The sequence below is a fragment of the Ostrinia nubilalis genome, chromosome 6 (genome assembly GCF_963855985.1).
Source record: "Ostrinia nubilalis chromosome 6, ilOstNubi1.1, whole genome shotgun sequence".
NCBI classification, from domain to species: domain Eukaryota; kingdom Metazoa; phylum Arthropoda; class Insecta; order Lepidoptera; family Crambidae; genus Ostrinia; species Ostrinia nubilalis.
The window spans coordinates 4,982,111-5,126,289 of record NC_087093.1 but is presented as its reverse complement, the minus strand read 5'-3'; the positions used below and the strand labels follow the sequence as shown (position 1 = coordinate 5,126,289).

At 36.7% G+C, this 144,179-nt stretch overlaps 1 protein-coding gene across 1 annotated transcript; it reads right to left on the bottom strand.

Moving 5' to 3' along the window:
• Window positions 1-74,063: 74,063 nt before the first annotated feature.
• On the bottom strand, window positions 74,064-129,912 carry LOC135072458 (uncharacterized). The gene is made up of 8 exons (XM_063966366.1): window positions 129,866-129,912; window positions 98,397-98,575; window positions 80,669-80,880; window positions 77,809-77,944; window positions 76,851-76,984; window positions 76,084-76,317; window positions 75,421-75,592; window positions 74,064-74,923 (listed from the first exon to the last, which is right to left on the bottom strand). Exons 2-8 carry the CDS (start codon window positions 98,458-98,460, stop codon window positions 74,787-74,789), a joined length of 1,089 nt encoding a protein of 362 aa, XP_063822436.1. The 5' UTR covers window positions 98,461-98,575; window positions 129,866-129,912; the 3' UTR covers window positions 74,064-74,786.
• Between the last annotated feature and the right edge of the window lie 14,267 nt (window positions 129,913-144,179).

Genomic DNA, 144,179 nt, shown 5'->3' with positions numbered 1-144,179 from the left:
TCTTCCTGTGAGTGTTGGGGACCAAAGTGAGCCCAGAGCAATCGATATGTTCATGGAACATTTTAAGGTTCAGTCACCTCTAGGGTCTTCGAGTACGGTGTTTGATGGTGGGGCTGAAGTAGACCAACTTCTAGTTAGGTTCACGGCCAAGCAGGTGGCGATGGTCATTAATAAAATGTCAAGAGGCAAATCGCCTGGTCACGACGGACTTAGTATCGAGCATTTCAAATGCGCGGGAGTCCACTTGCCTAGAGTTTTGAGTATGTTCTTCTCACTGTGCCTAAGCCACTCGTATTTGCCAGGGGACCTAATGAGAACAGTAGTCGTCCCGATAGTTAAAAATAAAACTGGTGATATTTCTGACATAAATAACTACAGACCGATCTCTCTAGCTACAATCACGGCAAAGGTCCTTGACAGTGTGCTTGACTCTCTACTAGATAAATATTTAAAATCACATGATGCTCAATTCGGGTTTAAGCCTGGACTGTCGACCGAGAGCGCCATCCTTAGTCTTAAGCACACTGTCAGGTACTACACGGATCGGGGGACTCCCATTTACGCATGCTTCCTCGATCTCTCCAAGGCGTTCGATCTTGTGTCTTATGACATCCTTTGGGATAAGATGAGGAGGCAGGGCGTCCCGTCAGAGGTATCACAGATATTCCATTATTGGTATGCTAACCAGATTAATAGCGTAAGATGGGCTAACGCTTTTTCTGAGGAGTATGGGTTGCAGTGCGGGGTGAGACAGGGTGGGCTGACGTCTCCCAGGCTTTTCAACCTATACGTAAATGACCTCATTGTTGTCCTTAGCAGTATGCGTATCGGATGCTGGGTAGACGGTGTTTGTATCAACAACATAAGCTACGCTGATGATATGGTACTGCTGGCGCCAACAATGGGGGCTCTCAGAAAGATGGTGGGTGTGTGTGAAGCGTATGCTAGATGCCATGGCTTATTGTATAATGTGAAGAAGAGCGAATACATGGTATTTAAGGCCGCCAGTAAATGTCCTAGCGTGGTACCCGACCTCTTGCTGAATGGGGTAAAGTTAAACAGAGTCACTAAATTTAAATATCTCGGACACTACGTTACTGATGACCTTAAAGATCATGTTGATATCGAGAGGGAACGAAGGGCGCTGGCAGTAAGCTGTAATACGTGGCTCGCAGGTTTGCCCGATGTAATGACCATGTCAAGATCACTCTGTTTAAGGCATACTGTCAGAGTCTATACACGGGAAACCTGTGGACCACGTACTCGCAGAAATCGCTTAGCGTCCTTCGGGTCCAATATAACAACGGTTTCAGGGTGCTGTTGGGCTTGCCTCGCTTCTGCAGTGCTTCAGAAATGTTTGCTCAGTCGCATACTGACGGCTTTTTTGCTGTCCTACGCAAGAAGACTGCCTCGTTGCTCAGTAGGATACGGGCGAGCCCCAACAGTATCCTGAAGACCGTGGCAGAGAGGTACGACTCTCCTATTATCCGACATTTCCTTCGGCTACTTCTTACCGAACGGGTTGGATAATTAGTGGTATGTTATAATAAATAAATTACTAACATAGTTGTATAAGGCACTCATTTACTAACCATGTGGATCATTGTTATCTTTAAATGAATAAATTGAATTGAATTGAATTAAAGAAATACCAAATTGAAATGGTACAATTTCGAAAGCATTTTCTTCCAGACAACGGAGCAATCAAGTTTTAAACACTTAATAATTCCACATCACCCAGTGTCTAAACAAGGTTAAAATAGTAGATATCACTGTAGCCCAGCTGAAACATCCCCGACACGGCTGTAATTTAATTAAGTTCCCGGCGAAATGTAGCCGAAGTATAAATTCCGCCGGCAGTTTGATAAACGGCACGCTCCCATTGTTGCTGTACTTTAAAAATTTGCCTGGAACAATTACGAATACTTGGGATACCTTAAAAATGAATTATGCGCATTTCCGGCCTGTATTTAAGTATACAACATTATTTTTTGTAGGTATATACGAAAGCCGAAACACGTGTCACGCATTTCAATCTTTAGAATCAGTATAAAAAAATTAAAATGATACCTTGAAAACTCACGAAGTTCCAAGCTTTTTTTATTGTCCCATTATCCGCACGCGAGTGTAGGTATATCATACATCGTACAGTGCGCGGCACTTTCGTTGTTGACAACGCAATGTTTGTTAAGTTTGTCTATGGGCGACGGTAATCACTTACCATCAGGTGATCCGTCTGCTCTTTTGCCTCCTGCCACATAAAAAAAAATAAAAAAAAAATGATATAAAAAATATTGCGATGGATTCTATTACTGATTCTGAACAAATAGTTTTAAGGTTTCGTATATACTAAAAATAACCTTGTATAAATAAAAGCGAAAGGTCACTGACTGACTCACTGATCACGAAATCTCAGAAACTACAAGGAGTTTCAAAAAGAGTGAGTGAGTCTCAAATTTTGCATGGAGGTTCCTTTTAGAACGTAGGTGCTCATTAAGACGGGATTTTGCGAAATTCAACCCCTAAGAGGGTAAAACGGGATCCAGGCGTACGAAGTCGCGGGCGACCGGTAGTTTACAAATAACTGCATTTTACTCTTTGCTTCTGCAGAGGAAAACGCAGTGTGGGAGGTCCATCCACAAGATGGACCGTCGATCTCATAAAGATAGCAGGAAGGCGCTGGATGCAGACCGCTACCAACTGGGCTATGTGGAAATCATTGGTGGAGGCCTATGTTCAGCAGTGGACGTCTTATGGCTAAAATGATGATGATGATGATGATGATGATGATGATGACTAAGCTTTTTTAGTACAGCTGAGTTTTCGTATCTGTAACAATTTGATAGTATCTACTGCAACTGCAAAGGCTCTAGCGTAAGAACGAGGAAATAAAGATTTTTAACAAATTAACTTTTTTCCCTCGTGTAAGCCTCAGGCTTTCCCTTAAAAAATGAAACAAAATAAATCAAATCGAGTAATTTCGAACAGTTCAACTCTAATGTAACTTACCTTTAATTACCGGGGACTCTACATCGACTGCCCTTTAACCTGTTTGTACCTACAACCCACACGAGATATCTGAAAGAAAGAAGAAATTTTTATTCAGTATCATCGACAATACACTGCTGTTACTCGTTGCGAGAAAACAAAAAATAACAACTAAAAATGATTAAAAACACTTGAAACTCATCCAGCTGCATCTCTAAAAACTAACAACACAGACTAAATAAAGTTTGTTTGTCGAGCGTTGCAGCAATTCGGACTGCACATTGGGTTTGGTTAAACAACATTTGGAAAAGGGCATTGAATATGAGCTACAGTCGATATTAGCTGGCGTGTGAAATATGTAACAGTCAAAACTCTTAATCGGTCAATATCACTTTTGACTGATTTTTCCAGTCAAAAGTGGTTTTAACCAAGCGCGTTAGTCAAAACCACTTCACTTTTGACCGATTATGAGTTTTGACTGTAACAGATACTGAACGTGATCAAACGATTGCAGTTAGGGCTGGTTCTCACGGATACATCCTGTTTTTTGCAGGTTTAGTAGTAAGTAAACATCTTTTGACATTAACTTTCACACGAACACCCCGTTTCCCGTGTTAGATTCCTTCGAATTTGTGGTTCAAATTTCAAACACACAGTATGTGTGTTCACACGACAGTTTTCTTTATTTTATTTTATTGTTAGGAAAACAAACAGCATTCTATAACACACTTAGACAGTTATGCATGATCCAACAAAAATGGATCGCCGTAGAAACGATATTGTATAGGAAATCTTCCGAAGCATTATGTTTTCCAGGAACAGGAATTGCGGCCAAAACTTTTTAAGGGTTTCGTACCGCGAAAAAGAAATGGTATCATTAGGATCACTTCGTTATCAATATCAGGATTCAGGACCCTTCTTCTCAGAAACGCGTGGATGTACCTACATATTTTTTGTGCAGTACAAATTGCTAATAATCTTTAAAAAAATTATATTAAAATTAATATCAATACGGTTTATTTTTTAAAGAAATCCAAGCAAACCCATAGGTATCTTTACTTTGCTATTACTATCTTTCTTTTGCATCCGTAACGATTATGTTCAAAAAACTATTTTACTGTTTACTTATAAATTAGTCTGACTAAGGCATTCCAACCTTTATTTAGTTCAATCTATTTAAAACGAGTATAACCCACAGATCGCTTTTAATACATGTAAAAATAAATTAAAGCTGTTAAAATAATAAAGCATCTATCTCCAAACTACGATTTCAAGCATTTCAAAAATGCCAGTTGAGCATTTCCACTCCGCTGTGGTACGAAGCCATTCATTTAGGAATTTTGCAATTGATGGAGAATTTTTTAATGAAACTCCAGGAGAGTCTTTTCTTACACGCCGTAGTTTTTCAACAAAACTAATAAAACTAAAGAAGAATTTGAGATAGTTTTGCTTTCAGTTTATTTAATTTTTTTGCAATTTTTTGGACAGTCTGGTCGTGAGTTTTTTATTGCAGTTATAAAGTAATCAAAATAAATAAGTGGGTTGATAAGTCGATATTTCAAAAATATTGAGACTTCTTGGCAGAAATATGTAGATTTACTATAAGAAACTGGCAAACGGCTGCGACTTCGCTCTAGTGAGGTTTATAAGAAAATTGATCTGAAAGATAACTATCATAAAAATCATCATCATAATCAATGTTCCTCTACGTAAATTACCTAGCCATAGCTTTATAAATACGTACCTAACTCATTTTTCAGATCATTTGTGACCTGTGAGATTGCCAAATTCCACTCAGATCACGTTCATTCTGGTTCGGTTCGCCCAAACTTAAATCAATGTCGACCGCCTTAACTTAACCCTCCAAAACAAGAGGCCAATTAAATCCAATCACAGCCATAACAATAAACATTACGCCAGAATAAAAACCCGTCCGTTGACTCCGAATTGCTTTGTTTACGTCTGAAGCTGTGTTTTTATTCAAAATAAACAACCCCAAGGTCTGTTTTGTTCGCGATGAAAAGCAACGGTCTATACTAAAGTTGGAACTCCGGTAACTTTCCCCGTTTGGGTGAATGGGATATTCTGAATAATTCAGTGGAGCTGAGGTGCTCCTGCGTTTGTCGCTGAAACATGGCGCCGACAAGACGAATATTTTTATTACGCAACAAGGTACACGATCGCGAAAGAAGCAAAATATGATGCTGAGTGTACAAAATGAACCAGGTTTAAAGTGCAATTGAACAAATTCTTCATCCAACTTTTATACCAATTACCTTGACGCTAACTAAGGGATATCGGAATACGAAGGCGAGATGACATAAACATAAACATACTTAAGCTAGCACTTCCGTTAAGCTTAGCACCCATAACACAAGCATTAAGTTGCTTACTTTGGGGCTAGCTGGCGTTGTGTGAAATTGTCCAAAGATTTATTATTATTATTATTATTATTACTTAAGTATATCGATGTCGTTAGTTCCTACTTCATGTACCTTTATAGAAATAAAAGTAATGCCCTGCAAATTTTAATTTAATTACTTATCATTTCTATCTTTTGCAGCGGACAAAACGCATTGTTTCATGAATGTTTATACAATTTACAACCTCATAAAATAATAATTGCTTTCTGTTTCGTAGAACATGGTGCCATTTAATTAAAACACTTTCTTTTACGGTTTTACAAATATATTGAAACCATGACAGTTCAGTACGGACAAGAGCAAGACAGAAAACAAAAGAAATCCTAAATAATTAAAAATAAAACGCCGCGCCGCGCACAGATTGGAGCAAGGAGGCTGAACGCCTCAACATCTTCCTTCCTCGTTAAAACGGAAGTTTTAACCCGTGATATCATCGTTGGTAAGTAGAGGGCACAGACGAATTAGGGGTCTCCGTACACTTCCTCTTGTTGTGTTGACGTCGGCCACTCTTGATACACCGTCTGCGCCAGGGAATAGTCTGGTAACACGCCCAAGTCTCCAGTTCAAGGGAGGGGTGTTGTCTTCTTGCAGCAAGACCAGATCTCCTACATTTAGTCTAGAGGTGTCATTCCGCCATTTGATTCGTTGCTGTAACTCTGCTATGTATTCTTTGGACCAGCGCCTCCAGAAGTGCTGATGAATCTGTTCTAGCCGTGCAAACCTCTTCAGTGAGTGTTCTTTTGCGTTTTCTAGATTTGCTGATGGTATCGACGTTAGAGGTCTTCCAATAAGAAAGTGCCCCGGAGTTAGGGAAAGGAGGTCATTGGGAGAAGATGATAGAGGATACAAAGGACGACTGTTTAATATCGACTCTATTTGGGCAAACAAGGTTGTGATTTCCTCAAATGTGAGGTGACTATTGCCGATTACACGTTTTGCATGATATTTTGCAGCTTTTACCCCGGTCTCCCAGATGCCGCCAAAGTGAGGAGCGTAAGTTGGAGTAAAAATGAATTTAATTCCTTCTTAACTTGCAAAGCCAGATAAGGGTTCTGTGTTATTATATAAAATAAAGCTCGATTATTTTTTATAAAATTACCTACGTCTTTAGCAGCAGCTACAAAATTGCGGCCGTTGTCGCAGAATATTTCAATTGGCTTTCCTCTCCGTGCTATAAACCGTTTTAAAGTCATAACAAAAGATTCCTTAGACAAATCGCTAACACACTCTAAATGTATGCATTTAAATCGTAGGCAAACAAATAAGCACAAATAACATTTTATCAATCGGCTGCCACGGCCTTTACGATTCAAAATATAGAATGGACCAGCAAAGTCCAACCCAACGGACAAAAATGGAAAGTCAGGATTAAGGCGTTGGGGTGGTAAATTACCCATTTTAGGGCACAAAGTTTTACCCTGGATGCGTTTACATCGAACACATTTGTTGTGAGTGCGCCTGGCTAAGTATCTACCATTGACTGGCCAGATGGTTTCGCGCACTGTGGCCAATAGTAATTGCGGACCTGCATGAAAGTTACGTAAATGTTCTCGTTGGAAAATTAACTTGTTTAGGTGATTAGAAGTGTGTAACAGTATTGGATGCTTCTTTTCAAATGAATAATGAGAGGCGTCAATTCGTCCACCTACTCTTTGTTACTTACTTTTTTACATTAACTAAACTCTCAACTTGTTTTCGCTTCAAAACTGCATGATGACATAAAGAATAGCTAGAGTATGGTTTGGTGACTTCTGATTTTGAGAGATGTCCCAATTCTGCATACTCTTGAATGAACTTTGAATATTCAGATTGCACAGCTGAATTTCTCTTGAACCTTTTCTCTAAATTTATCAAAGTACGTTTCTTCGCGAGAGCGTAAGTGTCTCCCAGGCAGTCGGGAGAATCAACTAGGGGCAGTCTTACACAAAACCTACCCGTGTCTGTCCTGTAAGTGTTAGCTACAAAATGATCCTCACACGCTTGTTCGCTATTGTTTAAACGTGATTTTGTGGGCAGTTCCTCTAACTCCCAAAATTTAGCTAGTGAATTGTCTAAATCATGCAATGTAGAGTTTGTAATGGCGTGATTACTTTGTATTTGATTTGTGTAAATTGCATTATTGATAGCGCATTTTGACTTTACTGGGCCCGATATCAACCAACCTAATTTTGAGTTTCGTAGTTTAGGTCCTGAAGGACTTAGAGATGATTCTTCGTTCCCTAATAAGCCCCAAAATAAGTCGGCTCCAATCAGCATGTCGATGGGAGCAGGTCGGTCAAAGGTAGGATCTGCCAGCTGTATATGTTTCGGAATTTTTAGCATAATATGTTTGTTTATAGGAGCCTTAGGCAGCTCGCTTGTTAGCTCGTTTAGTACGAGACAAGACAAATTTGTATTGAATGGGCTGCATAAAGACTGTATTTTAACAGTGCAGCTTTCTACGACATTGTTAAAATGACTGTTGCCAATACCAATGATTTTAAGTGCATTTATAGGCGTGGAATGAAGACCTAATTTGCTCTTTAGTGACGTTGTGATGAACGACGACTGGCTACCACAGTCTAGAAGCGCTCTAACCTGCTGGAACGAGCCTGTATTTGTATTGTATACTTTGATTAGGGCTGTGGACAAAATGACTTGAGTGCTTAAATGCTCAGATAAGTTAACAACAGCCTCGGATTGGCATAAATTGCTTGTATTATCGCTTGGGTCATGAAGTAAAGTATTGTGACGTTTCTTGCAAATTCTACAGGGTTCTAGACGACAATCCTTCTCGGCATGCCCATGGCGAAGGCAGTTCATGCATAAACTGTATTTATTTACATCATCTAAACGCTCCTGTATGTTTTTCGATTTGAATACTGAACAGTCATAGATGTTGTGACCATCATTACAAATAATGCAATTATATTTACGCTCACTAGTAGTAGTAAATGATTTTGTGAATGAATGACGTTCTTGCTTGTGCTGTGAATTATTTGTTGGCATGTTATTTGAACGAGAATACGATTGACCGTTTCTTTGGTTACTATCAAACTTATTACGGTGCAATGAATCTAAAACGTTGGCTCGATCGATCAAAAAGGTGTGGAATTGATCTAATGTTGGCATTTCATCTAGCGTGGTTCGAAACTCCTCCCATTTCAAGAGCGTTTGACCATCCAACTTGGAAGTCATCATGTATATGATCAGTGTATCCCATTTGTCCGTTGGCTGGCCTAGGCTGCTCAACGCGCGCAAATTTTTTGTTACGTGATCAACCAAAAAACGCAAAGATTTTTCTGATTCTGTATTTTGTTTATGTATGTTAAACAGTGAACCAAGATGCTGATTTATTAGAAATCTTTTGTTATTGTAGCGGTCGCAAAGCAATTTCCAAGCGACTTCGTAATTGTCTGACGACATTTCTAAATTAGACATTATCCTAGCTGCATCGCCTTCCAAATAGGATAAAAGATAATGAAATTTTTGAATATTTTGTAATCGATCGTTTTTATGAATCAAGTTTTCGAACGTGTCTCGAAATTCAAGCCATTTAAAATATGCACCATCAAACTTGGCAATCTGTATTTGAGGTAGCTTAATACCAAAATCATGATGATCGGAGGAGCATTGAGTGTCGTGAGCAGCCACAGAATTACGCCTACAATCTTTAGCTATTTGAGCTTGGCGCTCAATGAGCCCCTTTGCAGTGGCCATGTTTGTAATAACGCCGCTCTCAATGCTTTCCCGCTCATTTAATTCCAAAGATAAGTTTTCAGAATTTAAAACCTCGATCTCACTTTGCAAATCATCAAATTTTGTCGATAATGACTCACATTTTGCGATTCTAAGACTTAATTCGGATATTTCCAAACTAGTTAGACTCTTTAGTGCTAACTTGTAGCAAGAAATTTTTAAATTTTGTTATTTGGCCTTTGATTGAGCTACGTTTAATATATAATTCCTTTAAGCTGGCCATATTTACTTATTATTGTGAGATTCGCGAAGTGAAATTACTCCAATTAAATAGAAAGTATAATGAAAAATGATAAGCTCACGTTCCTCGCTTTGACTGCAAACCAGGAAACCGGTCGCGACAGCACAGCAGCCGGTGGTACTCGGATACTTCGAAAATGCAGATGGAATACAGCTGTGCCGCGCAGCGAAGTAACCCTGGAATGTTCGGCGAAATGCGTGAAAATAGACACTACTTACTGATATTGCAAGACTTAGCTGTCTCTTAAAAACAGTTATTAAACACTGGAAATTAACCCTAGATAGCTAACGTTCATAGACTACCATGAAAAGCTAACCATTCGACTTTTTGACGAGTATATTTTATTTGCTTATTTTATTAAAATGGGTTTATATTTTAATTAGTTTTATTGTTTTATTTTAACTTTAGGGTGTAAATTAAAAATAATTATTTGAAAAATAACATTTACTAAAGTTTTAATCTTATAAATCACTAATTTTAAATGACACCTATAATAATGAGGCATTTAAACTTACAAAGACTAAATTAGGAACTTTTAAGTAGAAAAAATTATTTTTTTTGGGTTAGTTTCAAAAACACATATCAAGATTGGTAATAAATGACAAATGACTTAAATTTTTTTGCCGCAAGTTGGGCAAAAGTCAACTGTATGCTCCCCAAAAATAGGAAATTTGCAACTGTTACATTGGTTCTTTGTCATACGCCTTTTTTATAGGAACACAAACTGCAGCTTTTTCTTTCCTTACAGTGATATTTTCAGCTGTCAGAGAACTTCCAGAACCTGATGGGGTTGCAACTTGACCTTAACCTTGACCTTCACCGCGCTCTTTTCAAAATTTCCGCACAAATTTCATCAGTCATAAAGGAACGGAATATCTAAAGGGCTTGTAATATTTTTGAGTGAACGACCTGGCCCTCTAGTCGTGCGTAGGATATTTATTGCAGAGGTTCGAGAAGAAGCATGGCCATAAAGGCCATGCTGACCACACATGACGATTTTTGCCTCGAATGTTAGCTTGAGTCAAGTTTATAATCTGATAGACTCTGATAAAGTAGAATCTTCATGAGACTCGCCAACTGGAAGAACTTCTGAAGGTGACCTTTCATGTACTTCATCATTGTCAGAAGGTTCATCGTGAATATCACTCTGATCGTCGTCGACCAATTAGTCGTCTTCATTTTCACTTCCAGAAGAACAATCCTCACCACAATAATCATTTTCTAATGCACGATTATTTCTTCGTCAGTGATAATCGACCTCGTAGCCATTTTTCACAATTTATGTAATAACTAAAAGAAATAAAAGCAAAATCAACACACAGCATAAAACATAACAAAGAAACAAAAGTTACATAAAAGCTAACTATTCGTCAAAATGACGAGTATGCACCCAATATCTCGTAAACAAAATTACTTACCGGCTAAACACGACCATCACACGGCGCAGTCTAGCGGTCACTAAGTTGGCGCGAAAGCACAAAACCGTACGCACAATAATTAGAAAGATACAGACTCTATTAGTACGCACAATAATTAGAAAGGTACTTGTATAGATTTTAATTTTTAATTTAAATATTATTATGTATACATATTAGATTATATATTTTGCTGGAAATAGTTCTATTAATAAAGTAATGTAAGCCTCTTTTTTGCCTGAGATACAGGAATTATAATTCTTAGTTCAGGCACGTATGTACTTTTACCTATTATAGTTTAATATTAGCCTATTGTTAAAAACTGTCAATAAGTTATTCAATAAAGAATTTATTTATTTATTTATTTATTTATTATACATGATGATATTTGATGCGTGGTCGTCATTTTGACGAACGTTAGCTATCTAGGGTTAATGCACCTTGAATGATTGAATCTTGTATTGCAAATATTGGAATGAAATATTAAAATGTGAAATATTCACTCGAAAAGGATTACTATTGTCAAAAAAATTATACTAATCTTTAGGAAATGTATGTTAGAATGTGGATTGAAACTGGATTGACGATATTTGTCGATATTGAACGAGAAATTGGATAAGAATATTGTAGAATGGAAGTTGCGGACGGGGCACTTAGCTATCTGATCTGCGCTGCGGTGTGATGCTCCTGTGACGTCACTGGCCCGGCCAGACGATGCTCGTTACCTCCTTAGATCCTTGGACAACCTCAGACTTCTTGTGTAAATTCCCTTTGCATACTAGTTAGCATGATGATGAAATTCGACCGTTGAACACATTCCTTTCGTCGGATTTTTCTTGGTATTTTGATGAAATTACTTGATGTCTCGATTGTTCCCCTCATGGGCCACCAAATTATGTTTCGTAGAACATGGTGCCATTTAATTAAAACACTTTCTTTTACGGTTTTACAAATATATTGAAACCATGACAGTTCAGTACGGACAAGAGCAAGACAGAAAACAAAAGAAATCCTAAATAATTAAAAATAAAACGCCGCGCCGCGCACAGATTGGAGCAAGGAGGCTGAACGCCTCAACACTTTCTTTATTGAGTAAATGGTCAGGTGTCAGCTGCAAAAAGGACATTCCATTAGCGCTATCAATGTAGAATGAAATAAGCAAATCATAAATGCTGACAATTCTCAAAAGAACTCAGTGTGGGGTCCGGACATTGTCCTTTTTATAAGCACTCACATCCACCTAAGTAATGACATTAAGTTAAGTACACATGACTGAATGCAATTTGTAAAACAGTGCGAATATTTTTATGAAGTTTCATAGCTTTATCTTCTTAGTCGGGCACTCTTGCCAGAGTGGTCGTGGTTGCGCTGACGAGGTACATGGTGGGGTGATGTCATCTCCGAGGGTAGCTCTCCTGGCGATGTGCTTCCATTTCTGACGGTTAGAGGCGTCGCGAGTACACTGGACCATGGTGGTCTCAGTGGCCTTCGTGATGGGGTGCGATGGTGAGCGACCTCCTCGTGGTGCACCCTGGGCAACGTCCGCGTGGTCTGTTCACGCGGGCGGCTAACTTCTCACCTGCGCGGCAGGTCTCGTCAACTCGGCGGGCCTGTCGGGCAACCCGTAACCCACAATTGAGTGGGCCGGGGGCCGTCGAGGCATTTGCCCGGGCCACGATGCAGGGGACATCTTTAAAAACCCCCACAGGTGGGGGCTGGCGGGGCGTTTGCCCGGGCCCATTCTTTGGAGGGCCGCTCTCGGTACTTCTCTGATCAGCAGAGCTGACCGAGCAGCGGCATAGAGCAGACCGTAACCCGCTACGGCAGGCCGGGGGTCCTGTTATACCAGGGCCGCGAGGAGAAAACCTCTATAAAAAACCGGCCAAGTGCGAGTCGGACTCGCGCACCGAGGGTTCCGTACAAACCTGCAAGGTTTACAAAGTTCGTTCATTACGACAATCGAGTCTTAACTATGGTATTTTTATTGCAAAATGAAATTCATAACATTACAATGGGGAAAGTAACTACTTAAAAGGAGAATGCCCAAAAGTGGTATCGCTCGAAATCTAATTGTACATTGAGGGTACCACACCGTAAATTCCTTTCTTCATTTGTAATGATTTGCGAAAGTAGTAAGAAATTGTAAAACCTCCGGAATAAAATCCGATTTTAATAAAAAGTATTGTAACAATGAGCTGCAATCAGCAACACCTATCACCGAGCAACGACACTACGTAGTTCGCACGGTTGTCAATAGATGGCGCTGTTCGTAGTTAGCTCGCGGTATCATTTGATTTTTTCCTGTCCTTAAGTAGTCAGGGCTAACCACAAATCCCTTTCCCCTTGCAAAATGGTATAAATAACATTGGTATGCACGCAAGATTATTTTGTGTTTATATCTGATCCTTATCAAATAACGCTAGCTTTGGCGTAGCTAGGGTTTTTTTTTAGGCAGGGTAACTACCTACAAATATAAAACAAGTATTCTAAGGTAAAACCTGTAGCTATGCTAATGGACACCATTCATTTCACTTAAACCAAAATTACGTCAAAGTCCGGAGTTTTATAAAAAAAATATATGCGGTATGATTATTTTTCCTATATTTGCATTATAGGTAGGTACCTACCTCAGCGTTTTGAATTTTTGCGTTGATTTAGAATTTCTCACAGTTTAGAGGCAATTAGATTTAAGAAGTGTTTGATATGAATTTCAACTTTAATATCTCTACGCGTTCATGTGAAAAAGGGTAGGTACCTAGTAAGTTTATAATTATTAAAAAAATATTTTATGTCATGTAAGCAAAAATAATATTTTAAATTTTATATAACTTCAAATTTATCATTTTCGCAATTTTTCCTTTATCTGTACTATATAACGTTGCTTCGTGCCGAATTTCAAGATTCTGAGTTCACAGGAAGTACCTTGTAGGTTTTGATTCCCTAGCGTGTGACGGAAATTCGTCTAAGGTGTCGGTATAAACTGCTGTATCTTTTGATTGCGTTAACTTAGAAGTTTGATTTTTTTACTTCTTAAAGGGACAATAGATCTAGGTATTTGGTATAAATTTCAATTTGATACCTTTATTCGTTCGTGAGAAATAAGGTAGTAAGTTTCATTTTATTAAAATATTTTTATTATATTATATAACTAAAAAAATGTAATTTTCGCAATTTTTCCTATATTTGCATTATATGACAATGCTTTATGCCAAATTTCAAGATTCTGAGTTTACGGGAAGTATCCTGTAGGTTTTGATTCCTTTGCGAGTGTCGAAAATTTGTTGAAAATATCGACATAATCGGCTGTATCTTTTGATTGGCTTGGCTTAGAAGTTTGATATTTTCACAGCTTAAAGGGACAATAGACCTGAGTATTTCATGTGAATTTCAGCTTGATACGTTCACGCGTTCTTGAGATAAAGGGTCTTGACAGAAGGACGGACGGACAACAAAGTGATCCTATAAGGGTTCCGTTTTTTCCTTTTGAGGTACGGAACCCTAAAAACAACTGGAGGAGGGGACTGGGGGTTCCCTCGAAGCCAGAGAGGCTTGCTCGTGAGCGAGCCTCTAGCCTGAGGCGGAGCTGCGGACGAATGTCCAACCAGGACAATAACTCGCGGCTCCGTTTCTTTGGGCTCTGGTGGAAACCGTCGGGTTTTAGTGGGTAGGCCCCGCCTTTAGTGGGTAGGTGGGGAGAGTCCCACATAACCCACTGGCCGTCCCCATAGACCAGTGGGTATGCGCAAAGCATTTCCCGACGAAAAAAAAAAAAAAAAAAAAAAGTGGCCTTCGTGATGGCGTCTATCCAGCGGGTTGGCGATCGACCGCGTGCTCTCCTGCCTTCCACCTGGCCCTAAACTACCAGTCTCTCCATCGAGTTTTCATTTCTAGTTCTCATAGCTTTATAAAGATAAGTTAATGAGTTAGATGTAGTTATCTACAGCAATGGCATTATTTTATTGTTAGGGAGCTTCCTCTTAATACACCTTCATAAAAGCTAGAGGACGTCCACGGACGGACGGACACACGAGGTGAAATGACGACCTCATAAAGCATGAAGGCGCTCTAAGAAGGCCGCTACCAACCGGTCGTTATGGAAATCATTGGGGGAGGTCTATGTTCAGCAATGGACGGCTACGGCTGAAATGATGATGATGATGAAAAGCTAAAGTGTTTAGCTGGGTGTGCTAGTTGTCGGCATATTAGGGACTTACCAATTATGTGAACGGGCCTAGAGTTCTACTAGGATATCTTGGAGATTACCTTAAAGTCTCTAATCTTTTATAGATTAGGTATTCCCAAGAGTTCCAATGTGGAAGTCCAGTTGCTTTAAATTATGCTTCAGCACTATCGTACTAGCCAAAATTCATTTTTTTAGAAGCAAAATAAAGTTAGCTAACATGAAACAAAATACCAACTAACCAGATAACAAATAATGATACCTAGTTTATCAAAAAAATGTTGTGCAAAATAAATACACGCGAGCAAGTGTAACCGTCATGGCAAGTTTTGTAAATATAAACTCTTCTTCTTTTCGTGTCGACAACAAACCTACTGTAATATAAACTGTGTTTGACAGACAGCACTTTTTCGGCAATTAGATTTTATTGGAATGTTTTAATTGGAATTCGTTAGTGAGTTCGTTTTGTGTTTGTGATTGGAATTTTAGTTGATAGGTTAGACAAAATATAGCAAAGCTATTTCATCGTCAAACAAAGTTATTGACATGTCTTCTTCCCAGTCGGTACACTCGTGCCAGTGGTCGTGGTCATAATATTGTGAATCACGACGAGTGATGATCTGGTCTGTCTATCTTATTGGTGAACGGTGCCTTCAACTTTTCCCTGCACTACGAGACGCTCTATGGAGTCATTTCCGCGTGGCAATTACATGGTATAGTTATGGATATTGACATGTAGGAATCTTTTTTTATTTTCAAAAATTGAAGACTAGTACACAGTCGTTAAATGAGGATATTATACACACACAATTGTACATTTAAATCGTATGGAAACGTACCTGTCAGCTTTATATCACAAACTTTAGAGGCAGTATAAGTAAGTGTACCTATACGAATAGACGTGACGATTACCTACTATTTTCAACAGTCTTAAAGGAAATCTTGCAATTCTTTGAAGTTGCTATCCATCTAAGATAAACCTGCTTTCACTCAAATATACTTTTGTTTTTTATAGAAAAAATATTTTTGAAAAAAACCCTTTTCAAATCTCAGCGTAAACAAGCCTCTACCATAATATAAACACGTTCAGTGAGTTTGGATTCCAAAGAGCCAAAGAGCCAATTTCACACATTATTTTGAGCAAACAGTTATGAGAATTGACTTCAAACGGCAGGAAAATATTTAGTAATCACATTTTTTGTTTTTAGATTTAATTTCTTATTGAGGAACACAAACAAAAACACATTTCAAAAGTTTCAGTTCAGTTTCATCAAACCAGTCACTAGTAAAATGTTTTGCTTCTTTGGGGTTTTTCATTTATATTTGTGGTCTCTGTATTATTCAATCCTTCTCTCTTTCATTGTGTACGTAACCTACCCTTTCTAATTAAATTACGTTCGTTGATGACCTCATCATCGCCCTTTGCGCGACTGACCTTTCCTTTATTTAACCCCCCTAAGGTTATCTAGCGATTCGTGACATTGAAAAATTGATATGGACTCGACCTGAAACCGACACAGGTTTGGTTTTATGGGTTCATTTTGAACACTCACAGATTCTAATGTTGTTCTGGTTTATTTTCAGAACCGTTGAGCATGGGGGAGTTATATCTGGGGGCACGGCAGTGCCCCCACCAAGTCGAGCAAAAAAGCGGCACGGCCGTACCATCCTTTTCTCGAAGCAATTCAGGCCATTTTCGACCGCCTGTAACTTCGTTGTGGATAAAACTAGAAGGCTGAATTTTCATTAATCTTAATTTAGTTCACAAAGAAAGTGTTGTATAATTAAACAGTCTCGCCTCAGGGTTAAGTTAATTAGAATTATGTTACTGATAAAAGCGGGCCCAAACTGCCTTATCCAATATCACGTGGCCGAGTCAGTAAATAAGAGACAGTCTATCTACTTAGTCCAAAATCTTTTTAGTATCTTAATGGTAAATAGATAGTAAAATTTTACTTTATATAAGACTTAAGTCTTTAGTTAATCTATCTATATCTATATATCTATATCTATATCTATATATATAAAAGAAAGTCGTGTTAGTTACTCCACTTATAACTCAAGAACGGCTGAACCGATTTAGCTGAAAATTGTCAGGGAGGTAGTTTAGAGCCAGGAGAAGGACATAGGATACTTTTTATCCCGTTCGACAGCATTCCCGTGTGATTTGAAATGAAACGTCAGTCACTATAAAACGTGGTATAACAAAAAACAATCAGACTTGGAATAACAAACCACGCGGGCGAAGCCGCGGGCGGAAAGCTAGTATCTTCTATATATAAAAAGACAGTCGTGTTAGTTACACCACTTATAACTCAAGAACGGGTGAACCGATTTAGCTGAAAATTGTCAGAGAGGTAGTTTAGAGCCAGGAGAAGGACATAGGATACTTTTTATCCCGTTCGAAATAAAAAAAGTCTGCTTATTTATTGCCATTAAGGCGGAACAAAGTTCGCCGGATCAGCTAGTTTAATGTAAAAGTTAAGGTACCAACCGGTCTGGTTAATGAAAATCATTGGGGGAGGCCAGGACATAAAGATAATGATGACGAAACATACCTCCTAAGCTATGTGAACACAAAATAAGGTGAAAAAGTCGTGTTATTTAATTAAATAAAAAAAAATAGTTTATTCAGTACATAGGCCCTTTCCAGGGCACCTATACACGTCTCAAATATAGCTAGTCCTACCACCACTTTGGGACAACATAAATGGGCTAGTGCAGGGAAGAAGTGGCGGAAGAAACTCATGCCCGTTTTCACCATCAATCGCTAATTTTTAAGTGACCCCTATGAAAACAAAATTCTTGTTATTTGTTACCATAGGGGTCACTTAAAAATTAGGGATTGATGGTGAAAACGAGCATAAGTCACCTTTATCAGTCTCTTGTTCAATCAAATTCGGTAATTTATTTATGTTTTTAGGTATAGGTACTGTGCTCCTGATCATTGTTATCTTTTATTTTATTTTACCTGTAATCTTGCTAACCATTATTCCTGCATATTGATCTAATTAAATTAGATTACTACTACTTAGAATACTACGCTTCCACGCAATCTATGCACATGTCGTGGCAGCTTTTAATTAAGGCTACACTATAAACACGTATTGTTTTCAATGTTTTTTTTTTCCTGTTAATTGTGTATGTCTTGTTAGCTGTCCTTAAATAAAAAAATAAAATAAATATAATTACTTCCATTGATATAAAACCAATTCCAATGATATACTTTATTAACATCGTGACTTCTGAAGTTTCTTATTTCGAACCCTAACCCGGGCAAAGCTGGTTCATCCCTTCTCCGATTCAATCTCGCGGAAGGGTGCAGGGCTTTAGAATTAAACCTCGTAATAAAATGAGGCTAAGTAACTAGTAAGCCATCTATTTCTGTTTGACCTTGCTTGACAAAATGGTTATTAGGTGTAACTTTTAACTATGGAATTAAACTTTCTTGATATGAACAAGTTTAGACACACAAAAATTAATGTCATTAATATCGTTACTATGAATCGATGTTTTTAATGTTAAACCTCATTGCAAATCACGCTTGTTGTTATTGGTTCGGACTTCGGACTAAAGAAAATATAAATTGAACTTCAAAAATCATTATTGTTCTTTTTTAGCATACAAAATGGGCGGATGCATTCTAATCTACATAATTATTGTCATGGTATGCTATTCTGTCACAAAACACTTCACAATGACTTATCGACCAATAGAACTTTTGTACTAATTCTTTGACATTAATTTACGACTAGGTACCTACTTTCCTAATATACTTGTACTTAGTACAAACATTATATTACGTAACGTAATTATACAAACTGCAACGTTGGCGGTACTTCCCTATAGCCAATTATAAGCACCCACACAGACATGTGAGAAGGAAGATCCTTTCAAAGATCGCTTCCTCCCCAGAAGTTTGGTTTAACCTTTAACTATGGACGTCGGGTCTCAGAGGCCCACCCCCCTTTCCGATTTCTCGGTTTAAACACCTTCCCGCCACGTGTTGCTCTCGACCATCTCAGTAGCTTCAGTTTTAACTGTGTTTGGACCGAGGAGGCAAAAAATCGCGTCTTCCGGCACTTATTACGTGAGTAATAACCATTCAAAATTTTATCCGGGTCTGGGAGACCCGATGACTATAATTTCCATACAAACATACTTGTATGGATGTGACTTGTCAACTATAATTTTTTTATATTATATTATTATAATCTTAAGTAAATTGTTCTAGTTTAAGAATACATAATGGCAGAAAGTATTTGAGTACATCAGCTATATTATTAGCCCAACTATCTAAAGAACATTTCAGGAGTAAGGTATTACTTGTAGACGATTCTTCTTTTGAGTTTAGATGTCTTAGAATTCACCATTGCTGCAGATTCCGATTCTGAGTGATGTACATTTTGCCTATTAAAGCTCTCAAAGAAAGATAACACATGCCTGTAGAAATAATTTGTCTTTAGTGTTCTAGGCCACTGTGTATAATTTTAGTAACTTTAACCCTTGTCAAAATTTTTATTTTATGTCCTTCAGAAATTCTGTTCATGTTTTTATGTTACATGGTTATTAATAAGCAAAGAAAAAAATATTACTTTCATTTATTAATGATCGACTGTAATCAAGGAGCCTATATGTGATGGCAAGTCAATTTACACTGAAAAATGTCTAAGTTTTTTAAATTTATAAAAAAAAATTAAATGATGGTTAAAATTTGATTACATTTACTACTAAATCCTTTATTAATAGTTATTAGATATATATCAACTCTTTAATAAATTCAAATTGATTCAGATATGAAAATAAGAAGAATGTTAGATAGGGGTCTGTGAGACCCGACGTCCATGGGAGTGTGATTATTTTTTCACGTCCATAGTTAAAGGTTAACAGTTCGGTCAAAGCGGTTATAAATAGATCATTCAGTGCAGGTCTGGTGAAAGATAATCGCAGTTTCGATTGTGTAGGACAGATACAGGGGGAGGGCGGACCCTCTGTGAAGTAGATTCGTAGATAAATAGACCGTTTTGGCAACAAATCCTACAATTTTAATATTTACTCTGTTACTACGGGAGATAGGTTTATCATGAATTACTTGAGTAGAACTTTCATTTTCAAATATCTTTAGAATTATCTGTTCTTGAGGACCAATCTGTCGAGGATTGTCCTGAGAGCAAACCAATAAATGTATGTCAAAAATTTACCTAACTACGAGTACTTTTATATTTTGCGCTGCTGTAGTAGGTAAGTAATAGATAAGAAAGGCGCTGAAATCATTTGGGGAGGCCTATGATCAGCAATGGACGTCCTATGGCTGAAATAATGACGGTGACAACTTATTAGTTGTCTAGTAAACGTGAACCAAAAATGATCTTCATGAAGCTTTAATTAATCTACTACCGCTCATAACAATTATTATGCAACAATTGAAACAAAAGCATTCGATATTCTTGATGCGTGCCATCAAATCTGAGCTAATCCATTGTCTATTGCATTATATCGGAATAAGCCCGGATTGTCATTGAAGATGGGAAACAGTGGGTATTCGTGCCTTCTCGGCCGATACCAAGATTAGTAGATAAATCAGCCGCTTTGAAACTTCGGGTCCACAGTTTGATTCGATCGTTGTAATGAATTCATTAACTCGCCCATGTTGATTTAGGGACCGGATAACTCCGACTTAGGCGTCCGCAGTTAACAGAAATTTGGAAATATGTAGGGTCGGGGTATCTGTGGTTGGTGGTGAGCCATTATTCAAGACTGGGTAACTAAGATAGAGATACAAACACGAGTATAAAAGTGAATCCCTGTTTCCGTTGGTAGCGCCACAATATTTTGACTAAGGCCGAGTTGCACCACCTAACTTTGACCGTAACTATAACGATAGCCGGTGTTTTTGTATGGAGTTTGACAGATTTTTGACGTTTGTTAAAGTTAAAGTAAGATGGTGCAACCAAGCCTAAGAGTTTACCATTTTTGCGCAATTTTTGATGCCCATTAATGTTCGAAAACTTAACGACTACTTACGTTAACTTTGCGCGTTTGATGAATGTGAATACAGCAAGCATAAGAGAAGTTTTGGTTAAAAAAAAATCACCATCACGAAGTAACGAGCACAACCAAAAATAACTTGCTGGAAACCTAAATGTTTGTCTATGTTTCGTAGTGCTGCCTACTTATTGTGGCATTAAGTTCTTCAGTAACATCCTTTGGACGTTGCCTTTCTCTGGTAAAATGTTGACAGAAACACAAGTAGGTAAGTCTTTACAAATACTTATACCAACTGTAACTGCTGTTTCATTCCATTTAACTGCTGACTCTTCCAATAACTTTTGCCCCAAATAGGTCCATAAACCTGTGCATAACTTCGACGATATATTTTTCTCATTTATGGATACTGTCCATTTGCTACCTCAAGACAATGTTTTCTTTATTGCTTGTTTTGACACTACAAAATAAATAAGAGTTGTGTTCGTAATACAAAGAATAATCTTTTATATGGATAACTCTTTGAAATTCAAATCTAATTATATTGTACAAATCTTGTATTTCCAGGGTAACAAAACACCAAATTAAATAAGTGAAATTATAAAAAAAATATTGTATAAGCATAGCGTAGAATTTACAAATTCTACCCCGTTTATAAAAGGTATCATTTTACTTCAACACTTGCCTTCCTCGGAACTATGAAAGCAATTGAAAAGACGACAACAAAGAGTGAAGGTTCAACTTTTACACCTAAAGCATTTGGTCGATTTATGTTGAAAGCTGCGCTTTATATGAAAGGACAGCGGCGACAAAAGACGTAAAATGTCGCAGAAAAAATATATACTATTTTGAAGAGACAAGCCGTGATGGAGCTAAGTGGTATTGAGATTCAACGTTGGAATGTTTCACCTTTAGCCACACTGGCCAATGTAGGCACTTGGATTTAGTAATTTGTTTCGTGAAAGATTTGGTAGAAATCCACCTTCATTCAGGGGCTTTCTTTGCACTTTTCCGACGAATATGTATGATGAGTATTTGACCCAAACTACGATTCAAAAGTCTTTTTGTATTTGATAAGATAGGATCGTCCTTTTAGCCAAAGTAGTTCGAAATCCTCTTCAAGAAACACTGTGATGTTTTCATCCAGCTGCTGCCTGCTCTACTTGAGATCTTCAATCCATCATTAGGTGTCTATATCAGTATGCATAGATGCATACGCAAGAGGAATTATTAAGTGATGGGCTGCTCAACCTCCCATTTCAGGAAAGAACTTCATATATTTGTGATAAGATTTGTTATTATTTCGAGCCCTTCATCATTTTATGTCGTTCTCCTTGCTACGGAAGGATACGCGCCTGCCGATAATGTTTTTTTATGTCATGGAATTTCGCGCCCGTGACAGAAAGAATGCGACCGAAAAAGCACCTACTTTTGGAGTTATTGAATGGTAGATTTTTATTGGATTTGCCACCACAATACAAAGTTATAAGAATTTTGCATTCCTAATAAGTCATAAAATTATATTAAAGTGATGCGACTTTTCAGTCGAGTTGTGTTACGCCGTATTCACAAACAATGATTGCGTGAAGCAGCAAAACGAACACACAGCGTTGAATAGAGTTCTGTGATTGGTTCGTGTGTCACCCTGTGAGTCCACGCGCACTGTGAGACCTCATAGTAATACGGGCGTTAGTCGATTTCTTGCAGTGAAAAGACACGTTTTTCAAACGGTCAATACTTGTTCAAACAATTGAATACCCTGCAAGTAGATATAGTAAATCTGCGGCAATTTTTCCATTTACTTTCTCCACAAGTGGCTGAAGTAATAAAATACTTCACGTGAGTCATAAAACTCTGTGTAATGTCATTTCTTCCTTTCCCGTTATGGACGAACTATTGAAACGGTGGGTGTGTTAGCCGTGGAGTTACAGAACGTTATTTCTATGGAATAAGTTTTTTTAGAATCGAAAATAGTAAAATCGATTAGACTTTTTCATAATAGATTAGAAAAAGCCGAAAAGTTGCATAATTGATCAAATGAATGAGTCCTACAGCAGTAAACTTTAATTACATTAACAATTACTTAATATAAAAAATGTATAATTAAGTTTTATAATAAATTGCCAAAGAGTAATTTCATTTTCCTACTCGTTGCATATTGACAAAAATCTCTACATTTAAATAAAATTGCTGTAAATAAACGCACTATAATCATAATATTCAAAATATTACTCTTACGCTGTACGTAATTGTTCTTTTTCACCTATCTCATAGTTGAGGATGCCCAATAATTGAAATTTATGGACAAAGTTACTTTTAGGTAACCCATTTTGTTACAATCAGAAAAGCGGTCCGAGCATCGGTCAGTTCTCTTCTCGGCCCTAGCTTAATAATTAACCCTAAAAGGGCAACGGCAACGTCAGTCACCATCGTCCGCATTAGGCCTACCTTTAGCCCTTTCCTCAATTAGCTTTGACAGTTCGCTTTTCGGCCCTAATTTTATTACAGGACTATTTTTAGGACGCTATTATAAAAATGGAGTCCGCTGAGAATCCTATTTCAAGTTGAAGCTACAACGATATTAATATTGTACATATTTTTAGATGTAACTCTTTTTACATCAGCAAAAATCCTTGGTTATGCCAGAAAAAGTTGTTCAGTGATGACTATGTGCAGTGAACTTCATTTTAGCAGTAGGTAATTAGTATTAATCGATTTCACTCTTGTTTTTTCTTATAACTATTTTTGATACATAGGCTTACCTACATGATATTTTTTACAAAACCATTATTAACATTATTATTATCTACCTATTCAAGAGGCTTCTTAAAAGTATTGTTAAGATAATCATAACATCTAACCGCAAGTTTAGAAAATAATTCTTCTATAACAGTGCAAGTTTTATTGAAAAGTCAAACTTTGGAACGTAGATAGCAGTTCTCCGTCTGACATTAAACTGGCTAAGAACTTACTTTTGATAACTTTTTATTACTTCTAAAGCTTTGAATATATTTTGCAAAGAAGTTTGGGGGTTATATCAGGTGAAAGGGTTGGCACCTTTGGCTGGTATTTTTTTTTATGCATAACAAGGCAGGTATTTGACCACAATCGCACCTGATGTTAAGTGGGATGCAGTCTAGGATGGTACAGTACAGTGATGTAGTAGGTACTCTACGGTTATTTATGGTTTTTCATTTCAGTTCGTTCAAAAGATTTTAACTTATTATTGAACACTCTAATACACTATTCCAAAGTTAAATTCTCATAGTATCAACACTAACTTCGAACTATTGCCTAATCCTTTAAAAACCAACAGTAGACATTTTTTTAATTTAAAAATTATATGAGTCACCAAAAATAGTTGTAGGCAGAAGCATCAAACAGCTTAAAAACCCTTCTTCATCATCATCAGGTCATTGAGCACGGCCCTCTGTAATTTAGCAAAGAAAACGGATGATTTAGCTTATTCAAGTTGTTCGAAATATTATAACGTATGATTTTCATAAGCAAGGAGTTCGTTCGTTCGTTCTGTTACGCGGGGAATTGAAATTAACTTTTTAAAAAAAAGTTCTTTTAATTAGAACTTGAATTCGGATTAATTATCCGGGAGCAACCGCCGACTATGGGATCTGAGCACGGACTGACTACTCGAAAGGCTGAGAGACATGGCTTTGGATCCCAAACTGCTGACATGGCGGGATGGGCGGCCAGGGCAGCAATAAGGGATACAAATACCGGATATAACACCTCCCCCTTCTAGAGGAGACTTGGGGTTGAAGACTCCAAGTCTCTGTTAAATTTTGGTTCTGAGCGGGGCAACAGGGCTGGTCATTTCTATATCAAAATTGTTAGGGTCCTGTCTGTCTGTACTGTCTAGTGTTTCGGGGGGTGTTTGGGATGAAGGTCTATTTAGGTTGATTTTAAATTTAAAGGGACGATTGCTTCCGGATTTACAAAATAGTCGCTTAGTGGTACAATAACATATTGTAGCAATTATAGCAATAAACATTAGGATTATGATAATGGAATAGTGTGTCCCATATTTAACAATGGGTAGTATTAAAACGAGTGACTGTAAATTAAAGTTTTAAGTCTCAAAAATAATTAATTTAGGTTATAGTATTACTAAGTGAGCGACTGACTGCGAAAGATGAGAAATCAACAGAACAGCAACTAACAAACATTAATTTGAGGTACTTAAAATACACAATGAGATGCTTCTTAATATTTGAGCGACCTAATATTTGTTTGAGCGCCAACGTTACGTCCTGCATTATTTTCAATATTTGGCAAATGTTTTTTTTTATACTGAGCGGCATTTTATCTTAAGTGAAGTGTTTCAAATACAAAAACCACTGAAAAATACTACAATGAACAAAGTATTATGAGCTCACATTAAAAATGATATTTGAAGAAACACTATTATATTAGCCAAGTAATTATTAAAATTTAAGGGTAGATAATGAAATGAAACAAGTAATAATAATATGCATTTACATAAATCGAAATAACAAAACAAAATAAGTCACTTCAGTCAACTACAAAAAGTAATATCATTAATTGTATGGAACATTGATAGGCATGAGGAGCCCTACTATTATACTCATCGTCATTGGCAAGTAAGTGCTGGCTTGGACTAAGCAGGCAGACCTTGTTTTCTTTTTTGTCCAATGGGAATCATTTTTGCTTCTAGTGGTAGTGTTGTTAATTTCAGCCGAATTGCTAGATCCAAAACGTATCCATATCCATTTTCCAAGCTCAATATTAGGTGCCTCAGGTAACGTAGAGGATTCTAATGACTATTGGGCTACCATATAGGTAGCAACAGACAGAAATCGCGACAGAGGAATTCTCTTGTGAAGTTACTTCATTAGAAAACATATCAAAATAAAGAACATAAGACCTCACATAAAATATCAGTAACCAATAATCATTAATAATGCAACTTACAAAACTTTGCTGGAAGTGAACTTTTTAGTTGTTCGTTGGAAATAACTTCAATTGGAAAAAATCGAATCTATCTTAATATTGAAGTTGCCCTCTTTGTATTTCTAGTCGCTCACTTAGTAATGTAATCGCACGGACAGAATTTTAATATCTAAAATGGATTAAACATAACCCACTTTTTGTAAGCTCGTTCTGCATTTGATTATTAATCAATATTCGTCATTAGTTAAGTTAATTTTTCGCTTACTCAAATTCATACCGCTCAATTTATTAAAACAGTATGCCATCATCAGTCGCTAAGTTATTTTTTAGTCGATCGTTTTATAATTCCCCTTTAACAATATGTGGATTTGGCGGGTGTTCGATGCTTTTTAAGTCGTCTAGAAGAGATTTTATTTTATTTTTGTTTTCGGAATTAAAATCGTCTAAATCTATGTCATGTAGGTGGATAGGGGACACATTATCCCTTACATCATTTAATTTATTTATGTTACAACAAGTATCGTTGATCAAATTAAAATCTGGCACGTGATTGATTGGTGATGTGATATTTAAAACATTGTATTTTGGAATTAGCGTCGTGCTTTTACAATAGCCAATGCCATCCTTGGGGATACTGACTAAGCCTGTACCAATAATACTTGTTTCATATAATTCTGCATTATGACAGTCTATTGAAATCTTGTTAGGTTCTGATTGTATAAAGATCCACTTGTTATTTGACAATGGTTTCCAAATGTCCAATTTTCCAAATATAATTTTAGATTCACACTGTACTGGTTTTTTACTAATTACTTTCGCTAATAATTCACTTTGGCAGGTCGCCCTTGCCTCTGTGGAATACAGGTTTTCGATATTACATACAAAGTCTTCGGAGCCTACGGATTTGCAGATTTTCAGGTTGTCAAAAGTACAATAATGAGATTTGTCTTTGGTCATTGCAATGTATTTATGATCAGGTATGATCAGGCTAAAAGAGTTCGGTTCCTTGGGTTCATATGGTGTAGGAAGTGCAATAGTATGAAATAATACATATTCTTTAGTGTTAACTAACGGTACTTGCAACACAAATATGATCTTATCCTTAAAGTAATAACATACTAACTTAGAAATGTTAAAAATAAGATATACAGAATTAATGTCTAATGTTACAGGCAGTTCAAGGTCGTTAGGCAGATGCCTGTAGTTATCGGCAAGCTCTTGATGTAATTGACTTGGTGTTATTATCGCGGGGTGTAAGATGTTTTGACTGCTGAATAGAATGGCATTGGTTATGTCTTCAAGCTGGAATAACAAGGTAAGTATTGACGTTTCTAGGATACTAAGTATTTCATTTACACTAGCGCGTATTTGTAGTCCATTAGTGATTTCAGTTATGTTTTTTACATTTGTAGAGAGCTTGTCGATAGCTTCAGCAAGGCTAGCTTCATTGCTTTTTATCTTATGTAGGGTGTTATTATAATATTTTAAAGTAGAACTGGTGATCAGGATATTCTCTTTCATAAGCGAGGCTAACTTCTTTTCGTTGTTTTGCAATGATGCTATTGCTTCATCGTACCTCAAACCATCATCTTCGTCTAAGGAGCCGAAGATCTGTTTCAAAAGTGTCCCTATACCTCCTATCCATGCACTACGTTTGGTTCTATTGTCTACTAGGTGAGAGATGGACGCATACTCTCTTTTCATTTCTTGCAATTGGGCTGCTAATGGTTGCAATGAGTTACGGCACTCTGCATCAATTTCTATAATTCGGGTTTGATTACATAATCGTTTCGTTGTTTCGAAAACAGTTTCGATATTTTGCATGTGTGGCCTAAAATGCGCGATATCTACCGGTATTACAATTTTCAGCTGTCCATTATTTATCTTAAGTCTGCCTAGGTAATCATAGTAGACGCCTGAACTTGAGGTAATCGGCTGGATGAAATCTTGGTGAGATTGACCTTGAGCTGAACTGCAAATAATAATTTTACAATTATTAATAACCTAAGGGTAAGTAACTATTTTATCTATATTATATATATTTTTTTTTTATTTAAGTATATAATTTTTTATTTTTTTATTTAAGTATATAATTTTTTTTATTTTTTATTTAAGTATATAATATTTTTTTTGTTTTCAGGTTATACGGATACATTGTCGCACGAATGTGACGTGAATTCGAGGTAAGTATTTACGTTAATTCTAAGACATAATATAATATATTATATTTATTTACAGGTTTACTTCGACGTCGGCCAACTTCACCTGATCGAAGTGATGAGTGACGTGGCGTCGGTTGATGAGTAAGGTAAGTGTGTTGTTACCATTTATTTTTACTACTTTATAGGGTCCCTTCCAGAGGGGCGAAAGAGCTTTACGCATTCTCAAGTGGTTTTTAACATAAACGTAGTCGCCAATTTTGTATGACCTTGGACGAGTACGAGTGTCATAATGGGATTTGGAGGACTCTTTGGATTGCCTTATGTAATCTAAAGCTTTCTCTCGTGAGTACTTCAGTCTATTTTGGAGCATCCGAACATATTCAGGGTATGTGGCTCCTGACGATTCTTCGTAGATAGAATTCGGAATTACTGGTTTCCTTCCGAACATCAGTTCGTAAGGTGTGAAGTGAGTTGTTGAATGAACAGTTGTATTATAAGTAAGCATGGCTGTATAGGTATAACGGGGCCAGTTTGTCTGCTCCTCGTTAGTAAACGATCTAAGGTATTCTTTGAGGGTTGAATGACTCCGTTCCAGGGCACCCTGGGTTTGCGGATGGTATGGCGAGGCCCAAAGGTTTTTTATTTTGAGAAATTCGCAAGTCTTTTTAAACAGGTCCGATGTAAAGTTGGTCCCTTGATCTGTTAGAATTGTTTTGGGGATTCCGAATATTGATATGTAGTGAAGAAGGCACTCGCTCGTTTCTTCGGCCGTAGTGCTGCGAATGGGATATGCGGAGGAGAATTTAGTGAGATCGTCTTGAATAGTCAGAATGTATTTTAATTTTGCAGGTCCAGCTTCGGGTAACGGCCCAACAATATCTAGGGATATTCGTTGACCTGGTTCGGTGGATGTGCTAGTGATTTGCATTGGGGCACGGTTTGTTTGTCTGAGAGCCTTATTGGCCTGGCACAGAGGGCACTTTTTTACATATGATTCGATGTCGCTACGCATGTTTTTCCAATAAAAGTTTTCTTTGATTCGGTTAAGCATACGGTTCATGCCAAGATGTCCGGCAATTGGAACATCATGGTTTTCTTTGAGGATTTTAGGAATTTCCGAAAGTGATGGGTAAGCTATTTTGTCTTTGTATATGTGGATGTTAATATCAATATTATGAAACAGGTAAAGGAGCATGTTATAGATTTTGGTAAATTGGTGAGTATCAAATGGATTCTTGAATTCTGTTATTGCAATTTCTGGGGTGTTCTGCGCGTCGAGGTTAACGATGAGCTCGTTTCTAAGAGATCTGAGACTCTCGTATAAGTCTTTGTAGGTTGATTTATCGAAATGATAAACTTTGAAAAAGAGCAGGTAATACGATTTGTTTTCGAATGTGAATGTGATAAAAGAGTTGACTGTTCTCTCTTTTCCTATAATTTCAGACCTGTTGGGTATTTTATCGAGAATATCCTGTATAAAGGGATTAGATTCATCAAGATCTATGGAGGTAGGTAGGATAATGATTTTACAATCAGATTTAGCTATGCTCTCGTTATGTTCTTGGATAAGGGTATTGAGATGTTTATCTCTTTTTTCTATAGCCTTTAAGAAGGTAGGATAGTCGTCGTCGGGTAAATCTAAGCAACCGTTTGTGGGTGGTGTCGGTACAACGATAGTTTGAGCGTCAGGAGTCGCTGGTTGTTTGGTATCGTTTTCGGGCACATCGGGGTTATTATTAGATGGGCTTATTCCAGGTTGGGGTAATGGTGTGGAATCCTCGTTTGGATCGTGAGTATTTGGAGATGGTGGAACTATTTCAGGTAGGGGTAGGATCTCTTCATTCAGGTCGAGGAGGTCTGATAGGTCTATTTCATCAGGGTCGAATGATGGAGGAGATACCAACAAGTCCATTAGGTCTTGATCCAGTTCTTGGGCAGGTTCTTCGCCATTGGAAGTAGAAGCAGGGGCATTTTCAGGTTGGACTGGGTTAACAGGGAATCGCGAAAGGGCGTCTGCATTGGTGTTAATCTTTCCTTTTTTGTATTTAATGTCGTATTCGAATTCCTCTAATTTTAGACGCCAACGGATAAGTCGCGATCCTGGATCTTTGCATTTAAATAACCATTCTAGTGGTTTGTGATCTGTGAGAACGGTAAAGTGGTAACCGTACAGGTAAGGTCTAAAGACCTTGGTACCGAAAATTACGGCAAGGCACTCTTTTTCGGTTACACTATAATTGCACTCCGCTTTATTGAGGGTGCGTGACGCGTAAGCAATCGGACGATCTTGTCCTACAGGACCTTGTGATAGTATTGCGGATATTGCGTAATTTGAAGCATCACACGTCAGAAGGAAGGGTCGTGTAAAATCTGGGTAGGCTAGAATAGGGGCAGAGACAAGTTTATTCTTCAAGGACTCAAAAGCTAGTTGTTGTTCATTCTGCCATTTAAATGTCGTGTCCTTTTTTAGGAGAGAAGTCAGGGGTTTGGCTAGTCTTGCAAAGTCAGGTATGAATCTTCTATAGTACGAGACAAGACCAAGGAAAGATTTTACATCTTTCGGAGATTGGGGTGTTGGGAATTCTGTCACTGCTTTGGTCTTGTCGGGATTAGGTTTAACGCCATTTTCGCTAATGATGTGGCCAAGATAAGCCACTTCCTTTCGGAGAAACTCGCACTTATCTGGTTGAAGTTTCAGATTGAAATTGCGGATTCTGTCAAAGACAATTTTGAGGTTATTAATTTGCGTAGGTAGATCTGGAGAGTAAACGACGATATCGTCTAAATAAACAAAGCATCGCGTGCCTTGGAGACCGGAAAGACAGTTATTCATCAATTTCTGGAAGGTGGATGGTGCGTTTTTCAATCCAAAAGGCATTCTGTTGAATTGGTAATGTCCTTGAGGGACAGAAAAGGCGGTTTTAGGGGCGTCCTCTGGGGAGATAAGGATTTGATGAAATCCGGAAGTGAGATCTAATGTGGTGAAATATTTACTGTTTCCCAGCTGGTCGAGGATTTCGGATATTTGAGGGATTGGGTAAGTTTCGCCGACTGTTATGTCGTTAAGCTTCCGGTAATCAATAACGATTCGCCATTTGCGTTGCCCTAGGGAGTCCATCTTTTTGGGAACTACCCAAATCGGTGAACTCCAAGGGGAAGATGAAGGTTCAATGATTCCCTGGTCAAGCATTTTACCAATCTGAGTCTCCACTTCCTTTTTGTGGTATTCTGGGAATCTGTACGACTTGTTATGAATGGGGATGTCGCTGTTTGTTTTGATTTGGTGACTGAGGGCAGACGTAAATGTAAGCTGGTCATCGGGCAGATGAAAGATATCAGAGTATTGTGAGCAGATGTCTATGAGAGCATCTCTCTCTTCTTGGTTCAGATGAGATGTTCTGAGTGAGTTAAGGACTTGTTCTGTTCGCTTGGATGTGGTTTGTATGCTTGTGTTAACTGGGTATGCAGAGGTGTGTAATGGTTCCACATGAAGATTAAGGTTAGTTTTGACATTCGCGAAGGTCTCTGAAGTATTGGCAATAGTTAGATTGACACGGTTATTGTCTTTTATTTTAACAATACAATTGGATATCAGAATATCATCGGACAGATGTTGGTCTATGATAATACCCTCCTTGAGGTTGGTTTTCTGAATTGAACACTCTATGACTGCTTCTGTGCGAGGTGGAATAACATAAAAGGGCTCTGAAAAGTGTAATTTTATGTCGAATTTGCCTACTTTTAATACATCATGAGTATAATCGATTTTGCAACCAAAGGTGGTGAGAAAATCTGAACCTATGATGCCATCATAGGGCAAATTTATGTTTTTAACAACATGGAATTTGAATGACAAGGATTTATTATCTGTTACATTTAGTTTGAGTTGAAAATGACCTTCAGTCTGGGTTGGTTCATCGTGGGAATCTATACCCTTGAGTTTAATTGATTCTTTGACGAGTTTAAGATTCTTTCGTATACTGGAATCTTTTACTAAACATATAGCAGAACCGGAGTCGACCAACAAGGATAATGGGATGTCTGAGGCTTGTGAATCTAGTAGCACATGCGGTAACAATCTTTTAGTTGTGTCTATGTTTACTTCGTATACTTTACTGATTTCTGTGGATAGGATAGGGATTTTAGGATTTTTGGAATTAACAGGATTTGTTGATGAAATGATTTGATCGTTAGTTTGGGGCTGGTTACCCGAGTGGTACCTGGATTTAGAGGATAGGGCGCTTGTTGGGGGCTGGTTACCCGAGTGGTCCCTGGATTTAGAGGATAGGGCGCTTGTTGGGGGCTGGTTACCCGAGTGGTCCCTGGATTTAGAGGATAGGGCGCTTGTTGGGGGCTGGTTACCCGAGTGGTCCCTGGATTTAGAGGATAGGGCGCTTGTTGGGGGCTGGTTACCCGAGTGGTCCCTGGATTTAGAGGATAGGGCACTTGTTGGGGGCTGGTTACCCGAGTGGTCCCTGGATTTAGAGGATAGGGCGCTTGTTGGGGGCTGGTTACCCGAGTGGTCCCTGGATTTAGAGGATAGGGCGCTTGTTGGGGGCTGGTTACCCGAGTGGTCCCTGGATTTGGAAGATAGGGCGCTTGTTGGGGGCTGGTTACCCGTGTGGTCCCTGGATTTGGAAACGGTGTCATTCGATGCATATGGCTGGATTGGATTTGTGAGACTGGGTCTCGCGAGACACCGCCGCGAGCCCACTATTCGTTTAAAGGCTCAACCAAGGAGGTGGCTTCGTCATGGCCATCCTCCTCTTCAGGTTGTTCGAGAAAATTCACACGTGGGGATTGATGAGTGTTATGAGTGGGGTTCTGATGGACCTTGAAACGGTTGTGGGTACTTCGTGCGTGTGTGTAGTTAAGTGTTGTGTAGGGCAGGGAAACCAAGTGATCAACACAAGATTCTAGTTCCAACTCATTTATTCATAATACCTAACTAAAACATTACAGTTCGGTGTCACGTGTCCGTGCGTGTGTCAATTTGGACATTGAACTTTACAATGCAATTTATTACAAATGTTATTGACACGGTAACCACATTACTCTCCCCCTTTGAAAATTAATTGGCACAATTAAAAATAGAAAAACAATTTAGACAATGAAAATACAAATTAAATAATAATGACGTTTTGATAACAAAAATAAACGAACACAATAAAAATATCGACAAAAAGTATACAATTTAACATTTCATAAAATATAGGTTAAGTAAATTGTTAAAAAATCTTACAAACATTTACATAAACAAAATGGTTACAACATACAAGATTGATATTTAATTTGGTAATTAAATAAAATGGTTATGAGTTTTCACGCACATTTACAATTTTCATTACACTGTTTCACTGTAACGTTTTTAAATCACTCACTTCACAGTCAGGGTATAAACGCGGGGTTCACTTGGGCTTGCCCCTGCGAGGGCAACGATATCACCGCCGGTGTCGCCGTAGCCGCCGGTGTCATCGAGATGCCGTTTGCCACAGCCAACCTTCCAAGTTCTTTGGCCATGGCCCTCCGTCCTCGGGCTATACATTTCTTGAATATGTAATACGCCGCCAAGATGAAGAATATGAGGCAGATGGATCCCATAAGTATTTCGGTCCTTGTTACCTCAGAAACTGTTGAGGCCGACCCTCCACTGGCCGTTGATTGGGCCTGTGAAACGACTATTTCGTCCTTCGATGAATATCCTCCCATGTTGATAGATTGCGAGCTTGGTTAACAGGTGACTGATTGGTGTCAATGATTTGCGTATAGTGATGAACAATTAACTACAAAATCGGACTACTGGTTTGCTGACTCTGCCGAACTTGGTCACGTGCGGTGGCGTCGTGTGTCCGTTGGCTGTTTTCGTAATTGAGCCTTGCGGTTTTTCTGCAGTCTGTGCAATTTGAGGTTCATCGACATCTTGTACTATGAACGCTGGCTTTAAGCGGTCGATAGAGACAACTGCGATGCGATTAGGCAATTGTATCTTGAAATATTTTTCGTGACGTTCTAATACTCTGTACGGACCTTCATATGGTGAAACCAATGGCTTTTTCACAGCATCTGTCCTGACAAACACATAATTACATGTGTTCATGTCCTTGTACACAAAAATGTTTTGCTTGTGATTGTGGTTATTTGGAATCGGTTTGGTGCTTTGGATGGAGCGCTGTAGATCCTCAACATACGATTCGGGTGAAATGTTGTCGTTCTTCTTACTTCCATCGAAGAAAATCCCGGGTAATCTGACATTGGTACCATACACCATCTGAGCTGGGCTTACGTCGCACCCTTGGCGGAGAGTGGTACGCAGTCCCAGTAATACGGAGGGTAACTCCTGCGACCAATCTCTGGCATTTCCTCGTGCAATAATAGCAGTCTTCATAGTTCTGTGCCATCGTTCCACTATTCCGTTGGATTGGGGATGATAGCTGGTGGTCCTAATTTTCTTGATTCCCATTAATTTAGCTAGTGATGTGAACAGATTGGATTCAAATTGACGTCCCTGATCTGTTGTCATCCTGATAGGGCATCCAAATCTTGAAATCCAGGTGTTGTAGAACGTTTTTGCTACGATCTCAGCTGTGACCTCTGGTACGGGTACGGCTTCAGGCCATCGGTTGAATCGGTCAATAAACGTGATCACATACCTATTGTTATTAGATATAGGTAGCGGTCCAACTATATCAATATGCACGTGATCAAATCGTGCGGACTCGGGGAATTGCGAAATCGGCGAGTTGTTATGGCGAAAAATCTTCGATTTTTGACAGGATAAACATTCCTTGGCCCAACGATTTGTATCCTGATTCATGCTAGGCCAAAAGTAATGTTTTTGAATTAGCTTCCTGGTAGATCTGATTCCTGGGTGTGTGACGTCATGTAATGTACTGAATATTTGTTTGCGAAATATGCTCGGTACATACGGTCGCACTTCGCCGGTTGATACTTCACAATATAGTAATTGACTGTCTGTTAAACTAATTTTCTTCCATTTCAATCTGTCATTTTGTAAAAGTTTCATCATTTCGGGATCAGACATTTGTTGCGCTGCGAATTCATTCCAGTCGATCTTATCGGGGAAGTCTATCTGTGATATTCGAGACAGCGCGTCGGCCACTGGGTTCTGCGCTCCCGAGAGGTGTCGTATATCGGACGTAAATTGTGCAATGTAATCCAATTGGCGTAATCGTCTTGGTGATATTTTTTCTTTACATACTGTTTGTTTATTTTTGAACATAAACGACAAAGGTTTATGATCCGTGTATACGATGACTTCGTGTCCCTCACAGTAGCTTTGAAAATGAGATATCGCCATGTACATCGCTAGTAGCTCCCTGTCGTATGTGCTGTATCCTTGTTGTGTTTGTGATAGAGATTTTGAGAAAAATGCTATCGGTTTCCACTGTTTGTTGACATATTGTTGGAGAACGGCACCCACGCATGTTTGTGACGCGTCTGTCATTAGTGAGAGCGGTGCGTCAGGTGCGGGAGGACTCAGCGCGATAGCTTTTTTCAAACTATTCTTGCATTGGATGAAAGCTTCCCTGGTTTCGTCATTCCACTCGATGTTATGGTTGTTATGTTTCGTGCTCGTTCCACACATGTATTTATTTAGCGGGGCCTGGTACGCGGCTGCTCTCGGTATGCTAGTTCTGTAGAAATTTAGCATACCCAGGAAACGTTTCAAATCTCGTATCGTCTTTGGCAATGGATACTCATCAATGGCTTCGACTCTTTCAGGTAGTGGGCTTATACCATCTGTTGTAATTTTGTATCCTAGGAATTCTATTTCTGGCTGGCCGAATACGCATTTTTCCATGTTGATGGTTATCCCGTGGTTGTTCAAACGCTTAAACACTTCATCTATGTGTTCCCGATGACGATCTTGAGATTCTGATGCAATCAGGATATCGTCTACGAAGCAGAAAACATAATCCAGTCCACTCATTATCTCATTCATGAACCTCATGAAGGTTTGCCCTGCATTGCGAAGTCCGAATGGCATACGGGGAAATTCAAATAGTCCAAACGGTGTAATTATTGCCGTTTTTTCTATTTCTTCGACTGGTACTTGGTTGTAAGCTCTTTTGAGATCAATCCTAGTGAATATGTTCTTCTTAGGTAACAGGTAGGTGAAGTCTAACAGCCTTGGAATGGGATACCGATCTGGCTTGGTGATGGCGTTTAATTTTCTATAGTCGCCGCATAGCCGGATACTACCGTCTTTCTTCTTGGTGACGTGTATTGGACTTGCCCATGCGCTTTTGGATGGTCTACAAATTCCAGCTGCGAGCATGTGTTCGATCTCGTTTTTTACCAACTTATACTTGTCGGCTGACAGTTGGCGGCACTTGGATACAACAGGATGTCCTTCCGTGATGATCTGATGGACGACGTTGTGTTTCGGGGTTTCTTTCGCGCAAAATGGCTTCGTGACGTCTGGATATTGTTCTAGGATGTCAGCGTATGGGGTTTGAGCGTTGATGGTTTTTATAGTAGGTATACTAGATCACGTCGGGGTCACCAATGTGGGTACTTCGTGCGTGTGTGTAGTTAAGTGTTGTGTAGGGCAGGGAAACCAAGTGATCAACACAAGATTCTAGTTCCAACTCATTTATTCATAATACCTAACTAAAACATTACAGTTCGGTGTCACGTGTCCGTGCGTGTGTCAATTTGGACATTGAACTTTACAATGCAATTTATTACAAATGTTATTGACACGGTAACCACACGGTTATTATTATATTCGCGTTTCCTGCACACCGAGATGTCGTGACCAGGTATTTTGCAATAACGACAGACAACGTTGGAGGCCCCTTGTGATGAGGGGTTGGAAGGTCTTTGTGAGGAAAAAGATGAATTTTGATTTGGTTTGGAAGGCCCAGCCCTAAACCTGTTATTAGTATTATTATTGTTTGGCTTTTGTTCCGATTGTGGACGCCTGTACAGCGTTTGTTGTATACGCTCTTCTGAAATAGCGTAATTGATGGCCTCATTTAGTGATTTAGGGGATTTGCATCTAATGATATTGGAGATTCGGGGATGAAGTCCCATTACAAAGTGGTGCAGGGCAAGGTCTTCCATAGCCGCGGTGCGGCCGGCTAATTCCTTGGCCTTGATGTTGGACAACGATATTTCGGTCAAAAGTTGTGAGAGGCAGGTCTCGGTGCGGAGGGCATACTGGCTAACAGTGTCCTGAGGACCTTGTTTGTTCTCTTGTAATTCCGTTAATAGATGGGAATAGTGTTTTCGTTCACTAAACTGAGTCTTTAAAAACTCTTTTAGTTGGTCCCAAGATGTGAATTCTTTTATTGAGCAGGCAATCTCTGCTTTACCATGCAGCTGACTTAGGATAAATTTAAACAGAATGGATTTTTGTGCGTCCGACGCGAGCCCGAAAGCATTGTCACAATTAACAAGGAATGAATTAAGAGTTTCTCTACTTCCGTCATAGGGTTTGATAAATTTGAAGAGTATGTTTAACTCTAGTTCGGACATTGTGATTGCGAGAGCTGCAGCTGTTTTTCTTGTCACGCGAGGGGAAACCAGTGGCGATTTCACGTCTGAACTACTTAAAGTAGGTTCCGTATCAGGAATCTCGATAGTAAGTTTTTCGTCTTCGGGTTTTGAGCCTTTACGCATAATTAATTTAAAACACGAACTCAAGAAATGCAGATGCAGCTGTTAAATATCGGGTGACATTTACAGTAAACAATTTATAATACGTCTAACAAAATAAATTTATCAATAAAAAGAACTGAACTCTGATTTAAACTTAGTCTAGACAATGACCAAAGACTTACAGTATGAAGACTGCGTGGGCGACCGATAAGAACACGACGGCGGCGACCGGGAACATTCCTGAGCGATAAGCGCACTGCGGCTCGAGGTCACGGGTCTTCGAATAACTTGAGTGATGGCTTGGATTTTTATTTGCAGGTTCAAGGACACGGCGAGCAGTCACGGCGGAGCACGACGGAAAAAGGTAAGTTTCACTAGGATTTTCTTTTGCAGCTTGGAGCTTGGAGAACTTCGTAGAACAGGTAAAGGATTGCGGTTCACGGGTCACGATGCAGTTGGATTCTTCTTTGAGCACAAAACGATCTTCTGAAGGTTCTAGGTAGGACTTGTAGCACGGCACTTCGACGATATCACGGTAAGTTTTTTGTTACACTTGTCACATTCACTGGCACAAGGTAAGTTTTCAAGGATAACGTTTTTATTTATTTCAGGATAGGAATCCGGAGCGAGTCCGTGGGGCGGTGCTTGGGCACTGGAGATTTCCGGATCCCACCGCTGCCACCAAAATGTTACGCGGGGAATTGAAATTAACTTTTTAAAAAAAAGTTCTTTTAATTAGAACTTGAATTCGGATTAATTATCCGGGAGCAACCGCCGACTATGGGATCTGAGCACGGACTGACTACTCGAAAGGCTGAGAGACATGGCTTTGGATCCCAAACTGCTGACATGGCGGGATGGGCGGCCAGGGCAGCAATAAGGGATACAAATACCGGATATTACAGTTCGTTTCAGCCAAATGACGTCCACTGCTGGACAAAGGCCTCCCCCAAGGTTTTCCACAATGAACGGTCCTGCGCTGCCCGCATCCAGGCTCTTCCCGCGACCTTTACCAGATCGTCGGTCCACCTAGTAGGAGGCCAGGAGGAAGCAAGGAGTTAAACAGTGTCAATTTCACCTAGAAAATAGTGATATCAAAAACGCAATAACTAGAAGCACAAAATAATAAAAGACTGCTCAGTATAAATAACTTTGAATGTAATTACGTAATAAAAATACTTTCCCTTTGTCTTTCCTCGAGCAGCCTGAAGAATACCGACTCTAAGGCTAATGAAATTTCTAAAACTACGTGCACTATTGTCGGCTGAGGGAAACTTCCTCGGCTCTGTCCTACTGTGATGAATAAGCTGATGTTCTATTTTAGTTTTACTTTTGCTGCTTATTTATTCATTCCTATTAATGCAGTTTCAATGTGAAATTACTGAGCACAGACTTTTTTTAACCTATAAATATGTGGCAAAAAAAAGTTTAAAAATACTGTACCAAAAAATTTTACGCGCCAAAATAGACTTTTAATTTAGAAAATGGATGAGCTGACACGTTTTGTGTAAGTGATTTCAACATCATTTTAATTAATTAAATTATACTTTTACACAAATTACCTACTAACGCCATAGACAGTAGGTACGGAAGTCAATGTTACCTAACCTTAATGCTTTCTAAGACTTCGTAAGTCTATTAAAAGAAAACAATTTGTACTTATTAATACCTAAATTTTGTATACAAAATCCTCACTGGAGTCAACCTGCTACTGCAGCTAGTCGTAGTTTGTACACAAACTATTAAGCTAAACAGCGGTCAAAACACGAAATTCATGTCTGAATTTCTTGTTGACTAAAAGGCTGGCCTGCAGGCGTGACGTCACAAGACCTAAGCACATCTAGGGCAGCTTGCGCTCGGCGCGTGCTCCCGCATAACATTCGTGAGCAAAGTATACATATTGGACGCTTCTTGCCGAACGTGATTTATATGTTTGTTGTAAAGCAGAAGCATGTAGGATTCTGTGTGGTTTGGGCATTGGATAATCGCATTTGTATGGCGAAATTTATATTTTTTTCTTTTTGTTTTGAATTTTATTGTCGAAAATCAGTAGCATTATGTGAGTGCTAACTAATTTAGGTTCCAGCTATGCTTTTAGGTCATCAATCATAGTAGGTGAGTCAAAACTGCAGATATTTTTTGAACGCACATAACATTTCAAACCCCACTTCAAACTGTAATTTAAATTTAAAATAGCATCAATATTTTCGGTGTTATTTTTGTAGCTCGAATTGTCAAATATTTTTAATGTGATGCAGTCTACACACCAAATCCGCCAATCCGTTGCGGGCTCGGTATTAGAGTCATTTAAAATCAACCTCTGCTGTTCTTATTAAAAAGATAAAACATAACACATTTTCCCGCAGATAGACTGAAAAACGATGGCCTACCATAAGTAACGGCCACTCTCATTTAAGTACACCATTCTTCCTGGCACATAAAGCTGCGGCACAATCCGGCAGGTTACGTGCTTATGAGTAAAAGTAAATGCGCCGAACACAAAGGGAGAAATAAAAAGAAACTCTTATTACTTAGTCGATAAAAGTCCCGGCACCCAATTGCTTGCTAAGACGTGATACGATACTGAATATCACGTAACGATGCGGGAGTAATATCACGCTTTTTTAAATCTCTTTATTTCGTATATTTTTTGAAACCAACAAGTGGGAACTGTAGCTCCAAGGCTGAAAGAGCTGAAGCAAATGTTTATGTCGCGCCGTTTATCATAAAGCTTAATATTTTACTACCCAGAATATAGCTATGATAATGATAATAGCCCTTTAAATTCATTTTACACACAATGTGAATATATTTGATTAAAAACGCGATAGTACTATAGCTATTTGATAGCTCAATTTAAAGTTAAGTACGAGTACGAGTATTTAGGTCTAGCATACAATAACATTTTCATACTGTACATCATAATGCTATGAAAATGTCTGTTGAGTCAGATACTTCCATAAATTGCATTTCGTTCCGCAGACCGCATCGAACTTAAGAAATATGCCTGAATTTCTGGCTGGCAATACTAAATCGAAATGCTTCTTTTATTCATACGCCGCTGAAATGCATTCGGTGTTGCCAATAAATGTTTGATGGCGGCATGGAAATCATTTAGCTAAATAACTTCAATTGGAACTAAGTTAACTATTTGGTCTGCTTACACAGGTTTATTTTCTATCTCTGAGTAGTTGTTGCTAATTGTTAAGTTAATGTGATGCTAAGTATATTGGGGTTCGATATCAATGCAAAATTATGTTATCATAGAGCCTAGCTTCGGCTTAATGTTGTAAACCTCAAATATTTTTGTTCAAGTAATAAATAAAGTATCCTAAATGTAGTCTTAAGCTTAAGATACTTTTCCTTCCAATTATTTTCAATACTGGAACAATTTATCTCAAATTACCTTACTTAGCCTCCTTGGGTTTCTAATAATACTAAAGTAATCACTAGATTTCATATAAATACTTTATTTCAATCACGCCTACATGCTTTATAACCTACATACAAAAGTATAAAATCAAACAAAACTTCGGTATACCTGAACGATTACGAAGTTCGGAGTTGTTGAAAGAAAATCTCGCTCCAAAGTCGTTACCATAACTGTAAAAGGTTGCACATGAATTCTGTGCGGTAGCTCGACACATGGTAGTAGGCTAGGGGACAGTTCAAACATATTTGGGATTAATTTTCCATGTTAACATTTTTTAAGAAAAGGGAGATACGAGTATTTCCGTAACCCCTGCATCCGGGTAAAGATGCCCGCCGTGATAAGATCTTATCTTATCGATAATTGTAGACGAGATATTGTATGTGCTTATCGCGTGAAATCGATAAAATGGCACAATAAAAGTGTCGATGGAGATTGAACTAACAACCTAACAACCTCACGAAAGCTTTTGATACAAAATAATACTAATGTATGAATATTACATGAATAATATGTATGAATGTATGATCTTAGTACATAGAGCGAGATAAAGTAATTAAAGAAGTTTATGTAAGTAGGGGTGACAAATAACATATTAGAGTAAATAAAACCATCCTTATTATTATGTAAATAAGTAGCAAAAAGATCTTTGTCGAAAAAATGTTCAGGAAAAAATACCTACGAACTATCTCTAGGCCTATTAAGTGCCATGTCTGCCTTTTTGCTCGCCCCCGGGGACCGAGTCTTGTGCGAACGGTGAATTTTCAATAAAAAATATGTTCTGTACCTACTCTTTTCCATTTGTGTCTGTATCTCTAATAATCGAACTTGTACGACACTAAGTAATGGACGAAAATGTTTGTAGGTTTGATAGAAGTTACTCTCCTTTTACCGTAGCTTCGCGTAATAGTTGCTTGTTTGTCATTAAAAATCTTTTAAAGCATTTCTTCTGAACTAATTTTAACGTCCGTTAAACGTAAAGTAAACGTAACGTAAAATCTTATCCTTACACAAAACTTCAGAAAAGAACACATACCTCAACATTTATGAACGTATTGATTTTTTTTATTGGTTTTATGTTCTAATAATAGTTTTAATAGTTTTAAGTACCCAAAATATTGTAAAGTTATCTCCTGGCCTCCACGAGACAGGCTTGCCTAGTGTGGAGTCCAAGATTAATATGAAAAATGTAATTGTTTTTCTTGCAATAAACGATTTTATTATTATTATATATTATTATTATTATCTTAACCTTCGGATAGACCATAAACGACAGATATAGAAAAGTTTACCTGTTATCAAGAACTAGCGGCCCGCGCCCCTGCTTTGCGCGGGTAGATTATAGTTAATTAACAACAATTTTTAAAATTACAAATTAAAAAAATATGTCTATGTTCATCTGAAAAAGAAAACATTCTATTGATGAAAGTTTTTTAAATCAGTCCAGTAGTTTCAGAGTTTGGCCAATACAAACATACAAATCTTTCCTCTTTATTAGTATAGAAGATAGATGGATACCTAGTTGATTTTAATAAAAGGTTTGCCCTTCATGAGTCGCCCACCCGGCCACGTAGTTCCAAAGTTATTCTTTAACTAAGTAGAAGTTATTTCAGGCTGACTGACAAGTTTTAACAGGACTGTATAAAACGTCTGGGTAAATCTACCCAAAATAAATTTCCTTGACTTGGTTTGTAATATTGCTATCTAAATGTTTCTAGCCTACCTATTTTTATATGTTAGTACTTATTTTTATACGCTAAGACTCTTACCAGAAGAATTGCGTTCTATAAGTATTATTTGGCATACCTACATACAGTCGGCCGTTTGGTGTAGGTGGTTCGAATCTGACTACTATTCCGGAGGTGGCGGGTTTGATTCCCGCACAGTACAAACATTTGTGTGCATGAACATATTTGTTTGTATTGGACTGGGTGTTTTCTATGTATAATATGTATTTACAAAAAAAGTATTTAAGTATGTTTATATCCGTTGTACTCATAAGTACAAGCTTAGTTTGGGACTAGAAGCGCAGTGTAAAATGTCCAAGGATATTCATTATTTATTTATTATACATTTGCATGCAAAAATCTCAATTAAAGTAACATCTTTGACTCTTGATCAAAGACTATGCTAGGCTTATTTAACTAAACGCTTAAACTTAATAACTGCTATATAAACATTCCAGAAATAGGCTCGGAAAAATGCTTTTCTCTCCGAATGGCACAATAAAAGCGCGATACGTCGGAGGTGTTCGATCGAATGGGCGAGGTGAGCAAGCACAATGACTGTGTGAAACACACCCATTCATTGCCTAGTGGAATATGTATAAACTCTACTCAGTATGTCAGTGAATACTTACTTATGATTCGGGTAAAAAATCTTTTGATATAAAACGTTAATGTCTGTATGTGCCTTTGTAAAATACTTGCATAGAAAAAAGATTGCAGTGCATCTGTAGCTAGCTATATTAGTTGAAAGCCAGCATTATTTTCTAAATAAAAACAATTGAACTGAGAAACGTTCCATTTTTGAAATACCTTAAAATCTTTTTTAAATAGTAAATGGCATTTAAGTTTGCCAATTCCAAAATTAGATTTTTATTTTTAAAAATTCATTCGAAGTTTGAACTTCCCTCCAAATGGCACAATAAAGTCGTGATACGACGGAGGTGTTCGGTCGTCGGACGGGCAATGTGAGCGGACGAACGCTGATAGCTCCAACGACGCTGTAAAACGCACCGTATCTATTGGGTAATAAAATATGAAATAGTACATTGAGCTGCTGTTAATTCTTTTGTCACTTCGCTTAGTGGCTTAGCCTAAAACCTAGGCACCAAGACCAAGAGTATAATTATCTGGTAAGTATATCCTACTTAGTCAATGAAACAGAAGTAGATACTTTTAATTTTAATGAGTGCTAATAAAGGTTGTGGCGACTACGTCCCATATAGTGCGCCGACAAGACAAGAACTACTTATACATATGATTGCTAGAAGGTAGCAAGAAGTTTTATAAAAAAAACTGAAGGTATGTAAGCCCCTAAACAGTGGTTAAATAGACCCGTTAACCCTTATCCAACCCTAAATACTTTTTTGGGCAGAAAATCAATGAAAAAGTTTAAAATGTTTTTTTTAACTAAAATATTCCTATTTTGATATTAAAACACAAAAATCAGAATGCAAATGACCCAGCTCACTTACTAAAACTTAACAACTCCAAAATCCGGGTAACATTCTTGGAATAGTCCAGGAAATTCGGGCATTCCCCCGAATGGCGTAATAAAGTCGCGATACGGAGGTGCTCGGTCCAACGGCGACGTGGCTGTACCGTATCTAAGAATAATAAAACATGGAGACGACTCTACGAGCTTACTTACTTAATATCATGATAGTTTGACTATTAAATAAATTAAAGAAATAAACAAAAGATACAAGAAACATTTTTCTTTCAATTTTGAAAGTTTGTTGACATTATTAAAAAGTAACATCAAAAAGATGGATCGAATAAAGAAAAAAAATGGAAAACTTGAAAACCTGAAAACTCCTCATACATAATTACGAGGTAAATATGCTTGTGTTACGGGCTCACCACAATGTAATCTGGAGGATAGTGCCAAACAGCATTAAGTTCGCCCTATGTACCTACTGGGTACAGATTTACGCTGAAAGATAGGTTTTTATATCTGCCTGATTATGTAAGATCTTGGTTTAAAACTCCCACAGAGAATATCGAATAGATCGTTTCATTCACGAAGACGCGCCCCACCATTCTTCCGCTAATGTTTGGGTGTTATCGGTGTGTAATGTTTGTTTATATTATGCATTAGCGCACATACACACTACAATAATGACGCTCGGATTGCTCGGATCAAACTCCCCGCACCCCGCCCTTCTCTCGACCAAAATTAAGTGGGGCGCGTCTTCGTGGATGAAACGATCTATTCGAAGTGCAGCTTAACCTCTACACTACTACTACTACGATGGGTGGGTATTATAATATTTGGTGATTGAACTAGTCGTGACGCGAATGCTAGTGACGGCTGAATGTCTAGCGAAACTGAATCTACGAATATATTTCTATTCAAAACATGAACATTTGAACATGATTTTTCACTTGAAATAAGCCTTTAGTAAAATAGGTATATACTCGTACCTATGGCAATTGATCGGCTGTTGTTATTCCCAAATAAATAAATAAATAAAATAAATAAATGTTGTTAGCACTTACTTAAGCTTATGTTGATTAATGTTATAATACTTTATTTTATTTCAGTATTACATACACTTTTTGATCAATTAAGGCCAGGAATGATTGGTGAAAGTAAAAGCAACTCTAATTAAAGAACAAGAAAATCCAGGCAAGTGCTACTTGAGAGTTTAAAAATATCTTCGAAACCAATAAGTAAAAAACAGCTGAGTTTGCAACAAAGTTTCTTTCGGAAGTGGTTTCTTTAATTTAGTTTTGCCCGACTTTCGTGTGGTTTCGTTGGTTAATTTCTCTTAGCACTTTTCCTTGGAACTTTTCAACAGATGCGATTCATCGTTTGATTTCACAATGTGTTCGCACTTGTGAAAAATCTTTAGGTACTTACTCTGAAGGTGAAATCATAATAATGACTGCATTGCATGAATAGGTGAGTATGAAAGTCCATTATTTTAAAAAGTTTTATCACCTGACCGAAATTGATTGGAATGAATTTTTTTTGGGTTTGACGCAGACCGAGTCCGCTTCGCACTTCTTTTTCGCATTCGCATTCGAATCCTAATGCGGACGGTCTGCTTCAAACCCATTGTTTTATACTCGTAGGTGCACACTTTGCAAGTGTGAAGGTTGAACCGTGATAGTTTGTATCTAGCCGCAGTAATTTTACAAACTATTATAGTTTAAACTTTTGATTGAAATACTTACAACCAATAATAAGCTTGAAAACAAACTTGAAGTAGAGTTGAGTTTTGAGCTTCATTCCGTAATATCACGCTTAATCCTATTACAGTCACGTCCCTTATTACAGCCTTCTCTGTACATATTTCTGATGCTGTACACATACTTAGGCGTAATCACCCTTCAGCGGCATCGATGCCAGTCGAAAATCTATTTTCATGACACTAACCTAATGGAGAATCTCGTGAAGCCGTTAATCACCAGCCCCCAAATGAAATAAGATACGAGCGTGTTTACTGGGCCCTTATGTGTTCAAGAATACAGTTAAGAATGGTTTAGCAAACAGAAGCTCTGGCATATTTAACCCGAAAATGTTAGCCTCCTTTATTTATAAGTGAACAGCTCAAAATGAATTTACGAAACCTAATATGTGATCGGCTTAATGTTAACATGGTAATTATTCTTTTAAGTCAAATAGGTCATTTTTGCACAGTTTTTGCTCTCGATTTGCTATTGGGAATTTAACACTAAGTAAATGGGCTTCTGATTAAGTCGATTACAATCTACGTAAAGGAGTATTTGTACTTTATTTTTAACCGAAAGTATCTTCATGGATTGCCATTTTCGTATTACACCTCATTTAAAAGAACTATTGGAATTGCTCAGTGCAAGCGCACTTAATGGTGAAGTAGGTGGAAAAGTATCTTCAAAAGATGACATCACGATGTTTTCCGTGATTTAAACATTGCTGCACTAGATTGTTTGTTATTGTTAAATGATAAATCATCATTAGGGCATCGTTAAGCACGCGGCCTCTTCAGATTTACCCTTCGATTTTTCTGTACGATAACGAGTGTTAGATGTTAAAATAATTACCAACACCATCATTTATTTTGTCATTGACCAGATTGGATGAATCTAAAAGGTGTCCTAAAACCATTAGATTACTGTAGGTCCCATTAACAAAACCCAAGCCTATTTTTACTGTCTTATAAACGGATATAGAAAATAATACTTTTATAAAAAAAAATCAAAGAATGTGTTGATTTGTGTGTATTATCACACTTTGACTGTAGAGTCTTAGAGAGTTTAGTTGTAGATAAAGAACATAAGTACTTCCTAACCTAAGTTTGACTTGTATTGCTTAGAGAGTGTAGAATTAGGCCATATGGATATTTATAGGATAGGTAATCTATCAGAATAGTGTCTAGTCCAGGTTTGATAAATGTATAATGACTTAGCTAAATAATAAGTTCCACCATTATCTTTGGTACATCCTATAGTTGTATCTAATCTATGCCCAGTAGTGTAGTGATTTCATCAACGAAGTAGCAAAAAAAATGCTTGTTGATTCCTTAGTGACGACGGACACACATCGCAGTATCGATCGCGTCATGAATTATTCAAACGGCTCTCACTGACTTGTTATCACTCATACCTAATTCCGGCCCACCAGTAATAATATTTTGCCCCGCTCTTGTTATAGCCATATAAGAAAGGCATTTCGTTTCTATATCCAAAGCACCGTTTTTGGCAGAGAAATGGTGGGTGAAAAGAAGGCAGCGCATTGTGATGCAGATGCAAAACCCTCTCTTTCATAAAGATAAAAGTTAAGATTTTCTTAACGAGTTAACTAAAAGTTATTTGTTTATGATAATTTTAAATCTTACATAGGTGTGCAGTCAATGGCCCTGCCGGAACAGGCCGATTGCAGCACTCTGGGTCAGAACCCCTGAAAGGAGCCCTGCCAACAAATTTACGAATCGCGGTTCGCTCGCCCACCACCAATAAACAACCACTTACCGGTGGGAGCAGGCTTTTCTTCCACGTACGAGTGGACAGGGTGGTTTCTTCTGATCCTCTTTTGAAATCTAGCGAGTGCGGTCTGCAACCACGCGGTTTTCACGCGCAGGTCGGATCCCAGCTGGTAGTCTTCGGATTCAGGTGCAAACGGTGGGGCACAGAGATAATTCACCCAGAACACACCACAACACTTCTCAGACGGAAATACAGTCAAAATATAGCGAAATTGAAAATATTTGCAACAGCAATTTAAACGCTGCAGCTCGCGACGAGGACGGCCATCACACTCGTATTTTCAGCCAATCAGGATCGACTCCCATCGATATGCTCGTAGGAATCGAGCGTTGCTATTGGTTGATTAGAACGAGCGAAACGAATGAAGTTTTAAACGAATGTTGGCGCGGCATGATTTGAAATAGTTACGTTTACTGTACATACCGCCCACCAAAATACAGCTGGTATTTTCCAGATAAATAACGAAAAGACTATGATAAAATACCGAAGACGACTAACATTGAAATTTATGACGTATAAAAAGAAACGCATGAGTATTAATTACTTCCTACCAATAACTAATGTTAAACTAAGCATATGGGGTTTTTTTTTTTTTTTTTAAATAACGAATTAAGCGTCTATGGGAAGAGGACACAGTTTAACAAGCGGTCGCTTGATAATACTGTCTTTAGTTTTAATAGTTGCTACTCGAATGGTTCCATCAGGACCAGGATGTAACTCGCATACCCTTCCCAAAGACCATTGTAAAGGTGTACGATTGTCATCTTTGATGACTACGATAGAATTAACGGATAACGGATCGGAGACTTTTGTCCATTTCATACGTTGAGTTAAAGAAGTTAGGTATTCGTTCTTCCAACGAGTCCAAAAGCTTTGAACGAAAGATTGAATTAGCTGCCAACGATTAAGTCGGTACAGCGCAACAGAGGAGTAATCCTCGTCAGGAACGCTTGTAAGTGGTTCCAGCGTTAAGAAATGACCCGGGGTCAGTACGTTTAAATCGTTTGGATCAGTGCTTAATGCGCACAACGGTCGCGAATTCAAAACAGATTCTATTTGAACAAATAAAGTGCTAAGTTCTTCAAACGTTAAAACTTGATTTCCTACTATACGATACAGATGCGATTTTGCAGCCTTAATCTGGATTTCCCACACTCCACCAAAATGTGGGGCTGAGGGAGGATTAAAGTCGAATTTAATTTGCTCGAGATGCGAGGCTTGCTCTAGCAATGACAAATAATTGCTGGCACCGACAAAGTTCGTTCCACAGTCCGCATGAATTATACTACATCGTCCGCGACGACCAACGAAGCGACGCAACGCAGCTATAAAACCATCCGTGGAAAGAGTAGACACCACCTCGAGATGGACTGCTTTCGTCGCTAAGCAAACGAACAGACAGAGATAAGCTTTGTCCATCTTTGCACCGCGATGGGTCCCGAGTTTGATTCGGAAAGGTCCGCCAAAGTCTACGCCCACTACTGAAAACGGCTTTACTTGATTTAAACGATAAGAAGGTAGGTCGCTCATAAACGGTTCTAATGGTTTTGGTTTAGTTCGATAACATCGTATGCATTTAGAGAGACAGCGGCGAATGGCGCGTTTTGCGGAGAGAATCCAAAACTGTTGTAAAAGTAAATACTGAGTGGTATTTTGACCTGTGTGACAGTGTTTTCGATGAACAGACTCGATAATCTTATCAGTAAATGGATGCTCACAAGGTAAGAGCGCTGGATGCTTTTGATCAAACTCGAGACCGGCGCGTGAGAGGCGACCGCCCACCCTGAGGATACCTATCTCATCCATAAACGGATTCAATTTTTGGAACGGTTTAGGTAACGATTTATTGGATTTGATATATTTTATCTCATTACTAAATGATGAATTTTGAACCGATTTTACAATGAGTAATAACGATTGATGATTTTCGTTTTCAGTTAGAATTGAGCTGCTGAGACGTTGACTCGGATCTTTTGAACGAATGTTATGTAGAAATCTACGGATGTAGGAAACGATACGAGTTATTTTCTCTAACGATGAGAAACGTTTTAATAACATGTCAAAAATTGAGTACTGTTGTTCATCAGTTTTTTGGTCGGTCATCAGTACAATTGAATGGCGCTCCTCAGTACGCACAACTTGCTCCTCATTACATGTCGGAAACCTGCCTTTGGGCCAACAATTAGCTGGTTTTGACAGCCAGGATGGACCTGACCACCACAGTGAATTATGAAGCAGATCGTGGGGAAATTGTCCACGAGAACACACATCCGCAGGATTGTCACCAGATGCGACATGATGCCAGGACTCCGCAGGAATCGTATCCTGAATGCGGCTGACGCGATTTGCGACGAACGTGGTCCAGCGCGAAGAGTGCGACCGAAGCCAAGATAGAATAACAGTCGAATCGGACCAAAGGTGAACTGAATCGATAGGTATTTTGGTCTGATACGTGTCAAGAATGAGTTGTGTGAGGTCTGCGAGCGTTACAGCTCCACAGAGTTCAAGTCGAGGCAAAGAAAGTCTTTTAAGCGGAGCTACACGAGCCTTGGCGCATAACAGCCGAGTATGAATAGATCCGTCAGCGCATAGGATGCGTAGATAAATAACTGCTCCGTAAGCGAGTTCCGAGCTATCACAAAAGCCGTGCAGTTCGTATGATATGACATCATCAAAAGTGAGACGACGTGGAATGTTGAGCTCCTTGATTGATGATAGCTGATGACAGAAAGTTTCCCACAGGTTGATAATTCCTTCGGGAGGTTGCTCATCCCAGGAAATTCCGAGAAGCCAGAGTCTTTGTAACAAACATTTGACTTGAATCGTGAGAGGTGATAGGAAGCCCAACGGGTCGAATATTTTAGCGATCTCACTAAGAATAATCCGCTTAGTGCACGGTCGATTGGATGAGCTCACATCGAATAAAAATGAGTCGGATACTGGATTCCATTTGAGTCCAAGTACCTTGAGTGTAGGATATTGCTCATCAGAGAACGATTTAGAATCCAGAAGACACTCTTCCTGGGAAAGATCTGAAAGCAATCCTGGCGAATTACTAGCCCATTTCCTAAGTTCAAAATGACCTAGTTCGAATAATTTAACGATTTGTGATTTAGCTTCTAACGCAGTGGTCAAGCTTTCACAACCAGTGACGATATCGTCAACGTATATATCGGATGAGATAATTTGTTTGGCTAGAGGGAAACGATTACCTTCGTCCTCTGCCAATTGTTGAATTGTTCTACACGCCAGAAACGGTGCGGATGAAACGCCATACGTTACAGTGTTGAGTTGATACTCTTTAAGCGATTGATCAGGGCCAGACCTCCAAAGGATTCTCTGGTAATCTCTATGATCATCAGAGACCAGAATTTGTCTATACATCTGACGTATGTCAGCCATAAAAACAACCGCGTGAAGTCGATAATGAAGGAGGATCCCAATGATATTGGACTGTAATTTAGGTCCCGTTAGCAAGGTATCATTTAATGAAATTCCTTTAATGTCCTTTGCAGAAGCATCAAAGACGACGCGCAATTTTGTTGTGACGCTATCTGGCCGCAACACGCAATGGTGCGGAATGTAAAATTTACCCTGGTTGAGCTCTGCAGCGTTAACTAACGACATGTGGCCGGATTTCTCATAGTCATCCATGAATTCGCAATATTGTTGGTGTACTATAGGATCACGTGACAAGCGACGTTCGATTGCATGGAATCGCCTTAATGCAACATCACGAGAACCATGAAAGACCGGTTCCACCGTGTCCTTGAAGGGAAGACGAACTCCATACCTGCCACGCACATCGCGATAGTGGTCAGCCGCGTAAAGTTGCTCACACAAAATCTCCTCATTTGTGAGAGGTGATGCTTGAGGAACACTGTCCACCTCCCAGAAACGCTGTACGATCGAGGCTAACTCGCTGTCAGCCTTCGAAGAGACTTGTACCAAAGATGAGGTTACAAGTGGCGTTCTACCTAACAGAAGCCAACCAAAGACCGAATTAATTGCGAGTGGCTGATTTGAATTATCGCCCTTTATACGCTGAGAAAGAAGCGACTCAGCAAAAACGTCTGCGCCGAGCAAAACATCGATAGGGCCAGGGATGTCAAAACCTGGATCGGCTAACGGTAACGCATTAATGTGAGTCCAACCCGACGTGTTGAGTTTAGCTAAAGGTTGCTCACCACAGATGTGGGTTATAACGTGCATATCTAAATCGAATAACGGGCGATTATTTGACGCAACCGAACAGCGAACAATGCTGGTGACGTCAGCTGCTACACCTCCCAAACCGTTTATATTAGTTGTACATGAAACTGGATTAAGTTTCAAGAAACCAACTGCCTTTTGGGTAATAAAATTGTTTTGGCTACCGGTATCGAATAGTGCGCGAATAGAATGATAATTACCGTCCGAGTCTTGTATTTGTATTATCGCCGTAGCCAACAATACAGTCGTATTTAAGTTATTTATTGAAGGTTTTGAATTTTCTCCTTTAACAAACAGAGAAACCGATTGAGAGTCAGTGGAGCCTTTATCAACACCAGGTTTGTCCGTGCGCTCCCTATGCAATAACGTGTGATGTTTATGTTTACATTTTAAACAGCGAAAAATAGATCTACAATCCCTTAATTGATGGGACGACTTGAGACAGTTGTAACACAATTTCGCCTCTGTTGTGTATGACATACGGTCGTCTACGGATTTAGCGAGAAACGATTTACAACGTGTTATTGAATGACAATCAGAACACAATGTGCACTTCAAAACCGGTTTGTTATTATTTTCAGACGTTTCACTTTGACTCCGGTTAGAGTTATTCGTTAATAAAGTATGAGTCACATTGGCGCGCTTTGAATAATTATTAAAAGTCGGTTTTGATGTTAAACGTGTATCTTTGGCCGAGGTAATAGGTTTTGAACTATCAGAAAAATGACTATCACGCAATAATGATTCACACTTTGAATGTAAAAAGTCCTTTAGTTGTAAATACTCAGGAATCTCCGTGTTGACGTATTTTTCTTCGAATTCACGACGCAGTTTTGAGTCTAATTTAGATAAAATGTGATAAACGAGGATAAAGTCCCAATTATGAACAGGAAGATCTTGTTTACGTAAGATGCTTAAGTTTTCGTCAATGCAATCTAACGATCGACGAAACTCAGTTGCATTATTAAATTTGAAAGAAACGTTTAAAATATCTTTCCAGCAGGTGAAAGATAATTCACGTTTATGTTGATAACGGGCGACTAAGGCCGCGTACGCATCCGAGTAATAATCACCTGTTATAGGAAATTTGCGAATAAGCAGTAGTGGATCGTCGGTTAATGTTGACACTAAATATTGAAATTTCTCCACATCGGTAAGGGAATGACAGTCATGGATCAACGCATTAAACGTATTGAAATATTCAGGCCATAATTTTATATTACCTGAAAAGGTAGGTAATTGAATTTTAGGTAACTTTATATGAGATCTAGATGATGAAGACTCTGCCTTAGAGTGACTTCTCATGACGTTTGCTTCTGCCTTTTGCAATTGTTTTGCTATTGACATAACTTTGAAGTAAGCATCATCAAAACGCGTTCGAATGTCGTCATCGTCACACTGTTCATCATCATCACTAGACGAGTTCAACAATTCAAGTATTGAATAGTGTGCGAGTTCAAAGTCTGACCTTATATTTTCAACGTCATCGCAATAAGAAAGAAAAAGATCGCATAAACTATCATCTGATTCGGTTTGTGTTGAAATACCGACCTCTAATGCCTTCAACATACGGTTCAAAGCGATAGTACGCTTACGACGTAATGACGGTAAATCGTGTATCGTATACTCTGAACTAGGTTTCGATTTAGATTTGCTAACTTGGCTAAGTCTGCGAGTAGGACGCTTCGGTTTGTAAGACATGATTACAAGTTTAGCTACTTGTATCAACAACAAAATTAAATACGTGTGATTTACTACCAAACCACGTCAAATAGAAAGCTCGAATTAAAATAAAACGATTACGCTTCGAGCGAGTGAAGCGTACCGATAAGAACGTAAACAACTGCAGTGTAGGTATCTGCAAGTCGCAACAGCTGGCGTATTTTACGTCACAACTTGTAGGTATTTCGCTTCACGCAGGTGAAGGAACCTACTAAAGAAACGTTTGAAAGACGAATAAATATCGATTAATTGGAGTGTGAAACGAATAATTGTCGATATTACAGCCGAATAAATTATACTAAAACACTTTGCTTAAGTATGATCTGTAATATAAACAAACGAGTAACACTTGTGTTGTTGTCACAGCCGAATAAATTATAAATACAAGACAAAGTTTATGTTTGTACCTATGATCCGCGACAAAACAACAAGTGGGTATCAGAATACGAAATAAACTGAAACACGAATAAGCGAGTGCATAAATTAATGTTGCAAATAAACGAATAAAACTGACAACAGATTGTTTGTTGACAGCTGTTGAGTGAGTTACAAAGGAACGAATGAAATGAACCATACAATTTGACGTCTGAGTGAGTGAAACGTTAACGTAACGAGTGAATATTTTAAATGGAACGAATGAACTCAAAGTACAAAATGGACGAATAATTTTATGGAATGCGCTAGAAGTTTTCACTACCCGAAAATATTAATAAAATTGCAAGTTCACGATTTCGATGATATAATGTTAGAAATGTATTGCAAATTGAACCTAATGTCTTGAGAAACGTTACGAATTGTTATTTGTATGATTTTACGGTAAATATTAGGTAGAAATATTACGGAAAATTCCCAAAAAATACCAGCTATGTTTACGGGTCGGATTTTAGATATCAAAATTAGATCAGGAGCCACCTGTCCCGGGTTTCGGCACCATAAAGATGTGCAGTCAATGGCCCTGCCGGAACAGGCCGATTGCAGCACTCTGGGTCAGAACCCCTGAAAGGAGCCCTGCCAACAAATTTACGAATCGCGGTTCGCTCGCCCACCACCAATAAACAACCACTTACCGGTGGGAGCAGGCTTTTCTTCCACGTACGAGTGGACAGGGTGGTTTCTTCTGATCCTCTTTTGAAATCTAGCGAGTGCGGTCTGCAACCACGCGGTTTTCACGCGCAGGTCGGATCCCAGCTGGTAGTCTTCGGATTCAGGTGCAAACGGTGGGGCACAGAGATAATTCACCCAGAACACACCACAACACTTCTCAGACGGAAATACAGTCAAAATATAGCGAAATTGAAAATATTTGCAACAGCAATTTAAACGCTGCAGCTCGCGACGAGGACGGCCATCACACTCGTATTTTCAGCCAATCAGGATCGACTCCCATCGATATGCTCGTAGGAATCGAGCGTTGCTATTGGTTGATTAGAACGAGCGAAACGAATGAAGTTTTAAACGAATGTTGGCGCGGCATGATTTGAAATAGTTACGTTTACTGTACAATAGGAATTTCAATTTGTTTAGTTACTTCGCTATCAATGAAATATTTTTGAAATCAAATAAATACCAAAATAATTTAATTAAAGTTTTTGACCATTTAATTAAGGAAACACAATTTGTATAAATTATTTTGGCAATTATTAATGTGAGTGGTTCTTGTAGACAGTTGGATTTTTTTATGAGAAGGCAAACGAACTTGTGAGTTACCTGGTAAAGCGACCCCGAACACCGATGCATTGCCTAGTTTTTTATGAACGTCTATAAGCTTTTTCGATAGAGACCCTTAAGTTTTAGTTAGGTATTAAGAGAGTTGCTATACTTATCTTATTTTGCTTTGCTCGTGCCAACGGCGATAAATTATATTACGCTGAAGGAAAATACATTCAATTCGATGTTGTCGTCACGATGAAGCTGGAGAGTGAGTTTTTCTTTTTTTACGCCATGCATGTGAATTATGTGGTTTTGTTCCTTCCTGCATTCGTAATAAAAGGCTGAATGGCTTTTTTAGAAAATCACAAAATATTTTCGGTGTATTGTTGCTGTATTTTGAAGGAAAATTGACTAGATTTGATGATTTTGTTACTTGGTCATATGACCAATAATGTTATTTAAACCATAGTTTGGTAACTTCAAGACCCAATAAAGAAATAAATTGAAATAGTTCAGTACTGATGTTCATCAGCATTATGTCTTATCCATTACATTTCTGTCACAAATTCTATGGCGCTTTATGTATTTTTTTCTCTAGCGGAGCATAATAGAAAATTCAGTGTACGTTACTCCAGCTGGAAAGTAGCTCCTAGAGTGATATGAGTAGAACGTATAATTAGTTCCCAACATGGTGTAAATGTGCGCCGAATTAGAGATTAGTGCGTGCTGTCGTTTTGGTACAAAACGAAAAAAACGATTCCTGCTGGAGTAACGTTGTTCTAGCAGGAAAATTCTAAACGAATGATCGGAAAGAGAAAAACTGTGTACGAGCAGATAGCTTATATTTGTTCTATTGTGTGAGCTGAAAGTGTGATTTGTGCGTCTTCAGGTTTTCGAGATATTGCATTTCCTGCCAGGGTAACGTTTTGCAGAATGCTCTATCTCAATAACCATTATATGTGCGCCTATAGAATAAACACACACGAGTAGCTCTTGATTTGTGCGTATATGTGAAAGAAACATGTTTATGAAAATATTTATAAATATCAAGTAATCGAGCTTTCTTCAAAATCCGAAAAAATCGTGTAGCGCCTGAATAACAAAACATACAAGCTCACTGAAAACTGTATTCGATCCTTTTTAATACGTATTATAACCATAAAAAGTTTCAAAAACGCACATTCATGGGTCATTGAATAATATCACTAAAAGTAAATACGACGGTGCTATAACTTTGACGTCAAAATACAAGAAATCAGCTACTGCAAGATGAGCGGATGTCAACCTTATAATTAGAGCGTTTATTAAACAAATATAAAATATAATATTCAGCTTGAAATGTATCGCTTAAAAAAAGATATGCACAAAAATATCAAATTGTAAATAACGGCTGGTTACCCGACCAAATTTGAATGCATACAAAAAAGCGATGGATTCATACACATCGATGACCTTCCACATTGAGTGTATTAAACTTAAGCTGTTGTTAGTACAGTCGTGTTCAAATGTTTTGGCAATTATTTTAAACAGTCGTATTTTAGATTGTTAATGAAAAATAAATACAATTTGTAACCACATCAAATGAAAAACCCTTATTATTTCTCTTCTTAAGAATCTCTTATCAATTTATCTTAAAAAGTATTTAATCATGACGTAAAATCACAGATCAATATCGTTCGAAAAACAAGACACTACTGGACAAAGGCCTCCTTCAAGGATTTCCACAAACACCAGTCCTGCGCCACTCGCATCCAGCTACCTTCCGCGACCTTCACCAGAATGTCGGTCCACCTAGTGGGAGGCCTGGCCACGCCACGTCTTCCGGTTCGTGGTCGCCAGTTTGTGGTGGAACTTTCCTGCCTCAGCGGCCATAAATTGCTAAAAATGTTTTATAGACATGAAATAAAAGTGATTTGTGTTGTGACAAACTAAATTTCATGCGGGTGAAGCCGTGGGCAGAAGCTAGTATTAATATAATACACATATTTCACGTCAAGACTTAATTGTAAAATATAATATAGGCGCACATGCCAGAGATAAGAAATAAAAGTTTGTCATTAAAATTTATTTTTTACTTGTTATTTTGTACTTCAGTGTACTTTGGTACAACAAAGTTCTACCGGTTAGTGAGTATAGTTAAGAAGGTCATCGATATGTATGAATCCGTCGCTTTTTTGTATGCATTCGAATTTGGTCGGGTAACCAGCCGTTATTTACAATTTGATATTTTTGTGTATATCTTTTTTTAAGCGATACATTTCAAGCTGAGTATTATATTTTATATGGGTGTGTAATGTATGATATAACTACATATCATATAATACTTAGAGGATATAACATCAAATTATATAAAATCGTTTAATATAATAATTATTTACTATAATAAACGAATAATATAATTTTAAAACGAATAATTTTAAGACAAATAACTATTAACTGATATAAAATCGTTTGATATAATGAATGTTTTCTATAAAACTTACAACGTATACTATTTAAAACAAATAACATTCAAATCATATAAAAATAAAATGTCGAACAATCAAATGAGATAAAATTCTTTTCCTATAAAACTTAAATCATATAACAATAATAATTTTATATAAAGTTCATTTGTTATAATAAGCATTGCATGCAGCAAGCAAGCAAGCGACCAAGCAAGAAAGCTAGCAAGCAAGCTAGCATGCAGGCAAGCAAGCAGGCAAGCAAGCTAGCAAGCAGGCAAGCAAGCAGGCAAGCAAGCAAGCAAGCAGGCAAGCAAGCAAGCAAGCAAGCAAGCAAGCAAGCAAGCAGGCAAGCAAGCAAGCAAGCAGGCATGCAGGCATGCAGCATGCAAATTTGACTAAAAACTTGAGACTTCTGTCACGGCTCCGGCACTGCGGGGCTCTCTGGCGGTCCCTCGCGTGCTAATCGTCGCAGATGGCTTTCGCTCGACACCGCGTCTTCGGCTTGCTGGCCGGCTTCGCCGGCCAGCCTCAGCCGCGGCGCCTCGCTTCCAGCCACCTGCTCCTCAGCCCGCGGGCCGCCTCGCCCCTCCGTGCCTACGCGCTTCTAAATTACACTCTAGGGGTAGGGCAGACAAGACTACGTGGAGTCGGTTTTACGGCGATTCGTTTTTGTCACTAAAGTCATTTATAAGTCAAGCTAAAGAAGAACATACCTACTTAAAGTTATATCTATCAGAAATTATATCAATTAAAGAGTATAACAAATAATATTTATTACAAGTAATGGTTATGTGAAATAATATTTATATTAAACAAAATTACATCAAATGAGTCTTAGATTAAGTAAGGTTTATATCAAATGTCTTTATGCGTTGTGATTGGTATCTGAAATGATATTATTAGAAATGATTTATTATATGAAGTAAACATTATATGTTAAAAAATTATATCAAGTGTTATTATAACATACGTTTATTATACAATATGAACGTTATTGAAATGAATTTATATCATATAAACTTATATAAATTGTCACGCACCCATTTTATATTTGTTCAATAAACGCTCTAATTATACGGTTGACATCCACTCATCTTGGTGTAGCTGATTCCTTGTATTTTGACGTCAAAATTATAGCACCGTCGTATTTACTTTTAGTGATATTATTCAATGACCCGTGAATGTGCGTTTTTGAAACTTTTTATGGTTATAATACGTATTAAGAAGGATCGAATACAGTTTTCAGTGAGCTTGTATGTTTTGTTATTCAGGCGCTACACGATTTTTTCGGATTTTGAAGAAAGCTCGATTACTTGATATTTATAAATATTTTCATAAACATGTTTCTTTCACATATACGCACAAATCAAGAGCTACTCGTGCTTGTTTATTCTATAGGCGCACATATAATGGTTTTAGAGATAGAGCATTCTGCAAAACGTTACCCTGGCAGGAAATGCAATATCTCGAAAACCTGAAGACGCACAAATCACACTTTCAGCTCACACAATAGAACAAATATAAGCTATCTGCTCGTATACAGTTTTTCTCTTTCCGATCATTCGTTTAGAATTTTCCTGCTAGAACAACGTTACTCCAGCAGGAATCGTTTTTTCCGTTTTGTACCAAAACGACAGCACGCACAAATCTCTAATTTGGCGCACATTTACACCACGTTGGGAACTAATTATACGTTCTACTCATATCACTCTAGGAGCTACTTTCCAGCTGGAGTAACGTACACGAAAATTCATACCTACGTTACGTAGGTATTTATTTGCCTTTTTTATCTACTTGTAGGTTTTTAAATAATTTGTACTCTTCTAGGAATTCTTCCATTTTGAAAAATATGTGATCAGAATTTGAGAGATTATGTTGTCATTGTCAATCACTCATCTAAAATGGGGATTTTAAAAATAAAAAAAAATTGAATGCTTTTATAAGCTTTTATTTGATCATTCACATTGCAACCGTGTACATATTTTAAGATTTAAAATGGCCACAGGATTTTCACAAAAAATATTTGTGTCATCAATAATTTTATACCCACTTTGTGATGCAAGCATATGATACGTTACTATCCAATTCAACACCATGATTCTAAAATTGGATGTTACCTATTTGAATAGAATTCATTATACATAATAATAAGTCCTGGATATTTTAACGCGTCATATGGCTGCTTTTCAAGTCACACAAAATCCAAAAACTCTTAAGATATTTTCACAAACTATATTATTAATAAATTTGGCTTCTTCTGCTATTAACACACGGTCCCTGACGATATGAAACTATTGCTGACCACATTACTCATGGATTCTAACGCCTAATCTATACAATATATAATTTCTATTCTGTAGCACATAAATTATTCTATTGTTAAAATATATTTCGCTTCAATATACACATTTTTCTTAATTTATCACATCTTTTAGCCTAACAAATAAATTTTCTATAGTAGTCAGTGTAAAGAGCTGCAGGAAGACTTTTAACACCTTACGGGGGAAGCATCGTAATTGTTGGAAGAACAATCAAATCAACATTCAAGTTTTTGAAATTGTCGATCTCAAAAAACTATGCAACAAAACTGCAATGCTTTCATGAGCAGAGCATGAACGTTAACAACTTTTACAATGAAAGCAACAACGGAATTGTAATCAAATCAACAATGTAATGAAATTATTACTATGTAGGGAGCGTGGTGAGGAATTCGTGGGTCAGGTCGGTGGAGACACAAGCCTTTCCGCAGTATCATATAAAAGGCCCACGGGCTACCATGGATGCGAAGTCAAAATTATTTATGTACTTTCGTTGTTGCCCCGTTTTATTGTTTGCATGAAATAATGACAAAGTGAGATTCATGTCACTCATATTTTTTTGTATTACGTTGAAATGAAAATTCTTCCTTACAACCCCCTCCGGCAATTACAATTAAGTTTATATTCGCTTTACAGCATAACACTAATTATATCGAAAATATCTTGCTGAAATTCATAGATAATAATTAAATTCTCAAAATATTTCTTCATTATCGAATCACCTAATAACATGCAATAATAATTTGATACAAATGTGCATAAGACAGGAATGAATTTTAGAATATCTAATACGCAATATTATCTACAATAATAATTATTACCTAGAAAATTAAAAGTCAATCCAGTTATTAACATTCTAGTTCCAAATTAATATTAAGAAAACGTGCTTATCTATAGATTTTGAATTGGTTTAAAGGGAATTAAGTAACGTCAAGTAGACCTGCTAGGGATCTTATCCATTCGATATTATCTAATCGAACGAAATGTCACTCTCAAAAGTTGATTTGAATCTAATTGAAGAATTGACAGCAATCATATTCTCATAAGGCTCTGAATCACCAAGCTGATCTAATTTAATTACGTACAAATCCGTTTTTAATAACAAAAAACAATACATCTAAAAACAGTTAAACGGATAATTGAAAAATTAAATGAAGTGTCTGCCGTCACAACGAAAAAGGGATTTTTTCAGTATTTTCAGTTAAATGAATAGGTACCTAATTAAAACAGTTGAATTGATCCAAAATTAACACAGTAGAATATAAATTGTTAACACCATTTCGTGCGACCAAATGGGTGTCTACGAAATAATTTCGATTTTCACTGGATTTAGTTGATTTTATACCATATCTATCGAAATAAAATAATACAAATGTTAGAATAATAAAGCGACATTTAGACTGCCATTACCACAGGGACATAACTATGAATTTCAATCTCTAAATTATTAACCATCTTTAAATCAGCAACTATGTAACACCTAACAAATACTTCTATGTCAATATTTTGTATGTAATAACTACATCTTTTATGTTTTAGGTTAGGTTTGAATAGGTATTTTATTTTAATAATTTAAAAAATAATTATGAAAATAGTGAGACAAACTTCTTTACATCTTAAATATAGCAGTAGGGTATTAATAAAAATCAAATTTAGAAAAAAACACCCCTTGTGGAAAATACATTATGTAAGAGGTTAAAATAGAATTAAAGCAGTTAGCTCTCAATTTTCTAAATGACCAAACCCTGTAGGAAAGTTAACGAAAAAAGCTCTGTACATTATAGTAATCTGATGATAAATAACATTATTTTTCTTACATAAGTAGATGATTATTCTTTGAAAACACTCTTGTGTCATACAGTTTACTATTTTTTAGCCCTTTTATTTGATATACCCGTGTACAATTTTCATATATTTTTTGCTCTAGGTAGGTCTGAATGAATAGGATGATATTATACGGGATAATACAGTAGAATCCCGATTATCCGGATCAATTAAAACTAGGGGTGTTCCGGATAATCGAAAATCCGGATAATCGATTTCAAAGTAAAATCAAACAATAATTAACTTTTTACAATAGAAAGGGTTTTCAATACATCATTTTAGAGTCTAAAAATCTAAATTTTAGACCATTGGTCATCCATTTCTTTTAACAATGAACTAAGAAGATGGCCGTACCGCATGTTACGGTGGCGGCGCCTTCGGTTTTTATGGGTCCAGATCCTGAATCGGTAATTTGAAACCGTGAAGAATGAGTCCGGATAATCGGATATCCGGATAATCGAAGTCCGGATAATCGAGATTCTACTGTACAGGGTGGCCAAAACAGTGAGGTCTAAAAGAAAAATTTAGATTCCTTACATCAAGGTGTACCTAAATCACCCCCATGTATGTAATACGATTGTGCTTAGTTAAGGAGATAGAGTTAATTTTGTGATATTTTAAAATTTTGTGACCTAGTAGGCTGTAAACATTTTTATCTTTTTTTTGGGGTGACTTTTCTCAGATTTCTTTTTTTCGACAGATTTGTTATTAATTGCAGATGTTTGAAAAAAATAATCACCTTCCTATCTTTGATTCAAGATACAAAAGTTTTGCTAGAAACATTAAAATTATGCTTTTATCAGAACACTATTAAATTTTCAACTTAAAAGTTTAAGTAAAAAAAAGAACTTCCATAGGACCAAAACCATTTTAAAAACTGCGCCGTTTCCCGAACATTCATAATAATACAAAAAAACATGTACTTAATGGGCCACTATTTCCTGTAATCGGTCCACTAAAGTGGTAAGTCGGAGATTCCGTTACATGTTTTTAACTTTCTTAGAGTGAATTAATATTGGGAATCCTCTAAGTTTACATTACGTAGAACAGATTTAGAACAGTAACTGGATAGAACATGTTTTTATTCTCAACAAGGAAGGTCTTGCCCTTCATCACACCTAGTGGAAACTGATGATTAAGTAGGCTGAAGGTGGAAGGGAACTTCAACTACAGAGGAACTATGGCTTCCTACCTCCAAATGCCGGAATACAGTAATGCTATTAACATTATTGTTATAGTGACAGACTTAGGAAAATAGAGTTGCTAGCCAGGCAGACTTAGATCAAACCCTACCGCCAACCAAACCGAGCAGAAAATTTCACCTCCACTGGGAATCAAAGCCGGGACCTCTGAAACTTACCTCTTACCACTTGAAGACAGAGTCAGTTGTTACATTTTACTGTTACCCTTGAAATACCTACAACAGTGAGAAGAAGAAGGAGGGATATTTGGTTTATGTTCATTAAAACTTACTTAAAATAACAATGTGTTCCAGAATTTGGAGGTAGGAAGCCATAGTTCCTCTGTAGTTGAAGTTCCCTTCCACCTACAGCCTAATCATCAGTTTCCACTAGGTGTGATGAAGGGCAAGACCTTCCTTGTTGAGAATAAAAACATGTTCTATCCAGTTACTGCTCTAAATCCGTTCTACGTAATGTAAACTTAGAGGATTCCCAATATTAATTCACTCTAAGAAAGTCAAAAACATGTAACGGAATCTCCGACTTACCACTTTAGTGGACCGATTACAGGAAATAGTGGCCCATTAAGTACATGATTTTTTGTATTATTATGAATGTTCAGGAAACGGCGCAGTTTTTAAAATGGTTTTGGTCCTATGGAAGTTTTTTTTTTTACTTAAACTTTTAAGTTGAAAATTTGATAGTGTTCTGATAAAAGCATAATTTTAATGTTTCTAGCAAAACTTTTGTATCTTGAATCAAAGATAGGAAGGTGATTATTTTTTTCAAACATCTGCAATTAATAACAAATCTGTCGAAAAAAAGAAATCTGAGAAAAGTCACCCCAAAAAAAAGATAAAAATGTTTACAGCCTACTAGGTCACAAAATTTTAAAATATCACAAAATTAACTCTATCTCCTAAACTAAGCACAATCGTATGACATACATGGGGGTGATTTAGGTACACCTTGATGTAAGGAATCTAAATTTTTCTTTTAGACCTCACTGTTTTGGCCACCCTGTATAATTGACCTTAGAAGCTCAAGAATAAATAAAAGTGCGGTTAGCAAGATTAAACATTAGTATTACCTAATATTTTCCAACCATAATTATTATTATCATTTTAGTTCAGTCAATAAAGCATTATAGATGGAAATCCGTGGAACACAATTTCTGACTTCGGGTATAAAATTTAATAAGTTTATTTTTTGGTTCATAGTACTGATGTCACTAACGCAAATTTTCCGAGGATTAAGCGAAAAACCGAAAAATGGTACCTTCGAACCCGCCTCTCCCCGCCAGCTCAAGGGCTAAGGGCGGGGACTTTTGCTATGTTCACCTTCTAACTAGTCTAAATAAAGTCCCGAAGTCAGAAATTGTGTTCCACGGATTTCCATCTACACCGTCGTTAAAGCATTCATTGACTGGATTATTTATTTAATAAACACAGTAAAAATTACCAATTGCTTTATCTAGTTGAGTAAAAACATGTATTGGAAGTTTTAAAACTGCATGTGAATAAAAAAATATGTAAAGTATTCCAAGAAAAATCCTAGGGACAGACTAGAAACCTTTAAAGTGAGACTTTTAAGCGTAAATAATGAGGCATTTGTATACAGGGTGTCCCAGAATGGGTGAATCAAACTGCTAGGGAAGGTGTAACGTTGCCGTTTGCTGTTTTTTCACAAATTAATATTTCTTCTCAATATTCTGATTTTGGATACCACTAGCGACATCTATTGGCGTGATTTAGAATTAATTTGCAATAGATGGCGCTTTTTGCTCAGTTAATTGAAATATACTTTGATGAAACATTTCCTAGTGTTTTTATATTGATTATTCTATTTTTCAAATAGAATATTTTCAGTGTTCTGGAAATTGTTTTCATCATGGTTTTATTAGTACAGTATTTACTTTTTCAAACGGCGAAACGAAACGTATCGCGATGTCTATGACAGAGCGGCTGTCAGTGGAGCTGTCAAATGACTTAGGAATTTGTCGATCGTGCGCAACCGCAATTTGATTATTTTCGGGAATGTAATTCCTTTTATTTCAAATCGGGTGGTGCAAAATGCATCCACGATAATTTCTTGATGAATAAATAAAAATAACACACATGAGGTAAGTTCCCGTCGGAGAATTTATTTATTTTTCGTGATTGATATTTTTCGTATTCCAGTACGTGGTTATTTCATGTGATCGTTTCTTTCAGAGATTCCCTAAATTCTATTCGGATGAGGGTATTGGGTTGCTGAGGGCTGCGAGCGAAGCTCAAATTAGTGAACAGCCTTCGTAAGTATTTCTTTCCCATTGCGGTTTTTTTCATAACCTAATGCCACGTTCCACATGTGATGCTGACACACGTATTTTTCGTTTCAGATGCGGGATTTCATAGATTTCATATTTTACATGTTGATATTTCATATATTTTAATTTCTCTTCATTTCGTATCAAATATTTGTCCTTTTTAAACTGCTGATCTCTTCGCATTTCCTCCTTGTCATCAAACCTCTGTCTCTGCAAGAGTTTGAACGCTTACCTGTCGAAGAGATGCAAGAGCTTCATCTGGCACTGCGCGCTTGAGGCCGTGGAGGACGCTGCTTGGAGCCTAAAAGTGTGCGAGACCCGTTGGACCCCGGAAGAAGAGAGGAACGTTCAGGGTAACGGCTTATAACCGCATGGCTTCCAAGGTACCCACTTTTCCATCCTTCAAGTAGGAGTCTTTCCGACCTGACATCGTGCAGTTATCTTAACTATTAGAGTCTTTTAATATTTAGGCTGAGTTTTAAGAAATTTGTAGTGGCAATAATATTCACCAAACCGAACCTAATTAACGACCCTGAATCCCTTGAGATTGGCACTATTACAGTAGTTATTATAATATCGTAATTGTTAACTATATACGAGCATACGTGATAAAAATAAACCGTGTCAATTGAGAGGGAGCTGTTTTATTTACATTTTCTAATTTCACACAAGGAACGGTAACTCATATAAATTTCTGCAAGCCGGACAACCTCTTTTCCACGTGCAGACAATTCACCATCTTCTCAGTCTGCACCGGTGGCGGTTCAATTCCAGTCACCAAGCCGCCAGGAAAAAATCCTTTCTTGCAGTGGCGCCCCTCTTTGGTGTTTATTATTGCCACCCTTTTTGTAAAAGGTTTATGGGTGGATGGTTAATAAAAGAAGCGACATTGTTTGCTGACTATCCTCTCATACACTTTTATTTAGTTATTTTATTATTGTAATTAGGGAATTTCTCATGTTGTGTGTTGTGTTTGTCCTGTATTTTATTTTTGTGGCCCACATTTTGTTAACAACATAAACTTATAACCTATTTATAACAGAGCGTACTTACTCTTATTTATGAGGAACTACATAATGTTTGGTTATTTTGTTGAGTTGAAACTTGTTTTATAGTTGGGACAAGTAAGTAACATTTTTATTGTTAGGTTATCAATTTAGTATACCTACACTGCTTTTGTGTTTCTTTATGTAAACATATAACCCGTTACTTACTTTAATTTTAATTAATTTTTCAAGGACAAACACTTTTGTTGAAATTTAAAATTAGTTTATGTAATAGGATAACAAAGTACCTATTTACCTGTTATTTTGTACTAAGGTAACAATTTCCTTTGTGTCACTGCGGACATATAACATTAATTTGAAGTTACCTAGTACATTGTTTTTTTTTGGTAATTATTTACATACTTGTTTATTACTTGTATTTTTTTTAAACAATAACATTATTGTTGTTATTGTGTGTTTTAGAACATAAGTGAGAGGTTTTATCCAATCTTGTAAGGTGCCATTCTCAACAAATTTGACAATTTAAATTCATTTTCATTCAAAAATTTTTAAATAATATTTTTGCCACTTAGTTTATTTTACACATAGCTTTTTACAATGGATACCAAAACGGTTTACTACCATTCATTATTACGCGACGAACTTATTTATGAGATAACTGTTCGATCTGAGTCTCCGGAAGATACAGTTCCCAAAATGAAAAAACAACTTAAGTCATTGTGTTCTGAGTTTAGTCCTGAGGAAATTATTGATGAAGAACTTAAACCTAGTGTGGAATTGGCCAATATTTCTGGCAAGTTAAAGGAATTACAATCACACTTAGATAATTTCAAGAAGACTAAGGAGCGGTATCAGCTGACTCGTTCGAAGGCTTTGTATTGCCACTTGCTTCACCGACTGGATAGGCTAGCAGCGTGTAAGGAATCTGTTGACGCAGCTATTCATGCTAGCTTAAAACAGAAGTTGAACTTGTGCTTTTCAGTTTTAGAAGGCTTCGTCACAAACAAATCAGATGGTGAATCTAGTTCCAATTTATACTCAGACGATTGTAGGGAAACTGTTGTTGTGGACCAGTCATCGAAGGTAAATGTTTTAAATTGGAACATAAAGTTTTCAGTTGATTCCAGTGTGCATTCCTTTTTGGAATTAGTTAATGAACGCGCGACAGCTTTTGGTGTTTCTGATAGTGTTTTATTTAAGTCGGCGTTTTGTTTTTTCCATGATCAAACACTTTTATGGTATAGAGGTGTCAAAGATCAGGTCTCGTCGTGGAAGGAACTAAGTGAATTATTGGTTGAGGAGTTTGCACCTGCAGATTATGACTATAGGTTGATAGGAGAAATTCGTTCTCGTACACAAGGTCAGGATGAACCTACCCACATTTATTTTGCTATCATGAATGGAATGTTTTCGCGTTTGAAACGGCCATTTTCTGAACAAGATAAGATTGAGATCTTGTTACATAATATTAGGCCTATCTATGCTGAATTGTTAGCTTTACACGACTTCGACACTGTTGCTGACCTCAAAGATAAATGTCGTAAAATTGAAGTAAGACGTCAGCAAACTAGTACCTTCAATGAACCATCTAAACAGCCGTGTATGAATCCGGAGTACACTTACAAGGGTAAATCACCAAAGCCTGTTACTGCTGTCACACAACCACCCTTTTCTGACAGTAAACCAACTTCTAACAAAAAACTATTGTGTTTGAAGTGTAAGGCAAATACACATAGTACAAAATACTGTACGGATAAACGGTTGCTATGTTTTAAGTGTGGTGAAGTAGGGTACACTACTAAAAATTGTGCTAAGTGTAAAAGTGCTACCAATTCAAAAAACTAGCAGGTAACCGAAGTGATGTTATTTCAGAAGATGTCGAACCTTCTGAAAATAAACAATGGTTAGACATTGTTGATTCTTATTTCAAAAACAACAACGTTACTTCGGTTTTGTTTAAACCTAATATAAATGATGTTCGGCCATATTTGAACGTGAACATTTTAGACATGACTGTTTGCGGATTACTGGATTCTGGAGCTGCAATTTCAATTATTGGTAACGGAGCACACCAACGTTTCATTGATCTGGGTTACTCTTTGGATGAGTCGTGTGCATCAACGGTTACTGTTGCTGATGGGTCTTTCTGTAGCACTATAGGAACCATCACATTACCTATTACATTTAAGGACGTCACAAAGGTAATTACATTTTATGTCATTCCTTCAATTGTCTCTGATGTCATTTTAGGAGTAGACTTTTGGAAAAATTTTAAATTAATGCCAGAGATTTTTCAAAATATTTGTTACGTAGAGGCACCTAAAAATTTTATTAAAACTTCAGCTAACATTGACAAGCCTATTAATTTTATTCAATCTTTTGAAAACTTAAACTTGGAACAACGTGAATTGGCAGACAGGATGATCAAACAGTTTCATAGTGTTTCTTTTGAAAGCAAGGGCTTAGGTAGGACGGATCTTATTGAGCACACAATAAACACAGGCGAAGCTTCACCGATTAAGTGTAGGCCATATCCCATGTCACCTGAGAAATCTAAGGAGTTACATAAGGAGGTAGATAAGATGCTGGAGCTAGATGTTATTACACCTAGTGAAAGTCCGTGGAATAATCCCGTACTTATGGTTCCTAAATCTGACGGTTCATGGCGATTTTGTTTAGACTGCCGTAAACTTAATGCAGTCACTAAAGGTGATGCTTACGCTATCCCGTACATACCTCAAATTTTAGACAGCCTTAGAAATGCTAAGTACATCAGTTCTGTGGATTTTAAATCTAGTTTCTGGCAAATTAAATTAGACGAACAGTCACAAGAGAAAACTAGTTTCACTGTTCCAGGGAGAGGCTTGTTCAAATTTAAGGTAATGCCATTTGGTCTTTGCGGAGCACCTGCTCGTCAGCAAAGATTAATGGACATGTTGTTCGGAACGCCCTTTTGTAGTGACATAACTAAGGGAATGATCTTTTGTTACGTTGATGACGTCATAATAGTTGCAGAGGACTTCAATACGCACTTATTATTACTACAGCGACTGCACCAACGTATCCAAAGTGCAAATTTGACGATTAACTTCGAAAAAAGTAAATTTTTTAGACAGTCGCTGAAATATTTAGGGTACATCGTTGATGAGTATGGTTTGAGGACAGACCCAGACAAAGTGCGTGCAATTCTTGATTTCCCGGTACCAAAAACTTCGAAAGAGGTTAAAATGTTTATTGGCACTTGTTCTTGGTACCGTCGGTTCATCCGGAATTTTGCATCCATTGCTGCGCCTTTGAATGCCCTCACCAGTACTAAGACTAAATTTTTGTGGAACCCAGCTGCACAAGAGGCTTTTGAATCTTTAAAAAATTGTTTGGTCTCTGCTCCAGTTTTAGCATGCCCAGATTTTGAGAAGCCCTTTTCTGTTCATTGCGATGCGTCAAGTTACGGCATAGGTGGTATGCTAACCCAGACAGTAGACGGGAATGACCATCCTATTGCATATATTAGTAGATCACTTAATAAGAATGAACGTAACTACAGTGCAACCGAAAGGGAAGCACTAGCGGTAGTTTTTGCGGTAGAGAAATTTGAACCGTACCTAGGCACCAGACCATTTAAGGTTATTACGGATCATGCTTCCCTTAAATGGTTCATGAACTTAGAGAACCCGACAGGTCGTTTAGCTCGTTGGGGATGTCGTCTGTCCCAATACAATTTTACTATCGAGCATCGTAGGGGGAAGGATAATGTTGTCCCAGACGCTCTCTCGCGTTTATTGAATGTAGATGCTATAGATACCTCAGTTTCAGTAGACGTTGATGACGAGTGGTATAATAAAGTGATACATGGTTGCACGGCTTATCCAAAGAACTACCCCAACTATCGCATTGAAAATGGGAAACTGTACAGGCTTAGTAAAGGTAAATATACCCTGACACAGGAGTTTGACTGGAAAGAAGTTGTGTCCAAGTCCAAGAGGAAAGCAGTCATCGCCGAAAACCACGAACCTCCGACTTCAGCACACTTTGGTGTATTCAAAACACACCGAAGATTGAGCCTGAGGTATTATTGGCCGGGGATGTACCGCGACGTCATGGACTTCGTAAAAAATTGCACAACTTGTTCCGCGTACAAACACAAGACTACCTTGACACCTGGACTCATGGGTCAGCCTAAGCAATGTTTCAGACCGTTTCAAGCTTTGTCGATAGACTTAGTCGGACCTTTGCCTAGATCCCGATCAGGTTACATTCATCTGTTAGTGGTCACTTGCTGTTTTTCAAAATATACAATGCTATTTCCCTTGAGACGCGCGACTAGCGCAGCTGTGGCAAAGGCGTTCGAGAACTATGTTCTCCTGGCTCATGGAATTCCTGAAACCGTAATTACCGACAATGGGGTTCAATTTACGGGATCGGAGTTTCGTAGCCTGTTGGAGAAATATAACGTCCCTCGTGTACATTACGGTCCTAGATACACGCCACAGATAAACTTGGTCGAAAGGTATAACAAAACAGTAATGACTGCCGTATCTTCGTACGTGAAAGAAGATCATAGCACCTGGGATCTCAATTTGTTTAAGATTCAGTTCGCACTTAACAGTGCTGTGAACGAATCTACCGGATTTACACCGTTCTTTTTGGTTCATGGCAGAGAACCTATAATAAATGGCTCCTTTTATAAGCAAACGGACGACTGCGAGTATGAAGTTGCTATGCCAAGAGAAGACTATGCAGGGGAGTTTGGCGTCTTGAAGGAAGTGTTCGAGAAGGTACGTTCGCATTTGCTGAAGGCCCACGCTACGAACACCAAGTACTACAACCTCAGAAGACGTAACGTCAAACTTTCAGAGGGTCAGGAGGTGTGGCGCAAAACGTACATTCAGAGTGACGCTGAGAAGTTCAAGGCTACCAAGCTTGCCCCAAAGTACGAGAAGTGCATTGTCAAGAAGGTACTATCTCCGCTTGTTTACGAATTAATTGCTCACAATGGCAAGCCTCTCGGTACTTGGCATATCAAGGACATCAAGGTTTAATCCTTGTCTTTTGTTTTCACCCTCAGTTCGCCGAATAGTTTTTTTGCCAGGGTTCTCAGCCGTAGGACTTGTTTCACAAGTGTTGTTTGGTATTCTACCAACAATGACGCCAAGGCTACTTTTCCCTTTTAGGGAAACCTTTAGGTTAGTTTTTTTTTGTGATCGCCCCATTTAGGGTATGCGATTTATTTTTCTTTTTTCGAGTGGACAAGTATCTGCTGTATACTTGCCTCGTGTTTTTTTCTCTGTGACTTTATAGTCCAGATTTTTGTTTCCATGTGTTTTGAGCACTATTCCCTGTGGTTGTGTTTTGTTGCGATGACGTCCAATTATATTGTGATCAGCGACGTTTTGTTCTGCGGTTTATAACCCAGGCATTTTTATTTTATTTTAGCAAATAATGTTAGTTATGGCCGAAATAGCCAAACAACGTTTTGGAAAAAAAACGAGTAGAATTGCATGTCAAGTTCTACTTTACTGGGGAAATCGAGTACCACTGGTTCACAGTTGGGACTTTATGGGGAATTTTGGATGCTCGGACAGGAGAGATTTTTTTTGGCTGGTAGAACATCAGTCCTGGTAGATGGATTATTTTGGTTTGGTATTGCTTTTGTGAAAGTTTAGTTATAGTTAGTAAGTTAGTTTTTTTTCTCAATTGGACTTTTTGGGGGTCTTTCTGGTGTAAAGATTCATTTTTTTTTCTCTTTTTCAGTTTGTAGTTCGCTGAGGGCAGCTCAGATTCTTTCTCCGTGCGAATGTCTAGGGGGGAGGGTATTGTAACGTTGCCGTTTGCTGTTTTTTCACAAATTAATATTTCTTCTCAATATTCTGATTTTGGATACCACTAGCGACATCTATTGGCGTGATTTAGAATTAATTTGCAATAGATGGCGCTTTTTGCTCAGTTAATTGAAATATACTTTGATGAAACATTTCCTAGTGTTTTTATATTGATTATTCTATTTTTCAAATAGAATATTTTCAGTGTTCTGGAAATTGTTTTCATCATGGTTTTATTAGTACAGTATTTACTTTTTCAAACGGCGAAACGAAACGTATCGCGATGTCTATGACAGAGCGGCTGTCAGTGGAGCTGTCAAATGACTTAGGAATTTGTCGATCGTGCGCAACCGCAATTTGATTATTTTCGGGAATGTAATTCCTTTTATTTCAAATCGGGTGGTGCAAAATGCATCCACGATAATTTCTTGATGAATAAATAAAAATAACACACATGAGGTAAGTTCCCGTCGGAGAATTTATTTATTTTTCGTGATTGATATTTTTCGTATTCCAGTACGTGGTTATTTCATGTGATCGTTTCTTTCAGAGATTCCCTAAATTCTATTCGGATGAGGGTATTGGGTTGCTGAGGGCTGCGAGCGAAGCTCAAATTAGTGAACAGCCTTCGTAAGTATTTCTTTCCCATTGCGGTTTTTTTCATAACCTAATGCCACGTTCCACATGTGATGCTGACACACGTATTTTTCGTTTCAGATGCGGGATTTCATAGATTTCATATTTTACATGTTGATATTTCATATATTTTAATTTCTCTTCATTTCGTATCAAATATTTGTCCTTTTTAAACTGCTGATCTCTTCGCATTTCCTCCTTGTCATCAAACCTCTGTCTCTGCAAGAGTTTGAACGCTTACCTGTCGAAGAGATGCAAGAGCTTCATCTGGCACTGCGCGCTTGAGGCCGTGGAGGACGCTGCTTGGAGCCTAAAAGTGTGCGAGACCCGTTGGACCCCGGAAGAAGAGAGGAACGTTCAGGGTAACGGCTTATAACCGCATGGCTTCCAAGGTACCCACTTTTCCATCCTTCAAGTAGGAGTCTTTCCGACCTGACATCGTGCAGTTATCTTAACTATTAGAGTCTTTTAATATTTAGGCTGAGTTTTAAGAAATTTGTAGTGGCAATAATATTCACCAAACCGAACCTAATTAACGACCCTGAATCCCTTGAGATTGGCACTATTACAGTAGTTATTATAATATCGTAATTGTTAACTATATACGAGCATACGTGATAAAAATAAACCGTGTCAATTGAGAGGGAGCTGTTTTATTTACATTTTCTAATTTCACACAAGGAACGGTAACTCATATAAATTTCTGCAAGCCGGACAACCTCTTTTTCACGTGCAGACAATTCACCATCTTCTCCGTCTGCACCGGTGGCGGTTCAATTCCAGTCACCAAGCCGCCAGGAAAAAATCCTTTCTTGCAAAGGTAGCTCTACTAATGTACTATCCCTAAAAAATATTTAAAAAAAATTTTTTTAGACAATTTTTTTTTATTGAAAATTAATCAGTTTTGCCTAAATATCTGGCTATAATTGCTGCGTTTGGAGTTTATTTGTACTTTTTTCTTACTAATATTAATTTTACATGATCGTTTATCTGTAAACAAACTTTTGAAAATAATGACTAGATTTCGAGCTTAGAGCACTTTATTTTTAAAAAATCCGAACTCAATTTTTTTTTTAAATATTTTTCAGGGATAGTACATTAGTAGAGCTACCTCCCCTAGCAGTTTGATTCACCCATTCTGGGACACCCTGTATAATATAAGATGTAGTAACATGAACACGTACTGCAGGTAAATATTGTTTCATGCGCGACGATCTTGTACACAGTGTCGGAATACAAATGATATATTTTTATTTCACAAAGCAATATTTTTACAAAGGAAACTTTAAAGTTTTCGTGGAGCGTGCAAGTCAAACTCTAAACTTTACCAGAAGCTGGATAACTCAAAATTAACTGTACAATAAGTTGCTCAGCAATGGCAGCAGTTCTGTTGAACCATTTGTAGGCTAAATTAAGATGAGATCTCGTATGTCATATTTGGGAAGACAACCTAAAAGTTAGTTACTTACTGACTGCGATAAGACAGTTATTGCTTGCGGTATATTATATTAAAAGAAAAGGAGATAACCTAAATAATTAGTTTCATTGAGGTACTTGTGTGGTAGGCACATTAAGCTAAACTCAAATGCAGTAAAAAGTATACTCTGATATGCTGGCGACTGTACTAGTACTTACAATATTGGATGCGTATTGAGATCTTAAATAATATAATTTGATCTTTTGTTGAAATATTTGGTGAAGTAGTTTATCGTAGTAACAACGGTCATATAATGTACTAAATAATACGAGGCTTATGTGAATAAAATCATAACCTTTAAATTGAACACAAAATACGTTCACACTAATAACTTAATTTTTCAGCAAATTGGGAATTAAAATCTGGAAGTCAGAATTTTGAAACGTTGCGCAGTAAAAAGACCAAATAGAGAAGACCCAATGAGAACGATGTCGTCAAGGCTGATGATCCACTGGCTTGGCTGGTCTCGGAGTGTGGCTTTTTCATACTAAACTCGTTCACCGCCACTGCCGGAAAAGTATTATAATTTCAGTATAATTTACTTATAAACTCTAAAGTTTCCAACTCCAAAGCGTAGTCGCATTAATGTAAATGTAAGTGGCCCTTACACAGCAAAGTTTCTTCTTTCGTGTTTTAACATGGGAAATAATGATCATAAAAGTAAGTTATCAAATATTCAAAGAAAATTAAATATACTTCTACGAGTAAAATGTCGATAAAAACACCTCATGTAAATGTAATTTGCCAGTACTTAGGTACTAAAAGAAATCTTTGGTAAAGAATGAATACGATGATAATAAAAAAGTAAGTTTTTTTAAAATAGTGTTATGTTCTTGATATAGAAACAACAAATATTCCCGTTACCTCTACTGAGTTAGATATTTGGGCACTGTTAGGCTATAGTGATCTAGCTGAAGGAGTTCTACTCGTATTTTCGTTTGGCCAATGGACGTCTACTGCTAGTAGCCTGAGGAACAGCCCTATGTATAATACAATACCTTACCAGTGACAGTTTGCTTCTTGACATCTGCGAAGCGCTCTCCAGGACCGACTTCGTCTGGAATGGTGGCCGTGCAGGTCAGCTGCTGCCGACCTCGGGCAGGCGCGTGCAGTTCTGCTATGGAGACCCAGAGGGAAATGGGTATGGCGGGAGGCACTCTTGGTCTTTCTTGGATCTGGTAAGATAATTGAAATATAGGAACAATCATCAACTCGACACTATTCCGTAGATATTCCGGACATTAAGTAGTCCATACGAGATTAGGATGGCTCTCAGAACAACAAAGAACGGAGTAGTGAGTGACGGAACACCGATACTGAAAGTACTTCAGAGGCTCTGTAACCCCGTCTCACTCGAGGGAATAAGGCTAGAGGCATGGAATAGAAGCGTGATAGTGATCTTCTTCAAGAAAGGGATAACAGCTTACTTAAGAATTCAGACCTATTTCGCTTGCCTTTAAGCATAACGTGTCGTCTCGAGCGCAGGTTCGATATTTTCACATTCTTAGGTTTAGATACTTTACTCGTACATTCTTAGATTCTATTTTTTAAAAGCAAATTCGTAATAAATTTTTGCAATGGCTGTTCAAGACTCTCTACCTCGAAATAATCAAATACCAACCTAATAATAATAACAAAAGTTAAACGAAATAGAAACCTTACAAACCCTGGCCATCTCTTCGCTTTGCGCTTCCTTCAGTGTGCACTTATTGTGTTTACTATGATTCGACGGAGGCGGCGTGGTCGTCTCACTAACGAGCGCCCAGTACTTGGCAGTGTAGTTGAATTCTGGTGCAATGTATCGGTGTTGGTGCTTTCTGTGGCGGTACCCACCACCGCCTTTGGTCCTTGTGGAGCTCGATACACGGTATGAAAAGTAACGGACAGATTCTTCTGGGACCTGTGAAATAAGACTCAATTACAAATGTAAATCCTATTTTATACCAATGTTAGCACATTTGGCACAAATGGCATAGTCATAACTAAATAGTAAAGATGATAGGATTTTTTACAGTTTCAGTGAGAAAGTTGCAAGTTATACTTAAGCATATCAAGAGCACTAACGGATAGGATTGGAGTTGTGACTGCTCAAAAAGTAGATAACTTGAAAACGTGGGATCAAAGCTTAGTAGCTTTATTGCTCATAGACATAATACCTATGTATGATTCTGGGAAGATAATGTAGGAAGAGAAGCTAATCTGAAGGTGATTTATGCCACGTATTTTATTTCTTAATTTCACAAATTCATAAATAGTAAGCTAGTAAGGTCGCGGGAAAAGCCTGAATGCGGGCAGCGCAGGACCGTTGATTATGGAAAATCTTTAGGGAGGCCTTTGTCCAGCAGTGGACGTCATTTGGCTGAAACGAAAGCTAGTTAAATGCTTCTCTTTCATTCTCCTTAAATTTTAAGACTTCTTCAAGGTGTTTCCTACCTTCTCATTGTCGATGTACCACGTGAGTCGCGGCGCGGGCGCAGCCGGCGCGCTAGTGCAGTTTGCGCGGAACATCCCCCCCACCACAACGTCGGGTTTAGCGAACGTTATTATGGGGGGATGTTTTTGTGCATCTAAAGAGAAACCATTGTTTTAATGGTAGGGAAATAGTGTAAGTATCGATAACATTTAAAAAGTTAAGCGATCTTATACCTGTAGTTATAATAAGTGCTATATTGTCGTAAAAGCTTTTTCTTTCTTCAAAACGAGATAAATGTCAAGTATTTGCTATAATTTGCGAACCAAATCCCTTAAATGTCAAGTATCTATCCAGATAAAAAAAATATTCGAGCAACAAATTGAAAGCATTGTCTAACTAGACCTTTTGTCGTGGCGGGACAATATTTTCATAACTAATGACAATAACTCATTGTTATTTTCAGCAAAAGGAAAACAGGCGGTATTCGGAACGCACGCGTGGGTATTCATCCTTATTTACACAAAAGCCGTTTCTTTCCGTGAAATGACTTATTCATAAATGGGCACGTTTTGAATTCGATGTACGTGACCATATGATCATTTCTTGTACCAGAACAGTAATTTTCCTGATGATAAATTAATGCAAATAATAAATTATTAAACATTCTTTTCTGCCACGCGTACTAGGAGACGCGTTTTTTGTTGAATTAGTTGGAACATTGAAAGCTCAAAGCTATCTTTTTATCATGAAGATTTTCATTCAGTCAGCGGTCTTTGAAGGAGACGTCAAGTCGTTTAACTCTAGGTTTAATAAAAGGTAACCTTAAATATAAACAACAGTAGGTAGTGGTTATAGCAAAATTTTCTTGATTGATTTGCTAAGAAATTTTGGTTTTGACTTATTGACTTGTCTTGATGAACAGAGCGTCATATCGTAGGGTATGGTGAACTGTTGAGGAAAAGAGAAGAAAGTACTTACATACAACAGTGAGTTGGTGTGGGGGAGAGGCTGCTGTGAAGATTGGGGTCTCTAGAGACACCTCGCACCAATATAAACCTGATGCTGTTGGGTCCAAATTGTCGATCGTTATTGAATTCTCTGTTGCTAACGACATCTGCAACCAAATTGATTTTTAGTTAAATTGAAACATGACTTGAATACAAGAATGTAAGTAAATGTCATGCAAGGTCGCTCCACAAAATCTTTTGTACTTTGAAATGAAATGGATGACGAGCAGATATGTAAAAACGGTATTGTTAAGATTGCTTTTCAGCAAATTGAGAGCTGAAATCACACATGGGTCCCACTTTGGGCCCAACCTTGCCGTAAAGGTCAATGTTGTATCGAGGTAATAGCTCCGATGAGTTCTACATGCTCCATTACATTTCTTTTGTTTTTATAGAGATTGCGCCCCTGTGTAAGTTATGTAGCTGTTAATTATGTTATGGAGCTTACCTTCACTAACGACAATGACATTATGCTAAATATTCTAAATATTATGTAACTAAAAGGTAGTTAAATAATAATTGTACTTAAAAGTAAACTGTGTGTACCTAGTATTTCAAATCGCAATACTACTATTTAGCACCACAATATAATATTTATCACGCTCTTAACAACATAAATAGGGGAGACCTAGGAGAGTTGTGACAATTTTTACTTTAGGGGCCATATCTCGGTCAAAAAACATTCCACAGCTATGAATCATACAAATTAATGAAGCGCCGTTCCTTCTGTTTTCAAAACAATCACCAAAGTTAACTAAAGTATTAGGGTTTCTAAGAAAATCACCAAAATCTTAGACCACTCCCTCTGTCACAACTCTCCTAGCACCGAGGTAAGTTGTGACAGGTACCGAGGTGAGTTGTGACAGCATTGTATTTCATCTATTAGATATGAAAATACCATAATACTCAATCAAATATGATTTTTAGCAAAAAAGTACTATAGTCATCCTTTAGTACCTTAAAACAAATAGTTATTGGATGTCGTTACACAGATTGAGCCACATTTCTCCAGCTTTCATTTTTCTCCCACGACCCTGGATTTTTTTATTATATTTTTTAGCTAATATAGTCACTTAATATATTTTCTTCCTCTTCTGTAAAAATAAAATAGTCGCGGTGGTATTGATATTGGTGAATGGTATCGGTGGTCCATAGACGGAGATTCGCCTTCTGGGTTTACTTGATAAGCCTATTTCTTCTTAATATATCTTGACAAGTTTAGATTGTAAGAGGTTGCAGCATATCTTAAACTTTAACCCTTTAACCTAATCATTTCATAAGCCAGGTCCTAATAGATTTCAACTCTAGGAAGCAGTTCCTCTATATGGTTTTCAAGTATTCATTCTGGATCAAAAAAAGGAGCAGCATGCAATTATACAAATTATGAACCTACTAACACACAAAAAAACATCTGAAAACATCGTGGAAATGGCCCATCAGAAAAATTAAGTAAGCTAGGAGAGTTGTGACAGGCTGTCACAACTCTCCTAGGTGTTTAAAATGACGACTTGGTTCGAATAATATTTTTTATTTTCTAAACACGATGCGCACACAAAAGATCAGTGCTACATTTTGAGACCTGAATAACCATGCAACTTGAGAAAAAATAACACAACAGTGCACATTTACTAAAACATGATATAAATTGAAATACAATTTTGAAGAAAAACTTTCTTTTCGCATCTTTTTGTACACAGACGTCATATTTACGTAACCGTGGCTCGTGCCCCGCCCGCAGGTACTTAGTCAAGAAGAGCGTCTTAAAAGCGACAAACAAGCATTTTTACCAGCTTCCTAACTATATTAAGTAAGAAGAAATCGTCCTTGTCACAACTCACCTCTGTCACAACTCTCCTAGGTCTCCCCTACCAATAGCTATCAGTTCTAGCAAACTATTCCATTCTTACAAACTAATAAGGTTAGATAGAAGGCTATGAAATATAACACACAGTTACGTTACTGGAGATAAGTTCCTATGAGCATAAGAGGAACTTTGTAATACCCGTAAACAGGTGTTTACACATACTAATGTAACGATAATAAATCTTCTTAGCGTTAACTGGTACCACAAAGCAATCTCAGAGGGCCCAATTTGCGCCAATCGTGGACACCGGACCAGTGCTAGTCTGAGCAAACATTTACATAACTGAGTAAATCGTAATTAGCCCCGATTGGCCTAATCCCATTGGTTATGCGCAGTCGAGCGGAAATATACTTACCTCGAATAAGTTAAATTTCCAGGAGTTGACGGGTATTTGCATAAAATAATATGGACACTCTTGGAATTCAAGATGAACTGGTGTCTTGAGAGAGAACTTGGGTATGGATTTTTATATTCTGGTGGACCGATGACCTCATAAAGGTAGCGGGAAGGCGCTGGATTCAGGCTGCCACCAACCGGCCATTGTCGAAATCATTGGGGGAGGCTATTTTCAGAAGTGGACATCCTATGCTGAAATGATGACGATGATGATTGATTAAAATCTGGAGTTACAGGAATGAAGATGAACTTCAAATTTGTAACAATACGTCTTATTCCACCCACAAGGCTAACAGATGATGACATTTAAAAGGTTGACTTTAAAAGACCTTTAAAAGGTTGACACATAATAGAGGAAGGCGCTAGATTCAGGCCGCTTCCAACCAGTTAATCTAAAATTAATTGGAGGAGACCTATGTACTATAGCCGTGGACGTCCTATGGCCGAAACGATGATGATGGCAACTTAGCACACACAGATTTTGGTAATCGTTGCAATTTAACTTTTAAGATACAGGTTTGACTGAACAGTTACTATTACTATTTCAATCAATAAATCTTCCAGTACTCACATTCAGCTTCCCACCAGCAAAAGTGTAGTTAGTGAACGGCGGCACTCTCTCCCTGACATACTGCAGGAGCTTCGCCTCTGAGCGGAGGAACTCCACTTTGTACAGCAGCTGTGGCGGCACTTGATGCAGGCACCGGAGGGTGGCCGACCCACCTCGAGCCACCCAACTGGGAGCCACCAGCTTCACCTCCACGTCTGTGGCTTGGCCGATTCCTGGAAAATGGATTCTATTTGTAATAATAGAAGAATACTTTCTCCACGCGATCACTCGCGTTGCGTAGCTTTGTCCTCACATTAAATTCTATTTAGTTGTTTTTGAATAAATAATAACAAACATCCACTTTCATAAGCATTCGCTTTCAATATTTTTTTGCGTAAGGTTTTCAAGCTTAACAATCCTTATTCCTCTCTATCCATCTTTTTCCATTCCAAAAAGGACTTAGGTAGGGCTTAGACCCTAGCTTAGACCTTTTTGAACCAAAACGTCACAAATACCAATTTTAGGCTGAGTTGCACCACCTTACTACCTATGTATTTGTATGGAGATGGTGCAGCCCAGCATTACGAGTAGCTTGCCATAAGTTAGATGTTAATAAAAACAGGACAAGACCGCAGAATATTATTATGGAGAATATAATTTGCATCAAATGATGATGAAACTGCAAACTTTAATTGCTGCCACTTCATTCGCATCAACAAACTGGCGCACTCTATAGAAAAAACACCGAGCCACTTGACAATTGTGCAGCATTATTTTAATGATAAAGTTTCGCCGCGCTTCATTAACTCGCAGATTGTTGTGTATTTTTAATTACAACGCCGAGCCACCGATAATATCGTTAATACCATGGTTATTTAATACAGCGTTTTATTAAGAGGTTTATTGTTTCAGCTATTAATGAGATTTGCTGAGTTAATGGCCCGCGCTCGGTGTGTTGTGGTCGTATTCCATGATCCGGATAATAAGCATTTAGTACATAAAATAGAGGTTTACCTACTCTAACTTATACTTACTCATATTAATTTACCGGTATTTATCTTAGCCTGAAGGATTACGGGTTTATTTTTACTACCATACGATTAAAAGAAAAATAAACATTTTTAACAAGTTTAGAATTACAAAACCATTGTAATTGCTTGTAACACAGTGTTATTCCACACCTAGTTCGTCTCTCGAAACCGAAAATATGAAACCCATCAATTCACCTACCTATGTAATAGGTACGAAACTAAAAGACACTACATCTGGCCTACATAAAGATAAAAGCCTTGCAGCCTTGCAGCGTGGAACGATTTACATAAATGCTACAAAACGAAGTGTGTCAGCCAGATTCGATGCAAACGGGAAGGGGACACGTGCACCGGATGTCTGCCGCCATGTTATGTTAGCGCGCGTAGAGCGGAAGTGCCTTATGGCCTTATGTTTATAGACCATTTTGTGTAGAGCTTTCACGAGCTTTGATAGAAGATCGACAAGCTTTTTGCAGGGAAAAAATTCGAGTACTTTGAAGGTTGAGTGAGCCAATACTTTCTGAGGTATAAACCAAACATAAACTGTAATGACTTGAAATAACAGTAGACTTGATAATTATAAGATTTTAAGCTTTCGCGTTCCATTTCTACTAAAATAGTAAGATAATAATGTAATCGTCGCGTTAAGACCCGTGTCTTACTATTTTAGCAGAGTTGATGTACTCAAATCTTGTGAGTCTCTTGTGTTGATGTACGTACTCATCTTAAAAGATAAGATATGTCTCACATTTTATATACCTACTTATACATAATATAATATGCAGACTGTACTTAACGATGATGTAAATGCAAGGAATTTATTAGGTAAATATTTCATAAAGTCAAACATGTCTGGCCTGTGCCTGTGCAGTGATGGCCACATTCACTTATCTCTGGTAAGTTAGAGAGATACGGTCGTGTGTAGGAGCACTACAGGAGTAACTAGAAGCCAAATAATCTGATAATAATGATGATGAAAGTCAAAGAAAACTATTTCTATTTAGATTCTTAGAATTGCTACATTAATTTCTAATCTAAATCTTGGGAAGCCTAAACCACGTTTCACATTTATTTAAACAATCTTTCGGCAGAACTGAGAAGTAGCGCCGCGACAAACCTAGTCGCTACAGCCGGTAAGATATTAAGTAAAATATTTCAGCATTTCCCACGTGTCTAGGTACTGTTGCGTTAACAGCAGCTCTCAGGCGTTCCATTTCGCACGAAGCGAAGACGAGTGTCTCGCTAGCGTAAAATGGAACGCTGTGTTCATTGCACGTCGCGTCTTTAGGCTTTGCGCAGACGGTGCCACTTTCGAGCTCTACATACAATTTGATGGATTTCTTTCTTATATCATTTTATCATCGTGCAAGGATCAAGTTGACCCTGTCGACGTCCGATAGTCAGAAAATTCGTTTGTGTAGTTACTACGAGTATATTCTATTTCCATCCTGATAGAAATTTTAGAAATTGTGTATATTTTATATCATTGTTTCATTTTTCTTGTTAGTTACCTTGTGGCGCACATACAATAATAAATGTATTTTGTTTCTAAGATTCAAACAAACTTGTTCAACCTTCAATAAATATCTGATTCTGTGTGCCTGATTAAATCACGGTATAGAATGTTTGCAGAAGTGCACAAGTATTTGCAGGGAACTAGAATGAAATAATCACTCTTATTTAACAAGGAAAGCTAGTTTTATTTTCGCCTCCATGAAACCTAGGTTCAACTAGCTATTTTCAAACAGTGTAGAACAAGAGTAAATGAACAAAAATGCTTATACTATGCTTGGGATTAACTTATCTTGAGCTAATGCTCATGGAAATAATTACGATTACGATGGTAATTCAACCACATTAGTTATATGAGACGTACCGTACTTAAACAACATTAAGTCATATCTATTTCAGAACAATTAAGTTTTCGACTGCGCGTACTTAACTAAAGTTGCCAAGTCTGCAGTATGCACACTTCTCGTTTTCATTATTTTAAGTTTGTAGATCTTCAACTGAAACTACAATTAGTCGTAATTGCCGAGTGTGAAGTGTGAATCTAAGACTAGCAAATTGCATAGGAGTGTTCTCTAATGAGAATAATATGACGTAGAGAAGCCAATTAAACAGTGCTGAGAATTGAAAATTAAGTGAACACTGTAAAGCTTTAGATTTCTATGCATTAAATACTTGTAGCATGCAATTAATACGCAAAATGTATGTTTTCTGTTACCTAATGTTATTGTTTTTGACATATCAAAATCAGAGGTAAATAAGTACACGATGCGCTTATGTAAAAGGTAAGTATTAAGGCAATCTAAAACGATCGTTTTAAGTGTTGCTCAACTTTAATGCATTCATGAGTAACCGCTATCGAAGAGGTCGGCAAGAACGTTTAAGGTTACTAATGTTTTCAACCTCTTCTACCTCTACCTTTTACTTTAGAGGTAATCTCTGAAACGAACGATTCAATTCTGATTCAGTATCTGCAATTTCTGTAAAGCTCTATTATAAAATGGGATTTTATATTCTAGAAAGAATCACAGATCTCAGGGGATGCGAGACGTTCTGTGGTGATTTTTTCAGGACAAATATTTGAGGATAACTAGAAATTGTACAGGTCAATGAAAATCACAGGTCCAGAACACTATAATCCGGGCCTTTTCAAGGCGAGAGTGAATAGGCACTTACAGGACAGATAATACCATCCTAGACTGAATCTCACTTAACACCAGGTGCGATTGCGGTCAAATACCTGCCTTATCATGCATATAAAATAGTTGTATAAAAGGTTGTTAACAGTTCAGTACTCATGTAAAAGTAGGTACTTACTTGCGATTGAAAATATCTTTGAAGTTCAATACATTCGTTTTACGCGTACCTAAGTACCTACACTATGATAACAAGTAATTCATAACACATACTAAATCCACATGCAATGAAGAGGTCATCAATTATTACGTAAAGGAACTGATTCCTACCAAACCTTACCGTGTTTGTCTATTTAATTCAATGCCCACAAACTTCCCCGTAGATGGCGGTAGAGTCGGCACCAATCCAATTCGGGGGAAATGCAGTGTGTATACATAATGATGAGACCCTCCTCGAACGTACGACTAAAACGTGTCTCGAGCTGTTTGCTCACTCAGACTCGAGGGCACCCGACAAAAGTGTGTGATGATTTTCCGCTTTTCCCCGCTTTGATAAAGGTTTTTTTGCGGGTCGTTTGTGATAAAGTACTGTGTTTAGCGGATTCTGTTGGTGTTGGCTTGATTTTGGTTCCTTGTTTTCTATTTTGTAAAGCCTTGGTACAAAACAAATAAAAGTGTACAAAAATTTAATGGTATAATCTGATAAATTGTTGTCATAGATAAGTCAAAAAAGAAATTCCAATTAAAATAATAGCATAAAGATCATCCGCGCCGTAAAGCATGACCCCATCTTAAATTAATGAATGAAGTTTTAACTAAAAAGTAACAAAACGGAGATCTTTATCGTAAGAAGATTATCCTGGATTAATTTGTCATAGAGTCGTCAAAAACAAGCTTTAGTAATAACTTTTTTATGGATTAGTGGATACCGTGACAAGGTCTATTAAATTACGTTCTTTTTATCTTACATAGAGTCAGACTGAGTACCTACGTTTTTCTAACAACAATAATATCTTATCATCAAAACTGGTTAAATTTCAACAAAAAAGTACTTAATTTCAATCTAATTTCTGCCTTTTTGCGCAATTCTGAATCGCCTCGAAGCTGATTGCTAAAAACTCAAAACTTTCTCACAGTAATTCATGAAGTGTCAGCCAAAGAAACTTTTCTAATAATAAATATTATTCGCCATTTGCTTTGACAGAGCAAAAGTTATTGATTCTTAAACGGACCAGTATGTCAAGACGAAATTCAATTTAACTTTGAGTATTTCAAATGGTAATAAGACAACTTTTTGTAGAAACGACGCCCAACAATAATATCTAAGTGGAATGGCATTACATACAGATGAGTGAAAAATATATTTTAGATCTAATATTCTTTCAATAACGTATCTTTACTGTAGCGAATAGGCCTCAAAATCTTGATAACGTCAGTTGTAGTTCAAAGTCATATGTAGTTCAATAACCAATCACTTTTTGATGCCAAATTGCAGTTAATTTTCAGATTTCAGTCAAAATCTGAATATTACGTTATGTAGTTTACTTCGGTACTATATATACTATATACTTTACATTAGTTACTAAAACATTACCTTATGTTATTGTATTTATTTTCATAATAACTTCTTTTATCTCACGTAATCTAATACAAATTAGTAATTTTGTTCAAAATTTGTCACACTAATGACAAGAACTTAGAAACTTTAAAACAAAGTTTTAAGCTAATCGAAACTTGTACACAGGTAGAGTATCTTAACAATGAGCCCTCTTATTTTGTAACAAAAAGCCTAGAGTTTTAGCCAAAAATAAATTACGTCACAGAAGTGGCCACTTCGCAGTACTTAACATTTTTATTTATTTATTTATTTATTTATTTTATTTGTTTAACAATGTTTCAACAGCATTAAATTGTACATAAATGTGCAGGAAGATACAACTTGAACATAAGCCAATTAAAGAAACACATTCTATTACTAAAACATTTTTAAATAAGTTAACGTGGGTAGGTAGGTGAACACTAAAACAATTCAAAACTAAGTAAGCAAATTACATGTGAACTGGGTGTGAAATTCCGAGTCACTAATCAAATAATAATTATGTATTTACATAAACTTTATAAATGTGAAAATAAATATTATAAATTAAATTAGATTAAAGTAAATTAAACAAGCATTATAGCATGGTCAGTGTATTGCAAGTGTGTAGTGTATGGTAAAGTGTCATAGTGTGTGTGATGAGGTGTTACGGTTGGTTTACATGGACGCTCGTAATGGTGGTAAAAAGATGCTAAGTTTAACACGATAAGTTTTATGACTTTTTATTATTTATTTATTACTATCGGCATTTTAGAGCTTGTTCGTAAGCTGCTTATGAACTGCAGTTTTGAACTTAGCTTTAGATGTATTGAATATGTCGATGTCGGAGAAAAATTTATTGTATGATCTAGGCAGTCTAATAGACATATCGTTGACCTCGTAGTTAGTGCGCACTAACGGTGTGTGAAAGAGTTGCGTGTGGCGAGTTCTTTTAGAAGGCGCGTTTAAATTGAGTATTTTATTGGACAATTCAATACAATCCAGCTTTCCAGAGCATATATCATGCATGACAGCCATGTCCTGCATCAGACGCCTATTACCTAGCGTAACGAGGCCGTGTTTGTGGCATAATTCATTGTAATTAGGGTAATCATCAATTTTAAGTTTGCTACGGTAACTCAAGTATTTAACGAATTTAATTTGAAGGCGTTCTAGTGAATGTTGATGAGTTATGTATTGCGGATTCCAAACAGTGCTGCAATACTCAAGAATACTCCTGATATAAGCGTAGTAAAGAATTTTTATACAAGAAATATCAGTGAAATCGCGTGTAACCCTTACAATAAAACCTAAGTTCTTGTATGCCTTATTTATTATATATTCCAAGTGACAATTAAATGTTAGCTTGCAGTCCAAATAAATCCCTAAATCTTTCACAGATTCAACCCCGTTGAGACATACATTATTTAGTCTATAACCATATTCAATGGGAGTTTTACGCCTGGTAAACTTAATATGTACGCATTTAGAGACATTGACTGTGATTCGGTTAGCTATGTAATATGCAGAAAGTCTATCCAGATCTTCTTGAAGTCTCAAGCAATCCTCAATTGTGTTGACCTTCATATAGATTTTAGTATCATCGGCATAGAGTAAGACCTTCGCATGTTTGAAACACAGGCCAATGTCGCTTATATAAGCTATATAGAATAAAGGCCCGAGGAGGGAACCCTGTGGTACACCAGAAGGGACAGTGATAAAATCAGAGCGATTGCCACCAATAACTACGGCCTGCCTACGGTTATATATGTACGATTTTACCCATCTGTATAAATCCCCATGTATACCGAGCTGGTGAAGTTTCTGCAACAGTATGACGTGATTTACGCGATCGAAAGCTTTCTCGAAATCAGTGTATATCACGTCAACCTGAGACTGAAAGCCCATGCCCCCATGCACATCACTAACAAATAGGCTCAAATTTGATACTGTTGATCTGTCCTTTACAAAACCATGTTGTTCCTTAGGTATCCCCTGTTTTATGATCGGATAAATTTCATTATAGACAAATCTCTCTAAACATTTGGCAAAAACATTTAGAATCGATATTGGCCTATAGTTCTCAACAATGCATTTAGAACCTTTTTTATGTAGTGGAACTATATTGGCTTCTTTCCACTTCGTTGGGAAAACTCCTTCGGAGATAGATCGATTAAAAAGTATAGTCAAAGGGATAGATAATGCCTCAGCGCATCTCTGTGCAAATATTGGTGGAATGAGATCGCTGCCAGCACCTTTTCTAATGTCTAGTTTATTTAGAATCGTAAAAACTGTCTTTTGCGCGACCGAGAAAGTGTGAATATGATCCTTCGAGTCAATCTCAAAATGTGTGCCTGCAACAGAATCAGTCGGCTGAGCAAACATCAGCTTAAAGTAATTGTTAAAAGCTGCGCAAATTTCGTTGCTACCCGTTAGCTGTTTGTCACCATGCGTCATTGTACCTGGATATCCTGTGTTATTTTTACGTTTAGAGTTTACATATGACCATAACAGTTTAGGGTTAGATTTTATGCTTTTTTGAGAACGTGTTAAATATTCTTGATGACAGCTACTTTGCATATCTTTCATTCTCCTTCTGAGCATAGAGAACGCATCATAATCCAATGGATTCTTGAACCTTTTCCAACGCCGATGAGCTTTTTGTTTTTCCCTAAGCAAGTTAATGAGAGCTCGACTATACCATACCGGATACGCGTCTGAAAATCTGGTGTCTACAACTGGCACGAATTGGTCAATTATTTGATACAAAATCGAGTAAAAATTATCAACAGCTTCATCGACTGTGCCAGATGATACAACGCTCGCCCAGTCGACGGCTCGAAGCTCTTTTGTAATGACCTCGTAATCTGCCTTCCTAAACAATTGTTTTTTTCTAGAGAGTTTCTGCAATGGTTTCGCATAAACATCAATTGCTTTAATGTCTAGAGTAGTGTGTTGGATGTCTTCCTCCACTAACGGAGATGACGAGCAAGAGACTTCTACGTTAAAATTACAAAAAAAGAGATCTAATGTATTACCAGCATTATTACGATAAATGTTGTTTTGTTGCAGACCAAAAAAGTATGACTGGTTAACTAAGTTAATTCCTGCATTTTGTAACTCAATTGTACCTTTCCTCAAATACGTTGGGCCAGAAGGACCCCATAAAATATTAGGCAGGTTGAAATCACCGGCTAGTACAAATAAATCATCTCCGAACGACTCAGCAACGCTAGAAACCAATTGCATGCAATCATTTATACGAGAAGGCAACGCGCGATCCGGCGCCATGTAAGCCAGCGCTATGTGCAAGTTATTTAGCAAGCCTATTGATCGGCCGTCCACTGTGACCCACACGCACTCAATATCAGCGCGCTGCCACTCCGTACGCGCTCGCGCATTCAGTCGACGGGAGCACAGCACCATAACACCACCTCCGTTCGACCCGCGATCCCGGCGAAAGATTGTATATCTGCCGTCCGATAGTTCTGAGTTCAAAATACTATCGTTTAGCCAGGTTTCTGTGATTAGAACGATATCGTGATCCAGGTTTAGTGCATTATTGTAGAAATCTAATGTTTTAGTTCTAAGGCCGCGAACATTCTGGTATAGAAATGTTAGGTTATTTATTTTGAACGCGCCTTTTTACAATAGGTGTTACGATCAGTTCCTATGAACGGCACTTGTATTTGTTTGTTTCTGCCAATTGCCGAAGCATCAAATTGAGTTTTTGTTGTGGAAAAATAAAATAAGTCACTGGAATGTTGAGGTCTAACAAAATTAAATGATAGATTACTACTCAATGTGACGTAATACAAAACGAGCGTAGGGGTGTTTATGTGAAGTGTAAATGAGATTGTGTATGAAATATGTATGTGTAGACGTGGTAAGTGTACAATGTTATTAACGTGCGACCAGCATAGGGTTGAAACTAAGATAGTAATTATGGCGTAGTGATAATATTTTCTGATTATTAATAACATGGTGAAGCAAAGTATTAGGTAATTTTTTTTAAATCTTCCTCGCAGGATATTAGAATGTAAGGCGAGTTTTCTGATTTTCTTGTATAAATACGGCAGTTTTTTGTCCAAATAAATTTATAACCAGAGTTTTTAGCTTTAGACTTGCAGCTTTTTAGTAGCTGCTTGTTATGAACAGATAAATGTTCGTTTATATAAATATTACATAACTCGCCCTGCACTCCCACATCCTTTGAGGTTAAGCCGTGACGCTTTCGCGCAGCCGACAATACCTCATCCTTTTTAGAGCGATTATGGAAGCGGATTATCAAATTACGAGGTTTTCCTTTCACTTGTCTCTTTGCTTGGACACGATGGATGAAATCCAAATCCTTTGGGTTGATGTTAACGTTGAGGTGCTTCGCGATATTTTCCACTATGGCTGGGAGTGATTCGCCAACGTTCTCAGGGACACCGACCACTTCTACATTCTGAAGCCTGGACCATTGCTCTTGCCTTAAAGACGCCCGATTTTATTTTCAGAAGCCCGAGGAGTATCTCCGTAAAGAGCTTTCAAAGTTAAAGGTAAAGTTTTAATTATATTTTTATTTACGGCGACCGAACCATCGAAGTTTTCCACTGGACTTAATTTACTGTCAAAAGTAAAGGGGAGTAGATTTATTGGAGTTAATTGATTTTGTCTGCCGTTTTGGAAACACAAGCTTTGGTAAAAATGCTGGATTTAAGTTTAGAAATCTTTTTTGAGGCCTGTATTCAGCAGTGGTATTAAGCTGAAATTAAGATGATTAATCTCGTAAGACAGTTTAAAGTAATTTCAAAAAATGTCTAGAAATTATCCAGATCTAAACCAAGCAGGAAATATAGGTACTATTATAACGTCTAGATACGTGTAAATGATAATTATATTTTTTTTTTTTTATGCATAACAAGGCAGGTATTTGACCACAATCGCACCTGATGTTAAGTGGGATGCAGTCTAGGATGGTACATATCTGCCCTGTAAGGCCTCAGCCTCGAACTTAGCGGGCAGCGGGGCGGAGGCGGCGGCGGCGCGGGAGCGGCAGGATCTTATGCGTAAAATCAAATAGACCGGTTCTCGAAAACAGCGGCGCGGCAGCGGGGCGGCAGCGGGCAACGAGCGGGCAGCGGCGAGGGAGCGGGCAACGAGCGGGCAGAGCGCACTCCTTCTTTTGCCCACAATAAATCGAGCGTTAGGAATAAATTTGAATCGAAATAAAATTGTCGCCGTTGTTCAGACATTTCGTTTGCGAATAAAAACAAATATCTCGACAACACAACCCCGAACACAACACTTCGCCGCTAAAGCGCCGCGCGAGCTGCCCGCTTGTTTCGAGAACGGGTCTGCGTTGCCCGCCCCGCTCCAGCGCCGCCGCCGCTCCCGCCCCGCTGCCCGCTAAGTTCGAGGCTGAGGCCTAAGTGCTTATTCACTCTCGCCTTGAAGAGGCCCGGATTATAGTTTTCGGGAAAGACAGCAGCAGGCAACGAATTCCAGTCCCTAGCTGTTCGCATTATAAAAGAGTCATCGAAACGCTTAGTGCGAGCTGGTGGAATGTCAACAATATAGGGATGGTACGCTAACCTGCGTCTGGTTACCCGATGATGGAAGGGGGCTGGTGGAATTAATTCGTGTAATTCTTTCGCACATTCTCCGAAGTGTAGCCTGTAGAAAACCGATAGGGATGCTACCTTACGGCGATGGTCAAGTTCTTGGAGCGCCGCTTCAACAAGGGTAGGGCTGTCGATAAGTCTTCTGGCACGCCTTTCCACCGAATCCAAAGCAGCCAAATGTTTCTTGGCAGAGCCGTCCCAGAGGTGGCAGCAGTATTCCATGCAAGGTCGGATCTGTGCTTTATAAAGCTGCAGCCTTTGCTTCTTGGAGAATTTCTTTTCTTCATAAAGTTCATGTATGCAAAGTGCAAACTACCATAATATTATTTTAAAAAAAAAGTATACAGTATACAATATGGCTATACAATGAATCAATTAAATTAGCTTTATTTCAATTAATGGCGTTCAATCAATTTAATGTTTGTGAAATTAACAAATAACAATGAGTATTGTTTGACCCGACAACACTTTTAAATAAATTAATGATCGAATGTGACGACAAAATATTAAATAATCAAACTTGCATCTTTTGTATTTATTTTGGATTTCCAAATTTTCATTTGAAAATTGACATAAATAAACAAATCATTTATAACAAGCACCGATGACTATACAGGGTGTTAGGTAAATGGGTATATGAGCCGACACTAGCCCATGTTAACATGGTCATATAAATGGTATGGTGAAGTCAGAAAATTGATATCTTCATTTTAACTATTTTAATTTTCATACAAATCGGATTTTGTAAAATTTATTTTGTATGAAAATTAAAAAAAATAAAATCATGATATCAAATTTCTGACTTCACCATACCATTTATATGCCTATGTTAACATGGGCTAGTGTCGGCTCATATACCCATTTACCTAACACCCTGTATATAGGAAATAGGCCACACAATTATAGACTTAAGATAAAAGTACATTAAAATCAATACTGTAGCAGAACTAGCTCCAAGTCTACCCCTCTGTCTTAACACGTTCCCTGTCCACTATAGATCGTTAAAATCGTTTATTGAGGTACTTATTAAAGCAGTGAAGACGTAATAATGACTCTTATTTTTGTAAAAAAAAAATTAACATATTGTTGGTTAACCGTCGTTCAAAAACCCCAAGGTTTTCAGCAATGTATTAGGTAAGGTACTTTTCAGAGCAAGTCCAATGTTTTTAATAATGGGACATGAGGTAACCGTAACATCATGGTCTTGTAAATAAAAGTCCGCAATTAAGGTAGTTCCAGTGGAAGTTGTAAAGTTTTCAGTAATGGTAATGAGGTAACCGTAACATGAGTTTGTCGATAGAAGTTCGCAGTAAGATTTACCTCATGGACAGCGAACGGGTTAACTCCAGGTGGAAGTCCAAAGTGTAACAAAGACCTCGCACCCCTATAACCCGTTTATCTCGTCCTCTCAGACTCCCTCAGTTTGCTCTCTTTTCATTGATCGTAAAAACTTTCGGCTGCAAACGTTAATAGTTTTGTTAGATGTAGATGGAAGCCGATACTATCCATTTTGTCGAAACTGAAGGCAATTTGTGACTTGTCCATTGGTATTTTCTCTGGTGAGTCTTTTTTAAATTGCACCTTGCGATTAAAACATGTTTTATGATTTTAAAAGTCAAACATAAATTATATTATTCTGGTTATTTATTTAGCAAGCAATAGTATGCCTCTTGGTTTCTAAAAACTTTTTTTTCCTCTAGGTTACATATTATTTTCTAGTTTCTATGTATAATATGTTATACAGTGTGTCCGGGCATGTAGTGATCAAACTTTAAGGGCGTAATCTATGGACAATTTTATCGATGAAAATACTTCAAATTTGGGGCCTGACCCATTTCTCGAAAAATTACATCGATTTAAGTTTTTAATTTTTTAGTTTACACCTCTTCTTTAAAAAACAAGTGAAAGCGTGGGTAGCTTAACATTAATATTCTAATTACTATGGAAACCGCTGGGAAGGGGTATCTTTGTTCAACAATTACGTCGAAACTAATGGACGTAGACTAATAAATTTACATTCGTTTTGTAGAATAGCTCAAATACTAAAAATACAATGCAAATCCCAACTAATATTATAAATGCGAAAGTAACTCTGTCTGTCTGTCTGTCTGTTACGCTTTCCCGCTTAAACTTCGCAACCGATTTTGATGAAATTTGGCATAGAGATAGTTTGAGTCCCGGGAAAGAACATAGGATAGTTTTTATCCCGGTTTTTGAAACAGGGACGCGCGCGATAAAGTTTTTCTGTGACAGACAAAATTCCACGCGGGCGAAGCCGCGGGCGGAAAGCTAGTAAAACATACCTTAACGACCTGTTTTTTCTTGTGTTGGAAAATAACTGAAAAAGAAGTGAAAAAAGTAATGTATTTTTCTAATTTTGTACCGGCGTTTCTTCTCAGCACTTGCCATATGTTTGTCTCGAAGCGCTGGTAGGGCCCAAAAGATAAGGAGACATGTAAAGTGCCCCATAAGGGCTAACTTTTCTTTTTTATTATTTTCTATAATAATTTTGACGTTCATAAGTGCCACTTGTGGTCTAAACTGAATAAATACTTTTGATTTTGATTTTGATTTTGAATTAAATCCATTCTTACTCCCATAAAATGTATGAAACTTGTCTGCTTTCTTCTTCTACTAATAGATAATTTTATTGGCTATCGCATGATATAAATTATTTGCCTATTAATGTTAAGCTACCCACGCTTTCACTTATTTTTTAAAGAAGAGGTGTAAACTAAATATTAAAAACTTAAATCGATGTAATTTTTCGAGAAATGGGTCAGGCCCCAAATTTGAAGTATTTTCATCGATAAAATTGTCCATAGATTACGCCCTTAAAGTTTGATCACTACATGCCCAGACACACTGTATAAGAAAAAAACTAAACGATAAATATGTAATTTTAAAATAAACCTTCCTAGATCGACTTATCAAAGTACCTACACATTAGAAATTATTTGTCTAATGGTTAGAAACAATATAACCAGCTAAAATAATTGAATTTTATCTGAAGTTATTAAACTTCCGCCCGAGAAATTCGGAACCCATTCAGCTAATTTTACGTTTCAGCTAAGTTTAAGTTTCTAAATTCAAAGCCTGAAACGCCCTAAGTGTTGAAAGTTAGAGTATGATTAAAATGAACGGCTTCCTCATGGAATTTCAGTCTTTTTCATAATTTGTCGAGTATAATATCAGTTAAAAAATCCTATAATACAGATTTCTGTCAAACTAAAAAAAGGACTTAGTATCATTATATCTCTTATAGCTTCTCCAATTGCAAATAAGATTCATAGACTATTGTATGCAATATAGGATACTTACAAAATTGTTGATTCAAAATTAGACCTCCACAATTCCTAACACAGCGTACGAGTACTAATCTCAAATCTCGAGTTATAGTAACCCAAATGCGGAACGTTGCAAATGTTCCGAACTTTGCCCGGAACATATCAGTAAATTGCGTGTGTGGAACAAAGAATCTGGCAAATGGGCCGCGGTCGGCTAGACGCTGCATCTGACGCGGCATTACAAATTGTTAGCATTTCGGCTGCTAGGCTAGGCTTGTTGGTTGTCCAATGGATACAGACACGATTTAGTTACAGTTGAATGCGATTGAAATTAAAACTCAACAATACTCAATTCTGTATTGCATCCATAATGTTACAGAGGTGGTATGTATATGGTTTTATGAGATACAATTATGGACCCTGTCGGGCACAGCATTTTAAGAGAGGGGAAGAATTTATAAACATTTAATTAATTCAATTACATTATTAATTATATTATTAGTTATTAATAAGTATACAATTAATTTAAAAAATGGTATTACTATTATAACATATTATTAATTTTGTAGATTATTTTTAAATAAAATATTATTCAGTCTAGGTACATAATAAAGGTAATTAAAGCCTCTTTCCCGTTATTATCACATATTATCAGCTTGTCAACCCATAAAAGTGTGTCAACCAATCAAATTGTTAATATCCAATTAACTTAATTAATCACCTTTGCTGAAAGAAATAAAAATCACTGCTGTGCTCTTGACTTTTACGTGAAACTTCTGCTTTCATTCACTGTCCCGAAAATAATATGTGTATTGTCGTGGTATGTGTTTTCATATTTTTAATAACTATGTGTTTTCAGTCATGATCACTCCTCCATTGTACCTACTTGATTGAAATTTCACACATTTCAGGCCAATGAGCACTATATTCATATTTGAATCATCTCTTTATCAACACTGGCAGAAGTGTTATCTATTTGGAAATTCTTAATTAACTGGTTTTTCAATTTAATGTAATTTACTGAAACAGGAAAGTGGAATGGTGTAAAATGAGTTCATGTGAGAGACAAGAGACCTCTACTCGTAAAAGGATTTAAACATTTTCCGCCTTATAGCTCTCATTTGGACAGCATCTCAGACTGAGTGAGAGTAAGCCCCCCTTACTAGCTTCTATTGTACGCGAGAGTGCCCAGACTAAATCTGACTTTAAGTTAGTATGATTGGTAGCGGAGACCTGCGGAATGCAGACAAGTCAACTTTCAAGTTTTAGGGGTTCCACTAAGCTTTTTGATAGAATTCAACCTCAGGAGTACTTCTACTTATCCACACCGAAAAAAAAAATCTGCTAAATTGATTCTACAAAGGCTTCTTTCTATAAAATCTCTGGGATGATAAATTCCGGGAATTGAGCGCAATCACAACAGCCAAGTTCAATTAAAAAACATCATCTATTCCCATTCCACAGCCTGGGCTTAAATTTCCCATACCACCGGGTTAAAATTGGGTTTTGTTTCAATGGAAAAAAATATAATACATAGAATGTTTCGCACGAAATGCCTCGACTGTTAGCCACTGGATTCCGGATTTATCGTCAGGTTGTCCGCGCAAGGCCCGCCACACGTCTGATATTAAATGGGCCAGCGGAAATTAAATGTTCTGTGCTAGTTCATATGACATGTTAACCAGCAAATACTCGTTTATGTAGGGAATTGAAAAATGGACGGTTAAGAATATTAAAGCTGGGTTGCACCATTTTACTGTAACTTTGAGAAACGTCAGAAATATGTCAAACTCCATACAAAAACCATCGGCTATCGTTAGGCGCGACAGATTTAATCATTGTATGCAAGTACCTCAGTTTGTATAGAAAACACGCGCGGCACTTCACACTGACAACGCGTCCGCGCGCGTGATTTTTTATATGAAATCACGTGCTCCGCGGCGGAGCGCGGCGCAGTGTGATAACCGCCTTATAGTTACCGTCAAAGTTAGGTGGTGCAACTCAGCCTAAGTGTTCCTCCAACCTACAGAAATAATAATGGTTGTATCAAGCTTCCACTAGCTACCAATCTTATTATGAAGATTGTATTAGCTCTATGAAAGTATGGGGACGGTAAGGCAACGTACAAGACAGCGAGCTAGATTGGCTAGGAACTGATAAGACTTGGTAAGAAATACTCACTTAAATTGATAAATTACTGTTTAGTGGAGTCTAAAATTGGTTCCAAAGAAATGCAGTTTGAATCGGCTTCTGAGTACTTTGACTGCATAATGCAATTTCGCTGTAACTTCTAGCGTGCAGCTTAGGTCAGCCAAACAATCGATCTTGCGTGCCCGGCCTTACAACATGTTCAATCTCGCTTGCCGAAATGGAACCACATTTCTCAGCTGCAAATAGTTTTCGCCAGCAAGTTACGGAGTTATATTATGAGAGGATATTTAAACGACAATATGTTGAATGAGTTTAATAATAATTTTGTAAAACATAAGCGATTTTTTCATCCAATTTATACGATCAATTTAATTTGGTTTTATTTGGCCATTTACATTATGATCTACTGCTCAACTGCAGTAACTGCAGTACTGATCGAAACTGCAAAGAAAAAAACGGTTTTTCTAACACTACCCTACTTATATACCTACTTATTTTATGAAAACTGGCTTTAATTTAATTGTGTATCGAAATACAACATTGGATTTATTTTGAGTTTTTGTTGCCTCATTTTTCTCGTCTATATGTAAAGCAAGCAATTTACAAACAAATATGTGAACGCAGTGACCTACTAAAGAAAATCGATAGTTTTTAAAGTATTGGTACTCGATAGCTCATAGCATAACGGAATGAGCACTCGAGAAATCGATACTCGATATCTCGCAAAACTGGCTCAGTAAGAGCTTGGGCGAGTCGATAAGATCTGATGGTTAAGTTGGCCCGCGTGGGGTATTTGCGACCTCGCATGTCGGCGTAATTCAAAACGGGGATCAGGGAGATATTTCATTTCAGGAGAATGGGCCAAAAGACCCCGTAAGGGGTTAAACTTAGCTTGCAGATCTGAATACCTGTACGGAGTAGTCCTTATAATTACGTTATTAGAAACTGACACAATATGATGTGCAATAGGGATGTTTCCTTGGTAAAAAAGCAAGAGTTTATAAAGCCCGTCAGGTGACTTATCAAAAAATACTGGACACGTATTTTTCACTTTTTTAAACTATTGAAAATTTAAAGAGATAAAGCGTGTCAAGGTTCAAAAGAAGAGTCCCGTGACGTCAAGAAGTGCTTTGTGACTACACGTCAACGCATCATAATTTCGTAATTACTTGTTTGATTGAGAAGTAGAAAAATATGTGTCCAATATTTTTTGATATAATTGACGGACTAAAAGTTTTCTTTTAGAAAACTAGCCTAAACTTAAATTTATGAAACAAATGAAATAGACAAGCCATAACAACCACTTTTTATGGGCATTCCTGAATTTTCCTCAAGGTTTGGAGGTTTCCGTGTAATGGCGGTCAACATGGTGTACTTTATTGGATTCTGAGACCGCCATAATGAACTTGGTAGCCCAGGAACTGGATTCTGCAATTTCGACTGTACTCACCTTGTCTTAAAGCGTAGAATAAAATAGCTGCGCACACACCCCATGACACCGTCCGGGGACACATCGCCCACACTTAATTCATTGCACCATCACTAACACTTTAGCAGCACTTTTTTATCACATCACATTATTTTGACAGCGTCTTGTTTATTTTCTTATAACAGCAACATCTCGCTTGCCTGTAAAAGAAAAAATAATAATATTATTAGGTGTTCATCTAGGTACACAGCGTGGGACGTCCACCCACAAGGTGGACCGACGACATCATAAAGGTAGCAGGAAGGCGCTGGACGCAGGCCGCTACCCACCGAGGAACATGGAAAGCATTGGGGGAGGCCTATGGCTGAGACGATGATGATGATCTAGGTACAACTTATAGATAAATATTTCTAGATCTAGATTTTGATCTTTCAGGAGTCAAGTACAAACAGCACATTAAGCTAAAGGCGGTGGCCTCTTAGGTACCTACTAATAGAGGCGTTTTTGCAACAAAAATGTATAAATAAATATGTACCTGTAATCTACATACGTAGGGATAATAGGAATGAAGTATGAATGAGAAACCTTCATTACTAAAGTTAGGGATTATTAAAGTTCATGTACGCTTCTGTTAGAATGTAAAAAGTTTCCCAGAAACGTTTTGATCGTAGTACGGCGGGTAAAATCTATCTGATTCATAATATGAAAATTCACTCAAGTAAGGCCACGAGTAAAATCTAAATTTAAATGTACCGTATGATAAAGTCCGTTTTCTAATTAAATTCGTATGAATTTTAAATACCTCGTTAGCACCACAACAAGAAACAACAAACGGAGGGTTCCATTTTTGCGCACCACAATGGAAACCTAAACACACGTTTACCTTTTACGCTTGCCAGGTGCTTAATATCATACAATCTATAAAAATATCTCAACCTCTATATTTCCCCAATAAAGGTCCAGTTCTGGCAAATGTCCCTTACATTTGTGACCCGGGGGACGGCGTTATCGGCCCACATCTGTCCCGACATGATAATAAAGGGTTCCAGGGCCCAACATTTTATTCAATGAACCGTCGATATATCTAAGAGTTGACGTAACTTTTCGGGCGTTTAGAATCTCGGAAAGATAAGCCGGGAAATTTGCTTTCTTGGCAGTTCCGCAACAAGTTTTGTGTTTGGTACGTTTGTGATACCTTCATGTACTCCGTAAATGTACGTCCTTACAACATATTTGTGTTTAAGCAGCATTTGTTCCTAACTTTAATCAACACTTTTATAGGTACTCATATTAAATGTTTACCTAACTAATCATCATTTTCAGCTGATTGCTATCCACTACTGGACATAGGTCTCCCCCAACGTGCAATTTTACCCTAACCACAGCTTACCCTATCCAATTTCTATTCTATTTCAATTCTATTTATAACTGTTGTCTGTGCCAAATAAATGCATTATTTCTCCACTCTATTGGAATTCATTTCCCCAAAGAAACACTAACCCAAATCCCTCGATAGCTATTGCTTTAAGATAAAATATCGCACATTTTTTTAACCGACTTCAAAAAAGGAGGAGGTTATATGTTCGACTGTATGTATTTTTTTTTCTATGTATGTTCACCGATTACTCCGTCAATTGTGGACCGATTTTCAAAATTCTTTTTTTGTTCGATAGGGTACACTTCTGAGGTGGTCCCATTGTCACCAAGTCAGGATCTGATGATGGGATCCTAGGGAAATCGAGTGCAACCCTCAAATTTTATAGGCACGTATATCGTTTTTCAAACTTTTTCTTAAGTTATTCAAGTATTTGCTCCTGGAAATCATCATCTCATATTGATGAGCTGATGATAGAAGGTAAAACTCCTTAATGCTTAGGAGTTGTAGGATAATTCTTTAAATATTATAAGTACAAATAGACCAACAGTTGTATTCTTTCATGTTTTAAGGTGGGCTGACGGTTTAAGGTCTTTTTAGGTTTCCTATATGGTAACCTGTATTTTGTAGGGAATATTATTTTACACTAGACATGAAGAATATGGTCTTAATGTACTGCCTACCTTCAGTGGTAACATCAAGGTAATAATTAGTTAACTAAAAAGCAAGAAATAAGTAAAATTTTATAAAAAAAAAAAAAACCGACTCCAAAAAACCTACACTAAAAAGTAGAAAAATAATTACTAATTACCTACTTATTCATTAGGACGAATTAATATATTATGTAGGTATACCATGATTGATACTTCTGGAGTCGGTGCCAAGATTATGAAACATGTAAAGTTTGCCTGCACCGACTCCAAAAGTATCAATCATGGTATACCTACATAAATATTAATTCGTCCTAATGAATAAGTAGGTAATTAGTAATTATTTTTCTACTTTTTAGTGTAGGTTTTTTGGAGTCGGTTTTTTTTTTTATTGATATCCAACATTGGATCATAAATATTGTGAGACCTCAACTGGCTCGCGTAAAAAGTACCTTTTGCAAATTACCCACGTTGTTGAAAAGGGGAAACATCCTGAAGGTTTTCCATCTGGATTAAGGCTTATTGGATTTATTGCGGAACAACTGTTCAGTTTGTTATGATCTCGTGCAGGTATTATTGAGCTCACTTTACAGCGAAAACACAATCCACAAAGTCGGTAACAAGCTCTCAGTCATAAATAACAAATTGTTGGTTACCGCAAAATTTTCAACAATGTTTTGAATTTATCTGGTACATTTAGTTACTGTTATAATAATTTCCTCCAATTTCAACAAGTTTTCAATCATACAAATTACGCGCCTCTGATGAATTTATTTTCCCGGGTTGAAAAGGCTTTATTATTCTAATTAACTATCTGTTGGTTACTCTGTGCTAGAATTGTATTCATAATTGATTACTTACTGACAAAATATTTGAATTTATTAACAAAAATCAAAACACACAAGGTCAAAAACTTATACCTACATAAGTATAATTTTCTACAATTTGTTATGAACTAGGTACGTACCTAATATCAAAGCAGTAGTCATTACTTTGGCTATGTTTGTCTCTCGCTCACAATGACAAATGGAACTGTTTGACCTAATCCGACGGTACATTTTGCTACACCTTCTAGTAATATACTTTTCTGTATTCACTAATGTGCCTTTTTACTCGCTGCCAGATTTTTGTAAAAAAATAATATAGTTCTTTGAAGACCTGAGGTTGTGCAGTAATAAATCATGACTAACATCCAAACATGTAATTTTCAGTATTCTTTTAGAAGCTCTGAATGCAGCTTTTAAAGCACACTTTCAGATCGCATCCATTTAGCCTGTCACAATGATCTAATCGCTTTATAGAAACTTTTATCAAAGAGTTTCAGTCAAAAGGCAGCTTGTAAAACAGTTGTAAAATCGCTAATTAACTATACCTAGAATGATGCAACCCTAAACAAAGTCAGGGGCAAAGGTTAGCGCAATAATATCGACTAGAAACTCGTAACTCCCGCTAAGTCTGACGCCAGCCATGACAAATGAGAGGTGACATCAGCTAATCCTAAACAATTTACCTCGGACCCAAGATCTGGTGGATTTATGTCTTACAAACAAGGGGGATACTTTACGCTTAATATCCGGATAAATAGTTTGAGACTAATCCTCACTAACGCCATCTAAGTGAGAATTAACTTAGATGTAAGTACATTTATATGACACAAATTATCATGACCAAGACATACACATAAAGTTGTTGGTAAACTCAATTTAGTGATTGCTTTAAGCATAGGTATTGCTTGTATCATTGTACGTTTAATTTCCTCTGTAATTTTGGAGCTTTGTCACTTATTTATTTAGGATTCATACAGCGATACGAAGTCCTAATATCGACAAGATATTAAATGCGGTATGTCCAGTAGAAATAAATAGTAAACAAGTATAATATTATATTGGATTGTTTTTCAATTACTCAACGTAGTATTTTGTTAACTTCAACAAACCCGTGTAATCTTTTACTCATAATATTCTAATTAATTGAAAATTTGATTCATCTTCGAAATCCAAACGAATTTGCGACCAGCCCTACCACCAAGTGCATCCAGCGGACGAACCTATTTGCTAACTAACCATACATTTATAAAGAAGCCGTCTCCTAATGCCCGTCGCAGCTGCTGCAAGAACTAATTAGCTCCCTGCTGAGCTTAATACTTGAGACAGCACGTAATTATTTCTTAAATTGACTCCGTGTAGCTTGATCAAGAGCAAACACTGCTTTATTAATGCTTGCTCTGCGTCAGCCAGTTTATAACGACACACATGCTCTGAAACTGTAGGTAAATGTATTTTTCTTTAAGATTAAAAAAGCTTTATTTAGGTCCTAACTAGGTAGCTTTTCGCATGCGTCCGTCTGTCACAGAATGACTTGATCGCGCACGTGTCTCTCTTTTAGGTAGAGATCACTTAAGATAATATTGTCTTCATCATCATCATCATCATTTCAGCCACAGGACGTCCACTGCTGAACATAGGCCTCGCCCAATGACTTCCACATCGCACGGTTGGTAGCGGCCTGCATCCAGCGCCTTCCTGCTACCTTATTCTCTTAAAAGATACTTAATCTATGTGAAAATGCATGGCATGGGAAAGACTCATTATTTTCATATTTTCGTTCTTCAGGTCATTTGCAATAATGACAGAGTGGGAAATAATATTCCATTTCAGAATGTTGACTGATATTTCAGCACGAAATGAAGGAACTCGTACCTAATGAAATTGCAAAACACAAGAAGGCTCGTTTATTATTTCCGTAAACATTATGAACATAACAAACAGTATACTTAATTAGGTGTTTAAGAAAACAACGAGTTTGTTCAATGCCATGGAAAATTCAATTTTCGATGAAATTAGGCTTTTAGAATAGAAACAAGATTTGGGAAAAGAGAACATTGAGGCAAGAGTGTTACTTGTATTATATTGTTTAAGTTTTTTTTATTAATACGCATTGTGATATAGATGAAATTTGTCGGTAAATTTTTAGAATTAAAAAAGTCATAATATCTTTGAAGATATTTAAAAAAAATAGTACGGTCGACGAAAAGTACTGGGACATTTACGTAAACTTGCCTCAAAATATTTAAGTAGAATTAATTCTATGAAAATTGTGCCCATGGAGATATGAAGTCATTGAAAAGAAAACAATAATTTTCAGTCAATGGCTATGAAAGCTTTTTAACATATAGCCTGACCAGGAACATAAAAACCCTGGCATAGAGGCGCGTCAATCGCATTTGATAGTGCAACACTGAGTACAGTCGTACCTGTGTTAAATTAATAGGCTAACTTTATGTATCAGGATTCAGGATTACGGGCTAATTTGATATTTTCATAAATTAACCAAAAAATATTATTATAGGTAACCTGGTTTAAATAAATTAAATGAAACCATCAATCGAGCTAGTAGGATTTATTTTATTATTCATCAATAATCAAATTCAGAACTTGAATATTCAACTGCAATGTTTGGTCATGAACGCTTCAAACTCGGTATTTCTTTCCCAATTCCATAAAATTCAACACTTAGAAAGTGACAGAAAATTTTAAAATTGGTAGTTGAAACAAACCACAGCTATTTTTCATAGTGGACTGTACTATACGATAAACATGACAGTCAATTTGACAACCTTTGTCGGAAACATTATTCAATGAAAATATTGTCCGAACCCTTAGTATTTCTCTTCGACAAATACTTTAACACATTGTGAACCACTTTTCTTTCACGACTATAAAAAGATTTTAGCAATTTAATTCACAAAATCAATTGCGCACATTTAAAATAAAGTTTGTTTACATTTTGACAGCAATAGACTGACATGCAAGGTGACATGTCAATGAACTTTTCAGTTACTGTTGCCATTAAAAGAAATTAGTACCATTAGTTTTCCGCAACATGGCGAGGGTTTTTATGTTCCTGGTCAGGCTATAATCTGATTTTTTTATTGTCGGTCAAGCTGTAGATCTTGGCTACAAAGGAGTTGCAGCAGTGGGAACGAGAGGTGGGAATAGTCCCGTAATATAATCGGATTCTTTACAACCTTCTGGGTTTCTAAACTTAAACCGGTAATAACTACGGTACAGCATAGTAAAATAGCATTTTACATTATAAGCACACAGAGCAGATTTAATTAAACAAACGCTTAGCAAAACATTTCAACTCTACAGTAAAAATTCCGTATTAAAGACGGACGCAAAAAAGTAGGGGTCCGTATTTTTTCAGGTCTATAATTTTATTGTAATTTAAGTGTTAAGTACTAGTTTTAATTATAATCTGGATATTTAAAACTCTATTACCTACATACCAAATTTACGTTTAAGTATAACAATAAAAAGGATTTGGTCAACATTGATCATTAACTGAACTAAAATTATATCCATAATGTTATTCGTGTGTTTCCAGGGATTTTTAGTTTGACTGCGGTACCATAATACAACAAACAAGTAAGAAAAATGAGCACAAACATAAAGACCGGTTTATTTCAGCGGCCGCAATGTATTAAAATTAAAATTTTTAGACCTGAAACTTAAACCTTTCTTAAATTTTTTGTATAAAGCCAATTTACTGAATTTTAAAAGATTTAGCAAAACACTTTTTTAGTTAAACGCTATTTCTATTATGTGATTTTAAATACCATGAAGCATATTTTATCCAAACCTCTATTCCTGAGTTCATAATCTCACGTATTGTGTTTTCTAATAGCTTCAGCACATCAAAGTCGGGGTATGAAAAACGAAATCCAACCGACGCTGTGGAGTATGAAATGAGAATCGTATTCCATTTTACAGACTTCAAATGGAACCCTGCTTGAATAATAAAGGGTGGGATATCAGAGTGCTTGCTCACCGTAATTCGTGTTTAATATCTTAGCTGTGACTTCCCCGACATAGACTGAAAGCCTTTGGTACATAGCGAGCTTGAAAGAGCAGCGAAGCGTGAGCGTAACGTCAGCGATGTGACGTTTCTACATGATTTGACAGCTCCCAGTTACCTGAAGGTGTTTGAAGTGTACATAAGCAACAGATAATTTGAAATGAGAAAGTCATCCTACTAATCCTACTAATATTAGGTACCTATATCGTAAATGCGAAAGTTTGGATGTCTGGATGTCAGGATGTTTGTTACTCTTTCACGCAAAAAACTACTGAATGGATTTTGATGAAACTTTACAGTATTATTGTTTATAACCCAGAATAACATATAGGCTATAATTTATGACGATCTGTGACAAACTAAATTTCACGCGGGTGAAGCCGCGGGCAAAAGCTAGTCATACAATAATTACAGCCCCAAACTGGTTAAATAACTATTCAATGGTATTTTTACAGAATCCAAAATCTGTGTTAATGTGTAGCAAGTGAAATGTGTAGGCCTTAGGAACTTCATGGAACCGTATTTTCTGACTCTATCTCAAATGAGTACGCTTCTCCAGCTTTACCGGGATTACAATCATAGTAATACGAGGGTTAAGCCTAGCCCGGGTTAAAATACGGTCCTGGTCAGAGTGCAGAACGAAAGCGGTTGTCGTTTCTGAACGTGATAGTACTTTTAAAGCTTGAGTATACTTTTGCTCCAATTAATTAGCAATAACCTTATACTTTTATTTTCTACACGTTGGTTTGTAAAGCACTATATTAAGTACATACAAGCATCGTATGAAAACTTATGTCCTTTATAACTCATTTTTAAGTTAGTTGTTCCGTAATACATTTTTTTATTAGGAACTATTAAGTATGGGACTGGGAGTCTTATGTTATGAAGTTATGATAAAGCTATTTGGACCCTATCAAATAGACATTGAGGAATACATTACGACACCCCTCGATTTGGTATCGGCCGATTCTTGTTACAAATTAGAAGTCGACTAAACTATCGGCCGACTAAAAGTCTGCGAGGAGTTTAAAAAGTGCATAAAATCCATCACATAAAACAATATCAAGTGTTATGCCTACAATAGTCATATTAATAGAACAGTGCGGCCTTTGTTTTGCCTCCAGCTATAAATTGATTTAAATGGAAGGCATCAGATACCGGCCTCGCCCACAACTGGGTGACGGCCGAGAGCTGGAGGACGAGGCAATTTCACTCATACATTACCGCATGTTCAGTCACGATAGAAAACAATAATAACGATTGGTAGTAACAAACAGTGTGCCTACCATGAGTTTACGTTAGGTGAGCTCGCTAGCGAATACGTCAAAAAATTCTATGAAGATTTTATTTCTTGAAAGTAGCCACTAGGGGCGCTGCACAATATGTCATACATTTAAATGTCATTTTTTTACGCAGTCGCTAGCGAGCACACCTAACGTAAACTCATGGTAGGCACACAGGTTTATAGCTCGAAACTGATAATATTATGGAGTATGGTATCTGGCAGATAAAGATCAAAATTCTCATTGCAAATCTTACAAGATTTCTTCTACTAAAGCTTAATCATAAATACTTGCGAGTGTTTGTAACAGAATGTTGTCGATTAAAAATTTTGGGTAAATTTTATTTATTTGACATAAGGTATCTTTTTTGTAAGGGCACAAATTAAAGAGGAAAAGTTTTATTCTATATGCATTACCTAGGTACAGCTTAAAGCAAATTGTAGTTTTTATTTTGTTTAAAGTGAGGTGGGCACAAGTAGCATAGAGTAAGCAAATACAAAACTCGTATAACATTTTTACGAGGGCACGTGACACCTCGTAGCTACGTATGTAATAATATACCCGACCTTTATCTACAGTCATAGTAAAAAAGAATAGTAAGTATAACATCTAGGTAGGTACATACTTATAGTTTATTATTCCACGTATCGTCGCATTTCGTGACGACATGCGACACGACGTATCAATCTAGCGAGCATTATAGTTTATAGTTAGAAAGAAGGAATAGGGATAGAAAGGGAAGAGGAAAAATACATCACAAGTTCAGTTATTTATCAAAGGTACATTTTAAGTTTTCAGACAGAATCTATACTTCTTTAGGTACCTACTTACTGATATCATAAAACTGAAAAGTTTGTTTAGTTAAACGTGCTATTATAATCTTAGAACTGAAAAATGTGTTTAGTTGAACGTGCTATTTATAATCTCAGAAACTACTGGTTCGATTTGAAAGAGATCTTAGGCTGAGTTGCACCATCTAACTTTGACCGTAACTATAACAATAACCGGTGTTTATTGTATGGAGTTTGACAGATTTTTGTCCTTTGTCAAAGTTAAAGTAAGTGCAACCCAGTCTTAGTTCGCTGTCGCTTCAACATCTAGGTGCCAATTATGAGGTATTACTATCTCCTTTACTATGGCCCCAACATTTGATGGGCGGACCAGCCGTGACGTGGGCTTCTCGGATGCTCAATCGGAGATTACAAGGGTCCTCGTGATCGTGGGTAATACATATACTAATGTAGAGAAAGATTATGCGATACCGCCCAGGTAGATTCTAGCAGGACTTTATAACACTGAAATGTTTCAGTTAAAGATTTCAAGTAGTTACTTTTTAATAAAGGGCTTGTGGCTATCTACAAGGGGTTATTCGTTTCTCAAGCAGGACAGCACATCGGACTACATTTCCATTGAACCATTTCATTCCATTCCACTCGTCTCTATTAAAACGATTTAAGATCTCAGAGTTTGTAGCTTGACATTCCACCTTCTGTGCATACATTACTTAATCTTTTGGTACAATCACGATTAACAGAGAAGTGCGAGAAAGACTTTTTGCTCAGACAAATCTCCCAGAAGAAACCGCAAGCAAAGCTACTATCATACCTACATCCTACAATGAAAATCACGCACAGACGTGTTTCCGTTCTAAAAATAGCCAGCTTTCTGCCAACCACTTCGGGATAAATGTTCCGCCATAATGTTGCCATATAAAAGTGTGCAAAAATAGAGGCAATCCCATCTACCGGTGCGATATATTATAGACGACAGCCGGTATAGAATACAGCCGGACAGTCTAACATTTCACTTTTACCACCGAGGATTAAACTACATATTTTAAAATCAACATTTGAAGGTAAAAAATATCATAAACTAGTACTTAATAGGTACCTAATTACATATCATAACATTATGAATATTTAAAACAACCAAGTTTAAAAAAAAGTATGAAAAGCGCTGGAAAATAGAAGAAAGAGATTCTTATCGTTTTTTAGTTTGAAATGGATCGCGAGAGACAAGCGAAGGTTAACTACTTAAATTAGAGACCTTCCACCTCTTTAAATAACTTTAACTTTTCCACTTCTGCTACTTAATGCAGTTAGTGTTATTTAAAATCCAGTATCAACAACCGGCTCGCTTTGATAGCCAAAGCGACGTAGTACATAAGTAATTTAAACTTTACCAATATCTACCGACTTCCAGGGAAAGCGATCCAAGAAAGTAGTCCAACTATTCAGATGGATTTCACACGTTGAGATTTCCAATTTAAAGTCAACTCAAAAACCTTATACCTATCTCCTTGTTCGATCTTGAACGTGTATGTACCTTTCAACCCCCAAATATCGGTCACATTTGATTAGCAGCAAATAATAATTATGTAGTGCAGTACAACGCCGATTATCCGAAATAATTGGGACCGGGGTCGATTCGGATAATCAAAAATTCGGATAATCGGACATAGACTGGTAATAAAGAAAAAGCATGTTAAAACCAAACTGTCACACATAGAATAAACTTTAATAACTGTGTTTACAGTTCTCTAATAACATTCAGTTGAAATATATCTTCTAGACTCCTGCGAGTTACAACAAAACAAAATAAAAATTACTTGGTTTTAATTTTTTATATTACGCTTAGGACTGATTCGGACAATTGGCGATTCGGTTAATCGGCGTTCGGATAATCGGTGTTTTACTGTAATGTAAATGGTTGTCCAGTTCCCGTAAAACAAATGTAACCTATCCATACAAGCTACTGAATACAAGCAGCCAAGCCAACTGTCTTTGAAACGAGTAAGCATAAGCCTAATGAGTTGCGGGAGCGGAGCGACAGTGGATGTTAGTCAAGCGCCCTCTAGCGATGCTACGAGTCCACATAATTTTAATTCTAATTCAAAGTTTGGTCTTTCGTAAGCTGATTTAACTAGTGGTTTGGATTATCAGGTGTTAGGCCTCGATGGTATTCACTGCGGGAGAATTATTATCGTAGAGATCTTGTTTGTCATAGGAGTCTGCAAGACATAGACTCTATGCAGATATTTTATGTAACTTAAAATACCCGACAAAAAGACAGTGAACCCAAATAGGTTCATAACGTAGTAATTTAGGTCAACTTGTCTTTGATTGCATTTAGTAATATCGTTGAGATTGCTCCGATAGTTCCCATAAATATTAGAGCAGAATATAAATCAGTTCTTCTAGAACGGTTTGGCTATTCGACGGTTTTTCACGCGCCATAAACTTTCTGTTTCGGACCGAAAACATTAAAAATAAACGTTCATTGAATTTATTTATTTATTAGGTACCTATTTTTTAGGTAGTTACACACGGTTAGTAGCTTTAACAGCTAGATTGACAAGCTAATTGTACACACAGCATGATAAATAAAAAAATAATGAATTACAAATACTAAGTGTTATAGCTAAAATGCATGGTTTCCTAGGAGTGCGCGCTAAAGTATTTATGTGGCAATTACATACGAATGGAACTGCGGGTAAAATTCTTATTATACATAAAATTTCAATGCCGATAAGATTATGCGTGGTATCGATTAATCCCCATCACAGATTCAATATGGCAGCCGTTTCGTAATCCTAACCCCTTTTGGGGTTTGTGGGAAGGTAGATACATGATAATCTCCTAAATTGTAATAAATTTATAAGTAATCTCATCATAAGAACATGGTATACAGAATTGTTAATTTTTAGTCAACTCACAAACTATCTAATACCTAAATACTTCAATAACGAAGAAAATTAAATTGTACAAAACTAACATTAGAATCATTGAAACTTCTCAGCAAACAATATAACATAACAATCGAATTCAATTACAAACGAATTTTATTTCAGTGTCCCATTGCACATAATTAGAAACGAGTCGCCAACCCAGACAATAGTTATGCAAAGCATGACTAAATTGGCATATCGGTTTTCCATATTGATGTTATATGAAAATGCGGAGTCCATTCGGAAATTAACATGTCGCGTAAATAGGACGCCCACAGCTGCACTAACAATGCGACGGACGTGCGCGACGTTAATATACGTCCAGTGAACAATGCACCTTCGTATGTATCGTTAGAAGGGAAGTAAGATCAGAGGGCTTGTTTTATTTATGGACCAAGATCTACACTTAATCTTAGGATGTACAGGACGAGGATTTAGTAAAGCAAGAGTAGGAAGCTGACATTAGGACACATACTAGTGGAGAAAACCACCGCCAGAGGCGCCGCCGTCGCCCCGCTGCACGCAAAATTCGACGTTATATCGACGATACGGCGAAATCTTTGCGGTGCGGCGCCGCAACGCATCATATTGTGCTTTGACTCTTACCGAGTGACTCAAGTAAGCTAAATAAACATTAGTAATCAAATTATCATTCTAAGGATACATATTCCAGCACAAAACGTAAGAAACCGAGGAAAGAAAGCATTATAATGTTATAACCCTATTGTTTGTCTATCTATTTGCGGGAGTGTTCAATTACCTACCTATCGTCATTTGAACATGTTTAGGTAACATTGTGTTTTGTTGCTGTACTAATAAATTCAAGAATGTATTACAGAAAATGGTTCAAACCTTCCGAAATCTAACATGAAGTCAACATTGTCAACGTGAACTAATAGTGGGTGAGGTTAGGTTAGACAGTAATCTACTCGTAACTACGTCAGATTATAATCTGACGGATTTCACAATTTTACGGTGACAAATACACGGGCAAACCTACTGAAACTGCATCTACAATGTAAAGTGTTGATACATGAATCATTGTGACAACAGAGAGTAAGGTTAGTTATTACGGAGAATGCACTTGCGCTAAGCAATATTTAGAGCGGAAACGGTCAGCTGTGGCTATTGTTTAAGCTAAGCTTCAAGTTATTAATGTAGTGCGTTCATAATATACCGGCTTATAGGATATAAATAGGAGACCTTGATTTTTTTCATAGAAAAATAACACAGCTGCTGTTATCATTACCTAAATAATAATATAATAGGTACCTACCTATGTAAAAATATTAAAGGTTATTTAAAAATACCTACACGTGTAGCCAGAAATGATTTATAATCTAAGGTAAGTAAGAGGGTCAGAGTACTGGCATTGTATATTCCTAACACATCAAAAGTTCAATCAAAGTTGGAATAACTACATACATTGCAATGTCTCGATGAGCCCAAAATCTTGTATAAATGTGTGCTTCGTGGTCAAATTAAGTACCAATGGATTTATGTAATAAAAACCTCATATTACGAGTATTATTAATTGATACATTATTTTTTTTAAATACAAGGCGTATAAAACATAACTTGAAAAAAAAATTGAGTCGATAGAGAATAGAAAACAAAAGAGTATCGAAATTGTTCGAATGAAAAAAAAAAGATTTTCTTGGTGGCCAGTGTCGCGCGGCCAAAGAGTCCGGCCGCTTCTACTATTTTAGAAAAATATTCAAGTGCAATAATAGACATGTTGACACCACCAATCAATTGACGTACTTTTTAAAACTGTCAAAACGAAACTCTCCCATAGATTTTGTATGGCACTACAAGCAAGTGACGTCACTATTTTATCAACTCAATTAAACTACTTTTTTTAATTACAATGCGAACAAAAATCGTAATTTACAGGTAATTTAAAATTAATTAAGTTTTTAAGATCAGAATGAAGGGTCTATTTAAAAAAGTTGTGGTTTCTAATTATCTGGGTATGGTGTCAAACTGTCCATTAACAAAACAAAAACAAATGAAAGGTATTCTAAGCTCGCTTTAAACTCGTACACTATTTACATAACAAATGAATCTCAATTCAGACATAATAGCTGCCCAAACCCACGTCTGATCTACAAGCACGGCTTCATCAAACTCCCCCGGGAGTATATTAGATTTGGAGAACATCTGAGCATTCGCTCACAATATATCAGCAGCGACGACCCTCAAAACGTTTGTCTGAAATATTAGAGCTGCCGCCGAATCGCTGGATTGTGTTTGGTGATTAAAAACCGAATGGTAATGGAATTGAAGCAGCTATTTTAGATTGGGATAGGTGTTTATTATACCTAAACTAGTGACTGACAAAATTATAGTGAATAATTTGTTTTTAAAGCAAATTCTTCTGTGTGCTAGAAAGGTAGTGATAGCATAGGGCAGTCTTCCGCAAAGGGTGTACCGCGGCACACTGGTGTACCGGTTATCAGATGGGGTGCCTCGGAAAAATAAGTTTATATTATTAACTTATTTTTAGTAAGTAATTAAGGCTAGATTAATAAAGGTAACTACTTAAAAATTGATTTTACATGTGTGGTGTACCAAAAAAAAAATCATCTTTCTAGATGTGCCTTGAACTCAAAAAGTTTGCGGAACTCTGGCTTAACGTATACCTCATCAGTACCCTCTTAATTTAGAAATGTGTAATATATCAGCAGCAACGATTATTTGAAATAATAGAGCTGGCACTGAATTGCTGAAATGTGTTTTGTGACTGGCAGGTATTTTAATAACACTGGCATAGAGTTTTAGTATCTAAATACTAATAACGCACACAATTAAGCTAAAAGTTAATTTGCAAACATACATGTATAAAGTTAATGCTAGCATACTCGTAGATTAATGAACGCACTAATCTCAGGAACTACGAGTCCGATTAGAAAAAATCTTTTTGTATTGGATACTTAGCCCATTTATCAAGAAAGGTTTAGGCTGTTTAACATTACCCTACAGCCAATAGAGGCGGAGCAGTAAAGAAAAATGTTGCAATATTATTTTCACGCGTACGAAGTCGCGGGCACAGCTAGTCTATTATAATTAGAACATTCATTGAAGCTGTCAAACGATGAGATAAAAATACCAATTACTCAATGCCATTTATGTTGTATCAATTAGCCTCCACGACAGATCGCTACAGCTGCCCCAGTGAAAGAACAATGGCTGCTGGCACAAAGGCCAGCCGGTATCGGAACATCAGAGACCCCAGATAATAACGCCAGTCATATCTAGTCCAGACATCTAGACAACGAAATTAAGTGCCCAAGTTAAAAGCTGAAGTTCTTATTGCTAGCTTGTTTGGGTGTTTACGCTTTGATGGTTATTTAAAAGGTGCTATAAGAGTACACCCGTTAACGGTTTAACCTTTTTGATTTATAATCCTTAGATTGCATTCAAAAGAAGTTTTTTTTTGTTAAAAGGAGAGATGAAATTGCCTGTAATTGTTTATTTAAGGTATCTATAACACCAACGACGTTAGACTGGCCTATATTTATAAGAAAAAGGAACAACATATTAGAAATATGCACACATATCTTTTCAGGAAAAGGGATGGAGGCAGTCTCACTCCATGATTGCGCATGAAAATCCAGAGGTATGCCCAGTGATACGTACCTACAATTTATTCGTTTATTAGAACATACTCTTCGAAGTACCTAAATACTAGAAAGCAAGCAATAAATTATGGAAATTTTGGATAGATTTCACTAACTACGTTCACATGTTTTCACTCGGGTTTCACACGATATTACATTCGTTATCTTCATAATTGCTGTTAATTAATTGAAACCTCTAAGTTTTCAAACGCGGTTACGAGGGTATAACCGTGTAAGTGTGTACGTTGATTATTCCACCCAATTTAATTAATCTTAATTTAATTTTCACTAGATGTAAGGTAAATTAAATTATATTTTCAGCATAGATTTTTCCTAGTTTATACACTTTCTTGTTTTCTTTCTTTCCAAGTTTGAAAATTAAATATGAAACCTTAAATTACAATACTTGATAGAAGCATTAATTAGTTAATTTGATGCTATACTTAATAAGTTACTTGAGTAAAATTTAGGCTTTCATTAAACTGTAATGATAAACAACTTGAAAAAATACGATCTAGTATCAAAACAGAAGAGGCCAATTGAAAAAACTGCGTAGAAAGCAAACAAAGGCCACAAATCTTCCCGAATTCTGTTAATTTCCGGACAGGTAGCCAGAAGACGCTGGGATCACTAAATAATGTCGGTTCTGTTTTCATTTAATTCTTAATTTATGTTCGCTCTTGTTTACGTTTTTTCCTTAATAAAAGATCGCTGTGTAGTTTACTGTGAACTTTATCTAAGATTACGAGTTAATATTGAATTATTTATTTAAAATGTCACTTCACTGTAGGAATTGTCCTCTCTAATTTAATAGAGGCTAATAAAGAATTTGGCCTACTCACCCCATATTGGCCAAAATCAGACGGATTAGGGAAGCCTTAATGATCACTTATTGTTATCCTTTAGTCGCCACTTACGACATCCATAAGTACAGAAATCTTTAAATAATCCAAATAAAATGCCTCCTCAGCTAAAGTTAGGTAAAGATGTAGGTAGGTTTAAATTAGTTTATGGTCTAAAAATGTTTATTCCATACATTGGAAGATATCTATACGATATTCATATCAACACCTTTGGTAGCTGCCACCAAAAATGACCTTACCAATGACTAACAACACCATAAAAAAAAATTGAATACTTCCCAACAAGCACTGTTCTCACACAGCACTTTAATATATGTACATGGACGAAAACCGAAACAAAAGACGAACCATTCCTGAAAAAGTACCGCCTCCAGCACAATGCCGTACGTTTGTGAAGGCTGCGATGTTTAGTGGAGGATCCGAAAGAGCGTTAAAATTCACACACAGCTCGCTCAGTCAAATCGGAGTGCACTTTAAATCAAAGGCGGTGAATTAAACTCACGAGCACTTTTAACGTTTAGCGCACTTGGTGCATAATACGGCTAGTGCTGCCACTATCGTATTTACTTTTAAAATTTTAACTGCTCTAAAAGAGGAAAGGTTTTGTTTACTTGTAATCAATAGGTCCCGAAACTAATACAAGACTGATTTGAAAATTCTTTCACTGTTATTTCTAATAAACATCAGGCGGTACGAAATTCGCCTGATCAGCTAAATTATAATTCTAACACATTCTAAATTATACAATGTAGATTGCACACCTGAAGTGTTTTGTGATAAAAAGCTTTATTTAAAAAATACTGAAAGAACTTACTCTAGTCACTATTAAATTAGACCAAAATAAATAGATATAACTAAAGAAAAAGGAATTTGATGGTTTGGATTAGTTATAAGCGTGTAAGGGTTAAAAATAAAATTCTCTTCTACTTTGAAATTGTGTTATCATGTCCGTACCGCGCGGGAATAACTTGACATCTCGACCTGCACTTTTTTTTTTTTATTAGCTTAAACGTTTCCTCTGCCTTATACCCTTCTGGTATAAAAAACTCAACTCGAAATACCCAAAAATACTTGAAATACAGCTCTTGTTCATAAGTAAATATCTCTAATTTAGGCAATAAATATTTGACATAACGATATATCCAATTAATATTATTCGTACAAACATTTATATTTCGATTTATCAATGTATGTCAGAACATGTATTTGTTAATATCTCGACTTATACATTTATGGATTTTCGTTTTTAATTTGACAAAAACAGTTATCAAGTTATGATCCCCTCTGAGTACTAAACATATCCATGATATGTGCAGTTGTCTAGTTATGCACACTGTCAAGAGTTTGGATATTTGGAGTTATCCAGCTATTACATTCGTATAATCATATTTTTATATGTGTCATTAGCAGTTTTTAAAATATAACATTGTCAGGATTTCGAGTGTCTTTAAATATTTTTTACTTAGCAACCCCTGAAAATATATTTTTAATATATTTAAGCGTTAATTATTACTTTTATTACTATTTTCAATAGTTTAAAACTAAATTAACGTTTAAATAGCAAGTTGAAAGTATAAGGATAAGTTTAGTCAATATGTAGGTACTATCTACTAATGTTTTTTCATAACAGACTAAGATTTCGTTTTACAACCGAATATAAGTAAAAAATCTAATTTTAAGTTCCGGATATTTTTTATAGTCTATTGACATCAATGACATTAATTAGGAATAATGATGAGGTAAGTAGGGTCGATACGCCAGATCTCGTCCATTTAGTGAGTTGGTAGATTTGAGGAATAAAAATAATATACAATTTTTCGTAATCATTTTGAACGAAAAATTGTTGTCATTATGCTCCCTTTAGTCTTTATAAGTATAGTATTAAACTTGCTCTAAACCATTAGAAGTTTTAATATCTTTGTAATATTAATATAATATAGAAAAAATGCATTCAAAATCACTAATAATTAATAACAGCATGGAAATAAAAAAATCTAGATAAAATCTTACTAATTGGTATTCAAAATATTTAGGTATCACACTTAATAATTATAAACATACATTTATATTTTAGTTTATTTCATTTTTAAAAATTTCAATAGAATGGCTCAATTTGCAATATATGGTCTCCTCTCTAGGCACAGTTTGCTTTTTAATATTATTTACAACGTTTGTATTTAAAAAATTGTCGTGATAATGTGGACGCAAATTGGCTATCACAAAGGGTACCTAAGCTACATTTGGAGCGTGTATTAGCGTCCAGGAAAAGGCCTAAGTACTGAAAAAAATCTTTGTGTTCGATAAGTCATGTCAATAACGTTTTAAATAATATACAACATGCATTGTTTTGTATATTTTAATATCTTAGACCCAGTTAGACCAGACCGCGATCACTTCTGACGCAAAGTGGAAATTTCATTGTAGTAAATTCGCATCCACCTTATTTTAAGTGTCATTTAATAAAGTACAATCACCGATATCATTATCCGTATTGTATGGTTCATGGTTAAGGCTTAGAGACTGCGGTAAATCCCAAACTAGACCTAAATATATTAAAAACTTACCTTGAAACGCGCACCTGCTCACGTGGGATTTAGTTTTGGCAAAAACGGTAGCATGCTATAAGATTTTTTTAATGTGGGTTTACCTGTCATACATTCAGGGAATCATAGCAATAGCTTACGTTCTAGAGTGATCCATCATTTGGACGTGAACTGGACGGTGGACGCGAAAGGGCGTGTCGACCTTACGCAAAAATATATCCAGTTAATTTTAATTATTTTAAGCTTAATGGTAAGCCTAAAATAATTAAAATTAATTGTGCATGTTATGAAGCATGGCTTTTGTTCTTTTATTTGTCTTTTTTTTTAATTTTAAGTAAACGTACGATTATCTGATCAAAAGCAATCATAATCTGCGATTATATTTGATTTTTCTAATAAATTTGTTACTATTTCATTGCAAAAGTGATAAAAATATGTTCTATTTTTATGTTTTGTTTTTTTACTTAAACTTCATTCAAAATAATTAACTTAAATCCAATTTTTACACCTTAAATGTTTGTTTTTCTTTGGTGAATAACTTGACAAGTCGTCGGTACACAACTTGACAAGTCTTTTTTTTAATAAATTAAGAAGATAATTTAATCAAATTCTTACGCCAATCGAAAGATACGCATCAAATTAGCTTATTTCAATTATAAAAATATCATTTATCATTAATCCCGATTTACCAGAGAACTCTAAACTTTAAAATCGCTCCCCTGAAAAGTACGCAAAAATGACATGTCAAGTTATTCCCGCGCGGTACGGATGTATAGTCTTAGCTTTGTGATGTCCCAGTGTTGTTCCCTTTATCTCTCACAACAACCGGTGTCTCGGCGTAATTCCTATTAAAACTTGCAAACCGAGACAGTTTTTACAAGCTTTTTCTAATATGATACTCTCTGGAACAAATCTTTTGAACTTCTACGTTTATTTTCCGTTTTCGAGCGAATTATTAAATTCACGTTCTTTATAAATATTTTAAAACGCTATTTCCTTTTTTGCGAAACTTTTGTATAAAACTTTGTTGTTTTATCGTGAAAGACAGTCACACCTTTTGATAATCATACCAATTGTCTAGGTCCAAAACAAATAGAGCATAATACTAATCTATACTACTATTCAATATACTACTTTAAACTTTCATGATTCCTGGTACATTATGATTGCTCATTACATTAACATTACCCTCAGATCTATAGCACCATTAAATTGGTGAATGTTGTCGAGTGGGAATCGATAAAGTCGCACACGACTTCTGTTTTGTATCTCACCAAGGGACATAGCAAAGTAATCAGGAAATTGAATCTGTCACGAATGATTTAATAAAGGCAGGCCAAGCAGTCGACAAAATTTTCTTATAACATGAGTAATTCTCTTTAGAATTTGTTTTTTTTTTTCTACTTTTCACAGCCGATGGTAATCTCAATTACTTTGCTTATAAGACAAATAATTGTTTGTTTTTAAATCTTTTTCAAGTTCAGTTATTCGCCAGCACTTTAATTAAGATTGTCTGTTGATTATAGCTAGTAGCGTAGTTGTAGTTTTACGTCACTCCGCACATCCTTTGAGACCGCTAACCGTAAAGCTGGCATTAAAATAAAACCTCTGTGGTAATACAGGCACAAGATAAATGTTCGCCATTCCCAGACGGCCTCGACCTAAACAAATAAAACACCAAAACATCCTGGTTTCCATGAAACCTCCCAAATAAACAACACCCACTCATAGTTTATCAATTAGTTGTTTCTAGAACCGAACCTTTATTGCTTTTCAAGTTGACAACAATGTGACTTATTTTCTAGCGCTACTTCTCAGCATTGGCAATTATTATTATTGTCCCAAAAAAGGTAGGGTTGGGATGTGTAAGTGCTCTATGAAAGCCTACTTACAGAAAGAAAAAATTGATTTTTTTATGACACGACGACTTCTAGTGCCTTTATAAATTTTAATATGAACACCTTTTTAATAAACTTTGTACTTATTGCAATCACTGTGAATAAGCAACACTTGCTACTGGTAACTTTGTTATCCTTTAATTTAGACTATTACTAGCTTTATTTTAATTAATACTCATATGGACGTGAAAAAGCATATAGAATAGACAGAATAATGTCTGTAATAACTGTAACAATAACAGTGTCTAACATTACTGTATAGCCGCATGAAAACGTGTTATTTGTAATTGTATTATGAATTAGCCCACACGTTGTTTCGCCACATTCACTGAAATATTTAGTGGTCATCAGTGTACATATTATACTCGTAAATATGGGAACGTAGGCTCTAAAAGCACGTGTAGCTATGTTTTAAAAAAGATTGGATTAATAAGAGAAAATTTTGGTTACCAAACGTTTTCATAATAATCTTACCTTTACTGAAACGCATGGGAAAACCACTACACTACATGTTATAAAGATTGACTATGACTACTAATTACTTTGTATGAAGCCTAAATGGGACACAACCGACCCGACCGTGTTCGTGTACCTGTTTCCTTTTTGATTAGGTTATCACAAACTTATGGTCTGGAAATAATATTATTGCGTGCTTCAGGCACGTTAAGCTGGCCCGATATCATATCAAGCACCTGTGGTAGGTATATCCTACAGTCTGACTCTTGGTTTGTAACTCCGATATGCATAGGTACCTACTATAAAATAATAAGTCTAACGTAAAGTTACGAATACCTACACTAAAGTGTTTTCCAGGAGAATAAATAAAATGACGGTAAGTGCACCACCTAGTCTTCGTAGAATCAAAGCAAATCTTTTTGAATGAAGCTGTAGACTTTACGAGAGTAGCTTTTATTTTAATTTGTTTACAGACACTATCATTATGTTCTGCAATGAATCTAGATAATAAATAATATTGCCATCATGATGCAGATACAAACATGTACCTACACGTTAGCTCTCTGTATCTGCGACTTTTAGAAAAACATTATTAAAAAGAGAGTTTTGAGCTTGTTTTTTTTAATTACAAAGTCGGTATGTAGATTAAGCACAAGGGAGCATCACATGCTATAATTATTACGTCATAATCACCCCTTTTCGAATGCATAAGTGCAAAAGCGTGACTTTTGTTTTAAATCCCGCATCTCGGATTCCGAGAGGGACGGGTAGCATTTTCATTTTAATTAACAATGTCGGGTATTTTTGCCAAGGTTATTTAGAGGGTGTGTACATAACAACTTTTCTTTAATTTATGTTTTGCCCACACTGAATATTTTAGGCTCTACACATTCAACCGGCATTTCGTTTTGTAAGCATCTGACAATGATGTTTTGCAAAACACAGAAAAATAACTTTTGTAGAGACGACCGTCACCAGACTACAGGGTGGAAACGATAAGTGATCTCACTCGATAATTTCTAAACCATACAGGATATCGAAAAACTGGTTACTGACCCTGAAAGTGCTCTACGAACTCTTTCAAACGGTACCAATAACAGGTTACAGAATAAACTGGAAGTATCTGAAAATTCAATGTTTCCAGCTTCCATACTAAATGTATGCGAACCACAAAATATTAAGTGTAATTTTTTTAAATTAAATATTGAACCTAAAAAAAAACTCGTAAATTGCATTTTTATTTAAAATTATTCAAGGAAAAAATTAGTTTTAGGCTTTACTTGCTATAAAGTGTTGTATCAAGTATCAAGAGATGAGTGCCATGACTGTGGCAGTGCTAAATGTATGGGGGATGGAAACATTGGATTTTTGGATAGATCCAGTTTATTCTGTAACTTAATATTGATACCGTTGGATAGAGCTCGTGAAGCACTTTTAGGATCAGTAACCAGTTTTACGATACCTTCTGTAGTTTTTAATATTATGAGGCTGTACCAAATGTATGGAAGCCGGAAACATTGAATTTTCGGATAGATCCAGTTTATTCTGTAACCTGTTATTGGTGCCGTTTGAAAGAGCTCGTAAAGCACTTTCATCAGGAACCAGTTTTTCGATATCTTGTATGGTTTAGAAATAATCGAGTGAGATCACTTATCGTTTCCACCCTGTATAGATCGTTTCATCCACGAAGACGCGCCCCACCATTCTTCCGCTAATATTTGAATGTTATCGGTACACGCTAAATTATCCATGAGTGCACACGCACACTACAATAATGACGCTCGGATTGCTCAAACTCGCCGCACCCCGCGCTTCCCTCGACATTGGTGGGGCGCGTCTTCGTGGATGAAACGATCTAATATACGTTTTTGTTTCAAAATCGCTCCTATCAACTACATACGATAGGTTTCCCTTAACGTGCCGCCGTTTATAAAATAACTAACGTGAATTTAGGTAGGTATCAAATATGGATAAGTGAAAACACAGATGCCTTCTGCACGTAACTAATTCAATGCGTAATTAATAAGTCATCAATATGTCCGTACGTCGTTGAACGGCAGATCCCTTTCTTATAATATCTGGACCTACGTCAGACAGACGAACGACGTCCAATTTTCATATAGATAAGCTATATCCATCTTGAGATATGAAACGTAATAAGATGTGATGTAACAAATCATATCCGGGCGTTTTCAAGGCGAGAGTGAATAGGCACTTACAGGGCAGATATGTACCATCCTAGACTGCATCTCACTTAACACCAGGTGCGATTGCGGTCAAATACCTGCCTTGTCTAGCATAAAAAAAAAAAAAAAAAAAAAAAAAACAGTTATATCCAGATAAGGATTAGTCTTCGTAATAGCTTTAGGATATCTTTTATTATTATAGGCACATATCAAATCTGATATTACCTGATGCCTATTGTATTAAAAAAATAGGTATTATGCTGTTATGATAACCCAGATGAAAGTCCAAATCTGTTACCATTTGATGCAATATTTTTGAAAAATCAGCTTATTACAGTAAAAATAAAAAAAAGTTGATTATTTTGACCTAGATTCCCTAGTCCTACCGAATTCTAGTACCTATTCTCAATTCTCAAATCATAAATAATGAACTGGAAATTAATATAATAATAATTGTCTCTTACGATTGACCCATTAAATAATTTCAACCCATTTAATTAGAAAATAAAACGGATACCTGAAGTCAAATCGACTGATTGAGACGAAAGCCTTAATAATTAATTTTTACACAAGATTATAATGAAACATGAAAAGATCGAACTGCCTTAGGCGGAAATTGAATCCACGACTTTTTCAGGTTATTTATAATTTTCAAATTAGTTTGAGATGTTGATGATAGTATATTTTTTAATTAGGTACTAAATATTTGTTATTTAGTTATTGACAGCACATAACAACACATAAAAACATCTGATTACATAAAAATTAAAATAAAATAAAATTCATAAAATTCATTTATTTTTGCAAATAGGCTTTAAAAAAGCGCTTTTACACGTCCCAATATTAACCCTACCACTGCTTCGGGACAATAAATGGGCCAGTGCTGAGAAGAAGCAGCGCAAGAAACTCAGTCACTATTGTCAGCCTCCTTTTCAAGGTTTTACAGTCTTTAAAATATACAAATTATAGTCATAAGTATTAATGCGAGCTAGGTAGTTAAACATTCCAAACATTTTTATCCTTTATATAATCATCAACTTTATAGTAGCCCTTTTTCATTAAGGTGCTTTTGATATGTGCTTTAAATTTATGAATGGGCAATTCTACAACAGTTTGTGGTAATTTATTGAAAAGTTTAATACATTTCCCCATAAATGAATTACCAATCTTGTGCAGTCTGAAATTTGGAACGGCAAGTTTATTTTTGTTTCTTGTATTGAACTTGTGTAAATCACTCTTTCTAGTAAATTGCTCTATATTTTTGCGAACATATAAAAGGTTTTCATAAATGAACTGTGAAGCTACTGTCAGTATATTAATCTCCTTAAAGAATTCTCTCAAGGAAAATCGCGGTCCAAGGTTATAAATGGCCCGCACTGCTCTCTTCTGCAGAACGAACACAGTTTCAATGTCCGCAGCTGAGCCCCACAACAATATGCCGTATGACATTATACTATGAAAATAGCTAAAATAAACTAGCCTTGCCGTTTCAATGTCAGTTAATTGCCTTATCTTTCTCACTGCAAAAGCAGCTGAACTGAGCCTTGCTGACAAGGTTTCAATATGAGGACCCCACTGAAGTTTAGAGTCTAAAGTGATTCCCAAGAATGTTGTGGAACTTATGCTATTTAATGGTTCATTCTTCACCATCAATTGTGTGGGAACCTGCCTCACATTAGGTAAGGTAAATTTAATGCACTTAGTTTTGTTTGCATTTAACAATAAGTTGTTAACAGTAAACCAATGCAAAACCTGTGAGAGTGTGTCATTTATATCATCAAGGTTTACTTTACCTCTATCAACTTTGAAAATGAGAGATGTGTCATCAGCAAATAACACAATATCACATAGATCTTTTACAAAGTAGGGAAGGTCATTAATATAAATAAGAAATAGCAAAGGTCCCAATATCGATCCCTGCGGCACACCCATGGTAAGAGGTGCTCCAGAAGACTCAGTTCCATTAATACAAACTTTTTGCTTTCTGCCTGTGAGATACGAGTTCAACAGATCAAGTGCCTCATCCGAAACACCATAATGTCGCAATTTTTTTAGTAAGGTTTGGTGGTCTACACAATCAAACGCTTTTGAAAGGTCACAAAAAATACACAATCAAACGCTTTTGAAAGGTCACAACAACTGCACAATGTTTAAAAACACCTTGAATCGCAAATAGTTTTCGGAAGGCTTTTGGAATTCGCCCATCAGGTGGTGGGTTTTATATGAATAAACTACGGAAAGCGTTAGGAAAACGCATCGTTAATGATTCACCGGTTTGGACGGAATATGCGCGACCATTATACCATTCGAAATGGATTGTTGTTTTAGACGAAATAAAACTTAATCAATTTTTTTTCTAGGACTAGGAATAAAGGAATCAGTCTTAAACTTTCTTGTACGATCATAGACGTTTTCACTCATTCAAAACTTCATGCTGATTTATAATGGAATATTTGATTCATTGTTATTGCAAATTAGAAGATTAGATAAGTTCTTCTGAGATACGAGTGAAGCTCGAATTTACTATGCAGGTGCAGATCAAAAGAGTATAATTTTCCTCATTGTGAGCAAAAAAAGGTAGTTAAAACTATTAAATGAGTAATGTGTAGTGTACAGTTACAAATATCAAGTAATTTGAAACTGCTTTGAAGAGATCCCTTTGAAATTGGTCCATCTGGTAAGTAGGTAGGTGAATAAACTACGGAAGCGTTAGTGAAACGCGCTCGTCAAAGATTCACCCCGTTTGGAATACGCGAGCTCTATGCGATTTAAAATTGGGTTGCAGTTGGACCAAACCCAGTGTTAGGCAATTTACCTAATTTTTGAGAATTTGTAGGAAAAAGTATTTTTAGTTTAACAGCCTTTCAAGTACCAGTGAATCAAGTCACAATAGAAATCATTTGTCACCGCGGTCATGCTACCGCTTAGGGTTCCACGAGTTAATTTGAATTTGTATTGTTATTTTACCTAATTTTGACTTTAATATCTCTAGCTACTAAAAATTTATGTATAAAACAAACATAGGAAAAAAAAATGAAAAAAAATATTTTATTGACACTTAGTACGAATGTTACAAGTAGTTGAGGAATTCCTCTCTTTAAGTTTAAGTAACCTGTATTGAGAGGAATCCACTCTTTCGTCACATCCATAGATGTTCTAAACTTACATTATGAAAATATTACCCACTTAATAACAAACACACAACACAAAAATAAAAAAGGTTTACATTACCGAGGTTCGGGATAACACAAGCGAAAATATCTAAACACTTTACGAAACACCGCCACCCACTCCATCACTTCCAATAATAAAATTAAAAGCGATAAAATGGGTAGCAATTCGTAACTTAACAATAAATGTGTACTAAATTACACATTTCAGAAGTTTAGTTCCCCATTTACTACACGTGTACAACTGCCAAACAGGTGTGAGAAATAGGCTCTACGTACGTCAAACTAAACTTATTTTCCCCACACGATGGAAAACGGTCGCCGTTTTATGGGTACTGTAGAAGATTATTAGCTAGAAGGAAGGCGGATAATATTTATTGATTATTGATTTTTTACTTTAATAGAAGTAGGGTAAAATTTTAAAATTTTGTCAAAACATGCAATTGTTTTAAAGAAGACGTCATAAAAATATGATATTGAGGTAAAGTTATAGAATTATGCATAGTTAGGTGATACTGTTAAAGTATGCCAAACTTTCCCCAAACGTTGAGACAATGAAAGCAATTAAGAATCTCAAGATTCTAAAGTTATAATTAGTCACTTGAAAACTAAAATTGTTGACTTGCTACAGTGTTGATTGTCGTGTGCGACGTCATAACCAGCGATCGCTACCAGACGTGACGTCACGTCCCTTTCCCAGTGAAGTCGTTATTTATTGTCAAATTCAGGCGGTGATTTTGATCAATTTGCAAAAAGACAAGGGTTGGCAACTATTTACAAAATAACGTACTGCCAAATAAGTATAAGACTGACAGATGTACTTGGTTTATACTTGAAGCGGCTTTGATTTTTTGTCATGACCAGTTTCCTTAACCTTATAGAACTATTGATTTGATATGATTTTTATCTCTACAAGGCGATAAAATATTCCACAATTATGCGATTAATGTAGATAGATAGATAGATAGATAGACATTTATTGTCAAAACTGTGCATACATTGTTGTTACATGGATGTTAATTAACACAGGAACCAACAATAAAATTGTACTCGTACTCGTAGGTTCGTTCGCGATAAGTTTGCCGCTGGCGATATGATGTCACTCGAAGGGAAGCGTCTATAACTATAGCAATCTATATTGAAAATAATTTTTATTTATTAATATTGATAAAAAATGTGCATGTGCGTAAAATAAATTGCGTTTAATCACTAACTAGTTGCATTTAATCGCGGTTGGGGGAGGAGACGCGCATTTCACGGACCGACAAACTTAGCGCGAACGGGTAGTAACGTTGATTTCGTAGAAGCTCATATGATTTTTCTTGTAAAATTCTACAAATGGCTTACTATTATATAAAAGATAACTCAATTTTTCATAACAATAATCTTGTCATAAACGGCGTCTAGACATAAACATTCAATAAAATCAGAACAATCTAATATTTAACATTTTCCCTAAAATTTCCACCAGAAGTTTTCTTCTTGAGAATAAAATCTTTTAATCCCGATCAAAACAAGGACCCCGCTGAAGAATTGATAAAATCAAGAAAATGAAATTACGATTGGCCCGAGGAGCCCGAAAATTATAATCAAACGGATCTCCAAATTAAGCCTGAAGACACTCAATTTAATCATCTCTAATCCGAAATTAGAAATGATATTATTTGATGTCAAAAATATTGAGTATTATTTTTCGCACAACAAATTGATTGCTAGCTGTTATTTGGAATAACACAGAAATGTAATTGGTGTTGTTTGTATCAATAAATTGACGGGTGTGAAAATTATGTTAGTTATACATAGGTAATAGGTATACAGTTATATTTATTTTGTTCAAATCAATAGATTGATATTGCTTTTGGCATGGACCTATAAAAAAAGGCGGACGGAACTCGCGCTACAATAAAACTGTGACGCAAAATTTTGGCGTTTGTCTATTGTGTGAGTGAATTTAGGGATGCCATGTTAGCCAAAACATTTTACCCATTTATTTTAAGAAAAACATAGATCGGCAGATGTTACTTGGAAATGTAGACAGAATTTGAAAAGGATGAAAGGTGAATGCGTTGAGGTAGGCGCGAAATATTCAATGTTCATATTTTCTTACATTGTTTGCAAGTCAGTGTCAGGGTATGTACATAATGTTGATCAAAAATGATTCACGCAGTTATAAATTATGAATCTTGTGTACATTATAATCATAATCTTATGCATCATCAATATAATTATTATTATCTCTGATAGATTTTAACATACAACCTGACACTGACTTGCAATCAATGTAAGAAAATTTGAATTTCGCAGTTCCACATTTTTGGGAAGGATCAAATCTGCCTATGAAAATATATCCCATTAAAACACAATTATTATGATAAATTATTTTATTTCTATAGTATGCGTAATAAATAACTAAAAAGTCCTAAAATTATTATTACATTCCTTTATTTCGGGTTATTTTCCCACGTAAATAACTGAGAACACTGGTCTTTGACGTATTATTTTTTCGAGTGAATGACGTTTGATTTCAATTAATTTCAATATTTTAATGTCGGGAAATAAGTGATTGGATTATTATTTTACCTGTGAAATGTGATTCCTTAATTTTTGTTTGTTCGAACAGAACGGTTTTTACACAATTTTATCACACAAGACATGTCGTATTCGTGTTGTTTTTTCGCCGCCTAAATGTGTCAACTGTGTGAAGTTTGCACTCGAAGTGGTGCGTCAGGGTGTGAATGTGTGCGTGCCGGCCTGTACGTACAGGCAAGCTGGTGTATCCTAATGTCACAGTATTTTGTTGATGAGAATCCGTCCGACTTTTTTTATAGGTCCATGGCTTTTGGTCTAAAAATATCCAAGCGGGTACCAATGTCGAGTAAAGCGCACAACAAAACACAGGTGCTATAAGTAGACAAAAATAATAGATTTACGTTGCAATATTAAAGTAATACTTACTTACAACTTTATCAACATTTTATGAAAAAGTGTTTCTAATCATGCAAGCTGACTTGGCGTCTCTACCATACTACCTACTCGTAAAGATTCCATCTCCCTTTCTGCTGTCCACCATGGTTAACTAAACCCATGAAACCCCTCGTATTAAATACCTTACACAATCCCCAATGGCCATAAAATAAAAACCTTAATACGTCCAATTTTGCCGAAGACCCAAAATGGCTGAAAGTGTCTACTTTATAATAATTAAGTATGCTTTACCCTGATTACTATCTACGAAATGGAAAGGCTTTCATTTGTATCCGTGTTGGGTCAATTAAGGTTTTTTTCTTCTCCCCTAACAAGACAATTGGATTATCCTACAAGAATAGAACGTACCACCCCAACCTTACGGTTCAATATCGTTTGCACGTAATTCTTCAATGGATTTTTTTGGCTTTTATTCGTATAACTAAAGTGCGCATTAAAATTAATGGTTCTCTCAGCTTTGTCCTTAATGAATTTGTAACTTGTTTTACAACCACTAGGAAAAATGTGGAAACCATCAATTGGATCCCCGAGCATGCGCAAAGGCCTTTGTTGAAAACCGTTGGAATTTTTTCCAGGAAAATCCAGGAGCTTTCCACAAACTCACACGGACGTGTAAAAATCGTCATTTGATCAACAATATTTAATCTCAGATTAAAAGAAACAAATATCACACAACCTTTATTAAAATTGTTCTGTATAGAATGAAAAAAAGAAATTAATAAAAACGATCGTTTTTCATTTTAGAAAATCAAAGAATAATATCGAGTTTAGGAGCTTAGAGTTCACTTCAAACATTTCCTAATGTATCTTACACATCCTATATAAGTACGAGAATGTTTAAACAATAAACAAAAGTGTGTATTTTTATTTCAATCAAGTTGAGGTCGCAAAATAGAATATCTGTCATAAGACAAGCAAACCCTAAAAATACAATCTTAATATGGGAGTATAGAGACATTTCAAGGTTATTTGCTTCCAGAAAAGGCCGTAAAATGTGTTGTGCCAAGACACTGGTTTTATTTTATGGCTCTTATTATATTTTTATCATAATTTACAGGATGTTTTTGCGAATGCTGACATTTGACAACCAGTCATTAAAATTTTACGATGCCAAGACATTTTAGGTCATCATTTGATTATTTCTTGATAAGTTAACAAAATGACAACGTTGAAATACTTTGTGGAAGTACAGACTTCGCATGAGATAGTCTAAATTTGTGGTGTTTGATAGATGACTTCCTCCAAAGAGCTCCCACCTTCCAAATAAAATCTAGGTCACAGGAAATTTTGCTATAACTCCTATACATACTACAGGTATACATACCTTGCACCACATTAAGTTAAGCGCACTGAAAAATCGACCTTCTTTCGGTAGGGCGTAAGAATACCAACGTAAACTTAATCTTTCTTAGGTCGACTGTAGCAAGTACCTACCTCTGTACAAGTCATGCGCAGAAAGTACATGTCATTTTGACCCTTAACACCGATGCGATAAACTTTCTGTCAAGTTTTCCCCGTAATTATGAGTCCGGGAAACCAATCAAAACTTTTTACGATCGTCAACTTACAAGTTTTACTTTACTAGCAAATAATAGTTAAGAGTCTTAACATAAATGGATAAAATTGATCAAAATATGGTCATAATAATTAATTTGTGATTAAAAAACTAATTTAAACACCGAAAAGCCGCCAAAACCGCAAAACATAAATAAAAAGCGCAACAAATGGCTTACGTAAGAAATAATCCGGAAACGTGTTTATATCTAAACTACGGCCTATTTCCTATGCTGAGTGTTGCGAGAACGCGTCATTTATCATGTCGAACGGAGTGAATCGCACCTGTAGAATGCGGGGAGATTTTTTGTACATACCGCGTGGGCGGGCGCGGACGCGATGCAAGGACGTGCGTCTGCCGGGCGGCCGCCGTCGGACTGACGCGCCGCCCGCTCTCGCATCGACCGCCCGCCCGCCGCGACTTGCCGCGCGTCGTAGCGACGCAATTAACGACGCCTTTCGCGATAGCACACTCCAAATGAACGTGGTACCGCACTAAATGGGGTATGTCACTCTTTGACAGTAATTAAAGTCGGCCATCGTTTTTTGTAATAATTACTGTCTACAATAATAAGGGTAAGTAGCACGCGCGTTAACAATACTAGTTTAAAATGGTGTTTGACCTTTTTGAGACGCTAATAAGATTTAATGTAATATTTTAATTAGTATTTTATAAAAAAAATAATTCAGAAATATTTTTTATTTGTCTCTGTACTGTATTATGCTATAAATAACAAATAACAAGCCTCTATCGACCATTAACGGTACCAAGGACGTAAATGATATTATAATTGAAAGAAATCATCACGATTTAAATGCTAGGTAAATATTTACGTACATAATTTTGAAGACACATAAATAAAAAAAGATTCAAACTTTTGAAAAAGTAATAAGACGAAGTGATAAGGGTCTAGTTGAAAAAAATGACACTCATGTTTTTCAAGATACTATCAGGCGTACCAAGTCTGAAAATTGTTATCTAAAATTTTCACTTACCGGTTACGACGTGGTCTTTTGTAGGAGTTCTTGTTGTTGTGAAACATTTTATTTGAAATGTACGAGTATGTTTTTTTTTTTTCAGGAAGCTTCCAACCCATAGTTACACATAGAAGGTTCATGTTAAATTGTGGAAGTCAACTTTGAGTAAAGATTTGTGCATTGTTTATTATTGAAACCTACTTATATCTGTGTAAATTTTGAAATTTAATTATTTTTTAGAATTACCCACCTATACCTGTATCTCTAGCATGAACAACTTTTGTCTTCGAATCGTTTGCGTATACGACAAAATTCGATACTCAATTTTCGAATTAAACGATAACGTGACAATTTTGATTCTCAAGATAAGTTTCGTGCAACCATTTCTCATACTAAGTTCACTTTACGATACGTTCACGCGCTGTTGTAGTTTTCGTACTAAATCTTTTGATGGCGAGTCGAATACGCAAACGATTAGATCTCGAAAGTTTTTCGTGCTAGCCGTACTGTAAGGAAGCACAACACCGTTCAAACGATTTGCTCACATCACAGCTCACAGTTCGTCAGAATATTCGATCGTTCATCAAAAAGTCCTAATGCTCTCTACCTGTTTGCCCTCCCAAGGAATGAATCCGGCAAATGTTTGACGAACCAATAAATCGAGAAGGTGTTGACACTCTTTATTTGTATAAGCAATAAATAAATGCCTAGCGATTGATGTTGCGAATTGCACAGATTCGATGTTTGATGGGATTTTATTGATTCGGTTTATTAAAAAAAATATATGCATAAAAGCTTGATATAATGTACTTAAATATCTTTATCTTTGGACAATCTCACACAGCGCCATCTAGCCCCAAATTAAGCAATTAATATGCTTGTGTTATGGGTGCTAGCTTAACGGATATACTACTTATATACTTTTTTTTAATACATACATATTATACATAGTAACACCCAGACCCGTCACAGAAATTAAAATTCATCATTTCAATTTCTGCCCGGCCGGGAATCGAACCCGGGACCTCTCGGCATAGTAGTCCGTTCTGAACCACTACACCAAACGGCCGACATATGACGTACTTATGTATTCGCTGCAGAGCATTTGACGACTTTGAGAGTTACAGAGTAGGTATTATTTTTCAGAAAAACCGTTACACTTGATTTTCCACCTTAACTACACAAAATTAGGTATGATAACCATGCTCTCATGTGAACTCTTTGACCTGAATAATAAATTAATCTTAAAGCTAAGCATTGTTCTCTGATGTAATACGTTCTGGCTTAAATACTCGTACCAACCTAATTTTGAAGTAGTGCTAAGCTCAGTTTCATCAAAAGTAAGGCCAGCGAAAGCTCTGCAAAACTCTAGTAACTACCTGCTAACAGTGGAGCAAAGTATCATTATTTATATATGCAAAATGCAGCCCCGTAACATTACGTAAGATTTCAAAAGCTGCACTCTCGACTTTAGGTTATTAATTTCCAAGAAAGCTGTTGGAAGCATCCAAAGCTCGCACGGAAAATTTGATATTAATTTTCGCTCTATTGCTTCCTTACAATTTCCCTGAGCCCTACTGAGATCAGATAGCTCGAATTTATCTCATAATTTGACCATTATTGTGATTATTATCGTTTTTAGAGATATAGCCTCGAAATTCAGGCCACGTAGGCTTTCATTTTATTTATCCAGTACAGGGTATTCCGCGTACGATAGATCCTGATGGAATATCGGAATAGAAGGCAAAAGGGAACTTTCTTTGCGTATCACTTTCTCGTAGCAGCCGGGTGTATAAATACATATTGATATAATCACATTACTTCAATATATTTCGACTGCGTACAAAGTGGAATCTAGAATTCACCGGAAAACGGAGTTGGGAGAGGCGTATGTTTTGTTTCTTAAAGTACGTTAAGTATGAAATAAGTTTTCTTTATTATAACTTACTCACACTTTTCCTCGTTGGTCTTTTACGATTACTTCTGTTATTTAATTAAATATTAATTGCTGAAAGTCAATCTTATATTCATTAATAACTTATGTGGAACTTTTCTGGACTAGATATTAAGGAAAAGTAAAGATGAGCACATATTTATAATATAACAAAGTTAACCATAGTATTTATCTTTTAGCCTTCTGTAAGTAACATTTAGGCTAAGTTGCACCACCTAACTTTAACCATAACCATGACCGGTGTTTTAGTATGGAGTTTGACTGACTTTTGAAGTTTGTGATAAGATAGTGCAACCCAGCTTTATTTTGTCAAACAAAAGCTCTGTATATAAGCAGTTAAGTACTCTCTCATTAACTTGCCCGTCCACTTGTTGGAACAATGTTCTTTTTCTTGAAAACAACGCTACGAGTGACCGGAATGATACACGAGCGCGCTTCGCATTTTTAAAGATACCAGACCAACTAGATGTAATCTGATACTACTTAGCAGAAAATGTTGAATCTTTAACAGTTGTTAAATCTTTTAAAAATTCTTAGATTTCCCGTTTTTAACCGACGTAAAAAAGGAGGAGGTTCTTTTGATATTACTTTAGGTTTGGCTGGTCATCTAGTATAATTTTTGTTACGTTTACATTTTCGTAGTTTATCATTTTTAGAGTAGGCGCACACCGTTGATTTTTAGTTGGCCGATAGTTGTGCCCGATTTTAAATTGTATGAAGAATCGGCCAAATCGAATCGGCGTAGTGTGCGCACTCCCGTACATGCCCATTGCCCATACTGATCAACTGCCCGACTAAACTATCGGCCGACGAAAAATCAACGGTGTGCGCCTACTATTATACTGACCATTATTTTGTGACTGATTGTAAAAGGTACCTCAGACATGTCAATCAGAATTTCTGAGAAAATGCCTCTCCCAAGGATTTCCACAAATCTGCCTAGCATTGCTTTCACTTAACTATGGCATGTTATACAGGAATACATACGGTCTGTGGGCAGTTAGCGTGTTAAGACAACATTTGCATCTTGCACTGGAAGCGCTTTAGCACCTTCAATCCGCTAGGCTGACAGCTGCCACACGTCCGTTCCCACGCCATCGACAGTGCTTTGTTTACGCGATTTACTATAGTTCATTCAACTTATGATTGTGATTTAGACAGATAAAACGTTTCGTTTTATGATTCTAACTTTCTACGAATAAAAATATTGAGTTGTAAAAATCAATTACTTTTACTTGTGTGTTTTCATCCTTCCAAAATATCAATCACTAATCTTTCTCAATTAACCTAAACAAGAATTTCTAATTATTTATTAGTTTATTATTTAGAAAAAATTGTGAAAAAATATTAAATGAATTGCTTCTGCGTTAGTCGGAACTTTTGCTCATAGGGATGGGACATAAACAATCGCAATAAATCAGTAATCGGCATGGTGGTCATCTTACCATCGAATCACGAGTATTATCTCAGGCAGGTCAAAGCTAAGTCAGTACGTGTGCGTTTGCCTTTGATGACGGTTTTGTTTTATGCGATTTCTCCACGTATTGTTTGTTATTGTTATTTTGATGTTTCATTGAATAAAATGCATATATTTAATTCTTTGTGATTTATTATGTACCACTAAGAATATTCACGTTTATTCCATTTCCAGATAGTTCAAATTCATAGATATAATTTTGATCAAGATTAAAAATCAAACAAATAAAAGGCGATTAGATTTCTATAGAAAATATTCTCGATTCTAAAAAATATCGATTAGGTTTATAAGGAGCGCCTCACTAAATAGAACTGTCATAATCACCATCTTACGCTGAATGGACTATAGCTTAGCAAATAGCTCTGGCTTAACTCGCTTCGTTCGTTTCAGCCAAATGACGTCCACTGTTGGACAAAGGAGGCCCAAGGATTACCATAACTACCGGTCCTGCGCTGCCCGCATCTAGGTTCTTCCCGCGAGCTTCACTAGATCTTCGGTTCGTCGTAGCGTGGAACTTGCTTACCATAAACATTTTGTAGGGTTCTTATAGACTCTTAAATCAATCTATGGATCGTATTGGTAGGAATGGGAGCAGGAATGTCCTAAATGGTTTTCAATTACGGTGATGTTAGAGTTCGGTATGAATGAGATAGGTTTGATTGCAGGCTTTTCTGACGTCTTTATCATCAGATCCTTTGACCTGAATTGCACGATGAAAACACTCTCTAATTTTGTGCTACTCTTTCTTTTACTAGAATCATTTTCAAAGGAAATTACACCAAATAACGTAGTACATAACTGTGAATAGGAAAATATTACGGCTCGTTGCATGTTTAGTGTTGTGCTCTCCTATCATAAATTCCGAGGAATGCTTTTAAACTGTCCATCAAACAGCGAAGCTGCTTAATCATGGTGATTAGGGAATACACACGGCAAAGACTAAATACTGCCTCATCACTCCAATGAAATATATTGGGCAGACAAATAACATTTTCATTAGGATCGTAGTTTATTCAAGTCAAATTCATTTGTTTGTTGATAAGTAATTACTTAATGCTAAACTGTTGTAAGAGTAGCGACTACAATTTTCAAAGATATTTTTTTAACAGAGTTGACTTGATCGAGTCAAAATCTTACAGACAAGTGAAGGCTGGAATATTGATATATGTTTTTAAAAATATTGACTCAGTCTAATCGAAATCTTACCGAAGAGTGAAGATCGGGACATTTGATGGATCGAAAATTCCCAGAATCCAGACTGAATTTATTTACTTTATAGGTACCTATACTGCTAAAAATCAGAACGTTACAGATAAATCAGTCTTCTGATAAGTTTCCGACTAGGTACGTACTGGTACAAGTTTCAGAGACAGATATCGCAAGGAGCATCGTCCTCGAGGATGTAAGTAAGTACATTAGGACGCCCACCTCTGCCATTACGGAGTACAGACGTCGTAAGGTAGGTACATTAAGCTAAACACATTGGTGTCTTATGTAGTTGCATAAAGGGCTATTTTGCAACAAATGAGTATATAGCTTGATGTGCTGTATACTGTACAAACCTAAAGGTGATGTGGGCGTCATTGACGTCATATTGACTTTTCACGAACGTTAAGTCTAAAACAAGTGAGGTAATAAGTGTAATTTTGTTTGAGATTATACAGTTAACGAACTCGAGTAAATTGCTGTCCATCTGCCAAGCTCTTATAATATAAAAGAATAGGTATATTATATTTGGAACTAAACCAATTAGATGTAGTTGAGATTGTGAAAATACTTATTTGAAAAACTTTTCAGAGTTGAATTTTACATCAAAGTGATACTTAAACATCGAAAGTATCTAAACTAAATGAGGCTCATTTTCCAGATAAAATAACACAATATTCATTCTAGCTTTAAATTTGATCGCAGAATATCGAAATGAACAAAATTACACGCATCCAGCGGTGTTTTTCCATAATTACGGCGTTTTAATCACGCGTACCGAGTCGCAGCACAAATTGAAAATTCAATTTGGCCAAATCTGTTTCTGTAACAGGTGTTCGCGGCTGATTGATCGGCGCGGCATCGCAAAAACTAATGACTTACAAAATTTACAACTTTTCAAACCATTGCGCAGAAGGACTTTGGGTTGGGAGGAAAGTTTTGACGTTGTTAGAGTTAGTGCTCCATTGTTATTAATTGTCAAAGGTTTAAAAGGCAGCTGTCTAGTTTTTCTCTTAGAACATTTTGTTATTAATTGACATTGCAATTATCTACACATTAGTAAAAATAAGTGCTTTAGTGATTAAAAATAAGGAAAAAAAAACGAAAAGACACTTTATAATCAGGCTGTTGTCTTGGCCAGTGGATGAAGTTATGGGTTAATTTAAAGGACAATGTTCTTTCTCCATACATTGTTCGCCGTTAGATCAACAGTGCCGAAAAAATACTTTCTAGGTTCTAAATGACACAAATCTTTATGTAAGAACAATTATTCCTGGCGGACCAATTCTATAAACTTATTGATAGCAATATTGTTATCATAACCTCTTACTTACTAGTATTGTATTATAATATTGTATGCCCATTGATTTGGGAGATGTTCTGTATTGTAGTTGTCGCAGCCAAATTGTATTATAATATTGGACGGGTTTTGGAAATAGCTCGGCGTTCCACTTTTATGATTTACTTACTTACATTTTGCACGTAAATAAATAACATGAATCCTATGTTTACTTTCCACTCTTGACATTTAACACGTGACTTACCAAACTAACTATCTCCATGGTTACCGTCTTAGTCTATGCATGACTAGGGATTGAACAACTTTTAATTGAATATTATTAACAATTCTCGATAATTTTTATCGATTGAAAAATATTCGGTATTTGAATCGAAAGGTATGTTCAATTTTATCAATATCAAAATATTCAATTTTAATAATAAAATACATATTATTTACTACCACCTATGAAATGTTCTGAAAATTGCCTGGAGCGCTCCCCCAATCCTGGGTTTTCCCTTTCCAAGCTGAGAGGACATCATTTTGGTTCTATCGATACATTATAAAGGTACTTAATATTTGAAATGTATTACCAATTATTGTTATAAGCATTTTGAGTGAATAAAACTTTCAATGCTATTAGAACTTTAGACATTTCTCTCACTTTAAGCGGCATTGGATTTTTCATCGGATTTTGAAACTGTTACAGATATATTAAAGATGATCCCATATTTATGTCATTGTCAATATCAGTATTATGATCACAATTCTTTTTATTTTATTCATGACCTTTTAGACCAGTTGGACACATTAGATAGCTTCTTGTAGTATCGTGCAATATATTTTTAACTTTTAATTAAAATCTAGTCATACTGTAGCAATTTGGACGATTTATTTTATTTACAAGATCGGTATCTTATTGTCTATGATGACCGCAATCAACATCACTATTACGTGGATTCCTAACAATGAAGTACGGCATTGCCTTGTGCCGATTTTACATAGATTTTATCGACACAAATTATGGAACTTCATAGGATATGGAGCAGGCCACGCCCTAAAATGTCCGGATGTCGTCATAGTATTATGGAATACATATAAAAGACTTTTATTATTTCATTTTCTAATCCTCAAGTGTCCATTACAATCTAATTAATATTTATGTATTCAAAAAGTAAGAGATCAATTTTGATACTTTACTGCTGTGCCCAGGAATCTGAGGCCGTTTCTGACAATGTCCTTTACTTTAAAATCTACTATAGATGCAACTATGCCCTCTCATTGTAGTCGCATTACAAAAGTCGTAAAAATGCTTCACTTACGAGTAAATATCATTTTTTTTACGTCCTACAGAGTTTTTCTTACTTTTTGCTCGAGTGTATATTTTACACTATGAAGTATCTAAGTAATTATTGCCTCTAATCTAGTTTATTACTTACCTACTTGAAACATTCTTTCACTATCGTGCCCTTCATTCTGGACTGCGTGATTCGCGTCATACATCCTTATCTTCTCCAAGCAGTGGAGATAGCACAGTTACTGCAAGATAAATGGTGCGAGATGTTCGCACCACGGGAAACAAATTCCGACACAAGTCGACCTCCATTTATTTCGAGTGTTTATACACTGAAATTTAAATGGAGCGGTTCTTGTTTGCGGTTTTGTCTGATGGCACTTAAGACGTCTACAAGTTTGTTTGAGTTGTATGGCAGTCGCACTCCTAAGTTGTATCACTTGTGTTGTGTTATTTTGGGCCATATTGACGCTTTATGAAAAGGGTACAAACTGTTTTTAAACAAATCAATTTGGGGGTTATTTTATTAAATACTGAAAAGTAAAAGGTTCTACAAATGTAATTTTATCTTGGGGTACTAATATTAAGATGATTTTGCATGCTCATTTTGAAGCAATAAGATGATGACTCTACATTTTAACCAAGCTTTTGTAAAGCTTAGTTCTTATACCACATTATTTTTCCTGTTAAAAACACATTCGTCTCATGTCTGAACGTTTGATTCGATCAATCGTAAGCATTTCCTTTCCACAAAGGTATCTGGTATAGACAGGTAGCTTTAGTCAGGATTTCTGAAATACCTCTTCAAGATCCTTAGTAATCGAATATACCTTACAATTGATGCTTATCCTTTTCATAACAAGCTTTATTTACCTCCTGATACATGAGTCGTGAGTTAAAGTTTCTCAGAATGTGTACCTAAAGGATATATTTTTGTACAAATGAATATTACTTACCTGTCTATATTTTTCAAAGAAAACATCGTCATAAGCTATCCATGTTAATCTTTTAAAGAAGCATACATACATCCTAGACTGCATCTCACTTAACACCAGGTGCGATTGCGGTCAAATACCTACCTTGTCTTGCATTTTAAAAAAATACATTATTATTCCATCTTGAGGGAGGCAAATCCATGCTCTTTCTTCATCTTCTCTTCAGTTCGTGGCTAGCTCACTAATATTTACTAGAAAATATTCTTTCTTCAACGGTGACAGTGGTGTGACTTGCCTAAACTTGCTAATCCGAAAAGCTATGTCAGAAACTTTAGTTCTAATATCCTCATTTTTAAATAACAATGTAGATATTATGATGTCATAAAGCAGATCTTATGAATAACTTGCTAAAAAGCGATCATTTTCAGCTCCATTACCGTAGTCAAGTGAAACTTGGCACGTTTCAACTCGCCGTTAAAATGTAATAGTTACGAGTGGAATACAACAGTTTAAAGCGAATGGAGTTACATAAGCTTAACCGGGAGACAGACAAACGGATGGCGACATTCGTTTTCTTCTTTATTAGTTTCTATATTGCACTCTATAAACGAGTATTTTTAAGTCTAACAATATTTTTTCAATAACACGTTAGATTAGCTTCTCCCTTTATGTGAGACGTTTTAGTCGATTCAATTCTGAAAAATAAGTAAGTAGGTACTTAGTTATCAAAGTAGATAGTAATGTAGCTTTTTGTAGAGTGAAAAATATTAATAACAATATTTAATCAAACAGATTAATAATAATATTTAAACTTAACTCTTATTACAGTTATGTAGAGTTAGTTGTCTTTTTTCTGAACGTTAAATACATTTGTATTATGACATATTGATTAAAAATAAGTACTAAGTAAGTAAGTAAGTAAGTAAGCATTTATTTGCTGCACACAAAGTCACATACATAGTTTAACACGATTACATAATTCAATATTTAACATGCACATTCAAAATAAAAAACAAAATAAATAACAATGAAAAATGAAATAATGTGAGCATAGTTGCGGCAGCAAAAGGTCTCTGTCTCAGCATGTGTCACAAGCTAATGCAGCAGACTGGACGCTGATTTTCAGACGGCGGCCGACGAAAGTGGAGAGCGGCGGTAATCGCCGCAGCAATTCGCAAGGGCATTAAAACTCAAATTATAAAGAAAAATTAAATAAATAAAAAGTGAAAATAAGTTTAATGTCATAATAATATATTAAATTATGTAAATTAGATGTCAGGAATAGGACTGGCAAGTCAGTATTATAAATAATGTCAAAATAGAGGGGTCGACTACACCTGGCCATTAGAGATTTTTTGGAATGCCAGTATGTGCTTTTTAAGTTTACTTTTAAAAGTAAACTTGGTTATAGCTTGCCTAATGGGTGGTGGAAGGTTATTCCAGCACTTCGTAGCCAGGTACTTAATGTTGTGGTGAGAACAATGCCACATCACTAATGTCGTGTCACCTCACTAGCGGATACGGAAGTGAACCCCTCTGCTGTCATGGAGGCGGGCCGGTGTGGTTGTGTATTATTGTAGAAAACGCAAACGCTAAATACAGTTTAATGCTGAAGAATTACTTCTTTCCTTGAACTCCCATATTCCACAATTGGTTATGGGCCCAGACACGCGTACGCGTGTTGGAGTTTAAGGGAAAGTGACTATAAAACTGAAGTGGCGCGGCGTGGGTTGGTGTGGGTAACCTGTTTTACACACGAGGTGGTGCGGAAATTAAGCTGTTGGGAAGGTTTCCAAAAATCAAGATCATGGAGGGTCGAGCGGAGCAGCGTATGATGCTGAATGGCAGAAATTGGGGAGCATGGAGGTTTCAACTGTCCGTGATACTAAGGGCTAAGAAGTTGTATGATGTGGTCATTGGCAGCGAGCTACTTAAGGAAGAGGATTCGAAAGAAAAACAAGCATGGTATGAAAAAGATTACAAAGCACAGGAGATCATTGTAACAAGAGTTGAGGAACAGGTTATGACGTACTTGTCGTCCTGTGTGACTAGCAGGGAAATGTGGCAAAGGTTATCTGCTTTGTATGAGCCCTCATCGCAGGTCAGTGTGCATCTCGTACAACAACGTTTCTTTAACTTAACCTTTGAAGAACCAATGATGAACTTCATTTCAAAACTGGAAGAAATAGCTAACCAGCTAAGAACGTTGAACGAACCACCATCAGATAATATGATAATTACCAAGATTTTGATGTCTTTGCCAGAGAAATATAAACACTTTGTAAGTGCTTGGGAGTCGGTGCCTGCGTGTCAACAAAACCTAAAGGAACTAACCTCAAGATTATTGATTGAAGAAGAAAGAAATAACCAAGGGGAGTCTACATCATCTGCATTTGCGACCAGAACCAAATTCAAGGGAAATGGCAACAGTGATAGAAAGTGTTTTGTGTGCGGCAAAGTTGGACACATGAAGCGTGACTGTCATCAGAAAAAGTGCTATCGTTGTAACAAAACCGGCCATATGGCTGCTGAGTGTAACCAACAAGTAAAGTGTTATCAGTGCAACAAGTCTGGACATTTGGCTAAAAACTGTAATTTATCTCAAAATAAGTTTAAAAATGCATTCATAGTTCAAGAGCCTATATTACATATTAAAAATAATTTGGATTTCATAATGGATTCAGGGGCTAGCGAACATATGACATATAATAAAAGGTTTCTTCAGAATTTTTGTAAAATTGATAAAAAGGTAATAGTTGGGGATGGGAAAAGGTTAAATGTTGAAGGCATGGGGGACATACATTTGTTGGCTTACAATGGCTCAGAATACATACCTTCTGTCATGCATAATGTGTTATATGTGCCTGATTTAAATGTGAATTTATTTTCTTTGGTTAGTGCTGTTGACCATGGCTACATGTTATCATCAAGTGAAAACTATTGTAAATTTCTCAAAAATGGATCAGTTATGGCTCAAGCTAAACGTGTAGGAAGTTTGTATTTAATGGAATTTAAGATTGAAAGTAACTCTGATCAAAATGACTGTAATGCTTTATTAAGTTTGTCCACATGGCACGAAAGACTAGCCCATCAAAATTTTAAACATGTCAAGGAAATATTAAATAAAAATAGTGTCAAATATGAAGGGCAGATTGATCAATGTCGGTCTTGTATACAGGGAAAGCAACATAGGTTGCCTTTCTTTAGCAGTGAGAGCCGTGCTGAGCGACCAGGAGACTTGGTGCATGCAGACTTATGTGGCCCGATGGAGACAAGATCTTTAGGTGGGTCTTCATATTTTTTATTATTAAAGGATGACTACAGTAACTACAGGTTTGTGTATTTTCTTAAAAGTAAGTATGAGACGAAAGAGAGAATATGTGAGTTTCTTGAGCAATTTGAAAATGAGTTTGAATGCAAGGTGAAAAAGTTTAGATCGGATGGTGGTGGGGAATTTAAAAACAGGGAGTTGGAAGGGGTGTTTAAAAGGAAAGGAATTTTGCATGAATGTACTGTGGCGTATACTCCAGAACAAAACGGTAGAATAGAAAGAGAGATGCGAACAATTGTAGAATCAGCTAGAACTATGATCATAAATGCGGATGTCAGCAAGGAGTTGTGGGCTGAGGCTGTGAGTAATGCTGTGTACACAATAAATAGGACAGGTTGTAGTAGCCAGAAAGGTAAAACACCATATGAACTAATTTATAAACGAAGTTTTGACATCAATACATTAAGATCTTTTGGAACTGAAGTATACACTCACATCCCCAAACAAAGAAGGCTAAAGTGGGATTCAAAAGCAAAAATGGGTAGGTTTGTCGGCTATGGAATAAATACAAAAGGTTATAGGATTTGGTTTGAAAATAAGAGAGATGTTGAAACTCATAGAGATGTTGTTTTTGTGCTGGGAATGAAAAGAAATGAAGATATGGAAGATAACAGGATCAGTCAGAGGGAGGGTGACATAGAAGAGGTGTGCCATAGCGATGATGAGGAGAGAATGGGAGAAGAGAGTGAGAATATAGAGAATGATGAGGAAATGGAAGAGAAGGAATATGGAAATTTACCGGAAGAAATAACAAATGTTGATGAAGAACAAGAGAGAGAAAGAAGATCTGAAGTGGGTGCTGGTCAAAGGAGATATGTGGACAAGGACGAGGAATATGAATCAGAAGAACGGCATAGCCCAGATGAAGCAAGGTTGGAGGAAAGGAAAACAAGGAGTGGCAGAATAGTAAAAACCCCTCAAAGGTTGAAAGATTATGAGGTGGGATTGACGGCACAAGGAGAAGAAGACTTAACGTATGAAGAGGCAATAACTGGGAAGGATAGTAAGGAATGGTTGGAGGCGATAAATAGGGAGCTGCAAGCACTGAAAAGTAATAATACATGGATAGAAACGGATTTACCTAAAGGTCAGAAGACAATAGACAGCAAGTGGGTTTTTAAGGTGAAGAGAACTGAAGGTATCTATAAGGCAAGATTGGTCGCTAGGGGTTTTAAGCAAGACAGTAAGTTTGATCATTCTGAAATATATGCTCCAGTAGCCAAGCTACCAACTTTACGTATCTTGCTGGCTGTAACATGCAAGTATGGTTTAGATATACAGCAGATGGATGTGAAAAGCGCTTTCTTGTATGGAAATATAGAGGAAGAAGTATATTTGGAAAAACCAAAAGGTATGGAACAGGATGGAAAAGTATTAAAACTTCAAAAATCATTGTATGGACTGAAAAAGTCACCGAGATATTGGAATGAAAGGTTCAATAAATTAATGATACAGGAAGGGTTTCATCGTAGTAACTGTGACTATTGTTTATATTACATGCCAGGAAAAAGATTTTATGTACTATTATACGTAGACGATATACTTTTGATTTCAGAAAATAGTAAACAAATTGAAAAGCTAAAAGAAACACTTAAGGAAAACTTTGATATGAAGGACATGGAAGGAATTTCTAAGTATCTAGGAATCAACATTAAAAGGAATGAAAAGTCAATAGTAATTGATCAGATAGATTATTTGAAAGAAATTTTGAAGGAATACAAGATGGAAGAATGCAAGCCGGTTAGTACACCTATGGATCCTGGAATGAAAATTGAGAAACAAGATTATCAGAATGAAGAATTGACAAGAAAGTGTAGAAAGTTAGTTGGAAGTCTTATGTATGCTATGTTAGGTACTCGACCAGACTTGTGTTATGCTTTGGGTTATTTGAGTCGTTACCAAGGTTGTGCAAATGAGGATGTATGAAAGGGTTTAAAAAGGATTTTAAGATATATAAAAGGAACTTTACATATGAAATTGGTTTATAGTATGAACGGTGATGAATGTTTGGTTGGATACACAGATGCAGACTGGGCAGGAGATCAGGTTGACCGGAAGTCTACATCGGGCTACATAATGCAGTTGTATGGGTGCACGGTCTCATGGTCGTCCAGTAAACAACAGTGTGTATCATTATCTTCAACAGAAGCTGAGTATGTTGCTTTAGCTAACGGGAT

Excerpts from the sequence above, each read along its gene's own strand:
- LOC135072458 (XM_063966366.1), bottom strand. The coding sequence starts at position 98,460 with ATGTGTCCCCGGACGGTGTCATGGGGTGTGTGCGCAGCTATTTTATTC. Across the intron at positions 77,945-80,668 it reads TTGCTGGTGGGAAGCTGAAT|ATGTCGTTAGCAACAGAGAA; the intron begins GTGAGTACTGGA and ends ATTTGGTTGCAG. Across the intron at positions 76,985-77,808 it reads ACACCAACTCACTGTTGTAT|ATGCACAAAAACATCCCCCC; the intron begins GTAAGTACTTTC and ends GTTTCTCTTTAG.